The sequence below is a fragment of the Mobula birostris genome, chromosome 7 (assembly GCF_030028105.1).
Source record: "Mobula birostris isolate sMobBir1 chromosome 7, sMobBir1.hap1, whole genome shotgun sequence".
In the NCBI taxonomy this organism is placed as follows: domain Eukaryota; kingdom Metazoa; phylum Chordata; class Chondrichthyes; order Myliobatiformes; family Myliobatidae; genus Mobula; species Mobula birostris.
The window spans coordinates 166,813,932-166,951,108 of NC_092376.1; the positions used below are offsets into that span (position 1 = coordinate 166,813,932).

The 137,177-nt window shown below is 41.9% G+C and overlaps 3 protein-coding genes across 4 annotated transcripts in view; 1 reads left to right on the forward strand and 2 right to left on the reverse strand.

Annotated features, from left to right (window-relative positions):
• The first annotated feature begins 39,962 nt into the window (after positions 1–39,962).
• ccdc69 (coiled-coil domain containing 69) lies at positions 39,963–98,209 on the forward strand. Of its 2 annotated transcripts, none has more exons than XM_072264515.1 (9): positions 39,963–40,133; positions 60,459–60,525; positions 74,904–75,115; positions 79,655–79,754; positions 91,164–91,237; positions 92,208–92,309; positions 94,380–94,499; positions 94,623–94,720; positions 95,868–98,209. In XM_072264515.1, exons 1-9 carry the CDS (start codon positions 40,086–40,088, stop codon positions 96,049–96,051), a joined length of 1,005 nt encoding a protein of 334 aa, XP_072120616.1. In that variant the 5' UTR covers positions 39,963–40,085; the 3' UTR covers positions 96,052–98,209. The 2 variants fall into 2 exon arrangements, with proteins under 2 accessions (XP_072120616.1, XP_072120615.1); XM_072264514.1 differs by lacking the exon at positions 39,963–40,133 and adding an exon at positions 46,282–46,586.
• A 4,109-nt stretch (positions 98,210–102,318) lies between these two features.
• On the reverse strand, positions 102,319–121,669 carry LOC140200877 (platelet-derived growth factor receptor-like protein). Its single transcript, XM_072264516.1, has 6 exons — positions 121,430–121,669; positions 117,043–117,331; positions 111,592–111,743; positions 108,908–109,201; positions 105,761–105,900; positions 102,319–103,813 (listed from the first exon to the last, which is right to left on the reverse strand). The coding sequence occupies exons 1-6, from the start codon at positions 121,485–121,487 to the stop codon at positions 103,604–103,606; spliced, it is 1,143 nt and encodes a 380-aa protein (XP_072120617.1). The 5' UTR covers positions 121,488–121,669; the 3' UTR covers positions 102,319–103,603.
• An 8,579-nt stretch (positions 121,670–130,248) lies between these two features.
• Positions 130,249–137,177, reverse strand: part of LOC140200553 (cationic amino acid transporter 2-like) — a 25,413-nt gene continuing 18,484 nt past the window's right edge. Inside the window, exons 8-10 of the mRNA XM_072264051.1 lie at positions 136,081–136,247; positions 135,748–135,856; positions 130,249–134,573 (exon numbers count right to left, since the gene is read on the reverse strand). Coding sequence (XP_072120152.1) covers positions 134,443–134,573; positions 135,748–135,856; positions 136,081–136,247 — 407 coding nt within the window. The 3' untranslated portion in view covers positions 130,249–134,442. The remainder of the gene's footprint in view (positions 134,574–135,747; positions 135,857–136,080; positions 136,248–137,177) is intronic.

The following is a 137,177-nucleotide window of genomic DNA, read 5'->3' on the forward strand; positions in this document are numbered from 1 at the left end:
TTGCCTTTTAAAAAGCCACCTCACACTGCTTTGTCCATTGCCACGTCTTCCTGATCTGTAGTAATGAGTTCAAGGGGTGGAGCACAGAGGCCAAGCTGGGCAGGAGACTGTAATGGTAATTGACAAATCCTAAGAACGACTGCAACTGTGACACATCCTTTGACCTTGGGTCATCCACTACTATTTGAATTTGATACTTGTGTGTCAATAGAGTGACTACAGTAAGGTATCTGCGCTTGTAATATCAAAGATCCATGACTTACTTGGTTCCTCCAACTTAAACACCATCCTAGTTCAGAACTATATCACCACTATTTCATTGCCTTTCCATTTAAATCCTGGAACTCCCCATCCAACAACAGAGTGGGAGTGCCTTTGTCAGAAGGACTGCAGCTGTTCGAGGCGGCAGCTCACCACCACTCTCAAGATCAATTAGCGACGGGCAATAAATGCTGGACTCGCTAGTGACATCTACATCCAGCAAATGAATAAATAAGAAAGAAAAGCAACATAAGTTAGCAGAAAATTTGAAAACTTCTCTGAGAAACCTATGGCCAACAAGGGAATAAAGTTCCACATGAACAAGGATTAGTTCTATTTCTCACTGCTTCTTTCTATTACCCACTAAAGATTAGAATAGTTTTTGCATGTTCCTTTTTGCTGCCTTAAAACAAAGCACAGATCCTTAGGATGGTGGTGAATATTGGTAGCTCTGGCTGAGGCATCTGGTGTTGAACACTGCAACATGGAACAAAGCATAGATTTCTTCAAAAGGATATTTTGACTAAAAATAGAAGTGACTCAATCACTGTAGCTTGATAGCTATGATATAATAACATTTCATTGCAATCTTTGTTATAACCATTAGGGTTGATGTTAGTAGCATATCTATATTCAGTTTGAGAATGGTTATGCTTGATTCTGTCACATAAAGAAACAATGTAAATTAATATTCATAAAAACCTATCAAAATACATAGTATATTAAACAACAGCAAACGGCAAAAAATACAAATGATCTGAAATTATGAATACAGATGGTTAATCAAAAACTTCAGCTGCAGGGCTTCAAACCTAATGGACCTCTGAATGTACATGGATAAAAATAGTCTATGAAAGTGATGCCTGCTTCAGTTGAGAGTCAACCCAGCATTTCCTGCTGTAGCAGAATAAAAATCGTAGAATATTAATAAGGGCTTCAGATGACTAGAACTCTAAACATATCGCTTCTCAGTAAAGTTTCTGTGAAATCAAGGACCACTAGAAATATGCAGAAAACGTAAATATTTCTAACATAAGGAAAGTTCACATGGAATTTCCTGGTATTTAATTCTACCCAATTTGTGTCGGTGCCGGGAAAAAGTGAAAATAGGAAATTAACACCTCTACCTTTGCAACGTATAATAATAGTCATGAAAAATCTATGTATGCTGTTAATATATAGATACAGTGGATACTATCTGGGACATAACGAGACCAGTACAATCTGCCCCAATGAGGTGGCTATGCCAATTAGCTGAAGTTTCATGGAAATTGTTAAAAAGGTATAAAATGGCAAACTGAATAACAAACAATGTATTTAAATGAAACATAGAACAAATTAGAACACTACTAATTGTACTAGAGTACTACAAAACTGAGTATTAGCTCCTAGTGGTAATTGAATAGGAGAAATTTATCCAGCGTACATAATGAACAAAATCTGCGAGGACATCTAGTGCAAATAATGGACTGACTTCATACAATGCTTTCAACAATTGCATCCTCCAAATCAGCATTTTCTTTGTAATATTCAAAATGATTGTCAGTACCTTCAAATTCTTCATAGGTCCTAACTTGTTGAAGTAGTGAAATCATTTTATTTCCACTCTCGCCCGTTTCTGGCATCTCCAAGTCTGAATGTATGAAACTGTGGTAAGCAAAGCATTTTGAATTGCCTTATTGCTTATTCCACAGCAACTATCTGTGACAAAAATAAGTGCTTTTTGAACAGAAACACGGGCAACTGACGTTATTTAAAATTTGATTGCTCTAAGCACAGTGTAGCATCTAACGGTAACACAAATGCGTCAACTGATGCTAGTTAGAGCCTGTTCCACAACAGACTCCTGCCCCAATTAAGCAGCATAGTGCCCCCGTATAAACAAAGGGAATCCTGACAATTTTCTCGATTAGTTTTTGTTATTTAAGATTTGTCCCAAATAAGCCGCTGCCCTGATTAATGGATGAAGACAAAGTATTTTATTCAACACGTAAAAATTACTATTAAAATAAATAAAGTACAAAACACAAGGGGTGATTAACATGTTCATGGCCTAGGGTAGAAGGAGTCAATTATAGAAAACCTAGCACATTTATTTTTCAATATAGTCCCCTCCTACATTTACACACTTAGTCCAGCGGTCGTGCAGCATACGGATCTTGGACCTCCAGAAAGTGTCCACAGTTGAGTGATTGATAAGTTTGTGGCCTAGGGTAGAAGGAGATGAGTTACACAGCTCTCGTTACGTGCACATGCAGGTCAACTCTTCGAGTGATTGTGCAGAAAGCTTGAAGTTAATAACTCATCTCCTTCTACCTTAGGCCATGAACTTATCAGTCACCCCTCGTACAATAAGTAAAACCTTTGTAGAAACATTTGTCGCTGTAGCTTTCCAACTTTCCAAAAATTAACATTTGATGCTGGGAATTATGATGAATCTTGCCAATCTTGCTATAGCAATGTATTGAATGGGAACTATGAATCCCTCTACAGTGCTCTTGTGAATATGCTATGAAAAAATACACTCTCATATTCTTACTTTTCCTTGTAATTGAAAGTTTGTATGAAGAACTAAACCAATCCTTACTGTTATGTCTAGTATTGAATTGAATTGAATTGACATTATTTCTTACATCCTTCGCATACATGAGGAGTAAAAATCTTTAGGTTACGTCTCCATCTAAATTTGCAATGTACAACTTATAGTAATTATAATAAATAGTATGTACAACAGGACATAGCATAGAAATACAATTATGTCAGTGTGAATTAATCAGTCTGATGGCCTGGTGGAAGAAGCTGCCCTGGAGCCTGTTGGTCCTGGCTTTAATTAACTCCAAAACATAAAACTAATTGAAAGAAAAATCTGAAGCAGGAATAGTGTGTGTACTCTAGTTTCATTTTTACTTTAGTGAAGCATGCACATATGACATGGTGGGTTAATGACATATTCCATTTACATACTTTTACAAATAACCCATAATGAATTACGTAAACAACAAAGAATGCTTAATCAAAAACTGTATCAACAACATTACTAAAATATTAAATACAGTACACAACATTCCTCTCTGCTTCGCTATAAACCAATGCATCTCAACTCTATACACAGTATACTACATAATACAACTACCATACAGATATCCACAGCATAGTAAATTTTAAATTGTGCCATTCAGGTCTAAAGAGCTTAGACCTTAAAGGGGCTTAGCAGCATGATGGCGCCTAATGGTGACTTCTTCGCTTGCGCCTTCAGAAACAGCTCTATTTCTATCTTTGATATCTTTTTTTTCCCTTTCAAGGTTCTTTTGTGCACCCTGACTGGAGGTACACACTGACTTTGGTTCTTTGCGGAAAAGGGACCTGCTCTCAAGGCCTCACGACTGGCCACTTTTTGATATGCCAAGGATGCGGCCTGGAATACTAGCATGTCCTCAGGGTGCCGGATTTTCGTGACTCTGGAGGCCGGCGGATTCAAGGTCGGTGCCACTGCCTGATGCGCCGTGGGAGATCGAAGATCGTAAGCAGAGAGCTGGCTGCTGACTGTGTGCCCGGAGACCCTGAGTTCTTTGAGCACAGAGCTCAGAAGAAGCAACACAACAGACTTTTAACGCGATAAATTAGCGAGTTGTTTTGTTATGTCTCCCCTCTCGCTGTGAAATGGAACACCCCTTTTTCCCTTATTAGGGAGAGAGAGAGAGACTGTGGCATGTCAGATTACCAGGTGAATGAGTAGTCTTTGGAGTACTGCAAGTCTGTGTCTTTATTGATGCTTTGCTGCATGCTTGAGTGCTCAGTGGGAGGTGCCAATGTTTTTTTGCTGGTAGGGAGCTCAATGCTTTGCTGCTGCTTATGCGTGGGATGGGGGAGCTGGGGGGTGGCTTTGGGGTTCTAACATTTAACTGTCATTCATCTTTGGGGCACTCATCTGTTTTTGTGGACGTTTGTGAAGAAAAAGAATTTCAGGATGTATATTGTATATATTTCTCTGACATTAAATGTACCTATTGATTGAAGATGTAATCAAAGTGGAGGATTTCTTACCCTTGTGGGATAATGTCTTTCCTGACAAGCGGGATGGTTGGGAGGGCGGGGGTCACTCTGCTTGACAGGTGATACTTGTGGCTGCGAAACTGTCTCAGGTTTTGGGGTCTCCTCTGACTTACTGTAAGAGTTGACTTTAGGAGTGCAGGAAATGGTTCTAATATTTCTGGACTTCTTTCTTCTCTAGCAATTGACTCTGCTCTCAGCTGGTTGATGAGTCAGCTCTGGATGATATCAGATGCAATCTCTAGAGTGTAAGAGAATGGTCCAATTCTGTCCTTAATCTTTCCAAGTACCCACTTTTAATCATCTCTGTAGTCTCTCACCAGGACTGCTTGTCCAGGAATGAAACATTGAACCTACTTTTTTGAGGAACCATCAATTGGTCTCAGCTGTTTGTCCTGAATGCTCTTTCCGAGATTGGGTTTGAGATCTAAGTATAAATGCAAGGGATTACCCAGGAACAGCAGAGTTGGTGAGTTGTTGATTGTGGAGTATGCTGCATTGCGATAGGCAAGGAGGAATTTGGCAAGCTTCTGATTCTGTGTCAGTGTAGTGTGGCTTGCAGTGCTTTCCTTAGACTCTAGACAAACTTTTCCACCAAGCCATTTGTAGCTGAGTGGTATGGTGCAGATGGAATATGTCTTATTCCATTCCACGTGTGGGCATGTGGCCAAGTGGTTAAGGCATTGGACTAGCGACCTGAAGGTCGTGAGCTTGAGCCCCAGCCGAGGGAATGCGTTGTGTCCTTGAGCAAGGCACTTAATCACACATTGCTCTGCAACGACACTGGTGCCAAGCTGTATGGGTCCTAATGCCCTTCCCTTGGACAACATTGGTGTTGTGAAGAGGGGAGACTTGCAGCATGGGCAACTGCCGGTCTTCCATACAACCTTGCCCAGGCCTGCGCCCTGGAGAGTGAAGACTTTCCAGGCGCAGATCCATGGTCTCACAAGACTAACGGATGCCTTTACTATTCCATTCATTCTTAGAAATGACTGAAACTGTTCTGCAACAAACTGCGGTCCATTATCACTAAGTAACTGTTCTGGAACACCAGTTCTCGAGAAGAGGCTTCTCAGCCTATCAGCTGTAGTGAAGGCAATTGGGAACATTTCTCGCCACTTTGTAGCTGCATCTACTACCCATGAATGGTCAGGCAAAATCCACCTGAATCCTCTTCTACGGCATTGCAGGCCATTCCCAAGGATGGAAAGGCACTGTTCTTGGTATTTTCTGTAGGAGTTGGCATCCCGAAAAGTGCATGGCAAACTGATCTACCTCAGGCCACCAGACAAAGTTTTGAGTCAATGCTTTCATTTAGACCACGCCTCGATGACTGGTGAGTAGCTGCTGCAACACTTCAGCTCTCAGCGTAAAAATGGGGTAACTGGAAGTTCTACTGCCCATTCAAGCCACTTAGGATGGCCATGTAAACCTGAGACAGTGTGAGGTCTTTTCTGGTTTCCCTTTGGATCATCTTTGTCATAATCGGGTGACATTTGCTTTGCTTTAGGGACAATATGCCAACAGGAGTGTCCTCGTTGGTAAATTTTCAGGTATTTCTTTTTCCAAGGGTAAATGGGACAATCCATCAGGATTTCCATGACTAGTTATCCTCTTGAATTCTATCTTGTAATTGTGTCCTCCGAGAAACTGAGCCCATCTCTGAGTTCTGCTGCTACTGTTAGTGAAACACCTTTTTGTGAATTGAATACGACACTTGGTAGTTCACGATCAGTACTGAGGGTAAACACTCTCCCAGACAATACTGGTTGAAGTATCTTACACCCTACTCCAGCCTCAAACCTTCTCTGTCAATCTGTGCGTAGTTTTTTTCTGTGCAGTGGTAATAGAACATGATATAAAGGCTATAGGTCATTCACTTCCACACTCATAACATGTGACTGGCTGCACCTATACCATGAGATGAGGCACCTTGGTAAAGGTGTAGTTACAGGCAAGGCATCACAAGCAAGATTCACCGGATAATGTGGATCATAATGTGTGAGTACAATGTCTGATGTCACCATTTCCTTTGCCTTTTGGAAAGCCACCTCACACTGCTTTGACCATTGACATATCTTCCCGATTTGTAATAATGAGTTCAATGGGTGGTGCACAGTAGCCAGGTTTGAATGTTTCTTTTAAGGGAATAAAAAGATTATTACCTGTATGAATACCAACATATACCCATGCAAATTTAATGTTCACCAGGAAGCAATAATATAGCTCACACCAGTACAAACTTAGATCAAAATTGTATTGAAAAAATACTTTAAACTATAACTAACAAAATAAAGAAAATAAAATTGTGTAATCAATCCAGTTTGCTCCACTTTGTTTACACATGGTACCCAAACATATCCAAGCAAAAAATATCTATGGAAAAAGGCGTTGTGTTTTCTCCAATGTAGTGTGCTAGTTGGCTAACTGAAAGTCATCTGCAGATTCTCCACAAAACAATAGTCTGCATGAGGATTTTCAACAGCCTAACAATCAACTGAATTTTTATTTTAAACAGCAAAATTAAATACCTGATTGTATAATGCAATTCAATGGATACTTCCTTTTATATAGATTTGCATTTTGAGAAGATCTGCAGACAATAAAATGCCCAAAGGCAGAACTGTATTAATAAAATAAAGCATTGTCTTAAACCAGGATATTACAGAAAAATCCTAAAAAGGACAGCAACTGTGACACATCCTTTGGCCTCGGGGCATCCAATATTGCTTGGTTTAAAGAAATCACACATGTCAATAGACAATAGACAATAGACAATAGGTGCAGAAGTAGATCATTCAGCCCTTTGAGCCTGCACCGCCATTCTGAGATCATGGCTGATCATCTACTATCAATACCCGGTTCCTGCCTTGTCCCCATAACCCTTGATTCCCCTATCCATAAGATACCTATCTAGCTCCTTCTTGAAAGCATCCAGAGAATTGGCCTCCACTGCCTTCTGAGGCAGCGTCTTCCACACCTCCACAGCTCTCTGGGAGAAGAAGTTCCTCCTCAACTCTGTCCTAAATGACCTACCCCTTATTCTTAAACCATGCCCTCTGGTACTGGACTCTCCCAGCATCTGGAACATATTTCCTGCCTCTATCTTGTCCAATCCCTTAATAATCTTATATGTCTCAATCAGATCCCCCCCTCAATCTCCTTAATTCCAGCATGTACAAGCCCAGTCTCTCTAATCTCTCTGCGTAAGACAGTCTGGACATCCCAGGAATTAACCTAGTGAACCTATGCTGCACCCCCTCCACAGCCAGGATGTCCTTCCTTAACCCTGGAGACCAAAACTGCACACAATACTCCAGATGTGGTCTCACCAGGGCCCTGTACAAATGCAAAAGGATTTCCTTGCTCTTGTATTCAATTCCCTTTGTAATAAATGTCAACATTCCATTAGTCTCTTCATTGCCTGCTGCACTTGCTCATTCACCTTCAGAGACTGATGAACAAGTACTCCTAGATCTCTTTGTATTTCTCCCTTACCTAACTCCACACCGTTCAGATAATAATCTGCCTTCCTGTTCTTGCTCCCAAAGTGAATAACCTCACATTTATTCACATTAAACGCCATCTGCCAAGTTTCTGCCCACTCACCCAGCCTATCCAAGTCACCTTGAATTCTCCTAACATCCTCATCACATGTCACACTGCCACCCAGCTTAGTATCATCAGCAAACTTGCTGATGTTATTCACAATGCCTTCCTCTAAATCATTGACGTAAATCGTAAACAGCTGTGGTCCCAATACCGAGCCCTGTGGCACCCCACTAGTCACCACCTGCCATTCCGAGAAACACCCATTCACTGCTACCCTTTGCTTTCTATCTGCCAACCAGTTTTCTATCCATCTCAATATCCTCCCCCCAATGCCATGAGCTTTGATTTTACCCATCAATCTCCTATGTGGTACCTTATCAAATGCCTTCTGAAAGTCAAGGTACACCACATCCACTGGATCTCCCGCGTCTATCTTCCTGGTTACATCCTCGAAAAGCTCTAATAGATTAGTCAAGCATGATCTGTCCTTGGTAAATCCATGCTGGCTCAGCCCAATCCTATCACTGCTACCAAGATATGCCGCTATTTCATCTTTAATAATGGACTCTAGCATCTTCCCCACTACTGATGTTAGGCTAACAGGGCGATAGTTCTCTGTTTACTCCCTCCCTCCTTTCTTAAAAAGTGGGATAACATTAGCAATTTGCCAATCCTCAGGAACTGATCCTGAATCTAAGGAACATTGGAAAATGATCACCAATGCATCCGCAATTTCCAGAGCCACCTCCTTTAGTACCCTAGGATGCAGACCATCTGGACCTGGGGATTTGTTAGCCTTCAGTCCCATCAGTCTACTCATCACCGTTTCCTTCCTAATGTCAATCTGTTTCAGTTCCTCTGTTACCCTATGTCCTTGGCCCATCCATACATCTGGGAGATTGCTTGTGTCTTCCCTAGTGAAGACAGATCCAAAGTACTTATTAAATTCGTCTGCCATTTCTCTGTTTCCCATAACGATTTCTCCCAATTCATTCTTCAAGGGCCCAACATTGTTAACTATCTTCCTTCCCTTCACGTACCAAAAAAACTTCTGCTATCCTCCTTCATATTCCTAGCTAGCTTGCATTCATACATCATTTTTTCTCCCCGTATAGCCTTTTTAGTTAAGTTCTGTTGCTCCTTAAAAATTTCCCAATCATCCGTCTTCCCACTCACCTTAGCTCTGTTATACTTCTTTTTTAATGCTATGCTATCTCTGACTTCCTTTGTCAACCACTGTGGCCACTTTTCCCCCTTTGAATCCTTCCTTCTCCGGGGGGATGAACTGATTTTGCACCTTGTGCATTACTGCCAAGAATACCTGCCATTTCTGTTCCACTGTCTTTTCTACTAGGATATCCGACCAGTCAACTTTGGCCAGCTCCTCCCTCATGGCTCCATAGTCTCCTTTGTTCAACTGCTATACTAACACTTCTGATCTGCCCTTATCTCTCTCAACTTGCAGATAAAAACTTATCATATTATGGTCACTACCTCCTAATGGCTCCTTTACTTCAAGATCACTTATCAAATCCTGTTCATTGCACAACACTAAATCCAGAAAATCCATGTCGCATCATACTCTGAGCCCATAATCGTCTAATCTTTGTAACTGTCCTGAGGTGTTGCTTGTCATCCTCACCGGTAACAATGATGTCATCGAGGTAACACTGAGTGCCTGGGCAGCCTCGCAGCACCTAGTCCACAGCTTTCTGCCAAGGTTCAGGTGCAGATGCTACTCCAAAAATAAGCATGTTATAGTGATAAAGACATTTGAGAGTGTTTATGGTGACAAGCATTTTGGGCTTTTCTTCCATCTCCATCTGTAGGTACACCTCAGCTAAGTTCACTTTGCTGAAGTGTTTCTCTCCAGAAAGGGTTGCAATGATATCCACTATCCTGGGCAGAGGGTATTGGTCTACTTTCAGTACTGGGTTGATGGTGACCATGAAATCACAGAGATTCCAACAGACCATTCTCCTTGGCTACTGGGATCACTGGTGTTGCCCATGGACTCCAGTCTACATTGGAAAGAATTCCTTCAGCTTCAGTGCAATCTATCTCACTGTCTACTTTATCATGGATGATAAAATGATCCGGATGGGCTTTGTAAAATTTGGATGTGGTGTCTTTATTTAACACTACTTTATCCTTTATATGGTTGAGTTTTTTAATGCCATCTTGAACACAGCTGTGGCATCATCCAGTAACTTTCATAAGTTGCTTCCAATTGACTTTATTACAGGCATGCAAATAGCGGATGGATCTGCAATCAAGTTTAAGTTGTTTCAGTCGCTCACGACCCCACAAGCCCAATGTGGTCTGTTGCTTGTTGTATTTCACTGTTACAAATGTCATTCTCACAGGAATGACGTTCTTTACTTTTCTGCAGTACAAGTTCTTAGTTGGCTATCTGCAGACTTCAGTTTAGTATCATTGAAATGCCGTTCAAACTCATTTTGCAGAATGACTGAAACAGCGGAGCCAGTGTTCAATTCCATTTTAAATAATTTGCTATTCACTTCTGGTATAAGCCATATTTTTTGCCTCATGTTAGTTTTCATGTAGTAAATCTCAAGGCTATGCAGTCTTGTGACACTCTCATCATTATCATATTTTTCATCAACAGCATGCAGATTAGTGTTCTTTTTGAAACTGCAGCTTTTCCCTTCCATTTATTATTATCTGCCCAGCATGCTTTTTGTACATGTCCTTCTTTGTTGGACTTCCTGCAAGTTTCACCTTTAACAAGCCACGAGGGGGCTCAGAATGAGAGAGAACAGATACCTAACACAACAAGGCAAGAAGTTAGTTAAAGTCTAGTAGCAACTGGCTGGTTTGATGAGTCAACAAAGGATTTGGATGAAAGTTGGGTTTGAATAGGCTGCAGCTGATGGAAATGAGTGACATATGTTTTTGTTAGTTGGGTGGAAGCTGGGAGGTGCCTGCCTGTGCGGGCCTGACAGAAACACTAAACAAAGACTGTATCTGTGCCCCATGTGAAAATATAGCATTGAAGAAAAGCACGGGAGTAGTTCACTGTGTTTGTGCATTATCTGGTTACAGCTCATTACCTGGACAGCACAGCTGCACAGCTGATAGGACATCATCTTCACGGCTCCAGCAACCCAGGTACAATTTTAACTTCCAGTGCTGTCTGTATACAGATAAAGATTAGCTTTATGTGTCATGTGTACATCAAAACATACAGTGAAATGCATAGTTTGTGTCACATCAAATCAGTGACGATTGTGCTGGGCAGCCTGCAACTGTCGCCATTAAACAGCAGAAACATAGCACACCCACAGTACATCTTTGGAATGTGGGAGGAAACTGGGGCACCTGGAGGAAACCCACATGGTTATGGGGAAAATATACAATCTCCTGACAGACAGTCACAGAATTGAGTCCCGATCGGTGATGTCCGGTGCTGTAAAGCAATACATTAACCACTATGCTACTACACTGTCCCTGCTATGCTATTGTGCACCCCATATAGAATTTGCTTGCCCTTCCTTTGCCCTTAATGCTTTGGTTCCTTTGCCAAAATGTTCTGGTTGAACATAGAACATAGAAATTTACAGTACATTACAGGCCCTTCGGCCCACAATGTTGTGTCGACCATGTAACCTACTCTAGAGACTGGCTAGAATTTCCCTACTGCATAGCCCTCTATTTTTCTAAGCTCCATGTACCTATTTAAGAGGTTCTTAAGAGACCCTATTGTATCCGATTCTACAATGGGGGCCAGCAGTGCATTCCACACACCCACCACTCTCTGTGGTGGCTTAATTAATTAACTAACTACTGTAAATTATCATAGTTTAGGATGCTTACAGGAAAACTGGGGTATAATTAATGGGCTAGAGGGATTATAGGCAAAACAACTTGGGAATGGGATTGTTGAGATTGTTCTGTGAGCCAGTGTAGGTTCAATGGGACAAATGGCCTCTTTCTATAGTGCAATAATTGCAGCTTTAATTCTACAAACTGTTTCATAGATTGTCAAGCATTTTGGAGTGTAATGATGTCACAAAATACATTTTTTCTCTTTCTTCTCGGGAACTAGCATATCATTGTGCACAACAATTAACGGAGTAGGAGAATGTGTAAAGCCAATTACATGCCTTGGAAACTACCTTTCCCAAAAGTGTAACATAAGTTCTGCGTCCAGATCCAATTATCTAAATACGACCACTACAGGATGACAAATATGATTGAAACATAAATTCAGTGGCCACTTTATTAGGTACACCTGTACAGCTGCTCATTAATGCAAATATATTCAGCAAATCATGTGGCAGCAACTCAATGCATAAAAGCATTCAGTTGCTGTTCAGACTACATATCAGAATAACAAAGAAATGAGATCTAAGTGACTTCAACCATGGAATGATTGATGGTGCCAGAAGGGGTGGTTTGAGTATCTCAGAAAATGCTGATCTCCTGAGATTTTCACATAGAAAAGTTTCTAGAATTTACAGAGAATGGTGCAAATAAAAACCAAAATGAATCCAGAAAAGGGCAGTTTTGTGGCTGAAAATGCATTGATAATGCAAGAGGAGTCAAAGGAGAATGGCTAGACTGGTTCAAGCTGACAGTAACTCATATAACCATGCATTCCAACAGTGGTGTGCAGAGAGCATCTCTGAACACACATTAAAATGGATGGCTTACAGGAGAAGACCACGAACATACACTCAGTGGCTATGTTTCCCTTGCAGCAGCCAGAGAAAGAATTTGATCAATCATGGCAACACACGAGGCACAAGGAATAAAGGGAGGAAGAGCCACAAACTAGACAGGAGTGGAATGAGGCCTCATATGGGAGGCTGAGATTTCAGGCAGATGGGTGGGATATGAGATAGCAACTGACACTGACAGCAACAGCTGGATTGGCAGCAGTAAACAGACATCACAGAGCAAGAATTCATCAGCTCTGTATCAATAGTGACATTGTGACTGAAGTTGTGATCTTTTTCAGTGTTCTACATTTCTAGCAAATCTGTGCATACTTTCATTGAAATGCTTGGACCAAAATTGTCAAATGTTTGTTTTAGTGCTCACTATGAATCTGTAGTCCTTTTATAGACAGATGCAATCAGCAACTAAAGCAAATCAAACTTGAAGTAAGCTTGATATAACAGCACAAAATGGATCATAGTAAATCAATACCACATTTTGCATCCCTCATGATTTGTAAGCTTCATTAAATTCATGACTAGGAGCAAACAGAAAAGCCACTCAGAGTTGGTGTTCGAAATAATGGGTGATTTATTTAAAAAAACTGGTGTGCACCAGCCCGGTCAAAGCTATTCTACTGAATCACAAATTTGGTACAACTTTTACATTCTCTTTTGATGAGGTTACCAGCTAATCAGTCCTGATTAGAGAATAAGATGATTTTCCTCAGGTCTAACAGCAAATTGCACAATGGCTGTTTGTCATTGTTTGTTTGTCTGTAGCTTTTCATTTGATTCTATTGTATTTCTCTGTTCTACTGTGAATACCTGTAAGCAAATGAATCTGAAAGTGAGATGTTCATACTTTGATAATAAACTTACTTTGAATTTTGAAATCCTTTTTTTCTCTTACATCAACGTCTGCATGCTATAGCATAATTAGTGGTGTTCCTGAGGCTAGGAGGTCATCACTGCAACCTTCCATACGTCTACTTCTAGGCTTTATCTGATTCCCCGTAACTACAATGCCACAATCAACATCCCTGTTTATGAAAACGAGAAATTCTGCAGATGGTGGAAATCCAAAGCAACACATACAAAATGCTAGAGGAACTCAGCAGGTCAGGCAGCGTCCATGGAAATGAATGAACAGTTGAGGTTTCACGTTGAGAGTTATTAGCCCTCACTATTCTTTCCCTTACAATCTGTGCTATTAGTTTAAATTAAAATTGGACTGAGTCAATAGAGTAGACGACAGATGGAATTTATTTATTTATTTATTTATTGACATACAGTGAGGAATAATTTATTGATTGAGCTATTCCGCCCAGCAACTCCCAATTTAACCCTTGCCTAATCACAGAACAATTCACAATGATCAATTAACCTACCAAAACGTAATCTTTGAACTGTGGGAGGAAACCAGATCACCTGTGCAGGTTGGTTATGTGGTTAAGAAGGCATATGCTGTATTGGCCCTCATCGACGGTGGAATTGAGTTTAAGAGCCAAGAGGTAATGTTACAGCTATATAGGACCCTGGTCAGACCCCACTTGCTCAATTCTGATCACCTCACTACAGGAAGGATGTGGAAACTATAGAAAGGGTGCAGAGGAGATTTACAAGGATGTTGTCTGGATTGGGGAGCATGACTTATGAGAATAGGTTGAGTGAACTTGGCCTTTTCACCTTGGAATGATGGAGGATGAGAGGTGACCTGATAGAGGTGTGTAAGATGATGAGAGGCATTGATCGTGTGGATAGTCAGAGGCATTTTCCCCAGGGCTGAAATGGCTAACGTGAGAGGGCATAGTTTTAGGGAGCTTGGAAGTAGGTACAGAGGAGATGTCAGGGATAAATTTTTTATGCAGAGGGTGGTTAGTGCGTGGAATGGGCTGCCGGTGATGATAGTGGAGGCGGATACGATAGTCTCTTTTATGAGAATCCTGGATAGGTATAGGGAGCTTTGAAAAATAGAGGGCTATGGGTAACCCAAGGTAATTTCTAAAGTAACTACATGTTCAGCACAGCATAGTGGGCTGAAGGGCCTGTATTGTGCTGTAGGTTTTCCATGCTTCAATGTTTTGTAAACTTATGCAGTTACTGGGAGAACATACAAACTCCTTACAGACTGTGGCAGAAATTGAACCAGGGTCACCTGCACTGTAAAGCATTGTGCTAACCATTACTCTACCATGTTGCCATGGAAGCAATAGCATGCTCCACTATTCATCAAGGTTATGCCCAATCCTCTGGCTTCCTGTTTTATCCCTTACTTTCCTCAATATCCAGATGAACACAATGATTGAGTTCATAGTCCTCTGGGATAAGGATTTCAAAAGGTTCTCCACCCTCAGCATGAAAATCTCACCCCAAAATAGTTTATCGATTGATTCCGAAATCTGAGGAAACATCGTCCCTTCATCTAACAAGCCCTTTTAAGAATTTTATAAGTATTTTAAAGCCAGCTTGTAGTAAAGCAAGACAATGCAAATCTGAACAGATTTGTTGAACCTGAAACAATGGCTGGTGAAAAATGTGGAACTGGTAACGACAGCGTAAAGTTACAGCAGGTGTCAGCAGCGATGCCTTGGGTCTGTTCAAAGTACAAATAGCAAACAATTGACACTTATCCAAGAATGAATCCAAACAGAGTAACAAAAAGTGGTTGGGACGTTCTAGAGATGGGCAGCACAGAAGTTTTGTAGTTGGCAAAACACTATTACAGTGCCAGCGGTTCGGTTCCGATGCTGTGTGTAAGCAGTTATATGTTCTCCAGCAGACCATGTGGGGTTCTTCCGGGTGTTTTGGTTTCTCCCACATTCTAAAGACATACAGGTTAAGGTTAGTAAGTTATGGGCATGCTTTGTTGGTGCTGGAAACATGGCAACATTTGTGCGCTGCCCCCAGCACATCCTCAGACAGTATTGGTTGTTAACACAAACAATGTATTTCACCATATGTTTTGATGTTTCAATGTACGTGTGGCAAATAAAGCCAATCTTCAATCTTTTTAGATGTAAGTCAAACATTGGATTCAGATGAAAGGGCAGCAAACATACAATGAAGGGAAGATGGCCTGGAAAATACCTTTCAAGGACTCCATAAGGAATATTGATGGGTGAGAAGAGAAGACAATGTTGAGGAGCAGCTCTGACGCTCTGTCCACCAGAGAAAGTAGGATCTCCCAGTGGCCACACATTTTAATTCCACGTTCCATTCTCATTCTGATATGTCTATCCATGGCCTCCTCTACTGTAAAGATGAAGCCACACTCAGGTTGGAGAAACAACACCTTATATTCCGTCTGGGTAGCCTCCAACCTGATGGCATGAACATCGACTTCTCTAACTTCCGCTAATGCCCCACCTCCCCCTCGTACTCCATCTGTTACTTATTTTTATACACACATTCTTTCTCTCACTCTCCTTTTTCTCCCTCTGTCCCTCTGAATATACCCCTTGCCCATCCTCTGGGTCTCCCCCACCCTTGTCTTTCTTCCCGGACCTCCTGTCCCATGATCCTCTCGTATCCCTTTTGCCTATCACCTGTCCAGCTCTTGGCTCCATCCCTCCCCCTCCTGTCTTCTCCTATCATTTTGGATCTCCCCCTCCCCCTCCAACTTTCAAATCCCTTACTCACTCTTCCTTCAGTTAGTCCTGACAAAGGGTCTCGGCCTGAAACTTCGACTGCACCTCTTCCTAGAGATGCTGCCTGGCCTGCTGCATTCACCAGCAACTTTTATGTGCGTTGCTTAAAAGCAGATACCTGCAGTTTTAGAAGGGAAAGGGCAACTGTTGTGTAAAATATTCAGTAATATTTGATTAATATTGTAAGTACTTTGCTCAATTAAGCAGTTTTTTGTTGTTTACGTAATGCATTGGGGGTGTTATATGTAAAAGTATGTAAATGGCATCCGTCATTACGCTGCCACATCATACCTTCGCATCTCACTAAAAGTAAAACTAAGGACGTACACAAGTCCGTGTTTTCTTTCAATTAGTTTTTATGTTTTGGAGTTACAAAATGTAACAGCAGCCATTTCCAGTGTTAATCAGTAATGGGGACTGGTATATTTGAGTGAGAATATGCTCAATGTACAAATGTAGCAATAAATCAGCATAAGATTTTTCTTTAAAAAGAAAAGAAAAACATTTGAGATTAATATTGGTTCAGTGACAAAGTCCCTGATATCTTTGAGGAAGTTTTGACTTTACAGGCAATGGAGCAAGGGAGGTAACATGACAGCATTAAGAAGGCAGGCTCAGTCTTAATGACAAGGGAATTATCAAACTCCTCCCACCTGCTGCTTTAGTTGAGGGCGGAGAAGTTTATAAAAAGAATTATGTAAGGAGTAATGTTCAAAATATTGTAACTCTATCAACACTGTGGCATTGTTGTATCTGTTTAAGTTGGCAATCTGAGAGATCCAGTAAAAGGCATGAACGATAAAACAAGATTATACTTGTATTGTGCATAAATAGATCAACTGAATTGCAAAACTAAACCTTAAAATTGCAGTCTCTGTATGACTTATTCATGTATGCCCTTACACACAGTTCTTATGAGGGGGGAGGGTATTTCAGTTGAACATGGTGAAAGTTAAGCTGACATTTAATTTGTGCCAAAAGATTGGTAAGTAGCTTACAGTTGAAAGAGGAGGAAAAAAGTCTGCAATTCTCCTTGCTCTCATATTTCTTTTAACAGCACATCTTCTGTCTGGGTACATTGCACCCTTTGAGAATAAATATCAAATTTAACATTTGCAGGTAACAGGTTTTCACTGAATAAGAAAGGTCCCATTCTGTTGTAGGCAATCTAAGTGTAATATTGCTCAGCTGTTCTCTCTTCTCTAGTATGGACATTTCCTACCGCTCTGTGGAATATGTCCCTTTGTTTGCATACTCTCTCTCTCTAAATACTTCTATTAATCTTTCAACCAGATGGTTTCCTCATCAGGTTAACACCACACAAATCCTGTCCTCATCCTATCAGAGATATTCCCTTTATCCTATTGATTCCTTCCCAACCCTCTCTGCACCGCAACACTAACACTTGTTTTGTCTTTGTCTCAGTTCTGTTGAAGGGTCGAGGACCTGAAATATTAGCTCTTCTCCTTTTACAGAAGCTTCCCAAACTGCCTGGTGCTTCCAGTATTTTTGGGGAATTTATTTCAGATTTTCAGCATCTGCAGCTCCTTTGATTTTTCATTACATTTGCTTTCCCAGAATACCCTATGATTATGATCATGGTTTGGCCAAGGTGTTAGTGTGAGGTGATCTGTCAAAGAATAACTAAACCTTCACGCTGTTTCATTTGGCTGCATTCATAGGTATTCGTGCATGGTTGAATGACAATTAACCAAGGGAAAGGACTTTGCATGCAGGGACAGGAACGTTCTTATCTCACTGGGGTTTGAGGCTGCCAGCTACCCTCATCTGGTTTAGCCAGCTTGTTGAAGCCGTGTACTGGGAAACAGTCGCTGTTGCCTGGAAACAGCTACTTGAAGCCACGAATGAATGTCCGGTGGGGACTAAAGGTGAAAGAGCTGCCCCAGAATAGATATGACAGGCCCCTTCATCAGAGGTGCTACCCCTCCCTGGACACTCCATACACTGAATCAATTCCTTTGTCAATAACTGTTAGGAACATATATCATGGGGCACTGAGTGTTCCCAGTATTTTTCTGATTTGTTTCACATTTACTCTGGGTACGATAATCAGTATCAAGCAAAAATCAGGGTTCGGATCTTTTCCCATAGAAAATTGTTGAGAAATAAATTTGCTGCAAATATGGCGGTGGAGGAAGGAAGAAATTCTGTTGCATGGTGCAACAATTGTATCAATTGATTGATTGTCCATCTCATCTGATAATGACAATGAAACCTGTGCAGGAGAATTTTTTAAGTGAAAAAGCCACTGAATTGGAGCAGTTCCACTGTCTCGATACAGTGGTGAGAGCAGCCATCACAACAGGAGTCTTCCTCCTTTACAGTGGCTGACCGTGACTTCTTCTGCGCCTTGTCATGCCCTTTGCTCTCCACAAGGTGCCGCAGAACCACCTTCCTGGACATTGGATCTCACTATTGATCTCATCCACCCAATCTGCCAGAGCTGGTTTCACGTGTTAGGACAGACACATCCCTATCTCACTCGGGTATGAGACCTGCCGGCTACCATCACCTGGTTTATCCCACCTGGACTGAGGTGTACCTGCTATCGCATGTCGCATGCAAACAGCTACATGGAACTGCAGGTGGAAGTGGAGTGTCTGGAGTGGACCAAGGGTGAGAGAGCTGTCCCAGAATGGACACAAGCCCCTCCCTGGACACCCCAAACACCTCCACTGAGTTTACATGGTGATGGAATAGCAAGGACAATGGAGGACCAAATATCAGACATTTAAGGAAGGGTTAGAAGTTCAGGTAAAATTGTTAGGAGATCAAGATGTTAAAGTGTGAGGGATATGGATGGTAGGGGATAAAAGGGAGAGACTTTGTGACCTTTTCAGTGATCGAGATGACTGAGATCAAGTAAGATACAGAGTAATAGATTACTACAGCACAGAATCAGGCCCTTTGGCCCATCTAGTCCATGCTGATCCATCTACCTGCTCAAGACCATGTAACGCCAAACCCTCTCATCCACAAACCTATCGAAACTTCCTGTGTCTACCACGTCTGCTGGTAGCACATTCCACATGCGCATTGCCCTCTGAGTGAAGAAGTTAATAAGGTGAAGGAAGTGGTTGAGTCTTCTTTCCTACTGAACTCCTATTTCATTTCTCTTTAACACATTTCTGCACAAAGATCTTCTACTCTCACAGTGGCATCACAGTGGCTGCTGAGTGAGCCCCCAGCTGTCTATGGATCAGGAGGTGTGACCCATGGACCAATGCTGCTGGGACACGAGACAGGGTTTGATCAACCCTGTCTGGGTCGTCTGTGCGAGGGAGTCCACTGTTGAAAGGTCTGAAACACCTGGTGACCTCAGGTTACAACACTGCTGATGTGTCCCTGTGCATCCTAGGATGCATCTCAGCATCTAATACACAATTTTTCAGAGTTTTCATCTTAATTTGTTATTTAGTCTCGGTTAGGTTAGGTTTTCCTATGGAATTATTTACTTTAGGGTTTCCTACAGTTTCCAAGTGTTAAACTTGATTGCTAAGCATTTAGTTATGGAGTCAATATTAACCTTTCAGAATAGCTCCAAAACATGACATGGATAGGCTTTTTCCATTGAGAGTAGGGGAGATTCAAACAAGAGGACATGAGTTGAGAGTTAAAGGGCAAAAGTTTAGGGGTAACATGAGGGGGAACTTCTTTACTCAGAGAGTGGTAGCTGTGTGGAACGAGCTTCCAGCAGAAATGGTTGAGGCAGGTTCAATGTTGTCGTTTAAAGTTGAATTGGATAGGTATATGGACAGGAAAGGAATGGGTTATAGGCTGCATGCAGGTCAGTGGGACTAGGTGAGAGTAAGCGTTCAGCATAGACTAGAAGGGCCGAGATGGCCTGTTTCTGTGCTGTAATTGTTATATGGTTATAATGCAGGCAAATGCTGATTTTTGACTGACATGAGATTGTGGGTGAAGGTTGGATGAAGAGAATGGTCCATGGGAAGAAGAGTTAGAATAAAGACTCAAAGTTAAAAAAGAAAACAGAAAGGAGAATCATAGGATTCTCCCTACCATCGATTGGAGACATTTATCCATTCATCCAGCATCTTCTTTGACTTCCTACCATCAGGCAGGAGACTACGATGCATAAAAACAAGAATGGTCAGGATGGAAAACGCTTCTTTCCTCAGGTCACTAGACTTCTGAACTCCTGGCTGCATCGCATTCAAAGTGTCACTGGTTAATCTGTTCTGTACTTAACAACATTTAACTTATGAACTCCAGTTTGTTATTTATGCATGAATCATCTGTAGATTTTATCCTTACTTTCATAAGTTATTGTGTGTTATGTGTACTACTGTGTTTTACATCTTGGTTCAGAGAAACCTTGTCTCATTTGACAGTATACTTGTATATAGTTAAATGACAATAAATTTGACTTGACTTGACTTGAAGAGGAAAGGAAGGCATGTATCCGGATAAGGAAAAAAAATAAGTAACTCACTTACCTTCCAAATTTTATGTAAAATCACAAGACATCGTGTAAGAAAAATGAGGATTAAACAGTGTGGTGCTTGAGTTAAATTAAATTCTGTATCTATTTCTAGTCACCAAGTGCTGAGATCAATGTCATAAAGAGGCAGGGGCTATTCGCTAATCTCTAATTTGGATTATGAAGAAAGGTTAGAGAAAATTGGGCCTATCAATCTGAAAATAAGACATCAGAGTGTTAATGCTCCATTATTACAATAGCTATAAAGTTATAAAATTCTTAAGGTTGCCATAGCTGGGGTGGGGGGGGGTAGGGGAGGAAGTTTCACGACCTATTAAATGTTCCCAGTATTGTGTGTCTCAAATAGCCTCTGACGACTAAGTTCGGGTCTTCACATGTGGCTTAACTACAGAGCCCAGTGGAACTATCTCCATTGACAGGATAAGGGGCAAAGGTGGGTTACTGGTGCCTTCAAACCAGTCGCTTCAGGCAGATCGGACTTGTCAACCATGGTTGGCAGCTCATCTAGGAGAAGGAAAACTCTGATCTCAAACTTCTGCTGCCCAGTGGCTATGCCCACTCATGGGGATGGTTTCAGGGGTAAACCCCAAGGAAAATAGGAGCTGGAGTTCCTAAGGCAGTCTTACGTTGAGTTCAACGCCAACCCGCAGCTCCTGTGACACCACTGTATTGGTGTCAGCCGTTCCTCTGGAATGATCGGCTGCATGGAAAGAGGGAGCCTGCTACACAGGCAACAGCTTGCTCTCCATATCATACTGCCCTGGCTTGCGTATCACGTAGACAGCTAGTGCAACGTCCATGGCCGACCCCAACCAACAGAAAGCCTCGGAAGGATGAAATATAGAATTTCCAATTTTTTTCTCCATAAATTGCAGGAGCTGAACTCAGGGTGGAATTAGAAAAAGGCAATTTCAGATGAAGCATCATAGATCAAATTTGTATACACAGTACTGTAGTAATTTTATGTACTGCACTGAACTGCTACCACAAAAAAAAAACAAATTTCATGACATGTGTGAGTGATGATAGAGCTGATTCTGATATGGGTCACTATTGAGAGTGGGAAGGGGGCAGGGAGAGGGGAATCATAGTTGAGAAAAGGGGAAGGGAGAGGGAAGGGAGAAGGAAGCACCAAAGTGGCATTCTGTAATGATCAATAAACCCATCGTTTGGAATCAAATGACCTTGCCTGGTATCTCAGTGCTGGGTGTATCATCCCCCGCCTCAGCACTCCTTCTCTGTCACCTGTCCCACAACCCTCCCACAGTGTTCCATCCTCACCATTCCCAACATCCTTGGCTCCCACCAGATTTACGAATTCACTCTCCACTCCACATAGACAAATACAGTACTGTGCAAAAGTCTTAGGCCCCTAAGTGTGTGTGTGTGTGTGTGTGTGTGTGTGTGTGTGTATGTATATATGCCCAAGACTTTTGTACAGTACTGTACATTACACGTAATAGGATTGTTGTGTTGTATTGATGGGACATGCAGAAAAACAGCAACATTCAAAAATTCTAAAGAATTAGATAAAAATAAGGTAGCGGTGAAAATACAGCTATTGAATAAAATGTGCTTAATTACATAAGTACCAGCAGGTATTTATAATGTAAGCAGCATGATAAAAAGTGGTTGAATGCATTTACAGTGTAGTGCAGTAACTGAGATAATAGATAGAGAGGGGTGGGGGAGGGGGGCTAACGGGAATGGTTGGTCAGATTAACTGCCTGAGGCAAGTTTTTGTTTTAATAGCTCTATGGCTATTTTGATTAATAATAGACATCAGAAAATTGTCTTTCAAACAGAATGACCAATGTTTGGAATATTAGTTTCAGTTATTTAACAAACTGCTATAAAAAAACATCTGAATAGCTGAAAGTTCTTTTGCATGAGCATTCTGTCGTTAACCAGTCTGGGTGCTATGGGAATCCAGAGCCAAATTTATACTGTATACCTAACTCTTAACTGTCCCTCAAATTGGCTTGCTATGTTTCTCCAGCAATTTGTGTTTTCACCCTGAAGTGGGCCCACCAATCTATTCAATGCAAGGACAATTGGAAATTTTCAAAAAATGTCCCCATTGCTGGCAACATCCACATTTCCTCAAAAGTTTAAAAGTAATCAGAGGCTTCGAAACCATCAGGAGTTGCCAGCTGCCTGCATACATTTACCAGCTTCTGCTCTACACTCTGACTTCCCAAGGATCAACTATTATTACCATTTTGCCACACCCCATACCACAACAAACTACCCAACCCCTTCCCTAAAATCTGCTCAATGACCTCAACATCCAAACATCAGCCATACCAACCACCCCGTCCAACCACTTTCTCTTCCACGCAGCCCATCCCATTGCCCATTCCTATAACACAGTAAATCTTCAGGACCTTAAAAATCTACAGTTGAACAATTTCAATTATTCTTTAAAAGACCCTCCCTTCAATCCAGGGATCCACCTGATGAATTATCTCCTATGCAGATAGATCCCTTATTGAAACAGGAAATTAAAACTGTAAACAGAGGATATTGGCAAGTTCTTCTGAATTCACAATGAAGATTTGAAATGGTCCAAAAAACATATTATATATATAAAATAAGTAATGCTGAAAGAGAACAAAAATGGTGAGATAGTATTCATGGATTCATTGTCCATTCAGAAATCTGATGGCAGAGGGGAAAAAAGCTGTTCCTAAAGTGTTGAGTGTGTGCCTTCAGGCTCCTGTACTTCCCCAGTGAGGAAGGTGATTAGAAAACTGCGTGTCCTGGGTGGTGGAGTTCTTAATGATGGATGCCACATTTCTGAGGCATTACCTTTCGAAGATACCCTTGATACTGGGGAGGCCAGTTCCCTTGATGGAGCTGGCTGAGTTTTCACCCCTCCGCAGTTTTTTTCCAATCTTGTGCAGTGGGCCCTGAATGCTATCTACAATATATCTCTATAAGTTTGCCAGTCTTTGGTGACATACCAAATCACCTCAAACTCTGATGAAATATGGACTCCCATATTTGCCTTCTTCATAATTGCAGTAATATGTTGGGTCCAGGATAGACCTTTCCACTTCTGATCCCTCAATGAGGACTGGTGTGTGTTCCCCCGACTTCCCCTTCTTGAGATCCACGGTCAATTCCTCAGTCTTACTGATGCTCAGTTGCAACACCTCCCAACCAGCCAAGCTATCACACTTCTGTATGCTTCCCGCTCATGTTCTGAGATTCTGCAGTCCGCAATTATGCCATCAACAAATTTATAGATGGTGTTTGTGCTGTGCCTAGCCGCACAGTAGTAGGTGTAGAGAGTAGAGCAGCGGGCTAAGCATATATCATTGAGGTGCACCTGTGCTGACTGTCATGGAGGAGGAGATTCATACTGACCGTGGTCTCCCAATGTGGAAGTCAAGGATCCAATTGTAGAGGAAGGTGCAGAGGCCCAGGTTTTGAAGCTTATTGATTAGTATTGAGGGGATGATGGTGTTGAACACTGAGCTGTGATCAATAAACAGCAGACTAATGTAGGTAAGGCCAGGGGGAGAGACAGTGAACAATTTGGCATCAGTTCAATGTTCTGCCTTAGGGGAGTGGTTGTGTGTTACACACCATGTCAAATTTTCCTTTCCCTTGGCTTTCTCTCAGAAGTCACATGCCACATTTAATTGGTTGTTGCCACTCATTCAGCATGCTGAGTGTTGCCCTGCAGTTGTGTTTAAATCCATACTGATGTAGCATTACTGGAACAACTGTGGACGATTACAGGCTTCAACTTAAAAAAAACAAAACAGCCATGAATCTCCTTTAGAAATAACAGGAAACATAATGGAAATGATAAAGGAAGAACTTGGAGCCAGATACTTGATCCAAATTATTAACAGCGACTTCCACAGGATAGATTATTGGGTGAACATTCTGCTGTGTCCTTGTGAATTCGCAAAGCAGATTAATTGAATCACTGACCAAGTGTGGAATCGTCCGCTGCATGTGACTTAACACTTGCTGAGAAATCAACTGAGCTATTTATATTTCCCTTAAACAAGGCTCTTCAAGATTCAAGATTACGTATTGTTATTCTTCAGTACCCATGTGTAAAGGAGAACAAAGTGATTGTTACTCCAGATGCAAAGCAACATAAATAAAACATGAAAAGCATAAAGATCACAATAAAACAACAACAAAAAATAAATACTGTATACAGTAAATATTAATACAATCCTATAAAACACAATGTACAGGTAACTTATATACATAGATTGAATATATGTGTATAAAGTGATGGTAGGTGATGTGTATGTAGCGGTGGTGGGGGGAGGTGGGGCAGACTACAGACTGAAAGCGTTAATCAGTCCAACAGCTCGGGGAAGTTGTTAGTAGTAACTGTTTTTGTTATTATGCTGCAAGCATAAAATTTGAATAAACCTGTTTTGTGCAGCAGAGTTTCTCTATTTTGCTGGCCCACAATGTTACATTGAACAATTCATGATTTCAAAAATTTAATCTTTTTGTAGCATAAGCCATCAGCTGTCTTCAGACTTGCTAACCAAGACAAACCAAAGTTCAGAATGTGCCAGTTCTGTTATCAGTATGGATGCACTGCTAACTCCCATAATCTCCATAATACTCCAGCCTGAAACTTTGACTGTTTATTCCTATCCATAGATTCTGCCTGACCTGCTGAGCTCCTCCAGCACATTGTGGGTATTGCTCTAGGTTTCCAGCATCTGCAGGACCACTTGAGACTACAGGAAGTGTTGGATACAGCCCTGTCCATCACAGGCAAAACTCTCCTCACCATTGAGTATATTCACGTGAAGCACTGCTACAAGAAAGCAACATCCATCATCAAAGACCTCACCATCCAGGCAATGCCCCTTCTCACCTACCATCAGGCAAGAGATGGAGAAGCCTTCTGCCCACGCCATCAGGTTCAGGAACTGTATTACTCTACAACCACCAGAACCAACATGGATAACTTTACTCAATACAACACTGAACTGATTCCACAATCTACAGACTCACCTTTCAAGCACTCTTTACAACTCATGTTCTTGGTATTATTTTGATATGCAGTTTATCTTATTTTGCAGTTGTTCTTTCTCAGGCAGTTTAAGTATAGTTTTCATAAATTCTATTGTATTTCTTTATGTTTACTGTAAAAGGATCCTTAAGTTTCTTATAGCTGGGGTTGGTAATGGGGACAAGCTCCCACTGCCTATTAAATGCTCCCAATGCATGCACCTCAAATAGACTCTAACAACTAAGTCCAGCCCCTGCCCTTCACGTGTGGCTTATCTACTAAGCCCGATGGAACTGTTCCTACTGACAGAAGAAGGGGCAAAGATGGGTTACTGGTGCCTTAAAATCAGTCACTTTGGGCAGATGGGGCTCGTCAGCCATGGTTGGCAGCTCATCTAGAAGGAAAACTCTGATCTGAACCCTCTGCTGCCTTGTGGCTATACCCACTCATGGGGAAGACTTTGGAAGTAAACCCCGAGGGAAAAAGTCTGGAGCTGAAGTTCCTAAGGCAGTCCTATGTTAAGCTCAAAGCTGACTGTTAAATCCTGCAATGCTGCTGGTGCCAAACTGTATCCGTCTCTGCCATTCCTTTGGTTCATCAGATGTGTGAAGAGGAGGAGCTTGCTCTCCATATTGTGCTGAACAGGCTTGAGTACCTAGAAAGCCAGGATGCAACATTCATGGTCGACCCTGACCAGCAGGGCCTCACCCTCTGTAAAACATCTGCAAGTAGTTTATGGTACGAGAGATTCCGCAGATGCTGAAAATCCAGAGCAGTACACACAAAATGCTGAAGGAACTCAGTGGGTCAGGCAGCATCTGTGGAGAAGAACAAACAGTCAACGTTTCAGGCTGAGATCCGTCGTCAGAACTGGAAAGGAAAGAGAAAGAAGTCAGAATAAGAGGGTAGAGGGAGGGGAAGAAATCCAAGCTAGTAGGTGATAGGTGAAACTAGGAGAGGGGGAGCATAGTTATGTATATGTACTTGGATAATAAATTTACTTTGAACTTGAAGGGAGGGAGGAAAAAGTCAGAATAGGGAGAGGGGAGGGAGTCCAAGCTGGCAGGTAATAGGTGAAACCAGGTGAAGGGGAACATGTGTACTTGGATAATTAATTTATTTTGAACTTTAAACGTCAGTGGACTCTTCATGAGTAATAGGCTGTAACGTGTCTAGATCTTATTACATTATTTGTATAATGCTTGTTATTCAGTTGAAGATCAACTGCCACTATTAAGTTTGTGTCTACCTAATGCTCTCAGCCTTACCGAATTTATATAAATCTCAATTTGAAAACACGGAAGAATCCAGAACACATTACAACATTAAGATCAACAGTCTTCTAATGCAGGGGTCCCCAACCTTTTTTGCACCGCGGACCAGTTTAATATTGGCAATATTCTTGCGAACCAGCCGACCAGGGGTGGAGGTGGTGTTCAAGTAGGGTTAATCTCACCTCAACATGTCTTTTACAGTTAGGGTTGCCAACTTTCTCACCCTCAAGTAAGAGACAAAAATAGCAGTCAAATCCCGGGACACTTTACCCCAAGAAAGACTACCATGACCATGAGGCCTCGCACGGGCACCTGTGTGCGCTTGCGTGATGTGCGTATCTAATGTGCGCATACACGTACGTGCCGATTTTCTCAGTTTTGCCTTCATCTTCCCAACTACACTGTACATACATTATTTCTACTTTATATAGGCTGTGCATTTATCATATCATTCCTGCTTTTACGATATATTAGTTGTTATTTACTTTTGGTTTTATGTGTTATTTGGTATGATTTGTTAGGTTATTTTTTGGGTCTGGGAACGCTCAAAAATTTTTCCCATATAAATTAATGGTAATTGCTTCTTCGCTTCACGCCATTTCAGCACGAAAGGTTTCATAGTAATGCTTTACCTTAGCGGGGGAAATACGGGACAAACCAATTTGGCCCAATACACTGGATGTCCCGGCAAATACAGGACAGTTGGCAACCCTGTGTTCAAGTTCAACAGTGCGTGACAGGGAATGAGGAAAGGTGCAGCCGACTCATATTGTTTCCTCGCGGCCCGGTAGCGCATGCTTTGCGGCCCGGTGGCTGGGGACCACTGTTCTAATGGAAGTGTAATTTTTCTCATTGATTAAGTCCTCTTAAGAGAATGTAAAAATGCTCATGGCAGTACTTTGAAACAGAGCAGCAAATTACTTCACAGAGGTCTTGCCAATAATTGCTCCTCAACCAGAGTTACAACCTTCGTTGATTTTTCATGATCGCTTGCAATCTTCCATTCTTTGGTTTCGAATGATCTCAAAAGAGATTTCAATTTAATTGCTCTCTCCGCATTAATGAATTTTGAGCTCTTCTGCCATTCCCCATTATTGAGAAGGTGAATGTTTAAGGGAGATTTTATACAGAGCTTGATTGGAGCCTAGAACATTCTGTCAGGGGAAGTGGTGGAAGCAAATATGACAGCAACATTTTAGAGTCATTTGGACAGACACGCAAACAGGCAGGAAATGGACGGATATAGACCACGTGTAGGAAGATGTGTAAGTTCAAATTAGCATTATGATAAGACCATAAGACTATAGACCATAAGACCATGGACCATAAGACTATAAGACCATAAGACTACAAAATATAGGAGCAGAGTTAGGCCATTTGGCCCGTCGAGTTTCCTCCACCACTCAAACATGGCTGATCCTTTTTTCTCCTCCTCAAACCCATTCCCCTGCCTTCTCCCCATAATTTTTTTTTTGCCTTGTCCAATCAAGAACCTATCAATCTCTGTCTTAAATACATCCAATGACCTAGCCTCCACAGCTGCCTGTGATAACAAATTCCACAAATTCATCACCCTCTGGCTAAAGAAATTTCCCCACATCTTTGTTCCCTTCTACCCTGAGGCTGTGCCCTCATGTCCCAGACTCCCCCACCATGGGAAATATCCTTTCCACATCTACTCTGTCTATGCATTTCAACATTTGACAGGTTTCAATGAGATTCCCCCTCAACCTTCTAAATTCCAACGAGTACAGACACAGAAGTGTCAAACATTCTTCATACGACAACCTTTTCATTCCTGGAATCATCCTTGTGAACTGCCTCTGAACCCTCTCCAATACCAGCACATGTTTTCTTAGGTAAGGAGCCCAAAGCTATCCACAGTACTCAAGGTGAAGCCTCACCAGTGCCGTATAAAGCCTCAGCATCACATCCCTGCTCTTGTATTCACGACCTCTTGAAAAGAATGCTAACATTGCGTTCGCCTTTCTCACCACCAACTCAACCTTTAGGGTGTTCTGCACAAGGGCTCCCAAGTCCCTTTACATCTCAGATTTGGATTTTCTCCCCGTTTAGAAAATAGTCTGCACATTTATTTCCACTATTTTTAATTTAACTGTTTAATATACGTATACGGTGGTGGTTGGCATCTGTTGTCTCGAAGGACAATGGCTAATAATGACTACCATCACAAGCCTGGGCGGAAGCTATGGAGATTCTGTGTGTATATACACTTACTGTAATTGATTTACTTATTTATTTTGTATTCTGTTATCATGTATTGCATTGTACTGCTGCTGCATACATTAACAAATTTTGTGACATAATGACATATGCCAGTGATACTGAACCTGATTCTGATTCTGATTTTACTTCTCTGAATGAACATGATACAAGGAAGGCAAATATTCTGATATTTGGAGCTTATCCAATCTATCAAAATAAACTATTCCTTAACTGTTTGTTGAGTAAATGGAGAACTTGGCATTGAGCTACATGCATTGAGAAAGCTGAAATTTTAATCTTTGATTAGTGTTGACATAACTGATCTCAAATGTAACAACAGATTGTTCACAGCGTCCCCGGAAATTATTCAGTCTGCTGCTCTGAACTCTGCCTACTGACGCCTTTGCTTGCCGAGTTTATACGCTTCCCACCTACTCATTGTCTCCTGGGCTTTTAAAAATGAACCATTTTCTTTCATGTTGTTTACCTGACAGTTTATATATGGAATGTTGACAACTTCAGGATTGGATTTCATTGAGAAATGTGTCAAATTGCTCTGCTATCACTTCCTTTGGGTTATTCGCGGAAGGTTTAGTACTGAGCCAAACGGGAGAGGATCAGAAACAGAATCAGGTTTTATATCACTGGCGCTCAAGAGATTCTGCAGATGCTGGAAATCCAGAGTAGCACACACAAAATCCTGAAGCAGATCAGGCAGCATTGATGGGAATGAATAAACAGTCAATGCTTCAGGCCAAGACCCTTTATCAGGAATTGCAAAATATCAGTATCACTGACGTCCTGTACGTTGTGAAATTTGTTTCTGGTGGCAGCGGTACAGTGCAATGCATAAAAATCTATAAATTACAATAAGAAGTAGACATCTTAATGAACTACTCATGGCTGTGACTGTGGATTTCAGCTGCAGTCATCACTAATGAGAATATTTGGTGATTCCCTTCAGAGCTGCACACTAAGAACCACCACTTTCCGACACCATCTTCTTAATATTTGTGTCAAAGGTCAGAGTTAGGCCTGGAAGGTTGATTGTACAGTGTGGTTTATTACATAGGCATCTTTCCCTATGGTGTTGTTAGTCAGGAAATTGGTCCATAATTGCTTGGTAAGAGACCATTGCAGGCACTTCTGGGACAATCATGGGTTCACAGTGAGGACTCAACTAGATTTACCTCTAAGGTACAGTAAATCCCCAGACTTCTTTCCACCCAGGCAACTCAGAAAAATGGTGTTAAGACCATACAACACAGGAGCAGAATTAGGCCATTTGGTCTCCTCTGCCAATCGATCATGGCTGATTTATTCTGTGTTGACCCCTCACAATCTCATGACACTTTGCATTTCCCTTCTCCCACCAGATAATTCAGATTCTGCCTTCTTAGATGACTGACCTGCAAACCACAGCCCCAAGAAACCCTTTCCCCGGGAGTTAGACCACAGAACTTAGAAGCACCAATTAGGCCATTTGGTCCATCGTATCTGCTCCTCCATTATGGCTGATTTTTTTTAACCCCATTGTCACACGTAACCCTTAACTTGCTTACCTATCAAGAAGCTATCAATCTTTGTGTTAAATACACCTGAGGACTTGGCCCCCACAACTCTCCACAAATTCCACACATTCACCACTCTCTGGCTAAAGAAATTCACCCTCATCTCAGTTTTAAAGTTTAGAACCTTTGTTCTAAATTTGTACCCTCAATTGTTTACTCTATTGCTAGTGGGTGACATGGTTGTACAGCAGTTAGCGTAATACTTTATGTTTGATGCCCACCGCTGGCGTAAGGAGTTTGTACATTCTCCCTATGACAACATGGGTTTCCTCCAGGTGCTCTAGTTTCCTCCCACATTTGAAAACGTTATGGGTTAGTACGTTAATTGGCCACATGGGTATAATTGGGAGGCACAGGCTTGTTGGGCCCAATGGGCCTGTTACTGTGCGGATCTCTAAAGAAAATCACCAAATAACCTACCTCTAAATAGATCTGTAAATAAACTATCACTAAATAAATAAAAGAAACATCCTCTCTACATCCATTCTATCCAGGCCTTTCAGTATACCTGCAGTACTGGTCTTCGAATCTCACATTCATAACCCCATGTGCTCTGACAATCCTGGCTTCCACGGTATTTACACCTAACTGTTTTCAGAACTGAAAGATGTGGGAAACATTGGAAGCATTTAACGGTTTACATCATAAATAGAGGAAATGCTAGAAATACTCACCAGATGATGTCAGTACCAAGAGAGAGAAAAACAGAGTTAACGTTTCAGTTCCCATTTTCAGAACGGTTTATTTACTAAAGAATGGCTTTAATGTAAATATCCCAAATTAATGGTCATGCCATTTTCTCTGAAAATCTTCAGAGCACTGTGGTGTCAAGTACTATCACTCTTTCCATGATAACATTCTCCACTCTTCCTGACACATTCTGCAGATGCTGAAAATCCAGAGGAAAGTGCACAAGATGCAGGAAGAGCTCAGCAGGTCAGGCAGCATCTATGAGAGAAATGAACAGTCGATGTTTCAGGCCAAGACCTTTCATCGGGATTTGACAGAAAGGGGGAGGAAACTAGAATAAGAAGGTGGGGGGGAGTGGAAGGAGTAGACTAGGTGATGGGGAAAGTGGATGGGTGCAGGAAAGATGGGGGTGAAGTAAGAAGATGATAGGTGAAAGCTGACATGAACTGTAAACATCTATGCTGGATGATGGGATCAGTACAGTGAAATGTGCACTCACACAGCTAACATCCTAGACACTTCCCATTCACCAAAGGTGTTGAATCCATGAAGATAGACGGGGAGCAGAGGTCTCTCGAGGACGAACAAGCATGTTGTCTCACTCTCCCAAACAAGTGTTGCAGTACATTAGGAGGGGAACGGAAGTGTGTACAGAAATCTTCAAAAGATCAGCTTTATTTGTCATTTGTGCATCGAAACATGCTGTGAAACAACCAACACAGTCCGAGGATTCTGCCGGTGGCAGACCGCAAGTGTCACTATACATCCGGCGCCTGGATAACATGTCTACAACTCACTAACCCTAACCCTAACATGTACATCTTTGGAATGTGGGAGAAATGCACAGCACCTGGAATTGGTTCTGTAAAGCATTGCGCAGACGGCTGCGCGACCATGCCACTCTCTGTTTGCAGTTCACTACCATGCAAAGATTCCAGCTTAAAGCAGATCATATCTAACTAATGCACAGTGTGCGATTATAAAATGGTGCTTAATTGCAAGCACTCTCACAAATGTCTAAGAGGGTACAAATTCCATTGTTGCATTCTTCTGTCAGAGTTAGCCAGCAAGCCAATGTCCTTCCTTGCCAGCTACAGATTCCAACAAGCTTAACGCACAAGGATAGAAAATAGGAAACAATTGCTCTGCTCTGTATCCGTACAGACAGATCCAACTTAGAAAATAAGATTCAATATTGTTTAAAAGTCATCTTCAGGACAGTGTAAAGGAAAACGAATTTGATGCAGCACAAAAAAAAAGAAAAAAGATAAACAACACAGTAACAAAAAATCATGATAAATATAAATACATAAGATAGCATATACATAGGTTGATTTATGTCTATAAAGTGATACTAGGCACATGAGTGTCTGTACATAAGGTTGTCATTCACACTGATCAGCTGGTGTTTTTGTAGGCTGTGATGTACAGAGAACCCAACCCTGAATCATTGGTAAGATATTGGCAAATTCTGTCTTCCTATACTATGTTAAGTTAGGCTAAGGCATTAGAAAGCTTAAGTAGCATTAGTTAACTAAAGTAACTGGTTTCTGGGTGGAATATGAAGAATAAAACTCAACCATCTGGAATCTGAATCAAATTACATCAAGAGCTGTTTGGCTAAGTTCACTAAATTGTTCAAGTTATTCAAGTCTGTAAATTACGTTTGTTTCTGATCTACTCCTGCAGGAAGCAATTTGATACGAGACAATTTGGATTCTCCATTATGTCATCTTGGATATCAAAGAGAGGCTAAGGACCAGGCAGTCACCCAGTGTTCTTCAGTTTCCCATTTTACTGAGTCTGTCACATGATTTACATTTAGAGTGGGGGATAATTGAGTGACACAAAGAGCCATTCAGCACAGCACATCAAAGTTTTATTACAGACATATATTTGTATCTTAATGCTAAGATGTTGCAATTTTATTGTGTTGAAGCGAATAAAGATCATTAATTTATTTATCTCAATTTGTTCTCTTTTGCACATTTGTTGTTTGTTCATCTTATTGGGTATAGTCTTTCATTGATTCTAGTGTGCTTCTTGGATTTTTAAAATTTATTTTATTTATTTATTGACACGAGCCACAGAATAGGTCTTTCCCCCTCTTCAAGCTGCACCGCCCAGTAATCCCTCTACTTAATCCTAGTCTAATCATGGGACAATTTACAATGACCAATTAACCTACCAACCGGTACATCTTTGGAAAAGGCCATTCGGCCCCTCGTGCCTCTTCCACCTTCTGTTATGAAAAACAAAAGCTGAAATTTAACCCCAGCACCACAAACCCCAAACAAGAGAAAATCTGCAGATGCTGGAAGTACAAGCGACACACACACAAAATGCTGGAGAAACTCAGCAGTCCAGGCAGTATCTAGGGAAAAGAGAGTACAGTCGACGTTTTGGACTAAGACCCTTTATCAAGACCCTTCCAGAATTTAGACCGGCTTTAAATCCAATTTTTAAAAAAATTACTTAATTTTATTATCCTCAACTTCCATTCTGGAATTAAATCAAAGGTGCAGAATTCTGGATGCTAATCCAGTATTCTAACTGCTCTGCTGCAGCAAGGCATGTCCAGAGGAAATGTTGAGCGTTTAATTGAAGTACATGGGACTCTACTAAATTATTAATGATACCTTATCAGGTTTTAAAAAGTTCCTTGGTTTGACTTAGAGCAGGAATTCCCAAAATTTTATATGCCATGGACACCTACCATTAACCGAGGACTCCAGGTTGGGAACCCCTGCCCTGGAAAATTTTTAAAAATATTTTCAAGTTACCTTTGGAATGAAGTCAAAAGTCAATTTAAAGAATTGGCAAAACAATCATAGTTCAGCCATCTTCAGCAAGATTTCACTACCAGACACATCTTCCTTTCGCTCTTCTTCAAAAGGGACTGTTCTCTCCACGGTTCACTAGGTTTTGTTTCCAACAACGACTCCTTAGACGCCTTCCCATACAAACGAAGATTGATGTAACACCTGTCCTTTAAACTATTCCCTTCCCACCATCCAGGCAGCCAAACAGTCTTTGCAGGTGAGGCAATGATTCATTTCCACCTATTTCAATCAAGCTTTCTGCATTTAGTGTTCATGATTTGCTACCTTGGAGGAACTGATTGGTTGACCACTTTGTGAAGCTCTTGGATTCAGTCCACAGTCCCTGTTGCTATCCTTTCTCTATTTTTGCATCACTTTGTGACCTTCTGCACTATTACAGTGAGGACCAATGTAAATCTTGAGGGACATCTAGCTTTCTGTCTGGGAAAACTGCAGCCTCCTGGATTCAATATCAAATTCTACAGCTTCTTGTAATTCACTTTCTCGGCTTGAATCTGCAGTTGCTAGTTCTGGCCAAGGTCATATTGGCTCTGTTCCTCTTTTTTCCCATTAGCATGAGCTCACCTGCTTAGCATTTCAGCGAGCCCTGCGCACCACCAGATTTTACATTTCATTTTGTGTTATTTCATTCACTATTTGCCCTTATTGCCTACTTTTTACATTCTCTTATTCATATTATTTCTATATAACAGCCCCATAAACCTATCAACTTGATAACTTCATCAACAGCTTATTCCCACACCCTTCATCAGTACATTGCTTCACCCATCATTACTACAACTTAAAATTAACTTGTTTTTTTATCTTTCTCACTTCTGACAATGGGTCTTCAATCTGAAGCACTAAGTCTTCTTCTCTTTCCACCGCACCTGCTGAGTTTCCAGAATATTCTGCTTTTATTTCAAATTTTTATTAAATGCAGTTCATTGATAGGCACAATCTCATTTTTTGCAAAATTGCAACAGTTTCAATATGCAGGTAAAGTAAATATGAACTTCAGACTGTGCTTGCAATTTTGCCATTATGTGATTTATAAATAATTAGCTTTATGAAGGGCCTTTTGAAGAAAAAGATCAAAAAAATTTTTTTTAAACTCAGTGCATTAAAACACCATCTGAAACAGCAGCAAAACACAGGAATAATAAAGCACACTGGAAAACTGGTAGAATTATTTTGTATTTTTTTCATATCTCAACGCTTACATTTTATATTTTAAAGTATATATTTCTGACTGAGCAACCTTGCAGCAATAATTTCCTTTGGGATAAATAAAGTTTTATCTTAATTTATTTTAATAGAACAGGGAACATAGAATGTAACAGCAGAGTACAGTGGGCACTTCAGCCTACAATATTTTACCAAACTTCCAACCTACTCTAAGATCAATCTGACTCTTCCCTCCTACAGAGACCTGTGTTTTTGTATCATCCATGTGCCTATCTCTGAGTCTCTTAAATGCCCCTAAAGAAGTTTCCTAATTCTTTAGAAAATTTCAGCATTCCTCGTTACTCTGAAAGTGAATTCTTCCACAGCCGCACATTAAGTACACTTAAAACGTTCAGTGCCCTCAGAAGCTTTCCCAAGTAAAAATCTGATGCAGGTATAAAGGAGAGAAAAGCAGTGAGATGAGTTGGTTCATTCATGCATAACTACAAAGAATCTGCCCTATTTTCAAGTTGGTGGAACACCTCAAGTGTCTGCTGTCAGCTGCACCTAAACAGCATCCATACTTGAGAAGGCAAATATCCAGTCACCTTTGAGTCTCAGGAAGTGACCATTTTCCACTAAGTGAAAAAAAATTCCCTCCTCTGATTTCACTTGAATATTTCACCTTTCAACCCTAACATTAATTTTGGGTGTCTGGGATCTTTGACCCCAGACAATTTTAGACCATCAGAGTGAACTTCCCAGTTAAGGTATCTGAAAAAAAATCACAAGCATGAAGTCACCAAGTAGCAAAAAAAAAACAGCATAATTTAAGAAAGCAGTCTGGTTTGTTCGGAATGGTCAAGGAATGACAAGAAGAATGACAGAAAGACAAGGTAATTAGAGTCCATTCCTCTGCTGTCTATTTCTGTGGCAGACGACTTGTTTATCTGCAACTTGTTGTTATGTCTTTTTAGCTTATACTGTAGGAACTGCAGTTATGCTTCGGACATCTTTTGTGTTTTAGAAATAGTTTGCAATGGAGCAATCTTTTGTAAGATAGAAAACCTCAGTGAATTTTAATCGTGTTTTAAGATTTTTATCTAAAGCATGTATCACTAAAAATAAATGAATTGTTTTTAAACTGCTTTGCTAGCTGGAAGTTTCTCCTCCTTGGTAGGGAGGGAGGCACAGCATTCAAATAGTGGGCGTTGACAGCTAAACGCAGTGGACGATGAACAGGGAAGTGGTCTAACTTTTGAAGGGTAGGTGACTACAGTATCACCTCCCTTTAGCTAGGGTACCTGTAGCTCTCTATATTGGATAAGGCAGTAAGGGTACCCACAGCTATCTATATCTGATAGGGTTTAAGATCTTCATTTGAGTTCAGAACTTCATGGACAGCAAACCAAATACCATCACAATGCTTGGTTTGAGTGCCTGATGTCAAGTAGAAGAAGCAGCAGATCTAGATAATGATCAGTGTTGGCTCTTCCAATACAGGTAGAAGGGGAATATGTAACAGAGAAGTAATTGAGTAAAGGAGGTGTGTTTAAATTCTTGTAAGAATTACCACAAAGCAAATTTAATGCAATGCTTGGATCCCTTTCCTATAACTAATCACAGTGAACTTCTCAGCAAAGTTAGCTGAAAAAATATCACGTATGTGAAGTCACCAAGTAGCAAAAACAGTTCCTCCAGCACTTTGTGTGTATTGCTTTGGATTTACAGTATCTGCAAACTTTTATGTGTATCCTATTACTGACTGTCCTGATGAAGGGTCTCGGCCTGAAATGTCGACTATTTGGTGTTAGGATTTGTAACTTCAAAATATTAAACTAATTCAAAGGAAGACAAAGGCGTCCAAGAATGTGGGTCTAACTTCATGTTTAAGTGAGACGCACACATGTCACGTGGTAGCACGATGACATATGCAATTCATGTATTTATACATATAACCCATAATGAATTATTTAAACAAACAAGACTGCTTAATCAAACAATATACATACAAATATTATTGAAATATTAAATACATATTTATGTTCCTACATAGATACTGCCTGACTTGCTGAGATACCCCTGCATTTTGTGTATGATACTATTACTAAACTTATTACTAACAACTTTTTGGGCCGAAGGGCCTGTATTGTGCTGTAGGTTTTCTATGTTTCTATGTTTCTTTCCAAGACATAACAAATCTAAGTTACTTCAACTTCATTTGATTAAATTTAATCTCCATTTTACAATGCTTACATCTAGCCTGTACAACAGGAAATGCCTTTTTGTCCCTTCAGCTTTCATTTCCTGATGTGCTTGCTGCCCTGGTTCCCCTTCACCTGTAGCCTCTCGCGTCTCTCTCTCTCTCATTGGTATTTGCGGTCACAGCCCTTCTCTCAGGTTACAGCTTTCTGAGCTTTTTCTCCCTCCTCATCATCTCCACCATTCCTTCCAGTCCTCTGCACACCTTTCACAAACAAGAGAAAATCTACAGTTCTGGAAATCCAAGCAACACACACAAAATGCTGGAGGAAATCAACTGGCCAGGTAGCATCTATGGAAAAGAGTATAGTTGACGTTTCAGACTGAGACCCTTCAGCAGGACTGGAGAAAAAAAAATGAGGAGTAGAGTTAAAAGGTGGGAGGGGGGGAGGAGGGGAGACAGAAACACAAGGTGATAGGGGAAACTGGGGGGGGGGGATGCTTTTCTGGCGGAAAAAGCAGTATCTCCCAGTGGCCACCGATTTTAATTCCACATCCCAGTCCGATACGCCTATCCACGGCCTCCTCCACTGTCATGATGAGGCCACACTCAGGTTGGAGGAACAACACCTGATATTCCGTCTGGGTAGCCTCAAACCTGACGGCATGAACATCGATTTCTTGAACTTCCAGTAATGCCCCCTCCTTTTCACCATTCTCCATCCCTTTTCCCTCTCTCACCTTATCTCCTTGCACACCCATCGTCTCCCTCTGGCATTCCTCACCACTCTTCTTTCTTCCATGGCTTTCTGACCCCTCCTATCAGTCTCCCCTTCTCCAGCCCTGTATCTCTTAACCTCCAAGCTCTTTACTTCAACCCTCCCCCTCCTGGTTTCACCTATCACCTTGTGTTTTTCTCTCCCTTCCCCCCCACCTTTTAATTCTACTCCTCATCTTTTTTCCTCCGGTCTTGCTGGAGTCTGGGCCCGAAACGTCGACTGTACTCTTTTCCATGGTTGCTGCCTGGCCTGCAGAGTTCCTCCAACGTTTTCTGTGTGTTGCTCTGCGCACTTTTGATCTTTCTCTCTGAAGTCTAATTCCAAATTTGTCCATTGCTAGTCAGCAACCATCCATCTCCACGAGGATCCTTTGCTAAATCATGCCATAGCTCTTTTGGTCTCTATAAACATAAGAGATTCTGCAGATGCTGGAAATCCGGAGCAACACACAAAATGTTGGAGGAACTCAGCAGGTCAGGCAGCATCTATAGAAATAAATAAACAGTCGGCGTTTCAGGCTGAGACCCTTCATCAGGAATGCTGACGAAGGGCTTTGAACAGAAATGTCAACTCTCTTAGATTCCAGCCTTTATGCATGATCCTTCTTTGCTTAAGTGTTTTCCCAGAATCAAGTAAACATTTCATCTCTCTGTACAGTACATGTTTTAAACTTAGAAATTCGCATTGCCCTTACTCATTCTTTGGACAGTGACCGCAGCACCAAACCTGACACTGCTCTACACTCCAACTTCGGGTAGTTTTCGTCCTTCTCCCTTCTCTCCTTTTCCATTCCCATCTGGTTCCCCTGCTATCCCTTTCTTCTCCTCACCTGCCCGAGACCTTCCTCCTCCTTCCCGTTCTCCCGTGGTCCACTCTCCTCTCCTATCAGACTCAAAGTGCAAAGTTAATTTACCACACCAATGAAGATTCCTTTTTCTTCAGTCCTTTGCCTTTCCTCCTATCACCTCTCAGTTTCTCACTTCAACCCACTCTCCCCCACCTTCTCAAACAAGAGAAAACCTGCAGATGCTGGAAATCCACGCAACACACACAAAATGCCGGAGGAACTCAGCAGGCTAGGCAGCACCTATGGAAACGAGTATAGTGGACCTTCCCCCTAACATGGTCTCATCTATCACCTTCCAACTTGTACTCCTTCCCGCTCCCATCTCCTTCTGGCTTCTTCCCGTTTCCCTTCTCGATCTGATGAAGGGTCTCGGCCCGAAACGTCGGCTGTTCATTCCTCTCCATAGACGCAGCCTGACCTGCTGAGTACCTCCAGCATTTTGAGTGCGTTGCTCTTACACTTCGGGCAAACTTTTTTTTAAAAAATCTGAAATAATCCTCAATCGTTTCTTGCACGCAATATGAAAATTCAAATTTTACATGTATGCAGAAAAATTTGCTTGCAAAACTATTAAAAGTAGCATTTAATTTTCGTTCCTTTTAATTGGTGGAAATCAGCAAGTCAGCTGTCGGACAGGAACCGTTGGTATTTTATAGCATTTTCGAAGGCGTGTATTTTACAGGGAATACGGTAACCCCTAACCATCCACTACAAGTGCACACTGTAGACCCGGGTTCAGTTCAAACCAGTTGGGTGATTAAGTGCTGAAGGTTTAATGTTTCGCCTGCAGCGTTACAGTCAGCAGACTTTTCACAGAGTGGAGAATGGGCAGCTGCTACAGCAAGTTGTGCTGTTGTAAATCGAGAGAGAAGGTAAGCCTCAAATTCCTTTACTCCGGGAACTGTTCCTCAACCGAGGAAAAACAAGCCAAGCAATTGTGTTGTCGGTTCGTAGAATTCAGTGGCCACTGAGTGGGAAACTTCTGAGAAGTTTTAGCTGCTCACATCTATCTGGCTGTTATCTGTCTGAGTAAATGTGCAGACCCACCCGAACTACTTTTGGGAGCCATACAGAATTGTGTACAGCTGCAAAATCTCATGTGCATTTTCTAGGCGTAAGCAAGTAGGAAACTACAAGGTGCATCACTGATTGTAAAATAAATAGTTTTAATTCACCCGGAGATGAGTTTTTAACCAATTAAAGAATGCTTTAATTTTTTTTCTTGAGTGAAACCTTGGTTGCTAAGGTTTCCTGTTTGCAAGCCTGCTTCAGAGTACTGCCGGCAGAGGAAGTTCATTGAGTGAGGATGAAGAGAGGGGCAGAATGAATCAAACGCGGTTCAAACAGGATAGAGGAAAAGATGGGAGAAGCAAGAGACTGCAGATACTGGAATCTGGATCAACATATAAAGTGCTAGGACCTCAGCAGGCCAGTCAGCATCTGTGTAGGGGAAGTAGACAGTTGACCTTTTGACCCAAGACATTGATTCTGCATTTCCCTCCAGTGATGTTGCCCTAACCAGAAAGTTCAGCATTTTGTTTGTTGCAAAAAAAAGACTTGTATTGCTAAAGCAGCTAACATTTGATATAGTTTCTGAAATGTAGTTCCTGTTACAGTGTTGGACTGTCATTGAAAACTTCTTGCATGTAGGTCCTGGAAAAATCAAAGGCTGGAGCCTTATTAGTTACTGGTGGGTGAAACAGGAGGAGCTTCCTCATAGTAAGTTTTAGATGACATGCAAGTCTTTTTTTTCAGAGGGGTTAAAGAAGCACGGAAACATGAAAAATAGAGTTTGATTGGATGCAGAGCTAGAACGAAATAGGAAGCAATCAGGAATGAAGGTTGCTATAGGTAACCGCTGGAACTGGCTGGAAATAGAAGCAATAACTTTGCATTTGACATCCCACAAGTGTAGAACCGATATTTAATTCAAAGATTCAGCCTAAACAGATAATTTTATATAAAAACTTAACTTTGCCTTTACAGGCAAACAATTCTGAAACAATTAGTAAAATTGTGTCATGTTGACATATTTTTTAAATTTTCTACTTTTACACTCTCCAGGCCCTAAAATCACTTACAGCTGGCCCTCCCTCCTTGTCAACGTCCTGATAACCAGTTGGTGGCTTTTTTCCATACCTCATTAAGGTCCACAGTAAATTAGAAAATTGTTCAAATGCAAACGGAAAATGTTGGGAAAATTGAGCAGGCCAGGGAGATGATGCAGAGGGGGAAATGTAGACCAGTAAGGTACTTAATATTTATCTTAACCCATCAGCCTTCAGGCCATGTCACTCAGAGGCTTGTGCTAATATAATTTTGTAACTGTAAGTGCTGGTTCGTAACTATACATGCTGGGTGGGACTGTTTATACTGTGTTTTGCACCGTGGCCCCAGAGGAACAACTGTGTATACATGTGTATGGTAGAATGACAATAAACTTGAACTTAAATATTTAGAAAATGGAGACCACTGTCTTTGAGCTCTGAATTTCCGTTTTGTAACCAGCAACTCCATTCTGCTTCCAGACAAATGCCTTAATGAATTACTAAATTAATGCCTTAATGATAGCTCACAGATCTGGTGATTATGTTTGACTCCCGACCATGTACTTGTACCTGCTCTAAGACTTTCTATTTCTACCTCTGTCACTTGGTCCAAACTCCCCACTAACTCAGCTTATTTGCTAATGAAACCATGAGACGACTGGGCAAAAATGCTGCAGACAGGCTTGGAGCTTTCTGTAAGCCTGAAGGGCATTGCTACCTGCGTCCAAACTTGCATCCATCACCCCTGCGCTGATTTATGTTGCTTGCCGGTTAAGCAATGCTGTTTTAAAATGCTTGCCCTTGTTTTCTGATCCCTCCTGACTTTATATTTTTCTGTGATCACATTCCGCTCTGTTGCAAATTGGTGTTCCTGTCATTTCCCAAGTTTCTTCCCTTCTCTATTATGGAATGTGCTTTCACCCACCCCCGTTCTCTCCTTAAGCCACTCTGCTTCTCCATCTTCCTTCAAGATGTCCAAGCTCAAGTTATTCGCTCCATCTTCCTGTGTAGCATCGTACCAGTGTATGTTTGACAGAGCTCCAGTAAGTCACTGTAACTGAATGGAGCTACAGGAGTACGTTGTTACTCCAGTGTACTCCTGTAAACGTTCCCACCCTGCAGCTTTCATTAACTTGATTCTGTGGCGCAGCTACCAGAGCTGTGGCTTCATGCTTCCTGTGACACGGTTTCAATTCTGACTTCTGGTACTGTCTGTAGAAAGGTTGTACTTTCTCACTCTTGACTTCATCGGCTGCCCCACGTACTCTGATTTCCTCCCATACCCACTTGTTAAATTCTGGTCACCTCACTACAGGAGGGATATAGATACTATGGATAGAGTGCAGAGGAGATTTACAAGGATGTTGCCTGGATTGGAGGGCAACATCGTGAGAATAGGTTGAGTGAACTCGGCCTTTTCTCCTTGGGGTGGCGGAGGATGAAAGGTGACCTGATAGAGGTGTGTAAGATGATGAGAGGCATTGATCATGTGGATAGTCAGAGGCGTTTTTCCAGGGCTGAAATGGCTAACATGAGAAGGCATAGTTTTAAGGTGCTTGGAAATGAGTACTGAGGGGATGTCAGGGGTAAGTTCTCCACATAGAGTTGTGGGTGCATGGAATGCACTGCCAGTGATGGTGGTAGAGGCAGATACATTAGGGTCTTTTAAGAGGCTCTTAGATGGGTACATGGAGTTTAGAAAAATAGAGCACTATGCGGTAGGGAAATTCTAGGCAGTTTCTAGAGTAGGTTACATGGTCGGCACAACATTGTGGGCCGAAGGGCCTGTAATGTGATGTAGATCTCTATGTTCTATCTCATGAACATGCAGGTTAGCTGTCCATTGTACATTGCTTCTAGTGCAGGGGCTCTCACCCTAGGGTCGACAGACCCCTGTTGGTCCATGGCATAAAAAAGGTTGGGAACCCCTGCTCTGGTGTGTGAGTGAGTGAGAGAACCTGAGGGAGGAATATGGGGGGGCAAAAATGGCTTTAGTTCAAACAGGTGATTGATAGTGTAAAAGCAGTGGGCCATTGTTGTACAACCTAAGATCGGATGACTCTCAAACTCATGGACTTGATGCTCTCTATGTAATTGACTGACTGCGTTGGCCCAATATTGTGAGAAGCCAGCACGGCACTAAACTAGCCTGTGTGCCCAATGCTTAATAGAGCAGAGCTCATTTTGAATATACTTTTCAAGGATCAACTTTATTCGCCATCAAAGATTACGTATATTAGGAAATTGCTGTGGTGTGTGGTGCTACATGCTACAAGGGGGGAAAAAGCAGCACTCAACAATTAAACAGAATAAAGAATTATACAAAAATAGAAGTACAGATGTGGAATAAAATGTGCATAAATACAAACATGTATTTAGAATGTAAAACAGGAATATTAAATGGTTTCAAGTGTTTACAAGACAGTGTAATGACTGAGTTCATAGATAGATGTGGTAGGGGGACTTGGCAGATTAACTGTCTAGGGGAGGGAACTTTTAAGGAGGAGTGAAGCTTTGGTGCTTGTAGTCAGTGTGCTGGATGAGCAGCATCCGCAATAATTTCTCCTGCCTGCTTCTTTGTCCTGCACACGTACAAGTCCTGCAGTGATTGTAGACTGCAGCCAACGACCTTTTCTGCTGTCCTGACAGTTTGCTGCAGCTTTCGTATATGGTGAGAGGATATCGCACCAGATCAGATAGTGATGGCTGATGTGAGGATGCCAGAGCAGAATTGTACCGGGAGCTTCTGGGGAAGATGGAATTTTACCAGTTGTCACAAGAAGTCCATTCTCTGCTGAACCTTTTTGTTAATGAAGGAGGTGTGGCTCTCCCACATGTGGTTCTGTAAAGTGATGTTGATGATAGTTATTTCATAGATTAAACAATAGCTGGCCATAGAGAATGATGTGCACTGGATGAAGAAGAAAGAAATACTAGTTTTATTTGTCACCCGTGCATCCAAACATACAATGAAATGTTTTGAAGCTTGTGATATTTCAGTGAAATGGATGACATGTGAAAGGAAAATCAGGCTCTTGTCTAAGCAAGGCCAATGTAAAATGGAGATGATTAGTGCAGGTTTCATGTGGATTGGAGCAAGAACAGCTGAGTTTTTCAATGGCGTCAAACTTATGAATACCGAATATTTATGTCTGCCCTGACTCTCTCAAACTTAACACTAGTTTAAAGTAGGTAACCACAGCCTATGGTTTGCGCACACTAGCAGTTGTTCAGTCATAACAGCCACATCATATTGCACGGCAGACTGTCAAGCCTCTCTCTTTAAAGAGCAAGTGTCTCAGGAAGCATTAGGATGTAATGGCTGAAGTGCTTCAACCCCTTTTCACTGCCTGCCCCAATACGTCTGTGCAGCTCAGGACCAAACCTTAATTTTGTGACTTTATTTTGATTCGTTAATTATGGAAAAAGACATAGGAGCAGAATTAGGCCAACCTGCCCCATTCTTCTGCTTTCTCCATTTAAACTTTGACACCCTTACCAAACAAGAACCTATCAATCTCTGCTTTAAATATACCCAATGACTTGGCCTCCACAGCCATCTGTGGCAATGAATTCCCCTTCTGGCTAAAGAAGGTCCTCTTCATCTCTGTTCTATTTGTATTCTGATGCTTATGCCTCTGGTCCTAGTCTCCCCCAGTATGGCCATGTAACATCGTCTCCACATCTACTTGATCTGGTCCTTCCAGTATTCGATCCGTTGCAATGAGAGACCCTGTCTCTATTTGAATTATAAATGGTTTTTATTAATTCCCCTGATCACATTGCTCTTGCTGACACTAAAGTCCCAAGTCACAATTGTGCCTGTATTAATGCTTGGGTGTACAAGATAAATGGCCTGTTTGCAGTGAATTGGGAATTTTGTAACATGGAAAATAAACCCAATAACCAACCATTAATATTCTACATGTACAGTACAACCTTTCACTTTATTTCATTTACCTCCCCCTCATCTCACCAATCATTCAATTCCTCATACACTGATCTCGATTCTCTTTAATTACATCTATGCTATTCACCTCCGTGAATGTGTCTCAAACTCTGTTGAACAGGGCGAACTGTGCCAATATAAATTGTGGAAAAACTCAGAATCCACTTTTAAATGAAAGATATTTTGAAGTTGAGCTCAGAGCCCCACCTTTCTGTAGAATACCGAGAATTTATTCTGTTGGCATGCAGCCCTGAAGAACCACGTGCCCCATCCAAGAGCAGTTACACTACATGCATGAGGCTACCAAATCCACCTAATGATATATAACCTCCTTGCAGTCAAGACCATTCCTTGTTACTCAAATAAATAGTGTATTTTCGCACTGATGGATTTCCCACAGCTAATTTTGTGACTTTATTTTTGAGTCATTAATTATGTGCAGCTTTTAGATCACTTCTGTACTGAAATTTGCCCTGCCCAATTACACCCATGTGACCAATTAATCTGTTAGCCCGTACGTCTTTGGGACATGGAAAGAGACCAGAGAATCTGGAGGAAAGCCAGGAGCTCACGGGAAATGTAAAACTCCTTAACAGGCAGCAGAGGAATTGAACCTGGTGCTGCAGCAGCATTACGCTGATCGATATGCTACTGTGCTGTTCTTTCGTAAAATTTGTGCAATTAGTTTTTAGAAAGTCCTAAAACAGGAAGGGCCTTGAGAGATTGCCTGACTTGCTTATTGAAATAAAGGTTCGTCCATCGTCATCGATGAAGACCTCGACACCATTGGTACTTTTTACGAGGTCGAGTTGCTAGCTCGACACTCAACCCAGCACGGATGGAAAGCGTGCCCGAGAGCGGCTCGACTAGATTCGAATTCGGGAACCTTTGCTCCCGGAGTCCGGCGCTGATGTCACTGCGCCTCCAGCCGGCATTTAAATGGTGTTGAGACTAGCACTTGATTTGGATTTAAATGAGGGAGAGTTGCGCAGCTCTCACCCCAATTCTCATCTGAATCCAGAGGCAAGACAGAGTCGAGACTGGAGATGGGACTAGGCGCAGTGGATGACCAGGACATTTTCTGTGTCTTGTCCTGCTCTACGTGTTCCACAACGCTTGCAGAGACCACCTTCTTGACCGTTGGACCTACCATTGGTCTCGTCCACTCAGTCTGCCGGAGTCTGTCTTCACATGCTGGGAAAGACAACTCCCTATCTCACCGAGGGTTTGAGACCCATCGGCTATCCTCACCTGGTTTAGCCGGCTTGTTGACGCCGTTGCCTGGGGTGTGGCCGCTGTCGCATACAAACAGCTACGGGGAACCACAGGTGAGAGCTGAGTGCCAGATGGGGACCAGAGGTGGACAAGCTGCCTTGAAAAGGACGCGACATGTTCCCCCACCAGAGGTGCTACCCCTCCCTGATGCCCCATACATACCACTTATTGAAATAAACAATAACTTTGAATCAAAATTTACTGTAAATTGGAGTTGTAAGATGAAATAAGATTTGGCCATAATGAGGCCACACTCAGATTGGAGGAACAACACCTTGTATACCTTCTGGGTAGCCTCCAACCTGATGGCATGAACACTGATTTCTCAAACTTTCGGTAATTGCTTCCCCTCTCCACTCCTTCATAATTCCCCATTCTTGTTTCCCTCTCATACCTTTTCTACTTAACCTGTCCATCACCTCCCTCTGGTGCTCTTCTCCCTTCTCTTTCTTCCATGGTCTCTATCCTTGTCTATTAGATTCCCCCTTCTCCAGCCCTTTATATCTTTCACCAATCAATTTATCTGCTCTTCACTTCACCCCATCCCCCCTCCCAATTTCACCTGTGATCTGCCACCTTCTCCTTCTTTCTTCCTTCCCCATCCTTCTTATTCTGACTTCTTTTCCAGTCTTGATGAAGGGTCTTGGACCAAAACATCGACTGTTTATTCCTACCCATAGATGCTGTCTGCCATTGTGTATATTGCTGTAGGTTTCTGGCAGCTGCACTACCTTCTGTGTCTAAGATTTGGTCTTCTGTATATTCTCCCCTCATCTGACTAGATTCTACTTCTACACTTTTATACCTGAGTCTCTTGTTCCAGGTTAGACGAGACACAATCCACTTTGATGAGGTGTTGCTTGTAAAACTAGTTTCCATAAATGTAACCGCAGACTTCACATTGTGTTTACAGCTGATAGAGTGGGGATTGGAAAGCAGAGTGAATAATTTGTCATAAGTGTTTTAAACTGGAGCTGTGCTAACAGTGCATATGAAGCAATACCACACTTCATTAAACCACAAGTGTAAATATTTCTTTTGGTTTCCAGGCAATGATTTTTCTATTGCCTCTTTTGAGTTCTTATCATGTTAAAGCACATTTCTGCTTTGCCATTCAGCTGCTACATTGGAATTGTGTCAAGGCATTCACAGCAACGGTTCATTGGAGGAAACTCAATTTTTGTAGCTCTGTGGAGAATTAAATCATAAATGGGAAGAAGGTTCTGACTTGATTTTGGTTATCATTCGGGATTGCAGATCAAAAAGAGGGTTACGGCATGGAAGGAGCCAATTTAGTCTCGAGTCCTTTGATAACTTGTTGACATTTCCATGCAAGAGTAATGCAGCAGATCCCACTCTTCCGCTGTCACTCAGTAAAGCTTTAAAGTTTTCCCAGGCAACAGTAAGCATGGATGTAGACCCATAGCTGAGTCCTCCGATCCAGGAGGTTCTAGTGTGGGGAAATTTGAGTCCAGGGGTAATGCGGTACTTTTTGGGGGCCTGAAGAAAGCATGAGATTGGCATCACTGGACCCCTCCCCTTCTGTGGGTAAATATCTAGGTCTTTCAACACTTCCTCAGTAAGGACCCTCATTGCTATCCCGGAATCTGTTTACTAAAAGTTTGGTGAATGGAAAATTGTGTTGCTGGGTTATGCTTCCTTGCTTCATTTATGCGGAACCGGAAAGGAAAGATGATGATGACCTTCCATGTTGGAATTCATGAGTTAGAGTCTTGGTTAAGGTAGTACCGTTGCTGACTTGTGGCCCATTTGGTGGGAGACAGGCCCTCACTCCCAAAGCAACACCCACAAAATGCTGAAGGAACTCCATAAGTTCGGCAGCATCTGTGGAAGAGAATGATGAGGTTGGGGGGGGGGGGGTTAAGATGACGTCTTAGAGGCTGGCAAGTGGTAGCTGAAACCAGGTGAAGGAGAAAGGTGGGTAGGTGGAGGAGAGGGATGAAGTAAGAAGCTGGGAGGGGATAGGTGGAAAAGGTGCTTGACAAAGTGGTTCCCCAATCTGCTTCGGGTCTCACCAGTGCAAAGGAGGCCTCACTGGGAGCACCGGATACGATAAATCACCCTGACAAATGCACGAATTTGACTTCACTCCCAAAGCCTGAGGCCTGAGCTCACTTTATGATCCTTGTAGCACTGAATTCTCCTCAACTTAGCACATCTGCTTTTGGTATCCTTCCAGAGTGTCATCTTGCACTCTAGAAACACCTAGCTCAGGAATAAACTGAAGTGTTCTGTACCTTAGACCCCCCTAGTGACATACATTTGGAACTGAATACACTGAATGCATGGTATCTATCAGAGGGCAATACTATGAAACCCCTAGGCCAGGGGGTTCCCAATCTGGGGTCTACAGGCCCCTCAGTTAGTGGTAGGGTACATGGCACAAAAAAGTTGGGGAACCCCTAGAGTCTAGGCCGTGAATGCTGATTGCTGCTCTTCTGCTCATAATTTTGACCTTAACACCATGAGTAAACTAATAGAATCGGAGGCCTCAAAAAGTTATACAATCTACTGTATAATTGCTTGGCTACAAGTAATCGAGAGAGATATGAAATCACCAAAGTCATAGTCATGGAGCAGCTCACACTGAAACCTGCTACACAGAATGGAAACACACCCCTTTGGCCCAAGTTGCTTAACTGGGCTGGTCCCATTTGCCTATGTTTGGCCCATATCCCACTAAACCTTTCCTATCCACCTAACTGTCCAAATGTCTTTTAAATGTTGTAATTGTATGTGCCTCTACAGCTTCCTCTGGCAATCTGTTCCAGTCGCCCACACCCTCTATGAATAGTGTGACATAGTTGCCCCTTGCTTCTGCACCTCTACCTTCTCACTTTTCAATGGATGTCTTCTAGTCTAGGGTCCCCCTACCCTGGGGCAAAGACTGGACCTCCACCTTATCCATGTTGCTCATGATTTTATAAAACCTTATCAGTTCCCCTCCCCCCCCCCCCCCCAACTTCACTCAGTTGCAGGGGAGGGAATCATAGCCTATCTAGCCTCCAGTTCTAGAGGCATTAGGTTAATGTAGAACTTAAGGGGTGCCTTGAATTCTTTCTCCATAAAGAGATTTGAGTTCTCCCATTTACTCATGGGCAGGAGGCAACAATTGGAAGTAACAACTAGGCAAACGTAAAAAGACATTGTAAGTTTCACTGATGACACAACATTGATGGGGCCCATCACCAGCAACCAGCCAAGCTCGAGGCCTGATGCCTGGCAAATAGCCTCTTCCTCGATGTCAACAAGACCAAGGAGACGGTTCAGGAAAACTCACTCCACTCTTGCCCCCCCCCACCCCCACCCTCTACGTCGATGGCACAGAAGTGGAAACTGTGAGCGGTTTCAAACTCCTGGGAGTGCACATCTCACACAACCTCTCATGGTCCCAGGAAGCATCCTCTACATTCGAGAAAGCTCATCAACACCTCTACTTTCTGAGGAGGCTGAAGAGAGCTGGACTATGCACATTAATACTCACATGCTTCTTCCAATGCACAGTTCAAAGTAAATTTATTTTCAAAGTATACACACTATAAGTCACCATATACAACCCTGAGATTCATTTTCTTGTGGGGCACACTCAATAAATCTAAGAACTATAATGGAACCGATGAAAGACTGCACCAACTGAGCAGACAGCCAGTGTGCAAAAGACAACAAACTGTGCAAATACAAATAGAAAGAATAAACAAACAAACAATAAATACTGAGAACATGAGATGAAGAGTACTTGAAAGTGAGTCCATAGGTTGTGGGAACAGTTTCATGATGGGACAAGTGAAGCATCCTAACATCACTGTGTTATACAGAAACCGAATTGCAGCAGAAAGAAGGGCTCTACAGCAGGTAGAATAAACTGCCCAAGGCATCCCAGCACCAGCTTACCCACCGCCAAAGACATCTATAGAGAAATAATAATATAATAAAAATACTCCCGTGCCTCACTGGTGCATTGAGCGGCAAACTTGCCATTTCTTTAGCATTTCGCTGCGTTACAAGGCCGAGTTGCTAGCTTGATGGTCAACCCAGCACAAATGAAAAATGTGCGAGGAGCTGGCTGGTTTCCAGCCCAGGACCACTTGCCCTGCAGCCTGGTGCGGATGCAACCAGCCGACTGTGTATAGAGAATCGTGCCGGGAAAAGGCCAACAATATCATGAAGGATCTTGCCTACCCTGCTCATCAGCTATTTGCCCCATTCCCTTCAGGGAGGAGGCTACACAGAATCAATGCCTGGACCACCAGACTCGAAAGCAGTTATTTTCCCCAGGCCATCAGTTTGATCAACACCTCCGCCCGTTAACCTGCCCCACCACCACCACCACCACCACTACATCACTTTCTGTCAGAGTCACCTAATGTACAGACATTCCTGTACCTAGTCACAATTTAAGAACATACTATCAGTCTATGTACATAACTAAGCGATGTATTTATATTCATTTTTTTTGTTTTCAGTATTTATCTTCATTTAGACTTGTGTACGAAAGAGTGATGGATTTTATGCATGAATCACAAAAGGTTGGTTTGCAGGTGCAGCAGGCTATCAAGAAGGCAAATGGAATGTTGGCCTTCATTGCTAGAGGGACTGAGTTTAAGAGCAGGGAGGTTGTGCTGCAACTGTACTGGGTACCGGTGAAGCCACACCTGGAGTACTGCGTGCAGTTCTCGTCCCTGTACTTGTGGAAGGATGTATTGGCTTTGCAGAGGAGGTTGACCAGGTTGTTTCCAGAGATGAAGGGGTTAACCTATGAGGAGAGATTGAGTCGCCTGGGACTGTACTTGCTGGAATTCAGAAGAATGAGGAGAAATCTTATAGAAATATATAAAATTCTGAAAGGGATAGATAAGATGGAGGCAGGAAAGTTGTTTCGACTGGTAGGTGAGACTAGAACTAGGGGTCGTAACCTCAAGATTTGGGGGAGTAGATTTGGAATGGAGATGAAGAGGAACTGCTTTTCCCAGAGTGGTGATTCTGGAATTGTCTGCCCAATGAAGCAGTGGAGACTATCTCAGTAAATATATTTCAGACAAGGTTGGATAGATTTTTGCATAGTTGGAGAATTACGGGTTATAGGGAAAAGGTAGGTAGATGGAGTTGAGTTCATGTCCAGATCAGCCATGATCTTATTGAATGGTGTAGCAGGCTCGATGGGCCAGATAGCCTATTCCTGCCCCTATTTCTTACGTTCTTATAATAAACCATCTTCAATCTTGGATCGTTTTGATTTCAGTTGAAATGTGTCTAATTCAATTATATTTGTTGAAATAAATTCCCTTTACAAGGGATTTGCGATCACCATTGGGCATCTTGTCAAGAGTCAATGCATGTAGTTGTGGGAGAGTTCATTGGGCCAAAAGTATTTTGAAAATTTACCCATCTGGCTTGGGTGGAACTTGGTCCTGGTGCACTGTAGACAACTTGGGTGTTTGCTTGATCAGGTAGGTGCTGACAGTGGGCAAAAAGTGAAGCCAGATTGAAAAAAATGTTAACAGAAATTACTGAAAGCATTCAGCATGTCTGTTGGACTCAGTGCAGGGAAGAAGCAACGTTTCAAATCTTACAGTTGCTGGAGAAGCACGAAAGAAAAGCAAATGCTGGTAATTGTGATAAATTGCTGGTAAGTGGTGATCAGGCAGCTTCTGCAGAGAGAAGCAGTAAAAAAAACAGGTTGATCTTTCTTTAGAAGTGGGAAAAGTTAATGCAAATTTCGAGATGGAAAGGAGGTTGGGGGAAGAGAATAATGGGGAACATTTGCAATTGAGAGTTAAGAGTACAGATGTGATGATTGAGAAAAGGTGGTAAAGGATTAATGAATAGCAAAAGGTCAGTGCAGGGACGTGTCTGAAAGAATGAGGCAATTTGCAATGAAGAGGGGAATTGCTCTGAAAGCCCCCATAGACTCAAAAGCTGCTTGTACAGTATTAATTTGGAAGTGATATGAGTAGGAGAGGTCAAATGAGATTTCAGTGTACTGGAAGAATAAAGGTACAAATAATAGAAAAGTGACATGCAAAATTTGGAACCTCTGATTACCTGAAATTGTAGACCTCCATTTTGAGTCCGAAAGATTGTATTTGGTCAGAAAGTGAGTTCAAGCAGGGTGCCTACGGGAAGCTTGGGACCACCCATGCATGGTGAAATAAGGTGTTCCACAGAGTTAGCTCATGATACTTAATCCAGCAGTCTTTAGAGGTCTTTTTTTTGAAGTTACGCAGTGTTTCAGGTCTGCTTTACTGAAGAACTGAACTATTTTGGGAATGGCAGCAACTTTGCTAAAGGAGACTGAGTATTTGGTCAATGTAAGAAAGCAAATCGAAGATTATAAAGTTCTCCACTGCTTAAGCCTCGCGTTCCTCCCCCTTTGTTAGCTGTAGACTTCACGAACATCAGGAGCAGAGTTCTTTTTTTTTCTTGTTTGCTGCTAAACGGAGGTATGTGCAAGCCATGCTATCATACACAATGCTCTTCTTTGTAAGTAAACACCGAGCACCTTATCAATGTACAATCTTTTAAGCTTGCACATCCTTCCACCTGCTGTGTGCTCAGCATTTATAAGGCCCACAAATTGTCTGTAAATGTATAAGAACCATGAAAATAGGAAATTATACACACAGAATAATTAATGTCAGTGTCTCTATCCATCTTTGATTTAAGCCCATTGGCCTTGAGTCTTTTTGATAGCCCAATAACAATCATTTCAAAATAACACACTCAGGTACTCACACTCACAGATGCTTGCTTTATTTAGAGCATGTATAATTGATTCCAAAGGTTTTGATGCCACTGACGGAAGTTAACAGTGAATATATTTATAATCCATCCGTGTTATTGATCAAACTGGTCACGGCACTGCAATGGTGCAAAGAGCACTGTGGCATAGCGGTTGGCGTAAAGCTGTTACAGCACCAGCCATCGCCGATTGGGGTTCAATTCCCACCACTGCCTACAACGAGATTGTGGCTTTCCTCCCAGGTCCCAGAGACATGCGGTTAGGGTTAGTGAGTTGTGAGCATGCTATGTTGGGGTCAGAAGCATGGTGACAGTTGCATGGCTGCCCAGCACAATCCTCGCTAATTTGATTTGACGCAAATGATGTATTTCACTGTTATGTTCCAATGTACGTGTGACAAATAAAGTTAATATTTCTAAAATCATTAAATAATCTCGTCTCTGTCAAGTTCCTTTTTTTTTCTATATCATGTCATCTCATTTGCTCCTTCCCTACTGTTGTGGTTGGTAAATGTAAACACCAGTGCGTTTGAACAGAAAAAATCCTACAAAAAATTAGTGGTTATGGCCCAGTCTATCACAGGTAAAGCCTGCCCCACCAATGATCACATCTATACAAAACGTTGTCACAGGAAAGTAACATCTGTCATCAGGAACCCACTCCACCCAGGAAATGCTCTCTTATCACAGCTGTCGTTGGAAAGAAGATACAGGAGCCTCAGGACTCACACCACCAGATTCAGGGAGTTATTACCCCTCAACCATCAAGGCTCTTGAACCAAATGGGATAACTTCACCCAACTTCATTTGCCCATCATTGAAATGTTCCTGCAACCAATGGGTCCACTTTCAGGGACCCTTCACCTTGTGTTCTTAATATTTATTGCTTATTTATTATTATTATTTCATTCTTTTTGTATTTGCACAATGTTTGAACCTCAAGTTGGCGTGGTGTTTCATTGATTCTATTATGGTTATCATTCTGTTATGGATTTATTGAGTATGCCTGCAAGAAAATGAATCTCAGGATTGTATATGTTAATATATGTTTAATTTGAACTTTGGTAACAGTTCACCAAGTTAGGACAAGCAGGGGCTTGCTGATGACAATGCAGAATAGAGTTCAGAAGTTAGCGCCATGTCATAGTTCATGACAAAGAGTCTCCATTAATATCTGAATTATAACACACAAGTAAGTCACCGGGACAGCTGAGTCCTTAGTATCTCGATGTAAGATCGATCCAGCTACAGGTAGTTCTACTCCTCTGCTCTCTCCCCACTGCTCTATACATGCTTTTGCTCTGGATACTTCATTGAATTTGTCTCCGCTACCAGCTCCTGACAACATATTACAAAACCCAAAACTACAAAGATACAAAGCTCTGCAAATGAGAAAACCTGCAGATGCTGGAAATCCGAGCAGCACACGCATAATGCTGGAGGAGCTCAGCAGGCCAGGCAGCATCTGTGGGGGGAAAAAATACAGTTGACGTTTCAGGCCGGAACCCTTTGGCAGGACTGGAGGGAAAAAATGCTGAGGAGTAGATTTGAAAAGTGGGGGGAGGGTAGAGAGAGAGATGCCAGGCAATAGGGGAAACTTTGAGGGGGAGGAAAGAAGCAAAGAGCTAGGAAGTTGATTCATGAAAGAGACAGAAGGCCATGGAAGAAAGGGAAAGGGGGAAGGAGCACCAGGGTGGGGGGGGCAATGATTGGGCAAGGAGATAACAAGAGAGGAACAAGGGGATGGGAAATGTTGAAGGGAGAGTGGAGGCATTACTGGAAGTCCAGGAAATCGATGTTCATGCGGTCAGGTTGGAGGCTACCCCCAACAGAATATAAGGCATTGTTCCTCCAGCCTAAGTGTGGCCTCATCCCGACACTGAAGGAGGCTATGGACGGACATAACGGAATGGGAAGTGGAATTAAAATGGGTGACCACTGGGAGATCCTGCTTGTTCTGGCGGATGGAGCGTAGGTGCTTGGCAAAGCGGTCTCCCAATCTCTGCAAAATGTCTTATGCTTTGTCAAAAGCTTGAGATCAAGTACCAGGGGGCTCAAAGATGGCTTCTCTCCCATTGTTATAAAGATTATTAAGATTAACATTATTTGTCACATTTACATCAAAACACACAGTGAAATGTGCCAATGGCTTGAAAACAAATCAGCGAGGACCGTGTTGAGCAGCTGCCAGTGCTGCCATGCGTCCGGTGGCACCACTTACTAAGCCTAACCACACAGTGCGTACCTGGAGGAAACCACACGGTCAGGAGGAGAACGTACAGACAGTGGTGGGAATTGAACCCCGATCTTACAGCTACCATTGTGATGCGTTGCGGTAACCGCGATACTACAGAAGCGCCCTATAAGACTCTGGAACAGACCTCTTGTATGCTAAAGTTGATCTCTCAATATACCCCATCACAGTTCTTACACTACGTGTCAACCTGCACTGGACGTTCTCTGTAGCTGTAACACTGTATTCTGCAATTTTTTTTATCATTTACACTCCCTCTGTGTATTCATGTATGGAATGATCTGTCTAGATGTCATGCAAACAAAAGCTTTTCACTGTACCTCAATATCATCATTATGTACCATGTCGAATGACATGTGTGATCAATGGTTTTTGGCCATTATTGTTCTTGGCAATGTTTTTCTGTAGAATTGGTTTGCCACTGCCTTCTGGGCTGTGTCCTTGCAAGACGGGAGACCCCAGTCATTATCAATATTCTTTAAAGTTTGTTTGCCTGGCATCAGTGGCTGCATAAACAGGACTTGTGATGTGCACCAGCTGCTCATAAGACCTACTTCAGTGGCTTCTTGTGACCCTGATTGGTGGGGCTAAGTGGCTGCTACACCTTGCCCAAGGATAAACTGCAGGCTGGCGGAGGGAGGGAAGGAGCGGCTTACAACTTCTTTGGTAGAGACGTATCTCCACCCCACCATGGTGTTTCTCAGTATATGTGATAATATTAAGCAAGCAATTATATTTGTTGCATAAGATATTTTTTTCCTTTCACTTCTGGTTCTTTTGCCAGTGTGCTATGTCCTGTGCAATGCACACAAACTGCTAGAGGAATTCGGTGTGTCGGGCAGCTCCTGTCGGGGGAAATGAACTGTCGACTGTGACCATTCATCAGATAAGTCCGCATGACAGGTCTCAGCCCGAAACATCGGACCACTTATTTCCCTCCAGAGGTGCTGCCTGACCTGCTGGGTCTCTCCAGCATTTTGCTGAAGATTTCCAGCACCTGCTGAATCTCTTGTGTTCTATGTCCACTGTGTTTTTCTGTCTGTGATCGGAAACATTTTCCCTTTATCTATTCTTACAAGTACCTTTCATGATTATAAGGGCTTTTTATCAGGTCCCCTCTCATCCAAGAAGAAAATCACCTCCTCTTGCCTATCCATACAAGTAAATTCATTCCTCTTTGGAATCACTTTGGTAGATTGCCTGCACCCTTCCTGAAGCCTTTGGAAAGTGTGGACCCTGAAGCGGAAGGATTATTCCAGTTGTAACAAATCATTGTTTTATAAAGGATTTTCAGAATTTCCTGTTTATGTGCTCAATATCTGTCTTTATGATTCACACTCCAGTTGCCTGCCCTGCCACTCTGAAGGAGTTATGCACATATACTACTGCATCGTTCCTTTCTCGCACCACTTTAGAGTCATGCTTTCTAGCTTCAGTGCCTATTTTCATTCTACCAACATGTAACATTTAGCGTTTCTCAGCTTGAAATTTCACCTGGCCCTCACCACCTATTCCATCAGCCTGCTTATTTTTATCTTTTAATTTTATTTTACTGATTCTGTGGAGTAGGCCCTTCCAGCCCTTCAGGCCAAACTTCGACTTCGACAACCCGACTGAACCTTTACAGAACAGTTTACAATGACCAATTAGCCTCTCTGGTACGTCTTTGGACTATTGGAGGAACCCATGCATTCCACGGGGAGGACGTACAGAGACTCCTTAAAGATGGCACCGGATTTGAATTCCGAACTCCGGCGCCCCGAGCTGTAATAGTATCATGTTATTCGCTACGCTACCATGGTGCCCATATATCTCCGTGAAGTCCATCTCTCTCCTCATAGTTGATCCTTCCTCCAAGTTTTGCCTCAAGTCCAAACTTGGAGGTATTCATAACAAACCTATCGTGTATCATGCTATCAAACACATTGGAAATCCATGTATGCCATTAAGCATATTTCTCTTGTCAGCCCTCACTGTTACTTCATTTCAAAACTCTTATCAATTTGGTCAGATGAACTTTGTCTTTAACAATGCCAGCCTTTTCCAATTATACACACTGGGATAGAGATTCACATTTTGTGTAAAACTATCCTTTCTGGAATTTCTAATTTGCTCTGGTCCTTCAGTACTTGGAGCGCAAAAGGTTAAAATGTGTGGGGAAAGGGCATACACACAGTGGCCACTTTATTAGGGTCAGGAGTGGACCCGCTGTGGTCATCTGCTGCTGTACCCCATCCCCTGTAGGTTTTGACATGTGCATTCGGGGATGCTCTTCTGCACACCACTGTTGTAACACGTGATTATTTAAGTTACTGTTGAATTCCTGTCAGCTTGAACCAGTCTGGCCATTCTCCTCTGACCTCTGTCATTAACAAGACATTTTCACCCACAGAACTGGCACTCACTGGATGTTTCTTTGTTTGTGCACCATTCTCTGTTAACTCTAGAGGCTGTTGTGGAAATCTCAGGAGGTGAGCAATTTCTGAGATACTCAAATTACTCTGTTGAGCACCAACAATCATTCCATGGTCAAAATCACCTTTCTTCCCCTATTCTGATGTTTAGCCTGAATAACAACTGAACCTCTTGACCATGTCTGCATGCTTCTATGCATTAAGTTGCTGCCACATGATTGGCTGATTAGATTTCCACATTTAAGCGAAGTTTGATAGACACGTGGATAGTAGGGGTATGGAGGAGTCTGGTCCGGGTGCTTGCTGATGGGAGTAGGCCAGTTGCTTCTTAATGAAGATGTTTTGGGGGATTTTTTTTGATGGCATAAAGCCCCAAGATAAATGTATTTAGGCTTCGGGCGCATGGCTCCTCCACATGCTGGTAAATACAAGAACAGGTGGGAAATGGTACAATTCCAAATTGGCAGGTATCCTTAATCTTAAACTGACCCCTTCCTGAACTCTGGACCAGTAAGGATTAAAACTAAGTACATTTCATGCATTGTTTAGAGTTCTCAGTACAACATGCCTGTGAATACAAGTTATAGGCACCCAGCCATGTATGTGTGCACAGCGCAGTATATTCTACTGAGCGGCTGGACTTGTGGATGATTACTGGGGAGGACTGTAATGTTCCACCTTTGTTTTGATTTTTCACAGGGTCCGTGCCTGAAGGGCTTTAATCTGACTTCTGTGGCTTTGATGGTTAGCTTGTTTGGCTTGGATGGAGCACATAGGGAGCCTGGTCATTGGCAACGTGTCAAGGAGTTCAAGGAATTTGAAGCATTCACTTGGCTCAGCCTTTGGAAATGACAATATTGAGAGTCATCATGTGGTCTTAATCTGTTAAATTAGGAGGTATTTTGACATGGTTGATGTGTTTTATTGACTGTCACACTTCAACATCTATCGGGTAGCAAGACGGTAAATGTGGAGGGTCGAACCTTCCACGAAGTGACATTTGGCCAATGTGCACCGATTCTACCCAAGCAGGCAGGCTGATGATGTTTGTTCTCAGCAAATGGTGATCACAATGACAAGGCAAGGTCAATGAAGATTGTAGTTGTAATGAGGATAAAATGGAATTGCCTTAAGTATTCAACAGTGTTAGTGCAGGGATGGTGTTCTCCACTAGCTGACAAACCTCAAATCACATGGTCTCAGAATCAACAAGAGGCCATAAACACAAGAGATTCTGCAAATGCTGGAAATCCAGAGCAACATACACACAAAATGGTGGAGGAACTCAGCAGGTCTACGAAAAGGGAATAAGTAGTTGACATGCCAAGACCCTTCATAATTGTTGCCTGACCTTCTGAGTTACTCCAGCATTTTGTGTGTTTTGCTAAGAGGAGGCCACTTAGACCAGAAATATACAGACATTTCCTCACTTAAATATTGGTAAATAGTTAGAACTCTACTTCAGAGGGCTGCGAAGTTTCATTGATTGAACTGATTCACAATAGAAATGTATAGATACCTGAGTATTAAAGGAATCTTGCAATATTGCAGGAGGCACAGTAGGTTAGCCATGACTTTTTTTTAAAAAATGGAGCAGGCTGAAAGGAACGGGTAAAACCATGAGACTTGGGAGCAGAATTAGGCCATTTGGCCCAATGCATCTACTCCATGTCATCTTGGCTGATCCATTTCCCTCTCAAACCCATTCTCCTGCCTTTTCCCCATAACCTTTGATGCCCTGACTAAGCAAGAACTTATCAACCTCTGTCTTAAATACACCCAAATGACCTGGCCTCCACAGCCAATTGTGGCAACAAATTCCACAGACCCACCACCCCCGGTTAAAGAAATTCCTCCTCATCTTCATTCTAAATGGACATCCCTTTATTCTGAGACTGTGCCTGCTGGTCCCAAACTCCCCCTCCATAGGAAACATCATCTCCACATCCACTCTATCTAAGCCTTTCATCATTCAATAGGTTTCAATGAGATCCCCATCTATTCTTCTAAATTCTAGCGAGTAAAAACCCAGGGCCTTCAATCACTCCACGTATGATAAGCCTTCCATTCCCAGAATTATTCTCCTGAGCCCCCTCTGAGCCCTTTCCAATGTCAGCACATCCTTTCTTAAATAACAGCCCAAAACTGCTCACAACACCCCAGGTGAGGCCTCACTAGTGCCTTATAAAGCCTCAACATTACAGTCTTGCTTTTATATTCTAGTCCTCTCAAAATGAACACTAAAATTGCATTTGCCTTGCTCACCACAGACTCAACCTGCAAATTAACCTTCCGGGAATCCTGCACAAGGACTCCTGAGTCCCTTTGCACATCAGAGTTTTGAATTTTGCTCCTGTTTCTAATTCTTCTTAGCATTGTCTATTGCTGACTCTTCCATCATGTGCAAATAAATCTGAACAAATTATTATTTCAGTATTTTATTTAGAAGTTGCAGTGTACATAGGATGAGTAATATTGTTTATTTTTGATTTGAACAGAAAGAAGCCCAATCAAAACAACACAAAGAAGTTTCTCACGAATTAGCAGCACTTCGTGGCGATGGTGGTAAGAAACTGGTGGCAATGAAGTGTTCTGGTGTTGTAGGATGGAGGGTTGGAGTAGAAGGCCTGAAATGCCTTGAAATGGTCGTTAAACTTCATGCTTTTTAACTTTGCAAGTTGTATATCTGCCAGTAAAACTGAAGCCGATTTAAGATTAATTTAACTGGCGAAATGATAATTGTCCATCTTGTGATTTGGATTCAAATTGATTCAATGATAAGGTTATGATGTTTTCTGTAAGACATAACCCCATGATGCAGATTGGTCTGGATCTAACTGCCCATTAGCTATACGACTCAGTACACCACCTCCAGTGCTGTTGGCCTTTGTTACAGAATTAGATTTGTCTCTTGAAGCCTGTTACATTATATTAGTATCCTGTCAAAAACAAACCACCAGGTTCAGGAACAGTTATTAGCCTACAGTCATCAGGCTCCTGAACCAACATGGATAACTTCACTCAGCTCAACCCTGAACTGATTCCACAACCTACAGACTCAATTTCAACGACTGTACAACTCATGCTGTTGGGGGTATTTATTTATTTTTAAAAATTTGCACAATTTGTCTTTTGCCCATTGATTGTTTGTCAGTCTTTGTTTATGTATAGGCTTTCATAAATTCTATTGTATATCTTTATTTTTCTTTAAATTTCTGCAAGAAAATGAATTTCAAGGCAGTATATGGTGACATGTATGCACAGTACTTTGATAAATGCACTTTGACTTTGACTAACAAAACAGAAACACTGAACCAGATCATCCATTTGGATGTCCACCCATGACTTCCTATACATTGCATCCCTTAAGGATAGTAGCAAAACAAATTGGTCCCTGCTGCATTTGGATTGTTTCTCAGACATTGACAAGTCCCTGACCATGTTTGATGGGCCAACCCTACACATTGTCTCTTTGATGAGTGGCATATAAAGAAGGCCGTGTGACCAGCCCTTGTTCACACGGGCGTTTGATATGGAAGCTTCTCTTGGCTATGTCCCTTTTTGGAGTGGGGTTTCATACACACAGGAGAGAGCTGAGAGACATCACCGTGGGTTTCCCTTTCAATTGTTTCTAGGGAGGGAGTGGAAACTTAAACACTTTAAAGCTATTTTTTAAGAACTTAGGGCCAGCTACAGTCCTCATTTAATTGTTTTCCCAAAACGTCTCTGCCTTCTCAGCCTTTATTATGGGGAGATAATGATATGAGCAGTGTTAACCAAACCAGTACACAGCACTCCCACATCATTGCTCCTAGATTAAGCCACAGACCCTGAGGGAGGCCAGGGTCTAATGCAGCTGGACACCTCTAAATACAAAAATATGCCCTAAATACAAAAATATTCTCAAAGTACAAAAAAAACTGAGGTGCAAGGGGACTTGGGAGTCCTTGTGTAGGATTCCATAAAGGTTAATTTGCCGGTTGAGTCTGTGGTGGGGGAGGCAAATGTGATGTTAGCATTCATTTCAAGAGGACTAGAATATAAAAGCAAGGATGTAATGTTGAGACTTGGAGTATTGTGAGCAGTTTTGGGCCCCTTTTCTTTGCAGTTTCAGCACATCCTTTCTAAGAGGGCTCTAAGAAGGTTCATGAAAATGATCCCAGGATTGGATGGCTTGTCCCTATAAAGGGTGTTTGATGGCTCAGGGCCTGCACTCACTAGAATTCAGAAGAATGAGGGGTGACCTCATTGAAATCTATTGAATGGTGAAAGGCCTTGATAGAGTGGATGTGAAGAGGATGTTGGAAGAGCTTAAGACCAGAGGACGTAGCCTCAGAATAGAGGGGTGTCCTTTTAGAACGGAGATGAAGAGGAATTTCTTTAGCCAGAGAGTGACGAATCTCTAGAACTCTATGCCGTAGACAACTATGGAGGCCTAGGCTTTATGTATATTTAAGGCAGAGGTTGATAGATTCTTGACTCGTCAGGGTTTGAAGGGATATGGGGAGAAGAAGAAGATTGGGGTTGAGAGGAAAATTGGATCAGCATGATGAAATGGTGGAGCAGACTCAATGGGCCAAATGGCCTGATTCTGTTCCTATAGTTTATGGTTTTAAGGACATTAGTTCACTAAAGTTCTTGCTACATAAGGATTGTTTATCAAGTTCTGTTCTTGGTTCTAGGTTAGAAATGCTGCCAATTAATATTTCCATTTAAATAAGAAGCCCCGTACTTTAACAGGGATTGCAACCCTTCTTGAGAGTGTGTGCCCAAATTAGCAATAATCTTGTAAAATAAAATTCTCTTGCGTGCTGTGGTAAATCTGAACAAATATTCTCATTAATTAGTAACAATAATTATGGACATTGATAAGGAAACAGGATGAGTATTATTTATTTACATGTATTCATTGCTTTACTATTAATAAAAGTATAACTAAGGTAGACCAAAGCATTTTTGAAAGCCTGTTCAAATTATTAACATTAATCTTAAAGACAATTGGAAAAAGAAAATAATTTCTAACTAGTATTGTTATTATAATCCTTCACTATCCAAATACTGATGGGTACACCAAGGTCTGTGAGGACTTCAAAATGTATCCTGCAGTGTCACGACTTCTTGCACCCTGGTGCCCTGCCGGTGTGTGACACTTCCTGGGAGAGTATCTTGCTGCTCTCAGCTTCTAAACAAGTAATTTGCTGCTTCATTTGGCCGTAAAGATAACCGTCTATCTTTTTTATTATGGGTGGGGTTTAAAGAATAGAGGGGTGGCTCTGCATGCCATATGCCAACAAAAATTCTTGCGTGTATCTTGTGTACTCTAGAAGTGATCTTGTCAATTCTCGAACCTCCCCGTTTTTGCGTTCAACTCCTATGATAATAAACGGCATTCCAAGTTTTCCCAGTTGCTATCCGTTGGTATGTTATGTATCAAGTTACCCAGATCCCTCTTGCATTGCAGAATTCTGCAATCTCTCACCCATTTACAGTAAATAACACTCAGCTTTATCTTTTCCTGCGAAAAGTGGGAAATTACAAGCATTGCAGCATACTCCATTTGCCACATCTTTGTCCACTAACATAACCTAAATGTGTGTTCGTCCATCGTCAACGTCGATGAGGACCTCGACACCATTATGGTGGTGTTGAGACTAGCGCGTGATTTGGATTTAAGTGAGGGAGAGTTGCGCAGCGTCAGTCTCACCCTCTCTTCCCGATTCCCATCTGGATCCAGTGGCAAGACAGAGTCTAGACGGCTGGAGATGGGACTAGGCGCTTTGGATGACCAGGACGTCTTCTGTGTCTTGTCCTGCTCTACACGTTCCACGACGCTTGCAGAGACCAACTTCTTGACTGTTGGACCTTCCATTGGTCTCATCCGCTCAATCTGCCGGAGTCTGTCTTCACATGCTGGGATAGACAACTCCCTATCTCACCAAGGGTTTGAGACCCGTCGGCTACCCTCACCTGGTTTAGCCGGCTTGTCGAAGCCGTTGCCTGGGGTGTGGCCGCTGTCGCATGCAAACAGCTACGGGGAGCCACAGGTGAGAGATGAGAGCCAGGTGGGGACCAAAGGTGGACTAACCACCTTGAAGAGGACACGACATGTTCCCCCATCGGAGGTGCTACCCCTTCCTGACACCCCATACACACCAACATAACCTAACTATATTCCTTTGTAGTCTCATTACTGCCAGCTCAATCTTATTTGCCACCTCTCATTGTGTCAGCAAAAAATTTAGTAACCATAGCTTCAGCGCTTTCATCATGTAAAGTATAAAACATTGAAAAGCCATCATCATATGGCAATCCCCTCATTACACGGGGATGCCAAGATGGCATGCATGCCTTCTTGGACAATGTCTCCCATCCACTACATAATGTACTGGGTGGGCACAGGAGTACATTTAGCCAGAGACTCATTCCACCGTGATGCAACACAGAGCGTCATAGGAAGTCATTCCTGCCTGTGGCCATCAAACTTTACAATCCCTCACTTAGAGGGTCAGACACCCTGAGCCAGTAGGCTGGTCCTGGACTTATTTCCTGGCATAATTTACATATTACTATTTAACTACTTATGGTTTTATTACTATTTATTATTGTGCAACTGTAACGAAAACCAATTTCCCCTGGGATCAATAAAGTATGACTATGGCTATGACACCTTGCCAGTCTGATGTGTGCCTATTTACGACAACTCTGTTTCCAATTAGACAGCCAATATTCTATCTACACCAAAACCTGGACAAGTATCTTGCGGGAACTATTTATTTGATATATTTTGTGTTTATTGAAGTCATGTGGAACTGCTTCTCCATAAGTGAACACTCTTGACATTTATTAAACAAATCTGTTATTATTCAAATATGCTGATATTATGAAATGGAAGCTGTTATCTGCTGTGCATAAACTAGTTATGCACATTCCATTTTTGGGTTCCATGAGTTGTTTACTGGCATGATCTTATTAAAGAAAATCAATCTGTGCCAATTTTTAATGGGGCTGAAAAGGCTGTTGAGCAAGACCCAAGTGGCAGTCATCTGTTCTGTAATGATGATACTGTTTGTCGGGGTACTTTCTTTCCTGCACAATGGCACAACCTTTCTTTGAGAATCAGTCAGATTATATATCACCGGCATATGTCATGGAATTTGTTAACTTTGTCAGCAGCAGTAAACTGCAATCAATACATGATAAATAGAGAAAATAAACTGAATTTCAGTAAGTATGTGTATTAATTAGTTAAAACAAGTAGTGCAAAAACAGAAAGAAAGTGACAATAGCCATCAATCCATTAGAAAGTACTCTGCCATCCTATCTTTTTTATTTGTTTCACTGTAGGGTGTGATACAGAGGAGAAACTAGAAGTGTTCCAATTGATATGTGACATTATCAATGTGAAAATTAGCCAGCAATTCATGGTGAGAAGACTTCTCATGAATTGTAAATTATCATAAGATGGTGGGTAACTTACTCCACCTGCTAAATTTGTAATGAAACAAAGTTAAACTATTATGGACCAAGTCTTAAATTGTCTTCGCAGTGCACTGAAGGATCATACTAGCAAGGCTGAAACTCATATTCAGCTGACAGGCTAGTGAATGAATGTTAACATAGAATATAGAACGACACACGCAGGAACAGGCCTCTCAGCTCACTGTGTTGCACTGAACTAATTAAACTAGTGATTAAATGACTAAATAAACTGATCCCTTCTGCATGCACAATATTCATATCCCTCCACTCTCTGCACATTCATGAGCCTCTCTGAGAGGCTCTCAAATGCCTCCTTGTAGCACTCCTGCCTCCACTATCACCTCTGGCAGCACGTTCCAAGCACTCATCACATTCTGTATATTTAAAAAAAACCTGCCTTTCCCACATCATACCCCTGTTGGGCATCCTGGGATGAAGTTGTTCACATAATATCTGATATTCTGGGGACAAAGACTGGGGGTGGTGTCTCCTGGGTTTGGAGGACATTCTGTCTGTGTATATGAGTGGGGGGGGTGGTGTTAGCTAGGAGGGTTGGAAAAGGGGGCTTGTTCTGCTGTTGTGTTGTTGCTGCTTGTGTCGTTCTGCTGAACATTGTGGCGTGCTGTGTTGGGGTCAGAAAGTGTGGCAACTATTACAGGCTGCCCCCAGCACATCCTTGGGTGTGCTGGCAGTTGACGCAAACATTGCATTTCACTCAATGTTTTGATTTACTTGTGACAAATAAATCTGAATCTCCTATGAACTTGCCCCCACATTTTGACCGGGGGTGGGGGGGGAGGTATCAGCTGTTCACTCCTTCAATGCCCCTCACAATCTTGTATTGTTGTAGTTCTCTTCCAAAATTGAATTCTGTTCAAAAGATGAAATCAAATTTTGGAGCACAATCTGTCTTCAAGTCTTTAGCTCTGTTAGTTTGAAAGCTAAAGATGCTCTCTGTGGCCAGTTTATTAGGTACACTTGTACACCTGCTCATTACTGCAAGTATCTAATCAGCCAATCACGTGGCAGCAACTCAGTGCCTAAAAGCATCCAGACACGGTGAAGAGGTTCAGCTGTTGATCAGACCAAACATCAGAATGGGGAAGAAATGTGATTAAATGACTTTGACCTTGGAATGATTGTGGGTGCCAGATGGGGTAATTTGAGTATCTCAGAAACTGCTGATCTCCTGTTCTCCACACAACAGTCTCTACAGAGATAGGTGCAAATAAAACCAGAAAAACATCCAGTCAGCAGCAGTTCTGTGGGTGAAAATGCCTTGTTAATGAGAGAGATCAGATGAGAATGGCCAGACTGGTTCAACGTAACAGGAGGATGACAGTAACTCATCCATTACAACATTGGTGTGCAGAAGAGCATTTCCGAACTCACAGCACTTCAAACCTTGAAGTAGATGGGCTACAGCTGTAAAAGACCACAAGCATACACTCAGTAATGACTTTATTAGGTAGAGAAGGTATTTAATAAGGTGGTCACTGAGTTTATGTAGTGAGAAAGGTGGCAAAGTTAGTTCACAATCAATGTTTCATCATTTGACCAGAATGTAACTTGATTAAGGGAGCAAAGCTTGTGTAGAGTTTAACATTTAAAAGAAGAATTAATCAGCTCACAATTACTAACCAAATCATAAACATACTAGTAATGTATTGCAGTGAATGACCAGAAGAACTTTCTCTTTGCTATTTCATTTATTGATACCAGCAAATTTAATTGCTAATTTTGCACTATCGTTGTAGAGCATTAGATCTTTACAGAAAGTCTATTCTCTTAAGTTAACTGGAGTGCTAATGATCAAATTTCCTATGAGATCTTGGAAACTGGTAGTGTCTCTAATGGGTACAGGCCTCTGCGTCAGCTGGCAGAGGAGAATTGTCTTTGAAAATTAATTTGTGACAGTGAAACTCAAGACAGCATTGCTGGTCACTTTCATTAAACTTTTTGTGTTCATTGCACTATCATTCTGTTTAAATGACTAACATTAAATTGAAGCTGATTCTACTTGCTGTTATACTCTTTATTCTCAGTGAATTTTGATTTTTCTGGTTTTCAGACAATGAGAATCAGACAGTACAATTAACAACAGAACTGGAAAAGAATATTATTCAGAATGTGCTGGAGGGACTCTGCACGTCAGGCAGTACCTGTGGAAATAAACTTTCCATCGGTGTGGAGTCATCATTCCTCTCCAAAGCTGCTGCTTGACCTGCTGAGTTGGTGCAGCATTGTGTGTGTGTTTTTGCTGGATTTCCAGCGTCTGCAGAATCTTATGTTTACGAAATGTATTATTTATGGAATTGTCTCAAACAGTAATAAATAGCCATCAAAGGTGATACTGAAAACTAGAGACTGTCCTTTTGAGTACGGAAACATTACTTTAAGTATCAGTCCCCTTAGATAAGTATTTCTGGGCAAGTCCAATTAAAATTTTTTGTTCTTTTGAGATACCATGTTTTAATTTTAACCCAAGGTGTGACTGCTGATTTCTCGAGCAAAAACTTATTTTCAAGATGGATCGTTATTCATTTTAAATGCATGTGAAGTTTTTAAATTTTAGAATTCCAATTTAATTTAAACTTAATGGAAGTATCAAATCTGATTCTGGTTCATCACACATATTGAGAGGTATAGCGTTTAAGGTAAGAGGGGATAATTTCAAAGGAGATGTGAGAAGTAAGTTTTTCACACAGAGAGTGGCGGGTGCCTGGGACACCCTGCCTGGGTTGGTGGTAAAGGCAGATACATTAGGGATTTTTAAGAGATGTTTAAATAGATACATGAATATGGGGAAAATGGAAGGATATGGACTTTGTGTAGGCAGAAGAGATTAGTTTAGTTGGCCATTTGATTACAGTACTAATATTATTGGTTCAGCACAACATTGTGGGCTGAAGGGCCTGTTTCTGTGTTGTGTTGTTGTCTATTCATTGCTCTATGCTGTACAGTAAAATGTGTCTGTGCTAACACCAGTACACCGAAGGATATGCTGGGGCAGCCCGCTAGTGTTGCCACACCGTCCGGCACCAGTAAAATACACGGCAATGTGGCTGGGGTGGGGGAAGGCAATGTATAAAGATCACTAAATTAAATTTAACAGTCTGTGCCAGGACAGTGAAGCTTTAATGGAAGCATGTGACAGCTGATACCTTTTGCTTTTCTGTATTTGATCATTTTCTGAGCAGGAGTAAATTTAATATGATCAAAGTACACATATGTCACCTTGTACTACGCTGAGATTCATCCTTTTGCAGGCATTCACAGGAGGTACAAAGAAACACAACAGAGTCAGCGAAGAACTACACACAGATAAAGCTGGACAAGCACCCAGTGTGTTCTCTTTGCACAGAAGGGCAATGAGTCCCTATTCCATTGTTGTTTCAAGCAACTTTCACTTCAGTTTGTCCACACAGCAAGCCAGTATAAAGTTCCTTTCTGTTTGTCCATTATCCTCCCTTTTCTTCCCCTCTTGTCCTTTTCATCTCCACAGCCTTCCCTTGATCTTGGGAGGTGAAGATTCTGAAATGGCCAGTAACTCCATTTTGCATCAAATAATTACATAACAGTCCCTGTTTATATTGTCTGCTTAGTTTTTAAAAAGTGAAACTAAGACGGTGCCAGAAGGTTGAAAATGTGTACAGAGGTCACGTGCAGCCTGCTGGCCGAGGCAGCTGGCACGTGTTTACGTTTTAGACTCTCATTATCACAACAACTGCAGACTCTGTTTTCTCCTGTTACTTCACTAACCCAAACACATGGTGCAGCTCTCCGAATTGTGTTGATAGTGAGGTTTTGTGAGATGTACAGTGAGGATCAGCAGGAAAGCGAACTAATTTGTCCTATGGCTTGGTGGGGGGGAAAGGGGGATTTCATTGATATCTATCGAATATTAAAAGACCTAGATAGAGTGGATTTGGAGGGGATGTTTCCTATAGTGGTGGAGTCGAGGACCAGAGGGCACTGCCTCAGAATACAAGGACGTTGCTTTAGAACAGCAGTGAGGAATTTCTTTAGCTAGAGAGTGATGATTCTGTGGAATTCATTTGCAGGCCAAGTCACTGGGTACATCTAAAGCAGCAATTGTTGGAATCTTGATTGGTAAAGGTGTCAAAGGTTATGAGGAAAAGACAGGAGAATGGGATTGATGGGGATAATGATTCATCCATGATAGAATAGAGGAGCAAAGACAAGAGGCCAAATGTCCTCAGTCCTGTTCCTATGGTCTTATGGATGCTGAGTTGTAGAAATTTCCCAACATAATATGAGGCCAATCAGCCCCTTGAGCTGGGGACAGTCTCCTGGCTGAGAAATCTAGTCAATCCCATCATCTTTTAACCGCGTAGCACTAATACAGTGCCAGCAACTTTGGTTTAATTCCACCAATGTCTGTCAGGAGTTTATACGTTCATTCTCTGTCCGTGTGGGCTTCCTCTGGGAGCTCTAGTTTCCTCCCACATTCCAATGACATGCGGTTAGTAGGTTAATTGGTCAAATGGATGTATTTGTGCAGTGTTGGTCTTGTTGTGCCGGAAGGGCCTGTTACTGCACTATATCTGTAAGGAAATATTAAATCCTGCATATTATAATCCTCTAACTATTTTTTTCCACTGATGCAGAGACCTTGAGGACTTTCCTAGGTGTATTTCAGCATCTAAAGTACAAAGAGGGGTTACACTTGTTATGCAGGAAACTCAGGGTTTGAATTGTACAAAGCAAGCTCCCACAGCAATCATAGTACCAGCTCAGAGTTGGTGACATTGATTCAGGAGTTAAAATCAACTAAGATGGCCAGGCTTTGGCTCAACAGGCTTGGACAACAACAGGTACAGGCTAGAACTTAAGCTTGAGAAGAAGGATGTATAACAAGGTGGCAGGATGGTAGTTCAGGCAGTGGAATGCTCCTCCTGTAAGATTTGGGGCTGCAGGATACCTAACTGTTTCCCTGAGGACTACATCTGCGGGAAGTGCAACCAACTGCAGCTCCTGACTCATAAGGTCAAAGAGCTAGAGATGGACCATCTTGGAGAATGAAAACCTCACAGATGAGACTTTCACTGAGGTGGTCACACCCAGAGCGCAGGCTTCAGATAGTAGATGGGTGACCACTGGAAGAAGTAATGGGAGGAAGCAGTGAGTGCAGGGTTTCCCTGGGGTTGCTAGAGCTGTTGGGAAGGTTTAAGCTAATTTGGAAGAGGGTGGAAGCTGAAGTGATAGGGGCAGAGGGTGGGGCAGTTGGTTCAGAAATCGATGCACAATGAGACTGGGGAAGGGCCGGCAGATGATAGGGCAAAATTGCAGTCACTGAGATGAGTTGAAGTGTAACATGGGGGCAAAATCGAAAAGGGTGATGGTACAGGATGGAAGGTGTTATATTTGATTGCACAAAGTAAAGAAGATAAGGTAGATGATCTTCTTAGTACCATCAGAGATTGGTTGGTATGATGATGTGGGTATCACTGAGATGTGGCTGAAAGAAAATCACAAGCTGGGGATGCTTATAATTCCCCATTCTGGCTCCCCTCTTACCCCTACTCCTTCTCCTCACCTGCCTATCAACTCCCTCCAGTGCCTCTTCTCCCTCCTTCTCTCCCATTGTCTACTCTCCTTTCCTATCAGATTCTTTCTTCAGCCCTTTACCTCTTCCACCTGTCACCACCCAACTTCTCACTCCATTCCCTCTCCCCCACCCACCTGCCTTCTCCCCCACCCCCCCCCGGCTTCTCCTATCACCTTCCCTTCCTCTGCTTCTTATTCTGACTTCTTCCTCCTTCCTTTCCAGTCCCTTAGAAGTTGGCAATGATTCAGCATGACATCTAAAACCTTGACAAGCTTCTATTGATGTGTAGTGGAGAGTATACTGACTAGCTGTGTTACTCCTTAGTATGGAAACACCAATGCCCTTGAATGGAAATGCCTCCAAAAAGTAGTGGATGCAGCCCAGCCCATCACGGGTAAAGCCCTCCTCACCATTGAGCAAATCTACATGAAGCATTGTCACAGGAAAGCAGCATCCATCATCAGGGACCCCCACCACCCAGGCCATACTCCCTTTTCCTTGCTGCTATCAGGAAGAAGGTACGGGAGCCTCAGGACTCGCACCACCAGGTTCAGGAACAGTTATCACCCTTCAACACGCTGGAGGAACTCAGTAGGTCGGGCAGCACCCGTGGAAACGATCAGTCAACGTTTTGGGCTGGAACCCTTCATCAGGACTGAAGAGGGAAGGGGGAGAGGCCCTATAAAGAAGGTGGAGGGAGGGTGGGAAGGAGAAGGCTGGTCAGTTCCAGGTGAAAAACCAGTAAGGGGAAAGATAAAGGGGTGTGGGAGGGGAGGCAGGGAGGTGATAGGCAGGAAAGGTGAAGAAGGAAAAGGGGAAAACACAATGGGTAGTAGAAGGAGGCGGAACCATGAGGGAGGTGATAGGTAGCTGGCGGAGGGGACAGAGTGAAACTGGGATGGGGGAAGGGAGGGGGAGGGAATTACCGGAAGTTGGAGAATTCTATGTTCATACCAAGGGGCTGGAGACTACCCAGATGGTATATGAGGTGTTGCTCTGAGTTTAGCCTCATCATGGCAGTAGAGGAGGCCACGTATGGACATATCTGAATGGGAATGTGAAGCAGAGTTGAAGTGGGTGGCAACCGGGAGATCCTGTATGTTGTGGCGGACGGAGCGGAGGTGCTCGACGAAGCGGTCCCCCAATCTGCGTCAGGTTTCACCAATGTAGATGCCTCTGCTCCTTCCCTCTTCAGTCCTGATGAAGGGTTCCGGCCTGAAACATTGACTAATTGTCTCCACGGATGCTGCCCGACCTGCTGAGTTCCTCCAGCGTGTTGTGAGTGTTGCTTTGACCCCAGCATCTGCAGAGTATTTTGTGTTTACGATTACCCCTCAACAATCAAGCTTTCGAACCAGAGGGGATGACGTCACTCAACTTCACTTGCCTCATCACTGAACTGTTCCCACAACCTGTGGACTCACTTTCAAGGACTCTTCATCTCATGTTCTCAATACTTATAAATTATTATTTTTCTTTCTTTTTGTATTTATACAGTTTGTTGTCTATTGCACACTGGCTGTCGACCCTATTGGTTCAGTCTTTCATTGATTCTGTTCTGGTGATTGGATTTACTGAGTGCGCCCACAAGTAATTGAATCTCAGAGTTATATGTGGTGACTTGTATGTACTTTGAACGTTGACTCTTAATTCCTCTCCATAGATGCTGTCTGACCCACTAAATTCCTCCAGCGTTTTGTGTGTGTGTGTTGCTCTGAATTTTTCCAGCGTCTGCAAAACCTCTTGTGTTCGTGTTGTAGTAAACGGACTGATCTATCTGAAAGAACAAGAGTAGGGGATATAAAAGGGGTGCAGTATTGGTTTAATGTTTCATTGTAACACACAACCTGCAATAGTCCACTACTGTTTTAATTCTAGAATGTCAGCCTGGATTTTCAAGTTCAATTCTCTAGAGGGATATAGACACTCAACTTTCTGGCTTTAGAGAAACAACATCTGACATCTGGAGGTTTAGCACAGCCAAAGTGTGGATCTTTGCTGGCAAAGCACCTATTGTAATTTCAGCGTTAGTGGTTTGTGTGTGACATCTAATCTTTAATGGATGACAAGTGTTAGAATCTATATCCAAGAATTGATCCCTAGTATATGGGAACATGACTGAAACCTTTGTCTTTATCACTGAAACGTTTATAACGTGCCCTGCGATTCGCTGCTTAGTTACCATAACGGCTGGATGATTTTTTAATGAGAGGTTTGGCTGAGCACCAGCAAGCTGCTATGCATATTTAGAGTCCTAAAAAACCACAGAACAGAATCAGGCCCTTTGGCCCACTTAGTCCATGCTGAACCATTTAATCTGCCCAGTTTTTTCGACCTGCACCCGGACCATAGCCCTCCATATTCCTCCTATCCGTATACTTATCCAAACTTCTCTTAAATATTGAACTGGCATCCACCACTTGGACTGGCAACTCATTCCAGCCTCTCATGACCCTCAGAGTGAAGAAGTTTCCCCTCATGTTCTCCTTAAACATGTCACCTTTCACCCTTAGCCTATGACCTCTAGTTGTACTCCCACCCAACCTCGGTGGAAATAGCCTGCTTGCATTCACCCTATCCATACCCCTTACCCCTCATTATGTGTGTACCTCTATCAAATCTCCTCTCAGTCTTCTACATTCTAGGGAACAAAGTTCTAACCTGTTTAATCTTTCCTTATAACTCAGGTTCTCCAGTCTCAGCAACATCCTTGTAAACTTTCTCTTTACTCTTTCAATCTTGCTTGCACCTGTCTTGTAGGTAGGTGACAAAACTACATACAATACTCCAAATTAGACCTCACCAACGTCTTATGAGCTTCAACAGAATATCCCAGATCCTATACTCAATATTTGATCTACAAAGGCAAATTTGTCAAAAGGTTTCTTTGACATAATGGAAATTGAAAATAATATCAATTAAATAATGACATGTTGGCCCATGACCTTATCCACTGCAATGATTTCAAGACCATAAAACTAACATGAGACCACTCTCAGGTTGGAGCAGCAACACCTCATATTCCACCTGGTTAGCCTGCAACCTCACATTAACATTGATTTCTCTAACTTCTGGTAATATCGCCCCCTCCCCCCTCTCTTTTTCAATTCACTATTCTGGCTCCCTATTTATCCATTCCCTTCCCTTCTCCTGCCTATCATCTGCCGCTGGTTCCCTCCTCCTTCCCTTTCTGCCATGGTTCACTCTCCTCTCCTATTAGATTCCTTGTTCTTCAGCACTTTGTCTTCTACCTATCACCTCCCAGCTTTTTATTTCATCCTCCCTTCCTCTCTCCCTCCCTCACCTACCCACCCACCTACTACCCTATCAGCTGGTTTCATTTATCACCTGCCATCTTGTACTCCATCCCCTCCCCCCCCCAACCTCCTTATTCTGGCCTCTTTCCCCTTTCCTTTCCAGTCCTGATCAAGGGTCTGAGCCGGAAACATTAACTGTTTATTTCTCTCCATAGATGCTACCTAGCCTGCAGATTTCCTGTGGTATTTTGTGAGTTTCATTTACTTATTTATGTAGAGATACAGCACGGAATAGGCCCTCCTGCCCTTCGAGTCACTCAGCCCCAGCAGCACCCAACAACCCTGATTTAACGCTAACCTAATCATGGGACAATTTATAATGACCAATTAACCTACCTAGTACGCTCTTGGACTGTGGGAGAAAAGGAGAGCACCCAGGGAAAACCCGTGCATTCCACAGGGAGGTCGTACAGAGACTTCTTACAGACGGCACCGGAACTGAGCTCTGAGCTCCGATACCCCGACCTGTAACAGTGTCGCACTAACCTACAGGCTGTGATTTTCCATCTGTTAGAATATCTAGCCTTTACGCTTTCCAGTACTAAATAATTGTATTTCTTCCCTCTTTTTTTCAGCTTTGCCTGGAGCTGCTTGTAATCTGCTGCAGGGGGCAGAGACTGTCGCTCTGGAACTACATGAGAAAGAGGTGGAAAGGATCAGAGAGGAGCACGAGAAGGAACTTGCACAAATTAGGGAAGACCTGTGGTCAACGCACAACACGGAGAAGGAACAGCTTCAACATCTCCACACAGAGGCCGTTGAGAAACTGAAAAAGGAACAGCAAAAGGTATGAACCTTGAAAGCAGGATAAGTGCTGGCTAATCATTTCATTTTTCAGTAGGTTGTGACTGATGTGCAAACGGAAAGTGGAGGCAGAAAAGGGTGTACTCTCTGCTCAGTCCCCAAGGACTAAAATTTAATTCAGATAGTATCGGAACTATTGAGCAGGACGCACAAATGCTGGAGGAGCTCAACAGGTCAGGCAGGCAGCTGTGGAGGGAAGTAAACAATTGAATGTTTTGGACTGAGAACCTTCATTATTCCATAGCTGCTGGCTAATCTGCCAAGGGCTTCCAGCATTTGTGTGCATTGAGTAAAGCCGATTTGTCTTACAGCAGGCAGAGATTTGGGTGCTGTGCAAACGGAGCGTTGTGATTTCTGTACTCACTTATATCAAATGTTTCTATGAGAGAAATTCTGGGTGATTGAATATTTGATATGTAATCTGCCACTGTAAAGACAGAAATGGAGTTTTTTGGCGTGATGGGTTTGTTGCTAATCACAAAGGGCAACGTGATGATGACCAGTTAATCTGATTGAGAGGTGAATACTCATCAACATACTGAGAAATTCCCTCATGAATGTGTGCAGGCACATTGGAGCAAAGCCATCGGCCAGACTAGTTAAATCTAGGCTCCCACCAGTTTCCCTCACATGCTTTCCCCACAGCTGTTTTGTGCAGTTCCGAACAATCTCAAAGCCTCGATTCTCCAGCTATCCCGTGGTTCTAAGTAGTCTGTGTGCAGCTGCCAGGCCTCAGAAGGTGGATCCTGACGTCCTGCCCTAGACTGCCCTGATGCCTTTTGACAGCTCACTGCTACCTAAGGCATTCAATAGCTTTAAAAAATGCTATTGACTATTATAAAAACTATTCAAATTGAGTTAAATAATGAAAAAATAAGTATGTCAAGAAACAAAAGTTAATAGACATATACTTAAGACAAAAATAAAGCAATATAGATAAAAGAAAAAAAAGCTTTAAACTGCTATCTGATGGTTTGGTATCTGAATCCTAAGATGCTGACTCTCCTTAATGCACTGGAGGCCTCAATCCTCATGAAACTTACGGGGTTTGCCAGAAAACATATTGTACAATTGTGTAAATTCTTTTCAAAACTAAATTTAAAACGTACTGAAGTATTAATTGGAATAACATGCAGAGGTTTTGAAAACCTACGAGTTCAGCACCTTCAGGGCACGCTGAATAAACGGTGTTTTGCCATACCTGCATGTAAGTTTTCAGTTAAATGAAAGGATTCATGCCTCACAGACCAGCCATTAGTGCTATAAAGCAGATCCTCAGAGTATGAAGTGCGTCTGGCCCTTCAGTGCAATGCATTTCTTTGCCGTCTCTGGACTAAATAATGAGCCAGTGGTGATGTTCCAAGGTCAAGTGTGCCAGCGTCTGATCTCCAGTTTATTTCTGACTTGTACAATGCAATGCACAGATATGGGAAGTGAGCTAACCTGTCAATCTCAAAGGAGCTACCGGCAAACTGCAATTCCAGAGTTGCATTGACTATGTCAGTTAGCTAAGGAAGGAGTAAAGAAGGTCAGTCAAAATGGTATGGACTACAGAAGTAAGGAATTAAAAGATATTGACTGGGTGAATGTTTAAAAGCTGAAATGCAGCTGAGGAGCCAGAATGCATTAAAGTCACACCAGTACTCTACAATGCTGTGTATTAGTGTCCCGTCAATATACAGAGGACTCATTCCTGAGATTATTTATTCCGCTTTCCTGATCCATTATCCCTAAGAAGTAAGGAGCAAACTCTGGAAACAGTGTTCCATTGCATATTTTGAAAATAAATTCTTTATTACATCTACACTATGGAATAATTCAACTCGTGATGTGAATTTCTAAGATAAAGGTACATGGTTTTGATCAAGCATTTAATTGGTCAAGTTTTATTGTCGTAGGCAGACATACGCAGAGTATTAATGCGATGGAAGTTAGCTTTAGTTTTATCAGCAATAGCACAACACTTTACAAACATGACAACTTGAACTTGTATTCAGAGACTCAGAATCAGGTTTGTTATCACTCATACATGATGTGAATTTTATAGTTTTACAGAAGCAGTATAGTGCTAAGACAAAAATACCTTAAACAGGAAACATTAGTAGGAAGTTAAAGGATTGGGAAGCTTTCAAGCACAAACAGAAGGCAACTTAAGAAGTCATTAAGAAGGTAAAGATGGAATATGAAAGTAAGCTAGCCTATAATATTAAAGAGGAGACCAAAAGTTTCTTCAGATACGTAAAGAATAAAAGAGAGGCGAGAGTGGGTATCAGACTGCTGGAAAACGATACTGAGGAGGTAGTAATAGGGGACAAGGAAGTGGCAGACAAACTGAATAAGTATTTTGCACTAATCTTCACTGTGGAAGGCATTAGCAGTATGGTGGAAGTTCCAGGTGTCAGGAGTCCTGAAGTGTGTGAGGTTAACATTAGTAGGGAGAAGATTCTTAGAAAACTGGAAGGTCTGAAGATGGTAAAGTCACCTGGGCCAGATGATGAACACCCCATGGTTCTGAAAGAGGTGGCTGAAGAGACTGTGGATGCATTAGTAGTGACCTTTCAAGAATCACTAGATCCTGGAATGGGTCCGGAAGACTAGTCTTGATAGAGTGGATGTGGAAAGGATGTTTCTTATGTTGGAAGATTCGAAGACCAGAGGACACACTCTCAAAACAGAGGGGTGTCCTTTTAGAATGGAAATGAGGAGAAATTTCTTTAGCCAGAGAGTGGTGAATCTGTGGAATTCTTCACCACAGGCAGCTGTGGAGGCCAAGTCTTTATGTTTATTTAAGGCAGAGGTTGAAAGATGCTTGATTGGTCAGGGCATGAAGGGATATGCGGGGAGGCAGGAGATTGTGGCTGAAAGGAAAAATGGATCAGCCATGATGAAATGGCAGAGCAGACTCGATGGGCCAAATGGCCGAATTCTGCTCCTATATCTTATGGTCTAATCAGAAACTTGAAGCCACTCAGCAATTTCACTGTTGAGCCCCCACCAATGAGGACTAATCTGTGTTCTCCTGACTTCCTCTACTGGAAGTACACAATTAATTTTTTTGGTTTTGCTGACATTGAGAGCAAAGTTATTGTTGTGACACCACTCAGCCAGCCAATTTATCTCACTCCTGTGCACCTCTTCATCCCTATTTTACAGTGATGTCGTCTGTCAATTTATAGATGGTGGTTAGCCACACAGTCATTCGAGCAGTGGGCTAAGATAAGGACGTCGAGGACTCGGGCACAAAAGAAGGATGAGGAACGTAAATTATGCGTAACTTACTTGGTGAAATAAACATAATGACATTAGTGCAAGAGAAAGACAAAACTTCCAGTCAAGATGGTGCATACATACAATGCTCCTTTTGTCGACATTTTCTGAATAGATCGTGAAACCATTTTTTTTCCACTTCTTTTGTCTTTTACATTTGTTCCTTGTCTTGAATGTGATTCTGGAACTGTTAGAGCCCAGGTTTTGCTGTTTGGAGATCGTTTGGGTGCTTCAGCACTCTGCAGGCGTCTGAGAGGATTCTGGGATGCAGCGGCGGCGTGAATGAACCTTGTGGTGGGGATGCTGCAGGATAGTGCGCCAGCCCATGTTAGACCCTTTTTCGGCGATTAGAGCTTCCATCGTTCACCGGTTAAAGTGACGAGGGCGATTGAAACATCAAGGTCAGTGCAGAAGTTTGGAGATCATTTGGGTGTTCCAGCACTCTGCAATCTCTGGGAGGATTCCAAGAAGCAGCGTGCGCGAACCTCGTAACGGGCAGGCTGCAGCACAGAGCGCAAGCTGATGTTTGGCTTCATTTCACCGATTAAAGCTCTCATTGTTCCACGGTTAAAGCGACGAGGGAGACTGAAGCATCGAAGCGGGTGCAGGAGGTGAAGGCTGGCTGCCTGTCTTTTGATCAGTTGCTTAGTACCGGAGAGGAGAAAGCCTGCTGCTCCATCCGGGCCAGAGAATATTTTCCAGATGCAAACAACAGGAATTCTGCAGTCCTGACGAAGGGTCTTGGCCTGAAACGTCGACTGTACCTCTTCCTAGAGATGCTGCCTGGCCTGCTGCGTTCACCAGCAACTTGAATATTTTCCTGGTTTATTCTGCGTTTTGAATTTGGATTTTGGACTATAGAGTCAGTCTTTTAGTTTTTATATTCTGTGTTTGTTTACCTGATCTTCTGGGGTCGATGTGCCTGTCTTGTTTTTGTTTGTTTTTTTTTGCGGGGAGGTGTTATTTTGAGAGTTGATGATCGTGATGATCGTGATTTTTTTTCTTGGTTTCACAGATTCAGAGCTGTATAGTTTGATAATAAAATGAACCGTTGGACATTTGAATATTGTCTGAGGAATTACTGGGATTTAGATAGTTTCTCAATCAGTACATAACACGTCCTTGGCTCGCCTTCTGAGATTCAGATCTCTATCTGGTACCTAGATACTTAGATAATGTAGATGCTGGATTTATATTTTAGCAATGGGGAAATACTTATTTAAAAGTTTGAGTAATGATTTGTTTTTATTGTTAGAAAGAAGGAGAGTTGTTGGACTCCAGAATAGTGGAACTGAAAGCCAGCCACAGCAAGTACGTCAAGTCTCTCAGGGAAGAACGTGAAACTGCATTAGCAGGTAATGTACTTTTGTGTTCTGTTTGAATAAAACTTATTCTGAGCATGTGTGTCTTTACCTCTTATCCATCTTAAAAAAAGACGTGCAATCCATAAGAGTATTTATTTACATTTTGCAGATAATTTAAAGATTCAGATGGATGCCTAATGTCCATTTAATAAAATCAATAGGAAAGACTTCTTCCACATGGAATAAACTGAAAAGGGAAAGCTATGAAAGGCAAACACCTATTCATATAATCCTGGTTACTAAAAGCTGTTTTAACAACAGTTTCCATAGTAATATACATCTGTTAAAGTTCCATTCACTAACAAGTCAGGCCTGTACAGTTTTTTCAAAAGTTTCCTGATCAGTATTAAATTGGCATAGAGTTTCAGTTTTTTTTCCCCAAATCCTTGCCAACATTGTTGTCCTTTTACAGCTTGCCCTGAGCTGACCCTCTTTCAATCCAGTTCCTCTGAGACAGGTTTGCTTTGTAACCTTTGAGACCCTTGCTCGGCTGAGGTAAAGGTCAGTCCCATCCTGTCCAAAGCCTTGTATACTTAGACTCTTCGCATGTTCCCAGGGATGTTTCGATGGAATCTATCTGCCAACATTGTCAACTTGACGATTCCACTGGCACTGATCTTTCCTTTAGGCTTCCCTTCAGTATAAAGACATTTTTCCGTTCAAATTCATCTTCACCACAGCGTCCAAAAACCCTTGTTGTTTTCCTCTGGACTGTGAGTGTGCTGAAGCCAATATGAGACTCAGCAAATGTAATACTTGGCTCAGAATATGTTTCTAATATTTCTAATGAATCTGTTAAATGAAGTCATCCCATTTTAATGTTTATTTCATACCCATCCCATTGTTTCTAAAAGGTAGTAACTGTATTTTAAGGTTGTGTCTCTTTAAGACTGGGGTTCCCAACCTTTTGTTTTATGCCATGGACCCCTACCATTAACGGAGCAGTCCGTGGGCCCCAGGTTGGGAGTCCCTGCTTAAAGACGTGAGCAACCAGAACTGTGCTGGCCCTAATTTGTTTCCCGTTACTTTCCCCATTTTCCATCCTGTACAAACATGCGATTACTAACATAGGGAGGTCCTGCTAGCCAGTTCTAGGAACCTCTCAATCAACATTGAAGTCAACGGAAACATGGTCGTTTCACTGTGCACTTTGCCGACAGGCTGAAAGCTCAGTTCTTTGTATTGTCTCTGAACAAGTGTGACTGTAAGACAGATGAGCAGAATTAGTCCATTTGGCCCATCAAGTCTGCTCCGCCATTCCATCATGAGTAACCTATTATCCCTCTCAATCCCATTCTCCTACCTCCTTCCCATAACCTTTGTTGCCATTATAAATCACGACACTATCCCTGTTTAAATATACCCAATGACTTGGCCTTCGCAGTCGTTTGTGGCAATGAATTCCACAGATGTACACCCTTTGTCTAAAGAAATTCCTCCTCATCTCTATTGTAGAGGGATGTCCCTCAATCCTGAGGCTGCGCCCTCTGGTCCTACACTCTCGTGCTACTGGAAACCCACACAGTCACAAAGATCCTTCAGACAGCGAGGGGCATTGAACCCCTAATGCTGGTGCTGTCGAGTGTTATGCCATTTGTTACCATAGTGGCCCTTTATCCTTGTTTTCTGCCCCAGACTCTTAATACTGGCCTCTAGATAATCTACAGATGTAAATTCTTGACCAATGTCTACTATTGCGTTCAAGTGACAACGTCCTTCACTCTGAAAAGACCCTCTTCTTCTCTCACATCCTTAAAGAGGCTCGACAAATCAAAAGTCTCTAACCAGGCTTTTGGATGTCTGCCTCAATATCTCCTTATACTTAGCTCCAAAATTTAATTGATTATGATTTATGAAGCCTGTTGACAGCTAATTCAGTGCAGAGCAGGGAGTAGCCTGGGGTATTTCTGGTCTCTCGGACTCTACCCCACCCAGAGATGAGTTTTTGCAAATGAGTTTCATAACAGTGGCCTAAATTAAAAGCCTCAAGGTACTGAGTAAATAGAAGTTGTGGCAGTTACAAATCACTAATCTGCTTACAGTGTATGCTTTTTGTTTTCAACCTCAAACATCAGAGATTAAAACTTGCAACATGAGCAGTACAAGAGATCTGGCATTTGGTTTTAATTACTCCAAAGCTGCTAATTGCCATCAGTGCTGGGGTAGCAGATCAGATGCACAAATGGTAAAAGCCATTCTTTGGCAAGTTCTAACCACAGCTTATGAAAAGAGACAAACACTATGCATGTTTCCATTATACAGTAAACCAGGCTCAGAACACCTGCCATCAGGCCAACAATTTGTGCAACACAATTTTGCTGCTTCAAAAATTATAATCCTTCCACTGGGTGGGGGGATGGAGATGCATCTCTACCGAAGGAGGTGTGAGGTGCACCTTCTCTCTGCTAGCCTGCAGGTCACCCATGGGCAAGATGTAGCATCCGCTTAGTCTTCCACCCCCCCACCCCCCCCCCCCATCATTAGGGCCAAGTGAAGCCATCGAGCGGCTGATATATATCACAAGTTCTGGTTATGTGACCACTGTTGCTGGGCAGACAATCGCAGAAGAGTATTGATAATGGCTGGGGTCACCTGTCCTGTAAGGACACTGCCCAGAAGAATTTGCCAAGAACAGTTAAGGTCATGGAAAGACCATGATCGCCCATGTCATATGACATGGCACATAACGAACAAATTCTCCCAAATTTACAGGGGCCCAGACACGTGAGCTTCAGATACTCCGGAACATTGCCTTTATCATCCTTCACGCAGTGTGAATCAATATAGTAACAGAACAGTCCTGGGTTGTGAATGAGACTAAACTCTTCTCGGCATCAATGCAGGGATCCGAAAATGTCAAAGATCGACGACAAACCCTGTTGGCTCTTCCGTTGCATATTTTAATGTTCAAATGGTTCCGTTTATTATCAGAGAATGTATACAGTACACAACCTGAAAGTTTTGCTCTTTACAGACATCCACAAAAAACAGAAGAACACCAAGTGAACGGATGACAGAGAAATGTTAGAACCTCAGAACTCCCTCTTCCCCCGCCAGCCCACAGAAGCAGCAGCAAACTTCTATGTTCTATTAACCTCCCCCCTTCCCACCCCCGCCTCTTTCAGCAAAAAGTGTTAGCACCCACCACTACCAAGCAACTGGAAACAAGGGGGGGCAGGGAGAGAGAGAGAGATATTAGTCATTTTCACAGCAGAAGAGGAGACTGACAATTGCTGTTACGATTCTCCAAGTCGAGAACCGGCAGTAAACTGTCTCCGCCATCGAGAGAGAGAGAGTGTGCAACCACTTGACTACAGAGAACTCTGTCCGTACATCTGCCGCAGCAAAATTCTGATGTTCCATCTCCCACAGAGCCTCAGTTGGCCACACCAGCCTGGAATCGGTTGTCCACAGGGCTGCACCCCGGAGGCACCATCTTCCGTGCTGGAGAATGTCGGAAAACTATCAATCGGCGAGCTCCAGAAACGGGAACTCATCCGCTATTTTAAAAAAACGCAGTTTGAGAGCTACTTGCAGATGAGGACCTCAATAGAACCCCAACCACCTTGAAAAGGGGAGAAAAAGTAAAGTAAAGGCATCCATTAGTCTTGCGAGACCATGGATCTGCGCCTGGAAAGTCTTCACTCTCCAGGGCACAGGCCTGGGCAAGGTTGTATGGAAGACCAGCAGTTGCCCCTGCTGCAAGTCTCCCCTCTCCACGACACCAATGTTGTCCAAGGGAAAGGCATTAGGACCCACACAGCTTGGCACCAGTGTCGTCACACAGCAATGTGTGATTAAGCGCCTTGCTCAAGGACACAACACACGTTGCCTCGGTTGGGGCTCGAACTCACAACCTTCAGGTCGCTAGACCTTAACCACTTGGCCACATGCCCACGGGAATCATATATAGACCTCCAAATAGTGTCCAAGTTGTGGGGTTGGGATTGTAAAGGGAGCAGGAAAACACACACAATAAGGGTAATGTCACAATTGCAATAGGGGACTTCAATATGCAAGGGGATTGGAAAAATCAAGTTGGTGTCAGATCGCAAAAGAGGGAATTTGTTGAATGCCCACTAGATGGCTTTTTAGAGCAGCTTATGCTTGAAGGAAAAGTCTGTCTTAGATTGAGTGTTGTGTAATAACCCACATCTTATTTGGGAGCTTAACATAAGGAACTGTCAGGAGGCAGTGATCATAATATTATTGATTTCATTCTGCAATTTGAGAAGGAGAAGCATAAGTCACATATATCTCAGTTCCAAGAGGCCATGTGATTATACAGATTCCTAACTGCTAATATCCAGCATCTCACAGGGAGGATTTACATACTGGAGAACTATATATCCTGTGGAAATAATATCAAGTCAAAACTGAGAGAAGTGGCTGAATGAAATCAGAGGAAAAAAAAGAGATAATTTAGCCACAGTCTTCATGTAATGCCCTGCTTAAGAATTTTACTGCTAGGCTGTAGAAATTTCATTTTGGCAGTTTCTGGAAAAGCTGTGTTCCTGCTGGTGGGATGTTTTGGTTTCGGCTAAAGATAAGAAGCCCTGCAAGTCAACTTAGGAATGTTGTGTCACCCAATCAGGATGGCAGAATCAAGAGAAAATTCTAGAGTTACTGGCATGGAGAGTGATTTGTGATGGACAGTAGTCTGGTACGGGATATATTTTCAGAGAGGACGGGGGGAAGATGCCTGAGAATCCCACGGGAAGAAGCATTTCCATTGCACAAAGTGTTTTGTACAGATGAATGGCTCCAAGGAGGAAAGGCCAATACTCCTGAGAGAGGGCCCATTTGTTCAAAATGGATTTTGAGCAAAGTTCAGAACGTGGTGTGTACTTTCATGCAGACCGTGGGTCCGGCACTTGAGTAAAAGACAACTCCAGGTTGAGCTCCGACTTTATGTGCACATTAGACTGGTTTAACTGTAACAGGCCTTTCCATTTATTTTTCTTTTCTCTTTCCTACTAACTGTTCAATGAAACTGAACTTTGTAAATATACTTTATTTATAATTTTATGCGGTGTACAATCTGTTATTTCTTGCCGACCGACAATTGTGTATGGGCAGGATTTATTCAGCATTCACTCAGATCAAGGTTTTGTTAAGGGGAACATCACGGCGTTCCTGTTTGGTTGAACCCCAAAGCATCCTGACCCTAGTTGTATATTGTTTGTGAAAAGTGGTCTCCTCACTGCTGAATCACGTGGCTGTTAGCAGAGCCGGCTAATGAGCAAAGTTTCCATATGAGCCCGGTGAGGAAGAGGAGGGCTACATTTATATATTCTGTTTAATAAATATGGAGCAACACAATGTTTGTGAGACCATAAGGTATTGGAGCAGACGTTGGCCATTTGAGTCATTGAGTATGATCTGCCATTTCATCATGGCTGATCCATTTCTGGCTCAGCCCCAGTCTCCTGCCTTCTCCCTCTAACGCTTCATGCCCTGACTACTCAAGAATCGATCAACCTCTGCCTAAAATATATGACCATAAGACATAGGAGCAGAATTAGGCCATCAGGCCCATCGAGTCTGCTCTGCCATTCAATCATGACTGATCCATTTTTTCTATCTCCTCCTCAACCCCAGTTCTCGGTCTTCTCCCCATAACCTTTGATGCCACGTCCAATCAAGAACCTATCAATCTCTGCCTTAAATACACCCAACAACCGGCCTCCATAGCTGTATGTGGCAAAAAATTTTCACAAATTTACCAGCCTCTGGCTAAAGAAATTTCTTTGCATCTCTGTTTTGAAAGGGCGCCCCTGTGCCCTCTTGTCCTAGACTCTCCCACCGTGGGAAACGTCCTTTCCACATCCACTCTTGTCTAGGCCTTTCAACATTCGAAAGGACTCAATGAGATCCCCCCTCATCCGTCTGAATTCCATTAATTACAGACCCAGAGCCATTAAATGTTGTTCGTATGAAAAACCTTTCATTCCTGGAATCATCCTTGTGAACCTCCTCTGGACCCTCTCCAATGCCAGCACATCATTTCTGAGATGAAAGGCCCAAAACTGTTCACTCAAGGTGAGGCATCTCCAGTGCCTTATAACGCCTCAGCTTCACATCTTTGCTCTTGTATTCTAAGCTTCTTGAAATGAATATTAACATGGCATTTACCTTCCTCATCACTGACTCAACCTGCAAGTTAACCTTTAGGGTGTTCTGCACAAGGATTCCCAAGTCGCTCTGCATCTCAGACCTTTGGATTCTCTCCCCGTTCAGAAAATAGTCCACACGTTTACTTCTACAATATCCAATGATTTGGCCCCCTTTGCAATCTGTGGCAACAAATTCCACAGATTCACCACTCTCTAGCTGAAGAAATTCCTCCTCTTCTCTGTTCTAAATTGCCGTCCCTCTATTCTGAGTTGGTATCCTTTGGGTTGCTATGTGGCAGTGTCACTATAACACCACTTTGTACTGATTAGCACAGTGCTTTTCAGCACGAGCAGAAAGATTAGTGTTCGATTCCCACCACTGACTGCAGGGAGTTTGTACATTCTCTCTGGATTTCCTCATGTGCTCTGATTTCCTCCCACATCCTAAAGGTGTAGAGTTTAGGGTTAGTAAGCTGCCAGAATGCTATGTTGGCACCAGAAGTGTGACGACACTTGCACGCTGCTCAGCACAATCCTCGCTGATTGGATTTGACACAAACAATGTATTTCAGCCTTTTTTGTACATGTGACAAATAAAGCTAACCTTTATCTTTGTCTGATAAACTAATTTCCTCAGAAATAGGAAATTTTGGGTTCAAGTCCCTGTTGAATGTGTAACCTAGACTGATACTTCACAGATGCACTTCACTGACAAAAGAGCTGACATGTGGCTGGAAGAACTTCTGGTTGGAAGGGGAAGATGATGTGAGGGAGAGGAGAAGTGAGACTGATGAAAATGGTTACTTAATTCATTTGTTTATTTGTTTATTTATTTATTCATTACATCCAGGGGAGTAAAAATCTTCATGTTGTGTCCCTGTCATAAAGTACAAGCAATAAAAAGGGGAAATGTAGGAGGATATTGTGCAAACAATAAAATTATATACATAATTGTTTGTATACATAAAGGCATCTGTTAGTCTTGCGAGACCATGGATCTGTGCCTGGAAAGTCTTCACTCTCCAGGGCGCAGGCCTGGGCAAGGTTGTATGGAAGACCAGCAGTTGCCCATGCTGCAAGTCTCCCCTCTCTATGACACCAATGTTGTCCAAGGGAAGGGCATTAGGACCCATACAGCTTGGCACCGGTGTCATCGCAGATTAAGTGCCTTGCTCAAGGACACAACACGCTGCCTCGGCTGCAGCTCGAACTCACGACCTTCAGGTCGCTCGTCCAATTGCCTTAACCACTTGGCCACGTGCCCAAGAGAAAAAAGAGACATTAAAAAGAGGAATTTAACTGTTTCCGCAGATGAGCTTGAAGGGGAAGCCACATGTCGCCATCTTAACTCCACCCAGTTATGGGGGGCATTTATAGAACACATTTTATTCTACATGTAACAGCTAATTTAGTGCGGAGCAGGGATTAAACCTGGGACATTTCCGGTCTCTCGGGCTCCACTCTACATGGAGATTAGCTTTCGCAAATGAGCTTCTTAACACCCAAATTAAAGTATCGAAAGTAAGACCCAGAGGAAATTCTATAAAAGCAACTATTAAAGGTAATAATCCAGAACACATAATGGATTGGTATCCCACCAACGTCAAAAAATGGGTCCTTGAATCCCCTTAGGGTCAAAGTAATCAGGAAAAAAAAGTCAACGAGACAAAAAGTATTGAGGGGGAAAGAACAGAACTCAGCAGGTCAAGCATCATCTATGGAGGGGAATGAACAGTTATTTTGGGACTTGAACACCATTTATAGTAGTGTGTTTCAATGACACTAGCACTTTACAACGCAGATAATTGGCCTGTAACCTCTGGATGACTGCTGTAATGACTGATTTAATGCCCAAACTGCAAATGCAAAAATTATCTCCATGGCAAAAGTTTCTGATTACAAGATTAAGAGAAACAAAGAGAAGAAAATAGCTGATAATTTGACATAAGCCTAATATAAGACTGTAATATAAGACTTGCAATATAAGACTGTAAGATATAGGAGCAGAATTAGGCCATTTGACCCATCAAGTCTGCTCTGCCATTTCATCATGGCTGAATCAATTTTCCCCTCAGTACTCAGCGAGGGTGGAGTGCCGCAGGAGGTGTGTGGGACAGATGGCAGAAGAGGAGTGCCGGGGCAGGGTGGGGGGTGGGGATGGCACTGGTGCAAACACACCCAGCCCTGAGACATCAGGCAAGGCTATTTGATTCCAAACAATTAGTCTATTGATCATTACAGAATTTCTCTTCCTCTCTTCTCCCTTCCCCTTTTCCCAACCATGATTCTCTTCTCCCTGCCCCCTTCCCACTCTCAGTCCCTAGCAGAAACCCATATCGGAATGGGTTTGTCATCACTCACATATGTCATGAAATGTATTTTCTTTTGTGGCAGTGGTACAGTGCAATTCATAAAATTCCTCCAGTGTTAGGTACCCTAGCACTTACAGTGCTGCAAGTTAAGAGGGAAATGCAGACAAATTGTACGTTTGTGCAAAACAGAACAACTGGGGACACAGTAATCCTCAAGCACTCCATCACTCACACAATGCAGCTAAATTAGACTTTGGAATGCAAGGAGTCAGAGACCCTTTAAACACAAGTTGAAAATGAACACGAGCACTTGAAATAGATATGCCGAAACAAGAACTGGCATAAAGCCAATGGATATTTGGATAATAAAAGAGCTTTTACAACTGTACATAAAGATGGAAGGTTAGTAACAGCACATACACTGTACATGCTGAGTTGCACTGTATTACTTTCTATTTTTATTCTATTACCAAACAACTAAGCCCTTACTGGGGCTGATTTTGAGAGATCTTGCTCCTGGAGGTGAGCCTCAAGAATATCAAGTATGTTTGCCACTGAGGGGGATGCAGCACTACGGCCCTAATTCAGCAACTGATTCTCGTCTCTAGTGAGATTATTCCAGGAAGTTCCCTTGGATCAGTAAGTCTTGGCTGACTGACTGAACCATTCCAACATGTCAGTCCATGGCCTCCTCTTCTACCACGATGAGGCCACTCTCAGGTTGGAGGAGCGACACCTCATACTCTGTTTGGGTAGCCTCCATTTTGACAAAATGACATTGATTTCTCTAACTTCAGGTAATTTCTCCCCATCCCCCTTCACTCTTTATCCATCCCCCAGTCTGGATCATCTCTTACCCCTTTTCTTCTCCTCACCCGCTCATCATCACCCTTTGATTTCCCCTCCCCCCGTCCTTTCTCCCCTGGTCCACTCTCCTGTCCTATCAGAACCATTCTTCAGCTCTTTATCTTTTTCACCTATCACCTCCCAGCTTCTTTCTTTCTTTTTTCAATCTTTTTATTGATGTTTTTTTTAAAAAGTGTGTATACAAACAAGAGGAGAATATCTCTGGTATATATGTCAGTAACAGTACATACAGAAAGTAAGATAAACAATATCAGAATCACGCATAGTGTTGACCTACAAAGTATAAATTTGATGTAGAATGTATAATATAGAGAAAAAAAAAATGTAATTCATTCTCCTCTTATTAATTTATGAAGAAAAGAAGGACTATTAGAAATTTTTATATATTTAAAAAAAGACACTATTCTAAACAGAAAAAAAAAAGACTGGGCAGTCCATCCTGAGAGAAAAACCAAGAGAAGAGAGACTCTGATCAAATCCAAGGTTCTGAAAAAAATAGCTGAAATCCAAAAAAGTTATTATTCCTTTGGTTTTCCAAATTAAAAAAAAGCCTGATCTAAGATTGATGGTTTAAAAAAATATTATGGTATATTTTACTAGAAAGGACAAAATTATATAATTCAAAAAATCTGCGAAACTGAAACCAAATTCTTAATGTATGTTTAATAATAGGTTTAAGGTCTTGTCTACCAATCTTAGAGAGCAGAAAAGGAAGAGGAGCTCCCAGTAAAGAGGCCAGTTTCTCACTTCAACCCCCCTCCCCCACCCGCCTGACTTCACCAAATACCTTCAATCTTGTAATCCTTCTCTGACCCCCCTCCCCCTTATTCTGGTTCCATTCCCTGTCCCTTTCCAGTCTTGATGAAGGGACTCGGCTTGAAATATCAGCTATTTATTCCTCCTGTTGGATGCTGCCTGACCTGCTGAGTTCCTTGAGCAAACCGCACCACTGCCGTGCAGTTTCTGTACTTCTGCTTCAATAAACAATGTTTCAGCGTTATAAATGAGATAAAACAGCCTGGAGAAAGTTGCCCTAAAATCCACTGAACATTTATTGTAATTTATTTTCTGCAAATTCCCAAAGCATACTCTGTTACCTCTTGAAACTACTAATTAATTTATTCATATGGAACACCTAATGTCAGTACCCTGTAATAGTGTCTAGGCTGAATACAGTTGTGCTGAACTTAATGTTCTTAAAGGACATAAAGTTTTTCATCTCCATTATACTGGAAGACAGATGGTATTAGGTTGCCAGGTTGGGGACATGGGTTTAACTTTCTATCAAATGGGGCTTGATAAAGAAGTTGGCATCTTCTTCATGTGGCTGAAATCAAACTAAAAGCCTAGCTTACTAAATCAGAGACCTCACCCTCACCAGACATTCTCTCTTCTTCCATCTCCCATCAGGCATAAGATGTAAAATCTTTAAAGTATGTCTAACCAGGCTCAAGTACAATTTCTACCACACTATTGAATGATTCCCCAGTAATAACAAGGTGGGGTGTTAACTCGTGGTCTATCTCATTATGATCTTGCACCCTGTTGTCCACCTGCTCTTTTTCTGTAGCTGTTGTACTTTATTCTACATTCTGTTCTTGTTTTTACCTTGTACGGCCACAATGCAATTTGCAATGAATTGATCTGTTTGAACAGTATGCAAGATGTGCTTTTCACTGTGCATGTGACGTGGTAGTATAGTGGTTAGCACAACACTTTACAGTACAGGTGACCTGTGTTCAATTCCTGCTACTGCCTGTAATGAGTTTGTACCTTCTCCCCGTGACCACATGGGTTTCCTCTGGGTGCTCTGGTTTCCTCCCACAGTCCAAAGATGGACCAGTTGGTAGGTTAATTGGTCATTGTAAATTGTCCTGTGATTAGGCTAGGATTTTAAACTTGGGGATTGCAGGGCAGCGTGGCTTGATAGGCCAGAAGGGCCTATTCTGCATGTATCTCAATAAATAAATAAAACTAATAAAACAATTTCAATTTTATTGATATTTTAAATATGTAATTGAATGAATCAATTATGTGCAAATTTCAAGTTTTACTTGTACTATTGCTCACCCCCAATCTGAGGAGTCTGTATTTTCTTGTTCCAGAGCTTGTAGAACAGCACAAACTGGAGATAGAGTCATTGACTGAATTTTTTGAGAAAGCCAACAACTGCCTTAAGGTGAGCTCGTGTTTCATCTGTCTTATCCACCCCTGTCAAGCCTGGCTCTGTCTTGCTGCCTTCTCCTGGAGAAGGTGGTTTCTTGTTGGATTACCCTCCAGGAGCGCAGGCTCTTTATCATGGTTCCTGTTATTCCTGTGTGAACTCGGGCAGTGAGCATGGAAAGACCAGATGTTCACGGAGGAATCAAAGGACAGATTATGCCCTGAAAGCAGACACGTGCACTCATCCAGGGGAATCATAGGTAGTAATTAAGAGTAGAAATTTTGGATTATATTAACTCCCTCAATTCAATACAGAGTGCATTCAGGGCAATCGTAAGATCTAGCAGTGGTCAGATAAGATCAGAAAACTGGCTGCCTAATAACTTGCCCAGAAATGCCGACTACTTATGCGTTTCCATAGATGCTGCCTGACCTCCTAAGTTCCTCCAGCACTTTTTGTGTATATTCTGGATTTCCTGCAGGATTTCCTGTGTAATTGGCTTCTTTCCTGAGCTATGTCATTCACCTCTCCCCTGGATGAGTTTCTCATGCATAACTGTGAGGACTGGGGGTGGCAGAATGGGATTAGAGTTGGTGCTGGGTTTGGCTGAAGTTGGCACACCTGGAAGTAGAGGGCCAACGGCTGTGGTCCTGAGTCTGTGAGTCCACTGCAGAAGTCAGAGGCCCAGTGTCCACGGGTCCACTGTAGGCAGAAGGCCCAGGTGTGGCCTGTCCTGGGGTTGGAGAACTGTGAGTGTGTGTGTGTTTGTTCCTGTTCCTTCTGTTTTTTTATCTGTTGCTTGTGTTGTTCTGCTGAACACTGTGCCGAAATGTGTGACTCCCAACTCTTCCTTGGGTTGTGCTGGTTGTTAGTGCAATCGATGTATTCACTGTATATTTCGATGTATATGTGATAGATAAATACATAGGAATCTGAATATATCTCTGGTTATGCCGACCTAATTTGCTGTTGCTGTTCTAATAAGGAAAGAATAGAGGAGCTTACAACCCAGGTCAACTCGTTCCAAATGAAGACGAAGAAAATTGAGGATGCAATATCAAGAAGAGGTCTCAACAGAGATGATAGGGTATGTGGATTTATTAATGCTTCGGTTTGTAGTTCTGACTAAAACCAGTGATACGTTTTGGTGTGAAATTTCTGATCTGCACATTTTGGAGTCAGAGAGCTGTATAGCACAGAAACTGGCCCTTCAGCCCACCATCTCTGTGCCAGCCATTGCATCTATGTACACTTATCCCATGTACCCTCATTAGCTCTGTAGCCTTCCATGCCTTGGTTTTTCAAGTACTTGTCTAAGTGCTTCTGAAATGTCTTTTGAGGGTGTCAGCATCCACCACGTCTTCAAGCAGTGCATTCCACTCTTCAACCACCCCTTCCTGGAAAGATTCCACCATCCCAACCCACCTCCCCAGCTCCTTTCCAAATTTCCTTCCTCTCTACTTAAACCTATGCCCACTCCTCCCCTCCCCCACCACCACCACTCCAAGGGATAAATATTTTTACTGAATACCTTTCCTTGCCCCCTCATTTTATAAACTTTTATCAACCTCCTCCATTCCAGAGAGAACAAGCCCAGTCTGTATATAACTATAATGCTCCAATCATGTACAAATAAGTGGCTGTATATTACCAGCAGGATGCACTCATTTTCTTTACAGTGATTTTTTTTTTAAATTTGGACTTCTACAAACTGAGAATGTAATTCTGATGTATACTCGCTTGTAACAAGAAAGTCTACGGAAATGTTGTGATTTTGTTTGGAATACTCGAGGAATAAGTGACGGGCTGATTTAACTTCTGCACAAATACGGAAGTGGACAATTGAGCAATACACCCAGCACTTCGAGGGGCAATAGGTTCGAAACTAATATTCCAGTGAGCTTACGGAGCAGCTTATCCAAGCAACTTCGTGATTTGAGTTGGTGTCGGTCCAATCAATGTTTCATTTTGATAAAGAATATGAATATGGTATCTTAAATGTGGCAGGCTCTGGTAGAATAAGAATTTCCTGATTATTTCTTTTTAGAATGAAGGAGGATGAGGGGTGACTTGGCAGAGGTGTACAAGATGATATATTTAGTGGCCATTTTATTAGGTACACCTGTTCATTAATACAATATCTAATCAGGCAATCATGTGGCAGCACAGCCTCAATGGGCTGAAGGGCCTATACCGTGCTGTACTACTTCCCCCAACATTATTATTGAATCCTGTGACTACCAAAATAGTAGAACATGAATTTGAACCATCTCTGTGCAAATTTTGCCCAGCATTTCCTGTATTCCTATCATTATCATTGCCAGTAAGTTCACTAGCATCCATGGAATTCCCTTTGCAAAGAAGCAAAGGTGTGCTGTTGCCTGCAACAGCAAAATAATAACTCTTGGACTGCAGGATCTCAACCTGAAATATCAACCATTCCTCTGCCTCCATGGATGCTGCTCGACCAGTCATGTATCTTCAGCAATGTGTATTTTTTTTTTTGCTTCAGATTCCATTGTCTGCCGTCTCTTGTGTCTCTGTTCTGAGATTGCGCTGCCTGGATTTTTCTTACATTAGACAGACAAACAAACTGCCAAAAATGCATACAGAATGCCTTATCACAAGAGATTCTACAGATTCTGGAAATCCAGACTGACACATACAAAATGCTGGAGAATCTCAGCAGTTTAGGCAGCATCAATGGAAATGAATAAACAGTCGACCTTTCGGGCCAAGGCCCTTCTACAAGACTGAGGAGGAACAGGGAAGATGCCAGCATGAAAATGTCGGGGGGAGGAGAAAGAGGCTAGCTGGAAGGTGATAGGTGGAGCCAGGCAAGTGGGAAAGGTCAAGGGCTAGAGAAGATCGAATCTGATAGGAGGTGAGAGTTGACCATAGGAGAAAGGGAAAGAGTAGAGGACCCAGGGGAAGTAATAGGCAGGTGAGAGTAAGTAAAAGGTCAGAGTGTGGAATAGAATTTATAATATTAGCAAATGCAACAATATTAAATCTGAATCCGATGCTGAGTAGTTAAGGATTTTTGTGCTTCTCCAAAGATGCGCGCATGCAATAAACAAATCTGTTTCACAATATTTTTCTGAATAGATTAGGAACGGGTAAATGAGCAGCTCACACTTTGTACTTTAAATTTCAGAATTTGCGACCACCAACACTATTCTGGGTTCAGGAACTGGAGAGCTTACACTTTGTGGTGGAGATGAAGAATGAGAAGATTCATCAGCTGGACAAGCAAGTGTTACAGATGAAGAATCTGGTACATTCATCTGTCAATACTGATCAAATTACATTCACAAGCACTGTCTCCTTGATTTTGCTGTGTTTCATTTTCATTACTAAAACAAAGATTTACCTTTCTTTCCCTTGATTGTCCTATAAGGTTGAAGGGAACCTCTTACTTGAGGAGAAAGTTAAAACACTTCAGCAAGAAAATGAAGACTTGAAAGTTCGCCTGAAAAACCAACAGGCCTTTGCAAGGTACTAGTATTGCTCATTGTTAGATAATGTATCTGTTGGACTTGGCATTATCAGTATTCGGATGGTACAGGAGCAGGGCAGACCATAATGAAGCACTTAAGGCCATAAGACATAGGAGCAGAATTAGGCCATTCAGCCCATTGAGTCTGCTCTGCCATTCCATCATGGCTGATCCCAGATCCCACTCAACCCCATACACCTGTGTCCTCACCATATCCTTGGATGCCCTGACCAATCAGGAAACTATCAACTTCCGCCTTAAATATACCTGCGGACTTGGCCTCCACCACAGTCCGTGGCAGAGCATCCCACAGATTCATTACTCTCTGACTAAAAAATTCCTCCTTGCCTCTGTTCTAAAAGGTCACCCCTCAATTTTGAGGCTGTGCCCTCTAGTTCTGGATAACCCCATCATAGGGAACATCCTCTCCACATCCACCTTATCTAGTCCTTTCTAAGGCACTGGTTACTTTGCAATAGCAAAGGTCATGTTTTTAGGTCCTGTAGAAAGCAAGAAATCTATTCAATGATAAATTGATAGGAGTTTGCAAAGATAAAAAATTTAGAATGGTATTTGAACTGAAATGAGACAAGAACCTAAAATTGCTGAAGGTCTTGGGAGTTTTTCCTTTATTATGAGGCAGAAGTCGCAGCTAATTCAAGAGGTAAGTAAAAAGTTGAGGAGAAATGGAGAGAGCAGATGGCGATGAATTGTTTCCATTGCAGGGAATCTAAAACTGGAAGCCATAAAGCTAAGGTTGTGAATAAATTCAATGAACAATTTAGGAGCAGCTTCCAACAGAAAGGCGAATTGTTTTGAATTTAATAACACGTGTTATGGTTGAGGCAACCAACAGCTAATGACACCATTGGGACTTCCTCCAGGGAAGAAGCGGGAAATCCAAAGGAACCATAAAGAGGGTATTCCACGCTGCTGCACGTGTGAGTCAGTGATTTAAAAAAAATAAGATGCAATTAACTTCAGGTTTATTATCACTGACGTGTCATGAAATTTGTTTTGTGGCAGCAGTACAGTGCAAAGCCAAAGACAATGACGACAAGTTAACAATAAGTAGTGTGATAAAAGAATAGCAAAGAATACATTTAATTAATTAACAGATGCCTTATTGTACATATTATACTTTAGGAAATTATCCATGGAACATGAGGCCCTGCAGCAGGCTTTGGAGAAGGAAGCTATGATGAAGGAGAGACTTTTTCATGAGAAGGAAGAATTGGTCTGGAAACTGCAAAGTGGAGATGGCTCGCGTCCTGGGGAGATTTCATGGGGGCATCTTCACTCAGAGTCAAAAGGAACATCACTAACGTGACAGTGATCAATGGACAAGCTGGAGCTTTATCACAGAACTTTTTAAAAAAAAAAAAAAAAAAAAAAAAAAACCCTGTTTATATTATCTGAAAGAAGCTGAAAGTATCTACCTCAGCAAGCTTGGTCTCCGGTTGTGTCAGTGGATTCAGGAGCTGAGCTAATTATAAGCCATAAGTGAATTTTAAAAGAAATGTTGCACTGTATCTTTAAAGGATACATTACTAATGCATTGCCATTCCTCAGGTGAACCTGTTTAAAAGAACAGATTTGGAAGAAGGAACAGATGAACTTTTATCTAATATGATCCACACTTCCTTGTCAAAAGAAAATGCTGCAGATCTTGCCACTGGAACGACTTATTAAAAGCTGGTTGCTGTTATATTTTCACACAGTTTCAGATACCTGGAAAATGTATTGGTTTTGTCAAAATGGCAACAGTTTGTGCTACTTAGTGAGACTTGTCTTCCTTGACGCAAGCGGTCATACTGACATTACAAAAAAAACTAACCTGAGTTTATTTTAGTTTGTTGTTCAGAACAGTTGGTCTTTGCGATCAACAGCAAGTGTATAGATCATTGGTTTTATAATTCATGCAGTTTTATTCAATAAGGACCTTCAGAGCTGGCAAAATGGTGGATGAGAATTGCATATTCATCTGCTGTGGAGAAAATGATATCCATAAGTGAAATTCCTGAATATTACACAGTGAAAACTGGGATACAAATTAATGTTTAATCACTAGACTTAATTTGTAAGGAAGACACAATTTTAAATAATAGGCCAAATCTTGATGTATCAAAATCATTATTTATAAGAATATGAGAAATGGATATAGCTGTAAGGGAGTCAAGCTCTGCTGCTGCCCCTCTGTCACTCAGTATGATGATAGGTGGTTCTTTACCTCAGTAGCAAAGCCTGAGGTTTATTTATTTACTTATTCAATATTCAGGATCCGTGACTCACTCCAAGCCCAGTATCTGTTACCCACCTGTTTCTGTCCTAGATACTTCCGACATGTTGGTAGAGATGTAGTGATGGTGAAAGAACAGTAATATATTTCACATGTGCACACTGCCCTTGGCCTTACTGGTGGTAGAGATGGTGGATTTAGTAGAGGATTTGAAAGACACACTACTCTCTTTACCTCTCTCCTGAAGCAGGACACCATTGTTCTCACCAGGATTTGCAACCCACACCCTCCGCCTATTACCTCCTAACCTCTGTCACTATTGCTACTCTTCCCTCCTCCGTCCACCCAGCTCTTGCTCCACTCCTCCCCCTCACTCTCTTTATACTGCTTATCTCCCCTCCACTCTTTCAATCCACATTAACTATCCATTTCCCATCACAGATGATGCTTGCCTCCATTACAGGAATCAATCTGATAAACTTTTCTTGCATGTGTATTATTCCTTGGGTAGGGAGACTAGATTTAAGATGTGCTTTTCCAGATGGAGTCTCCACAGAGTTCTATGCAATTACAGCTAGGCTCCTCAAAACACTCTTTATCATAATTATAGTTACAATAAATACTTCTGTTTAGATCAATTTCATAAGATGTTTGTAGGTTTCATTTCCTCATGCAGAATGTTTTGGGTCTTTAACTTAAGCTTTTTTTGGGACCACAGCCACTATAGATTGCTGTGTGCATATTAAAAATCCAGCACGAGTTGGACTATTGGTTGGATTTATAAGAGAAGTTTTATTATCTTTGGGAAGATGGCTTGTAATATCGATGGTGGTTATAAATATTCTTGCAGTTTACCTGTGATACACAAAAAGCATCTTCAGTTTTTTATGCAGTCTGTGATTTCTATGCAAACTATGAAGTGTAAATTTTAACTGGCTCTTTTAATTTGTAAAGGAGCTTACAAATAATAAACTCACACACCTGTGAAACTGGTTTTGCCATTACCAAACAGAATATTCAAACAGGATGTTAATATTTATCTTGTAACTCCAGAATCCACTGCACCATTCAGTAAGGTTTTAAAAAAAAGAGACAATCAGAAAAGTCAAGAAATGTATCAGTAAATCTAATATAGTGCAGATATATCTGAAATAATAGCACTTTATTTGCCTTGTGGATGGGAGGATATTGTGTTCAATTTTTATTGTCACTGATGCATATTTAAAATAAATGAATACCAAAACAAAATTCAAAGATAAAAGTTTATGGTTCATAGCACTTGGTTTGATTGTATTTAATTTAGGTGTTTCTGTGGTTGATTGTTCTTTTAACCTCAGTGTCTCTAAGTTTAGGCAATGTCATTCACACCAATTCGTTATAAAAGTTCTAAGATGTTGATACTGATGGAGGTCAATAGCCATGGTAGAATAGTGATTGTATTGTAGAATATAGAAAGGCATTGTAAAATGTAAAGTATAATTAGATGTGGCATTGTATAATGTAAAAGCTCCCCACCACTTGACAAGCCTACAATAAGTTACATAGAACATAGAAAACCTACAACACAATACAGGCCCTTCGGCCCACAGAGTTGTGCCGAACATGTCCTTACCTTAGAAATTACTAGGCTTACCTATAGCCCTCTATTTTACTAAGCTCCATGTCCCTATCTAAAAAAAAGACCCTATCGTATCCGCCTCCACCACCATTGCTGGCAGCCCATTCCACGCACTCACCACTATCTGAGTTAAAAAAAAACTTACCCCTGACATCTCCTCTGTACCTACTCCCCAGCACCTTAAACCTGTGTCCTCTTGTGTTAGCCATTTCAGCCCTGGGAAAAAGCTTCTAACTATCCACATGTTCAATGCCTCTCATCATCTTATACACCTCTATCAGGTCACCTCTCATCCTCCGTTACTCCAAGGAGAAAAGGCAGAGTTCACTTAACCTGTTCTCATAAGGCATGCTCCCCAATCCAGGCAACATCCTTGTAAATCTCCTCTGCACCCTTTCTATGGCTTCCACATCCTTCCTGTAGTGAGGCAACCAGAACTGAGCACAGTACTCCAAGTGTGGTCTGACCAGGATCCTATATAGCTGCAACATTACCTCTCAGATTCAATTCCATGAATGATGAAGGCCAATACACCCTACACCGCCTTAACCACAGAGTCAACCTGTGCAGCTGCTTTGAGTGTCCTATGGACTCGGACCCCAGGATCCCTCTGATCCTCCACACTGCCAAGAGTCTAACCATTAATACTATATTCTGCCATCATATTTGACCTACCAAAATGAACCACTCCACACATATCTGGGTTGAACTCCATCTGCCACTTCTCAGCCCAGTTTTGCATCCTATCAATGTCCCGCTGTAACCTCTGACAGCCCTCCACACTATCCACAACACCTCCAACCTTTGTGTCATCAGCAAACTTACTAATACATCCCTCCACTTCCTCATCCAGGTCATTTATAAAACTCATGAAGAGTAAGGGTCCCAGAACAGATCCCTGCGGCACACCACTGCTCACCGATCTCCATGCAGAATATGACACGTCTACAACAACTCTTTGCCTTCTGTGGGCAAGCCAGTTCTGGATCCACAAAGCAATGTCCCCTTGGATCCCATGCCTCCTTACTTTCTCAATAAGCCTGGCATGGGGTACCTTATCAAATGCCTCACTGAAATCCATATACACTACATCTACTGTGTTTAGTCACATCCTCAAAGTTGTTGGAAGGAAGAGGAGTCAGGAGCATGAGGATCAGGCAGAAAAGTACAGTAAGAGGCCAATAATCAGATCAGCTATGACCAACCAAATGGCAGGAAAGACGTGAAGGATCAACCGTTACTCCTGTTATGAATTAATATTTCCCAGGATTGTGCACATATGTTCTTTGATAATTCATCTGATTTTTTTAATAGCATGTACATTTATATATCTTTAAATAGTAGTGTCTTTTTTCAATCACTTTAAATCAGGGATGATATTCACAAGATTTTAAGGTCAGGAATTATAAAAGAAACACATCATTGTAAAAAGTCACGAGTCAGGGCAATCTAACATGCTTCACTTTTTAACAATAGGACAACAAACAAAAGCTTCATAGATTCAGTTTATTTAACTAAAAACCTTTTAGTTATATTCTACAATAAGTGACAAGGGGCATGATTCTCATGATTAGTCAACATTTCCATCACCGTTGCAATATGTAACTTCCAGGGCAGCGGAAAGGAAATGGAATAGACCTTTGGCTTTTCACGTCTGATATTTCCTGTTTGCTTAAGGTAGTAAGTCAAATACAGAACAACTGTGGCCTAATGGAATAATAGTTCAGGTTTCAAGGGCTCATGGTTTGTCGCTTCTTGTGGATTCTAATTATGGACTTTTTTCATACTTTGGATGTTATAATGATTCATGAACTGCAATTACAGTCTAATTTTAAAAAAAACACAAGTGCCCTCAGCCACTCAGGACTACATGGTACAAATGTTTCTATTCTTGAATTAAATTGCCAGGCAATTCAAATCCCACATCTTGTGGCTTGAACTGACACTTAAGTGAAAGATTCGGACTGAATTTCATTGCTATCTATGCCATTTGTCAGGCAAGTTATTAAACTGATTTCCAGCAGATGGGTGGATACTAAAGATTTTGTGAAAGGAAGATCAAAGATTTCTCCCAGGCTTTCAGTTCCACTGTTCAATATTTCAGGTCAACATTGCTCATACACAATCTTACAACATTCTCCAAGATAATTTTTCGAACTCTATGGCCCAGATATTGAGAGGACAAAGGGAGGTGAGATACCGGTCAGCAACTGAAAGACCGGGAAATCCCGGGAAAAGCAGAAGCCTTTGGGACAGTAGCTCAAAGAGTTTTTATTGTATTGCCTGTCAATTTTTATTGTATTAACCATATAACCATATAACAATTACAGCACAGCAACAGGCCATCTCGGCCCTTCTAGTCCGTGCCGAACTCTTACTCTCTCCTAGTCCCACCGACCTGCACTCAGCCCATAACCCTCCATTCCTTTCCTGTATTGCCTGTCTAGTAGTTGCCAGACTGAAAGATGGTCAGTTGCTGGGCGGCAGAAGACAGCAGTCCAGGTCTCTGGCAAATGACAAGTTCAGGGATCAATATGATTTTGAGTCATGGAGAAGAAACGGGAGGGAAATTGGTTAACATGGGGCAGAGATCATGTGTGTAAGATCTTGAAAGGAGATGCTGAATCCAATTCCTATTGTCCTGTTTTATTGGAATATTGAACACACCCCAAGCCTTTCTGATCGAAAATGCAAAAACTGCAGATGCTAGAAATATTCAGCAGGTCAGGCAGCATCTACAGAGAGGGAAACAGTTAATATTTCAGGTCAATGACCCCTCTGATGAATCTACCCAGATCTCTCAAGACTCCACCTGTGTAATACAACAAATTTGCATTTAACACATTTTTGAATTTAGCAATCCTCTCTGCCCTTGTGCAGGCTCTCATCCCTCAATCTGACCCTTTGCTCCCACAGATGCTGCCTGATCCACTGAGTTACTCTTGCAATTTATTACTTGTCCCAGATTGCAGCATCTACAGTCTCCTGTGTCTCCAATCCGCTCCGTTGGCTCTCTTTAGGTGCTCAATGTCTCCCTCTGCTGTTCTACCTGAGCTAGTATTCAGCTCAATCTGCACAATAACATTCTCAGTCAATGTAGCACCCTCTGCAGTGCATCACTCCCCTCTGCAGTTGCCCATTTTATTCAGTGCTCAGATAAAGGGATCGGGGATTCAGAGTCAGAGTCAAGCATAGTAACACTGCCTTCAATTCGTGTGTGAACTACAAGAGCACAGATTTGAGCATGCATGCATGCATACTTATTACTTCCAGAAAACCTGAAGTTCACCTTATGGCAGAGGCTTGTGAGTTTCTGTGATCCCGAGAGTGATGTAATGTGGTTTAGCCATCTGGCCTTGAGCTCCTGGTAGGGTTACCAGTGGCAGTAAGGTCAAGGGGGAGTTTCCAGACCAAGAGCAATCCAACCAAGATCTCAACAGTGGAGCTTGTGGAAGATGATAACAGATCACAACAGCAGTAAAGGCGGAGGAAGGCTGCTGCAGTCCCCCTAACATCCCAGATTCATTTTTGTGGCAATCAGCCAGTGGCGAAGGGGGCAAAATTCTGAGGTCTAGAAGCCACTCAGAATATGTGGATTGCGGATCGACCTCCGCAGCCACCCGAAGATGCTTTCAGGTCTTCAATAGACAACCCCTTAGGAGATCATGCTCAACTCGAGTTATCGCTCTACAACTATTACTTCCAGAGTAGCAATCATTTTGTTCTCCTTTACACTAGCGTATTGATGAATGACAGTAAGCAAACATGAATTAGGACATTTATTAGTGGAATCTGTGCCTAGATGAAATTATAATACTGGCCACAAAAACTGCTTGCTGCCACTGCCATATTAGTCACCACTCAGGCTTTATTGTAAATTTTCACTGAGAATTGTAGTTGCAGGCACAAGTGACATCATTATTTTACCAAGCAGGTATTCATCTCCATAAGGGATGAGGCATAGTCTACTTTTAATATAATTGTCACATAAATGCTCATTGCATTGACCAATGTATAACAACAGATGTCAGCTTTGTGCTCCAACATCAAAAAATACAGTGCTTCTGGTTAATTGGGCCATCAGTTAAGTAGGGCAACTGCTTATCTGGGACAACCCTTAAAGAACAAAAACTAATCAAGACAATAGCCCAGATTCCCTTTGTTTATTTGGGACACTATGCCACTTAACTAGGCAGGAGATTGTTGCTCAACTGTTTCTAACTAGCATCAGTCAGATGTGCTTGTGTGGCCATTAGACATCCCTAGGGCATGTCTTAGGGCAAACAGTTTTCAAATAGCATCAGTTCAAAAAATCAGTAATTATTGTCACTGATAGTTGGTGAGAAATAAGCAGTAAGACAATTCAAAACTGTTGTACTCACTGCAGTTTTAGGCATTCAAGCTTGCAAATGCCAGAAACGGCCGGGAGTGAAAATGAAATGATTTCACCACTTCAACAAGATAGGAACTACGAAGAGTTCGAAGGTATCTACAACAATCTTGAACTACAAGGATGTAATTGTTGAAAACATTGCGTAACAAAAGTCCATTACCTGCACTAGGTGTCTGTGCTGATTTTGTTCATTTACAGTCAATCAAAAAGTCACGGTAGTGTACGCTGGATGAATTCCTTCATCAATAGCTTTTAGAACTAATACACGGTTTTATAGCACCGTATTGGTAGTGTTCTAATTTGTTTTGTTTTTCATTTAAATACATACTTTGTTACTCAGTTAAAGGGTAATTTGTCTTTTTTTATACCCTTTAACTATTTCCATGAAATGTCAGCTAATTGGGCAGCTGCTTAATTGGGCCAAAATGTTCTAGTCTGATGTGTCCCAATTAACCGGAATCCATGTATAAAGGAAACCTTAAACAAAAAAAATACAGCTTCTCTTCTAAGACAGAAATAACAAACGCTCATCTAAATACATGGCACAGATTTAAAGACGATTTCAGTCGGTTCTCCATTTTGCAAAGTAGTTCTCAGTAACCTGAGGGAAAGTCGTATTCGTGTCTCTCTGCTCAGGCTTGACCTGGGCCTCCCTGTGGAAGTACCTTGACCCGAGTGGAGACTGTAGTCGACCCCTGCAGATTCTGAGCTGTACAAGTGTAGAGCCCATCGTCGACAGGGCGGGCCTCATCCACCAGGAGCACGCTTTGGGATGACCGGGCTGTTTTACCACCAGGGAATACTGGGTGCTGGCTCTCCACAGTATAGGTTGGTCTCCCCAGCTGATTACAGCAGAAAGGGATAAAATGAAATGGCAGGCAGAATTTTAAAACATCAATTCCATTTTCAACAACAGAGTAACTTAAAAGTTAAGCAAATTCACGTTTTGTTACTGTTCCACTCTAGATATAAATAACAAGAAAATAAGTCTGCTACCTTGTAAGAAGGACTTGAATTTCTTTGCACACTCAGTTTGTGGAGGCAGCGGGAATTTAAAGTTTATAACAATAATGGGAATATATATTTTAGAACACCAAATAGCATCAATAAGAACAAAAATATTTTCAGATGGTGGTTCTAATATAACTGGTTACTGGGAAAACCACTTTTATATCCTGCATAAATGGGATTTGTTAAAGTGTTCACTGCTTACTGCATTCAGAGAGAAATTTGTAAAAATCCTTATTAAATGTGAGCAAGCAAACTTCAACATTGTTCAGAAACACAATTTCAAATTTTCCTCAGATTAGCCATGTGCTGTCTTGCGGACTGTGGAAGTCAACCATCTTCAGTGATTTTCAGCAACATACATTGGATTATTATTGACTGACAGCAAACAAGAAAACAATAGTTTTTGCTTTACCATAAGGGAAATATTCCAAACCAATTCACTGAGTTTCCATCAAATAAGCAGACACTGTGTTATGGCATTATCAAAGGGAGCTTAATTTACACAGAAGGTTGCAAGTGCCTAAAACACGTTGCTATGAGAAGTGATAGAAGCAGATACAATAGACGTTTAGACATACACGTGAACAGGCACAGAGGGCGTGGACTATGTGCAGGCAAATAGGAATAGTTTAGATTGGCATCATGGTTGGCACAGACATGGTGGATCAAGGGCCTGCTCCTGTGCTGTATGTTCAATGTACCTTCCAGTCTCACATTGTTTAATAAGGATCTTTACAAATTTCTCTCTGAATGCAGTAAGCAGTGAACACTTTAACAAATCCCATTTATGCGGGATATAAAAGTGGTTTTCCCGGTAACCAGTTATATGTCCTGAAGTCTTGTATAGGTGTGAGGCCCTGGACTGGAGCATGCCTTATGAGAGTAGATTGAGTGAACTCGGCCTTTTCTCCTTGGAGCGACGGAGGATGAGCGGTGACCTGATAGAGGTGTACAAGATGATGAGAGGCATTGATCGTGTGGATAGTCAGAGGCTTTTTCCCAGGTCTGAAACGGCTAGCAGGACAGGGCACAGTTTTAAGGTGCTTGGAGGTAGGTACAGAGGAGATACCAGGGGTAAGTTTTTTACTCAGAGTGCGTGGAATGGGCTGCTGGTGACGCTAGTGGAGGTGGATACGATAGGGTCTTTTAAGAGACTCCTGGACAGGTATATGGAGCTCAGAAAAATAGAGGGCTATGGGTAACGCTAGGTAATTTCTCAGGTAAGGACATGTTCGGCACAGCTTTGTGGGCCGAAGGACCTGTATTGTGCTGTAGGTTTTCTATGTTTCTAAATGGCATAATGCTTGTCCGAACTGTGAGCTCTATATACTTTTACAATATGGCATCGTTGTTCAGATTGTTTGACCTTCATCTACCTAGGAGTAGATGCAATTCCCATCTTAATCATTTTTTCTGATTCCCATTCCCAGTGCCTCAATCTCTACACTACTTCACCCTTTGAATGTGTTCCCATTAGTCAGTGGTGGGTCAGATAGCAATATTACTCTATGACACTCACCATCACCCTGCTTCTCCCACAGCTTCCTCGCTGCTTTTGAAGCTTCAGGTGTTATTTCTAAGTTGGTGAAAATTTCTTGGTGACCACCCATTACATAGCCTTCCCTTTAAGTTTTTATCTGCTGATCAATGTCAGCAAGGCAGTGATATCATGAGACATCCTAATTAGATGAGGTCCAAGGCTGAACATTATGCGCAACTCAAGACAGCAAGAGAATTCCTGGGTCAGACTTTGAAGTCCTTGGAGGGCTGAAACTTACCTGCTGGCCAGGGAACTTCCAAGTGAAGTCCACCTCTATGTTAGTTTCTCCAACAACTGTACATGTTAAGTTGAAGTTGGCACCTGCAGGTACAGAGCTAGACGAGGCTTTGATTATAGGTGATGGACGTGCAGACGGGTCTGAGAAAATAAATATGTTGTTTGCCCTCAAAGATAGTCTATAGTTCCTATATCAGCATTATCTTTTGTTTTTTTTCTCTATAACTTAAATAACATTTCATAATCACTAGGTAAAACTTTGCAATTGAACATAGAACAGAACATGAAGCGCAGAGAAGTACAGCACAAAAACAAGCCCTTCCACAAATAATGCCTGTGTTGGGAATGACGGCCAAATTAAACTAAATCTCTACTGCCTGCACATGACTAATATCATGTGGCTATCTAAAAGCCTCTTGAGCATCTCTATTGTATCTAAAAGCATTTAAAAATCTTAAAAATATTGAAATCAATGAAAGTAATAAATTTTAAAAATCATTCACAGGGTCTGTCATCTGCTAAGAGCCTTGTTAACTAGACTGAGTGTTAAGAATGCATTTGTTGGTGGATCTAGAAACTACTTGCCAAAGTGTTTCAGCCTCTGGGGAGTGTACGTCTTCTAGCTCAGGAGACCCAAGATTTGCAGTGAGGTGAAATGACTTGTGCACCCTTACAAATTCCTCCTCCAACACACATACAGTTAATTCTGGATTTCTAACACCAACTTTAACTGCTTCATTCATGGCAGTTCTGTGTCAACTGCTCTGGAATTCTCAGTTAAGTGTCATTGTCATGGTCTTCCTCTCTTTTGATAAATTCTCCTCAAAGCCCAATTCTTTGAATTAACTCTCCTCAAAGCCCATCTCTTTGAGGTTTTAGTCATCTCCCCCAACAATTGCTACATGGCAAAGTCAAATTTACTTTGATAGTACTCTGTAAAATACTTGGAACAGTTTACTATGTGAAAGCAAATTGTTCTTGTTTTTTTTGGAGTATAATTTTTTGCACTCAGTGTTCAGGTGCAAATAATTTATTAGCTGATTAATTAAGTATTCATATCTGTTCTGTCATATTTTGTGCTTTTTCAGTACTATGAATATACAAGTGGAACTGTTGGATTCAACTCACCCTGGCACCATCTAAACATTTAAAAGCAACAAAAAATTGTCAGAGGAGTTCAGCAGGTTGAACAGCATCTTTGGGGAAGTGGGGAGGGAAGGAGCAATTGTCAATGTTTCAGCAGGGTTCTGACCCATTCACCACCACCGCCCCCGCAACCCCACAGATGCTGTTTGACCTGCTGCGTTCATTCAGCAGTGTTTATTGGTCCACATTGCAACCTCTGTAATCTCTTGTGTCTCCGAACCTTAAAAAGACTTACTGGCCTTTTTTTTAGTTCTTTCCAGTTCTTGCTTTGTGCCTGCCTGTAAACAGACAAATCTCAAGGTTGTATAATTTGTACAAACTTTTATAATAAATGTACTTTGAATATTCTTTGTTTATGGAGAAAGATGTCTACAAAATATTAGTGATGCTCCTATTTTACTGATGTAATGGGAGAAAGCAGAAGCTTTATTTCTGTCTGTTTTTTTCCTCTTTCTCTTCTTCCTCCTCTCCTCCCCTTTGTGTTTCTCTTTACCTCCCAGGGTTTTTTGCTCTTTGATTTCCCCAATTTTCCCCTCCAAAAGCCTTGGGGTGTTCAGGTGACATCTACGGATCTTGTGGCTATCATTGTATTGAACGGCACAGAAGGGATAATTTCTCCAGATAGCAGAAAGGTTGGCCAGCATTGGCTGAAGCATCTTGGTTTCAAGCTCAACTGCCAGGGTTCTGTGCTTGATCAAGCTGTGAAGACAATGATCAATGATCACCAAAGCCAACAGCAGCAGACACTCTCTGGTGATACCGTACCTACCTAGCAAAAAGCCAGTTCAAAAAACTCCAGTACCCATCTGCAGTAACCTGAAATTATACTGAAGGGACTATTTTTATATTAGCTGTTACAAAAGACTGGAATTGGGAGTATTTGGGGAGTGCCAAACTTCCTTACTCAGAGAGCGGTAGCTGTGTGGAACGAGCTTCCAGCAGAAGTGGTAGAGGCAGGTTCGATATTGTCATTTAAAGTAAAATTGGATAGCTATACAGACAGGAAAGGAATGGAGGGTTATGGGCTAAGTGCAGGTCGGTGGGAATAGGTGAGAGTAAGCGTTCGGCACGGACTAGAAGGGCCAAGATGGCCTGTTTCTGTGCTGTAATTGTTATATGGTTATAATATAATGGTAAAATTATTATATATATATATATATATATATATACACATATATAGTTTCTTTTGCAAAGGGACATTCAGTAATTGATTTTATGTTTAACATTATATTCAAAAATATAAGCATCTGGGCAAGCACTTGAATCACCAAAGCATTGTAAACTACAGACTAAGTGCTCGTAAATGAGATGTCTATAGATCTTCTTTAGCAAATAGGACTGGTTTAGATGTGAGTTATGTTCCGGCTGGACTTAGTCCTTAAACTGCTGGAGAACAGTGCGGAAAGAACAGGTGCTGATTTCTCCCGGTAGGGATTAGCTTTTAGTTCCAAGTGCTCCTGTCACGTTTTGTCATCCTGCAACCTTATCCTTCAATCCCTTTGAATTATGGAGGACAGCATGTGTATAAATGTCTCTCTCCAGCAGACTTCATCATGGCTCCAGTATCTCTACTATTTTTTAATGTTTCTTAATTGTACATATGATTTTTTTGTGTTCTGTCGCTGAGCAGCAGTGAACCATCTGATTGGTCTATCAGAGTTCTCTTTGGGAACTAGTTGACTTGATCAGCATTTCTGATCTGGCTATTGTTCACAATTGTACTTAATAGAAATAAAAATCTTGGCTGGCATGGACCAGTTAAGACAAAGGGCCTGTTCTGAGCTGTATGACTCCATTTTTTTGGGGATACCAAGTCTTGTCTGTACTTATCACATTTTTCTGTTTCTGTGCTGTATGACTTCATGACTCTATAGGGATGTACAGGTGGCATAAGGAATTAATTCAGGCAGCTGGAATTAGTATAGCGAGGCACAATAGTCTGCACAGACATGGTGAACAGAAAAGTCTGCTGCTATGCTATGTCACTTTATAGGATACTTACAATTGATAAATATCAGCAGGTACTTTGTAGAACTTTGCATTAGACCCTGATAGCTTGCCACACAGTACAGTGTGCCACCAAACAATGGGAGAGCCTTATGGATAATAAAACCTTTCTTGACATCAAACGTGATTAATTTCCCATCCACTGGAATCTCCTCCGGGGGGAACTCTCGGTGTAGAGACACTTTGGCAAGAGGGTTTGTCACTTGGCACGGCAACCGTGTGGGCCTGTCAGTGCGAAGCTGAATAGCTTCATAGTAATCATTCGCTGGTACAAACAATTCACGTGGATCTGCAAAATGAAACATTAGCAATCTGAGTCATTGCAAGCCATGCAAATTCGCAGTGTTTAGACCTGTTTGGGGATTTGGTTCTCATTCAGGCAGTCTATGGACAATATGCTGCTTTTATTTCATTTTATCCAATTCCAGCTCGGATGCTGCTGAGATATCTCAATCATCAGGAGGGGTTTGCAAGCCACTAAAATACTCAGTGAAAGTAAGTCACACAGAATCGTGGAGCAACTTAGCAAGTCAGGTAGCACCTATGGAGGGAAAGAAAACAGTCGATGTTTCAGACAGGGACCTTTCATCAGCTTTGGAAAGGAAGGGGTCAGAAGCCAGAATAAAATCCAGAATGGAATCAAGGTGTCCAGCATCTGCAGAATCTCTGACACATGGACACACTTTGGTTTGTGGACAAGAACTCAGTTTCCAACATCACTGCCCAGTTGCCACACATCTTCTCAGACTCATGGTACAGGCATGGCACACTGGCAGCTACATGTGACTGTGGGCATCCCGAGAGGGGCAAATGTACGGCTTAATGAGGTTGAGCCAAAGCCAGCTCAGCATACCTGCGAAATTCTCAGGTTAGTTATGTAACTGGCACTCTTTGAGGAGGAGACAAGCAGGAGAAATAAGTTGTACTGGGGAACAGGGCGTAGGTACTACTGCCTGTTTTTATAGTTTTTACTATGGTAAAACTCTGATAATCCATGGGACTTTGATGGTTCCAGACTATTGGCTATTTCAAAGTTCAAAGTAAATTTATTATTAAAGTAATATTCTTCTTTGAATATAGCAATGCATTTTAATTTTATTTCCTTTTTAGATGTTCGACAACAGTATAATTTTTCTAATCCCATGGAGTGCAGGAAACAGGGCCCCAGTGAATTTAATGTGGACTGTGGGAACAGAGACCCAGTGGGTTTAAAGGGAGTGTATGGAACAGGAGAGTCCGAAGGGAGCACAGCAAACAAAGCCTCAGTGAGTTTAAAGGGAGCATGGACACAAGTGTTGCTAGCAGATCATCAACTTGGCGAAAGATGCCCTTTGGTTTGCCAGTACATCAACAAGCCCATAGACACAGAGGAATGCTGCTAACTGGCAAATTCCAGGCTGCAGGAGTATGTGCTGAGGGACACATTTAAGCCTGGTGCAGCCACCTCAGGGCTCAGGGGGGAAGGACTGATAACCACTGTACAAACTACTGTCACTGGGCTCAGTGAGAAAGCTCCTCAATTATTGTAGTAACCCAGGGGGCTAGATGAATGGCAATTGTGCTATTGGGTTTAAGGAATGCAATAAAAATACATAATGCAATAACTGTAGATATAAGAATGAAAGGGTATTGCACAGTTTATTCTTGTAAACATTATTTTATTATGAATGAGGTTTATTTTGATATATTAGAAAACATATCCCTGTTGAGTTCAATGGGAGCACAGTGAAGTTGAACAGTGCAGAAACATGGCCCTAGTGAGTTTAAAGGGAATGTAGATATAGAGCCCTAATGAGATCAATGTAAGAAAAGAACAGGATCCCAGTGAATTTAAAGGGAACAGGAAATTAAAACCAATGAGACAGATACGTACCACCTGAATTTCTAAATATCAGATGCTGAATTTGGTGTTGTCAGTTCTTTTTTAAATATGTGGAGTCAACTAAATTTGCTGAACATTAACATCTGGCATCCAAATGGTGATGACAGCAGGGAACTGTCAGGTTAAAAAATTAACGCAGCACTTTAAGATGAGCACACCAGTACTTGTATGACTACAAAGCACTTCCAGTATATGACAGTTTTGGCAAAATCAAACAAGACTTCAGACTAGTAGGAGGTATCTTGTATAAAGGAGGAAGAAAATATACATTTTAGGATTATTACTTTGAGATCAGAATGGAAATCTGACAATTAAACAGTTTCCATACATTTATCAAGGAACAAATTGCATAGATCGCAGCATCTTCTGCAGTTAGAGCATGTAATTATGTTAATTTGCCAGCCTGAAATTAACTTCAGTTAGGTATAAACCTTTCTGCTATATGAATCTTCAAAATCACATTCTAGTGATTAGACCTATTTCTGTAGCACAAGAGATTCTGCAGATGCTGGAAATCTTGAGCAACACACACACAAAAGGCTGGAGGAACTCAAAGGTCAGGCAGTGTCTATGGTCTTACTTCAATCTCCCTGTCCCTTCCACCTGCCTCCTTACCTGGTCTCATCTATCACCTGCCAGCTTGTACCCTTTCCTCACCCCCACACCTTCCTTTCCAGTCCTGATGAAGGGTCTCGGCCCAAAACATCAGCTGTTATTGCCCTCCATATATGCTGCCTAACCCACTGAGCTCTGTTTTTGTGTCTGCTCTAAGAGTCACATCTAAGTGTGGTCCCCACCAGAGAAGAAGATGTAGGTGCTGCCCGTTTTGGAGTCATCCTTTCTGCAGGTCTCAGAGTCACAGTCCAACGCCCAGCAGCTGTATTCACCCGTATCGGCTCCTGTGCTGTTCGCTACTGTCAGCTGGCTAAATCTTTCCCGATGGCTAATGCTGCAATGTAAAAACCAACATTTAAAATTCAAAAAGCAAGCATTGTTCCATTCATAAATTTGTCCAAACCTTCCTTTTATTTGCAGATACAATATTGTGAAATTTTATTTGTGAACTTTTGCTTTGCACCCATAAATGATGTTACTGTAGTATATATGGCGGGGAGTTCAGGACCAGAGGGCACAGCCTCAGAGAAAAGGGATGTCCATTTAGTACAGAGATGAGGGGGAATTTCTTTAGCCAGAGAGTGGTGAAACTGTGGAATTCATTGCCACAGACAGATGTGAAGGCCAAGTTATTAAGTATATTTAAGGTGGAGGTTGATAGGTTCTTGATTAGTCAGAGCATGAAATATTATGGGGAGAAGACAGGAGAATGGGATTGAGAGGGATAATAAATCAGGCATGATGAAGTAAACGGAACAGACTCGATTGCTCCTATTCTTATGGTCTTATTTATTATATGTTATATATATGGAAGTTTATATAACCCCTTTCTAAGGTTAATTAAATAAGCAGTCAAATTTAGAATCTCAATAGGTACATTTAATGTCAGAGAAATGTATATACATCCTGAAATTCTTTTTCTTCACAAACATCCATGAAAAACAGAGGAGTGCCCCAAAGAATGAATGACAGTTAAATGTTAGAACCCCAAAGCCCTCCCCAGGCTCCCCCGTCCCCCGCATAAGCAGCAGCAAAGCATTGACCCCCCCCTCCCCCACCAGCAAAAAAGCATCTGCATTCTCCACCGAGGACTCAAGCACGCAGAAAGCATCAATAAAGACACAAACTTGCAGTACCCCAAAGACTATTCATTCACCTGGTAATTCGACATAACACAGACTCTCTCTCTCTCCCTAATAAGGAGAAAAAAGGTGTCCCCGTTTCACAGCGAGAGGGGAGACATAACAAAACAACTCGCCGATATATGATGAATCTGGACCAAAATGTAACATTCTGACATTTTTAGAAGCACTTGGCTAAGTACATAGAAAGGAAGGGTTTGGAGGGTTATGAAGTTCAAAACTAGAGGGCACGGATACTAGATAAGGGGGGAGAGATTTAAAAGAGACTCGAGTGGGAAATTCTTAACAAAGAATAGTGAGTAGCTGGAATGAGCTGCCAGAGGAAGTGGTTGAGGCAGGCACAATGGCAACATTTAAGAGGCATCTGATTAGATAAATGGAGGGGAATGGCTTGGAGGGTTACAAGTTGAATGTAGGTAACTGGGACTAGCAGGGAGGATGCTGTGGACAGCTTGGGCAAGTAGGGCCAAAGGGCCTGTTTCTGTGCTGTATTACTCTAACTCTAAAGTCAAATTGATTGAACCGTACAGAGACACACAAGATGCCCATTGTAATCTCTCCTTTTTGCTGTTTTTTTGATAAGACATTAAACTGAGGCTTCTGACTGCCATCTCTAGTAACATTGGCGAGACACTGCACCACTTTGCGGGCAGCGAACAAAACTATTCTACTAAATATACTTTTTCTGGACTACGATGGTTTCAATCCACAGTCCATAATTTCCCTTTGGCTTTTGTGCTTCTGAACTGGCTGGATGACCTGGTGTTTTTGTGGTACTCTGATGGATTTCGTGAACTGGATTTTCGAGAATGCAGGTACGGCTACATCGGCCATCGCTGGAGCAGACTTGGTGCCTGATTGAAGCAGCAAAATCTGGGCCCAAAATGAAAAACAAAGCGAAGTTTAGCCAATTTCAGCACCAAACCAGATTAAAAAGATCAAGGCATCAAAGCCAAGGGCAAAGGACAAATTGGTGTTCAGCTCACTACATCAAGCTCCTGGATCAGCTGCAGCCCTGAACTGGCTCCAAGGCTGTGGACTCACTGTCGGGACTCTGCGGTTCATGTCCACTGTCTTATTTGTTTACTTTTTTAGTGTTTGCACAATTGGTTCTTTTTTTGTCACATTGGGTGTTTGATGGTCTTTGTTGTGTGGGTTTTTTCATGGATTCTATTGCGTTTCTTTGTTTTGTGGCTGCCTGTAAGAAAACAAATATCGAATATGTATATGGTACACATAATGTGATATGTACACTACTGTGCAAAAGTCTTAGGCACATAATGAGGCATCCGTTAGTCTTGTGAGACCATGGATCTGCGCCTGGAAAGTGTTCACTCTCCAGGGCGCAGGCCTGGGCAAGGTTGTATGGAAGACCGGCAGTTGCCCATGCTGCTAGTTTCCTCTCTCCACGACACCGATGTTGTCCAAGGGAAGGGCAAGGGCTGATACAGCTTGGCGCCAGTGTCGTCGCAGCGCACTGTGTGGTTAAGTGCCTTGCTCAAGGATACATCACGCTGCCTCGGCTGGGGCTCGAACTCACGACCTTCAGGTCGCTAGTCGAATGCCTTAACCACTTGGTCATGTGCCCACACAATATATACACATATATACAGTATATATAGCTCAGGTGTCTAGACTTTTGCATAGTACTGCAGTCATTTTATGTACTGCTGCCACGAAAGAAAATACATCGTATATGTGGTGATGAAAAACCTGATTCTGATATGGACCTCTATTGTGGACTGAGAGTGAGAAAGGGGCAGGGAGAGGGGAAACATGGATGGAAAAAGGGGAAGGGAGCAGAGAAGGAGTGGGACGCACCAGAGAGACATTTTGTAATGATCAAACAAACCAATTGTTGTAAACAAATAAGTTTGTCTGGTGTCTCACGCCCCGGCCTCCGGCACCTCTTCTCTACTACCTGTCCCACACCCCTCCCGTGGCGCTCCATCCTCGCTATTCCCAGCATTCTTTGTTCCTGCCAGATTTACAAACTCACTCTCCGCTCCACGTTGACAAATACAGTGCCATGCAAAGGTCTTAGGTATCCTAGCTATATATATATTTGCCTAAGACTTCTGCACAGTCTGTACTTTGAACTTTAGACTTTTGAAAAAGCCCCCTCAGCAAAATCTCAGAGAAGATCAGGAGAGTTCTGACCAATATTTAGCCCCTAAATACAGACTATCATGTCTTGTCATGTTCGTGGACTTGGTTGTGCACTAAACTGATTGCTGCATTTCCTACGCACAACTATTGTGTTTACAAAAGTAAGAGACTGTATGTGCAAATGTCGCCCACTAACTTAGCTGGCTGCGAAGTACAATTCACTTCAATCCTTTGGGTCAGGGAAGGGAGCTACAACCATTCCTTCTGACCTAATGTAAGCATCAGGTTCAGCTGTTCCATCTTGGATAATCAAAGGATTGTCTAGGGTCACTCACTCCGATTAGCTGAGATACCATTACCCCAGGAATTAATATCTTCTTCTTTGAATTAAGTCTGAGGAAACTCTGAAGAGTACCCTGCAAAATTAAAGTTGGCTGCTGTCTAACACATGTCAGCCTCAAAGGGAAACTAATACAGCTTCAAAAAAAACTACAATAAACAAGAAGAAGAAAGATAAATCTTCCAAATGTTTCTATGGGAATTCGTACTTCAGAACAATAATCCAAAGAAATAGATTATTACTGAGTACAAAATGTATTCATAACTGCATTCATTTTAAACTAAATCATGATTATATCAGATTGTTTTTAATCAGCTCAGTCAGCTGCTATTCCATTTATCTGTTGCTTTATAATATAGAATGTAGGCATCATAAAGATTGATAAACATTAATTTGTATTTCAGATGAAATATTAAATTGAGATCCCTTCTGATGGATGTGATTAACAAATGTAAAAGCATTGTTCTGAAGGGCAGAGGAATGCTCTAGAATTTCCTGATTCGGAAATGTATCTTATAAATGTAATGCTCTCATTTTCTGTTGTATTTTTAAATTTTTGTTTTTTTTAAGAGAGAGATTGGCAACAGGCCCTTCTGCCCAACAAGCCCATGCTAGCCAATTACAAATTAACCTTCTAAGCCATGCATCTTTGGAATGTGGGAGAAAACTGGAGCACCTGGAAAAACATGGGGAGAACATATACCCCTTACAGACAGTGATGGAATTGAACTCGTGTCACTGACACTGTAAGAGATTTCCACTAACTGCTAAGCTACTCTGCACTGATTGTGCATGAGGTGTGACCCAAACTGTAATATGGAACAGGGCTAGAATCCCAAGGTTTCAATTTTCCTCCCAGTGCAATTCATCTAAAGTTGATATTATCACAGAAACTTGACCCAAAACATTGGTAATTCTGAGATCAAATTACCGTCAAAATTAGTGTGTTTGGCATTTAAAGAGCCAGCCTTTTTAATTTCAGGAATGCCTTCCTTAGACTGCACTGTTCTATTTTACAAATTGATTAAGTTCAATAAAACATGCAAAGTAGACTGAAGAGAAAAAATTTGTCAAAATCATTGTAAAATTATACTCAAAATTGAAATCATGCTCTCTAACTGTACCTAAATAATTACCCATGTGTCCTCAACTGAGGAGAGCTATAATGTAGAAGAAATTTCAATGAACAACTTCCATGTACTGTGTATTAGACTTTTAACTGCTTTGTGCATCAGTTACAGATTTGAAGTATATTGCAGTAGATTATGATGAAATTAAGGCCAGAGTAAATTTTATTTCTGTCCAGTGTAGTGGGTACTTATTGAGGAACTAATACTAAATGTATTGTGTTCCATCCCCCTTTTTACCTGAGGTGCTTTGGTGTTCGAAGTTTTAAATAAATTATCGAAGTACATATATATCACCATGTACAACCCTGAGATTCATTTTCTTGGAGACAATAACAGTAGAACAAAGAAATACAATAGAATCAATGAAAAACTACACACAAAGATAGCCAAACAACCAATGTGCGCAAGAAGGCAAACTGTAAATACAAAAACAACAACAAATAATAAGTAACTAAGTAAAAAAATAAATAATATTGAGAGCATGAGTAGTAGAGTCTTGAACATCAATCCATAGTTTGAAGAGCTCATTCAGAAGCCTGATAGGGTAATAAACGTTCCTGAACCTGGTAGTGTGGGACCTGCCTCCTTCCTGATGGCCACAGTGGGAAGACAGCATGGCCTGGATGGTGGGAGTCGTTGATGGTGGACGCTGCCTTCTGTGACAGCACTCCATGTAGATGTGCACAATGGTGAGGTGGACATTTCCCGTGATGGACTGTATGATTAGTTGTTGACTCTTGATTTCACTTTGGGAAACACTATGGGTAGCTAAATAACGAAAGGGAATTTTCAGGTGTGATTGTGTGCAACTGGTGAGTCCAGTTAATGTTCGACAAAAGACCCCCACTCACTGATGATTATGGGTGCACAAATACACAAGGACAAAAAGCATTACAGCAAATGGATAAATACCTGAATCTGCCATCGTTTTCCTCGTCTAGATAAATGGGATAGGTCCAGCTAATGTAGTCGCCCCTGCAGCGTAGCACAAGCGTTTCTCCTGCAGGAATTACCAAAGAATCGGATGGTTTCTGAAACCTGCCTTTCTCCAGTAGTTGGGTCATGATGCCGAACCGTGCAGGTTTCTTAACCGTCACCTTCTTCACTTTCGGCTTGCTCTTGTGCTTTTTGTTGGTCAGTTTACCTTTCTTGTCAGCATTTCGCTTTTTACTTTTGGCAGCTGTTACATCCTGGCATTCCACTAAAAGAAACAACTTCATTACACTCAGCAATACTTAAATATGAACCAATTTATTTAGCTTTGTAATCGTGATTTTTTTTATTGAACTTACCAGTGAAAATGTCTTAAATTCTTGACGCTCAACTTTATTCTGCAATCAACCCACTTGCCATAATCAATGTAAAAATTACATGATAGAAATAGCTATTGGCTAAACCAATCCACTTGATGAATACCAAGTTTCCCCAAACACTCTTAAAGTAGTAATATTAACTCCATATGTTCATTCTGTTCATGTTTCTTTAACAACTGCCTTTCGATCAGTCTATCTGTAATGATGAAATGTGCCTGTTACGTATTGCCCAGAACAAGAACAACAGCGAAATGGTGTGATTAAATGACTTTTTAGAAGATTTATGTAGTAACACTACACGCTGGGCAATTTACAGTGAAGCAGCAGCGAACCGGGCCCGCCTAAACAAAACACATGCGCACTGGAAAGCCTGCGCGTAGGAGGCTTAATGGATTCAACGCACTGTCAAACGGCCGCATGTGCATTTGCCACATTCTCGCAATCGATCTGACGCAGTTCTGTGGCCTTATGGCCAACTTTGTCCGTATCGACCATGATGCTTACCAACGCTAGTCCTAACTGTATTAAGTCCGTATAACTTTAATCATTTCCTAATCAACTAACTGCACAAATACATTTTATATGTTCCTCTTGCTCACATGTCCTTTCCATCTAGATTTTGTTTTCCCCACCATGAATATAATCATGACTATTCGAATTCGTAATGCCCTTTATCTATTCTAAGTATGAGCATCAAGCTGACGTTTCTCTGATGTATGTTAATAGTCACTTAAATATAATACAAACCAAATGAGAAAGGTAAACGACACATTCAAAGCACCTTAAAAATAGTCTCTCAAAGGAGAACAAAATTTACCAATTACAACACAGATCATATTTTGCTTGTTATAGACAGGTTGCATTTCTCAATGTAACACAAATGATTTGTTTTCAAATATAGAACAAAACAGACAGTACAGGCCCTTTGGCCCATAATACTCTGCCAGCCCTTTAACTTACTCCAAGATCAATCTAACACTTCCCTCCCACACACAGAACTGTAATTAATGTTCATTAACATCATTAGGATGTCTCATCTATGCACAGACTGAGGTACACATGTAACATCCACTGTAATTGTACTGACTGCTGTCATTCGCTATCTACTCACAAATAAATTGGTCAAACATACAGTAGAACAAGAACAGAAAAAAAATGGTCCAGCAAATCACTTACATCCTGACATGATAAGAATAGCATTTCCTGTCAACCCAATCAAATAATGGAACAAGAACTCTTAATGTGATTTGGCAAGCCATGCTTGAAGTTTCCACTCGAACTCCTAGATGATCAAGGAGATTGCAATAAACGGCACAGCCAAGAAGGGCCAAAGGGCCTGTTTCTGTGCTGTAGTTTCTATGGTTTATGGTAAACCACATTGATGAGCATGGTAATTCTATGTCATGTGCAGAAATTCTCTGGTGACTCAGCAATAGTTGGGTGTATAAAGGGAGGACAGGAGGATGAATACAGGGCCCTGGTGGAGGACCTTGTTAAATGGTGCAAGCTGAATCATCTGCAGCTCAACATCAGTAAGACAAACAAGATGGTGATGGACTTTAGGAAGACTAAGCCTTTACTGCTATCTGTTATTATTGATGGTGAGGACGTAGATGTGGTGAGAATCTACAAGTACCAAGGGAAGCACCTGGATGACTGACTTGAGTGGAGCACCAACACAGAAGTTGAGTACAAGAAGGGCCAGAGCCACCTCTACTTCCTGAGGTCCTTTGGAGTATGCAGGCCTCTTCTTCACATGTTCTACCAGTCTGTTGTCGCCAGCCTAATCTTCTATGTGGTGGTGTGCTGGGGCAATGGCATCAACACAGGTGATGCCTCAATAAACTGACTAGCAAGGCTGGCTCTGTTATAGGAGTCGGACTGGATACGCTGGAGGCTGTGGTTGAAAAAAGGACTCTACGGAAAATCCTGGCAATTCTAGACAATGTTTCTCACCCTCTGCATGCCACCTTGGCTGAACAGAGGAGCACTTTTAGTAATAGACTAAGACAACTGCACTGTTCCAAACAGTGCTAGGTGAAGTCATTCTTACCCTTGGCTATTAGGCTCTATAAAGAGTCGGCCTATAGCTGGGGAAGTGATGACACCCTCCTGTAAGACTGTTTGAGGTAACTTTTTTTTTATTCTTTCTTGCTTCTCTTCTAATATTTGTATATTTGGATATCTGTGCACTTGTAATGCTACTGTGACACTGTAATTTCCTTTGGGATCAATAAAGTATCTATCTGTCTAGTTCTCCAGTTTTCCATAAACTCAAATGTCTTCCATGCCTAAGATCTTTTGCAGCTTGCTTTAGATGCCTGAAACCCTCCTACATTGAAGAGATCCAACCCAATATAGTGCTGTTTGGGAACAGTATTCCTTGCAGAGCTTGTACTGATCAGCCTCCCACTGAGAACCTCCCTATCCTACAAACTGGGAGAGACCAGAAAAAATACAGTAGGTTAACATGGTCAAACTTGCAGAAGGAACTAAAATACATTAGCTTCCCAATGATCTTGCAACATCCAGCAGAACTAGATGTGGACCTTCACAATTATACAGTAGTGTAAAGCTCTCAGGAATATATATATATATATATATGTGTGTGTATATATATATGTGTGTGTGTGTGTGTATATATATATATATATATATGTATAATATGTAGCTAGGGTGCCTAAGATTTTTGCACAGTGCTGTATGAATTGCACTGTACTGCTGCTGCAAAACAAAACAAGCTTCATCACATATGTGAGTGATGATAAAACTGATTCTGATATGGGTCTCTATTGTGGACTGAGAGTGGGAAGGGGATAGAGAGAGGGTAGTCATGATTGGGGAAAGGGGAAGGGAGGGGGAAGCACCAGAGAGACATCCTGTAATGATCAATAAACCAATTGTTTGGAATCAAATGATCTTGCCTGGTGTCTTAGGGCACCCTTGCCAACCCCCGCTCCTGGCACTCCTCCTCTGCCACCTGTCCCACACCCCTCCCGCGACGCTCCGTCCTCACCATTTCCAACATCCTTTGCTCCCGCCAGACTTACAAACTCGTTCTCCGCTCCATGTTAACAAACACGTTACCGTGTGAAATTGTTAAGCACCTTATGGATACCGAAGGCTCTTGCACGGTACTGTATGAGCTATCTATACCCTCAGGTTTAGCGATCTTGAGGAGTTAACAGGATGTGTTGGCATGTTGTAGTCGCGACTGGAAAGTACTGTACCATGGGCGTAATGTTTACCGTCTCGCAGAGACACATCTTTCCATTCAGTGCTCGATGACTGGAGAGCCCTGGATGGCGGGGCCTTTGATGACGGATGCTGCTTTCTTGTGCCAGTGCTCCTCCTGAATGAATTTAATTGTTGGGGAGAGCTTTGCTTCTGATGGACTGGGCTGTATTCATCGCTTTCTGTAGTTTTTTTTTTCCCCGTCCTGGGCATTGGTGCTTCCATGCCAGGCCATGATGTAACCGGTTAAAATACTCTCCTCTGTGTGACATGCCGAACGTAGGCAAACGTTTCAGAAAGTAGAGGCGCTGTCGTGCCTTCTTTGAGACCATACTAACGTGTCGAAATCCCCTGATATGTTAACGCCAAGTTACTTTCTCTCTCCACCCCCGTGCCCCTCACGGGGACTGATTCATGGACCTCCGGCTTCTTCATTTCTCTGAAGGTGATGTTACTGACTCGAGCGGCCGATTGGCCTCTTTCTGCCGTCTACCAGCCTGACATTCAATCAACCCACAAGCTGCAAATAACAGCGGTCGTGTCCCTCTCAGAGCTGTGGGTCACTGCAAATTCCCCACAGCACTGAGTACAGTAAATTACCTTTATTGCCCCGTTTAAAAAGAATATGATTTTAACCTCTAATTATTTAATCTTTTGGTTACCAGAGTGTGATTTTAAAGTACCTTGGGGTAGTTATGGGGCTCAAACGTGATTCAGGTTTCTCCATTATAATCCCTTACAATTTTACTCACCGAATTCCAGCAAAAAAACGCTCAGACAAACCAGCAGGAAAACTAACCCCGGCCTCATTGTGGAAATTTTGTTTAAAAATAAACGAGGAAGCTTTTGCACTTCGCAGCCAGCGAAAGAAATGCCGTCTCAAACAGGAACGAATTTGACACCAACTTCGTTGTTTCGTGGTCTCTCGCAGCGGAGAACCTGCCTCTCCCCGAGCGGAATCAAGGAGTCAACTATTTCTCGTCTAACAAAGTGCCCTCACAGACCTAACCCTGATGAAGCTGCCAGTCGAGAAGACAAACTCAATGGAATCTATTCAACAGAATTCAGCTCTCAATAAATATCCAGATTCCTGCCATATTTCCCTTTCCGCCGTTACTTACCCTTCCTAAATCTGATTTAACACGTCGAAACCCCAACATGAATCCACCTTATAATATGCATTTTTTACCCTCGTAGCCACAGAGGTCAATAATAAACTTGACCTCTTACAGTTCACCGTCGAATTCTATCCTCAAAACCACCTTAAAACCAGAATCGTAGCAAATATTTCTGAAAAGAGATCCTCCACCTGCAAGGTGTTTTTAAGCCTGCCCTCTTTGTACTGACCCACACAAAATGCTGGAGGAACTCGGCAGAACCAGGCGAACAGGGTAAACAGCTGGTATTTCGGGCCGAGACCCTTCATTAATAGTTGACGCCTTTATTCCGCTTGGGGAGAGGCAAATTTCCACGGCACCGCAGGTCTCTGCTGCGGGAGTTGCCGAAACCACGAGTTGGTGTCAAATTCGCCCCAGTTTGGGTCGGCATTTCTTTCGCAGGCTGCGAAGTGGAAACGTTGTTTTCTCCATTTGTTTTATACTCTTTGTAGTGCAGTCATTTCTGCCAGGTAGGCAGTGTAGCGCACAACTTGAATTCCTGCAGGTGACTACAGAGGAATTTATGGATATTAAAATGCAAACATTAAAACAGAAAGATAACTGGAAGATGCAAACAACAGGAATTCTGCAGATGCTGGAAATTCAAGCAACACACATAAAAGTTGCTGGTGAACGCAGCAGGCCAGGCAGCATCTCTAGGGAGAGGTGCAGTCCATGTTTCAGTCCTGAGGGAGGGTCTCCACCTGAAACGTCGACTGCACCTCTTCCTAGAGATGCTGCCTGGCCTGCTGCGTTCACCAGCAACTTTTATGTGTGTTGCTTGATAACTGGAAGATTGCTGGTTTATTTTGAAAATATTATAGCTATGTAAATTAATAACACGGCAGCAAAATAGTCTTTACATCCAAACATATATTTAAAAAATCCTTCAGTTTTGAAAACGCAAACACGAGGAAATCAGATTCTGGAAATTCAAGCAACACACATCAAAGTTGCTGGTAAACGCAGCAGGCCAGGCAGCATCTCTAGGAAGTGGTACAGTCGATGTTTTGGGCCGAGATCCTTCGTCAGGACTAACTGAAAGAAGAGATAGAAAGAGATTTGAAAGTGGGAGGGGGAGGGGGAGATCCAAAATGTTAGGAGAAGACAGGAGGGGGAGGGATGGAGCCAAGAGCTGGAAAGTTGATTGGCAAAAGGGATACAAGGCTGGAGAAGGGAGAGGATCATGGGACAGGGAAGCCTAAGGAGAAAGAAAGGGGGAGGGGAGCCCAGAGGATGGAGAGCAGGCAAGGAGTTATAGTGAGAGGGACAGAGGGAGAAAAAAAGGAAAAAAAAATAAATAAATAAGGGATGGGGTACAAAGGAGAGGAGGGGCATTAACAGAAGTTAGAGAAGTCAATGTTCATGCCATCAGGTTGGAGGCTACCCAGACGGAATATAAGGTGTTGTTCCTCCAACCTGAGTGTGGCTTCATCTTTACAGTAGAGGAGGCTGTGGATAGACACGTCAGAATGGGAATGGGATGTGGAATTAAAATGTGTGGCCACTGGGAGATCCTGCTTTCTCTGGTGGACAGAGCGTAGGTGCTCAGCAAAACGGTCTCCCGGCCTGCGTCAGGTCTCGCCAATATATAGGAGGCCGCACCGGGAGCACCGGACACAGTATATTACCCCAGCCAAGTCACAGGTGAAGTGTCGCCTCACCTGGGAGGACTGTCTGGGGCACTGAATGGAGGTAAAGGAGGAAGTGTAAGGGCATGTGTAGCACTTGTTCCGCTTACAAGGATAAGTGCTGGGAGGGAGATCAGTGGAAACAGATTGGGGGAAAAATAGACAAGCGAGTCGCATAGGGAGCGATCCCTGTGGAAAGCAGAGAGAGAGGGGGAGGGAAAGATGTGCTTAGTGGTGGGATCCTGTTGGAGGTGGCGGAAGTTATGGAGAATAATATGTTGCACCCGGAGGCTGGTGGGGTGGTAGGTGAAGGCAAGGGGAACCCTATTCCTAGTGAGGTTTTTTCTCTCTCTCTGTTTTCTCCCTCTGTCCCTCTCACTATAACTCTTTGCCCCTTGCCTGCTCTCCATCCTCTGGGCTCCCCTTCCCCTTTCTTTCTCCTTAGGCTTCCCATCCCATGATCCTCTCCCTTCTCCAGCCTTGTATCCCTTTTGCCAATCAACTTTCCAGCTCTTAGCTCCATCTCCCCCTCCTGTCTTCTCCTATCATTTTGGATCTCCCCCTCCCCCTCCCACTTTCAAACCTCTTACTATCTCTTCTTTCAGTTAGTCCTGACGAAAGGTCTCGGCCCGAAACATTGACTGTACCTCTTCCTTTAGATGCTGCCCGGCCTGCTGCGTTCACCAGCATTTTTTGTGTATGTTGCTTGAATTTCCAGCATCTGCAAAGTTCCTCCTGGTTGTGTCCATTATTAAGGACCTCTAGCAGCCAGGGCATGCCCTTTTCTCACTGTTAGCATCAGGTTGGAGATACAGAAGCCTGAAGGCACACACTTAGTGATTCAGGAACAGCTTCTTCCCCTCCACCATCTGTATCATAAATGGACATTGAACCCATGAATACTACCTCACTTTTTTAATAGACAATTATTTGTTTTTTGCATAATTTTAATCTATTCAATATACGTATACTGATTTACTTATTTATTTATTATTATTTTATTTTGTTTCTCTTCTTTATTATGTATTGCATTGAACTGCTGTTGCTAAGTTAACAAATATTAGGACACATGCCAGTGATAATAAACTGATTCTGATTCTAGCGGAGATGGAAAGGGTATCTCCAAACGTGGGAGAGTGTGGGATCAGATGGTGCAACTTCAGACTACAAGGACATCTCTTTAGAACAGATTTGAGGAGGAATTTCTTTAGCCAGAGGGTGGTGAATCTGTGGAATTCATTATCACAGATGGCTGTGGAGGTCAGGTCATTGGGTATATTTAAAGTGGAGATTGAAAGCTCCTGATTAGCCAGGGCATCAAATGTTACGGGAGGGAAGGCAGGAGAATGGGGTTGAGAGGAATAATAAATCAGCCATGACTGAATGTCAGAGCCAACTTAATGAGCCAAATGGCCTAATGCTGCTGCTATGTCTTATAGCAGGGTTTCTCAACTGGGGTTCCACGAGAGATCATGATTTTTTAAAAAACATTGCTTTTTGAACGTCACACCACACGTGATGTTCAAGTAGTAGTAAGTAGTAAGGTGAAAAGTAAAAGTGGCAGGCCGGCAAATCCAGGGCAAGCATCAAAAAGGGTCACTTTTCAACATAATTGTATAAGGGCTAAGAGAGCTGTAAAAGCGCGCCTGAAGGCTTTGTGTGTCAATGCAAGGAGCATTCGTAACAAGGTGGATGAATTAAAAGTGCAGATTGTTATTAATGATTATGATATAGTTGGGATCACAGAGACATGGCTCCAGGGGGACCAAGGATGGGAGCTCAACATTCAGGGATATTCAATATTCAGGAGGGATAGACATGAAAGAAAAGGAGGTGGGGTGGCGTTGGTGGTTAGAGAGGAGATTAACACAATAGAAAGGGAGGACATAAGCCGGGAAGATGTGGAATCGATATGGGTAGAGCTGCATAACGCTAAGGGCAGAAAACGCTAGTGGGAGTTGTGTACAGGCCACCTAACAGTATTAGTGAGGTTGGGGATGGTATTAAACAGGAAATTAGAAATGTGTGCAATAAAGGAACAGTAGTTATAATGGGTGACTTCAATCTACATGTAGATTGGGTGAACCAAATTGGTGAGGGTGCTGAGGAAGAGGATTTCTTGGAATGTATGCGGGATGGTTTTTTGAACCAACATGTCGAGGAACCAACGAGAGAGCAGGTTATTCTGGACTGGGTATTGAGCAATGAGGAAGGGTTAATTAGCCATCTTGTCATGAGAGGCCCCTTGGGTAAGAGTGACCATAATATGGTGGAATTCTTCATTAAGATGGAGAGTGACATAGTTAATTCAGAAACAAATGTTCTGAACTTAAAGAAGGGTAACTTTGAAGGTATGAGACGTGAATTAGCTAAGATAGACTGGCAAATGACACTTAAAGGATTGACGGTGGATATGCAATGGCAAGCATTTAAAGATTGCATGGATGAACTACAACAATTGTTCATCCCAGTTTGGCAAAAGAATAAATCAAGGAAGGTAGTGCACCCGTGGCTGACAAGAGAAATTAGGGATAGTATCAATTCCAAAGAAGAAGCATACAAATTAGCCAGAAAAAGTGGCTCACCTGAGGACTGGGAGAAATTCAGAGTTCAGTAGAGGAGGACAAAGGGCTTAATTAGGAAGGGGAAAAAAGATTATGAGAGAAACCTGGCAGGGAACATAAAAACTGACTGTAAAAGCTTTTATAGATATGTGAAAAGAAAAAGATTGGTTAAGACAAATGTAGGTCCCCTACAGACAGTAACAGGTGAATTGATTATGGGGAGCAAGGACATGGCAGACCAATTGAATAATTACTTTGGTTCTGTCTTCACTAAGGAGGACATAAATAATCTTCCGGAAATAGTAGGGGACAGAGGGTCCAGTGAGATGGAGGAACTGAGGGAAATGCATGTTAGTAGGGAAGTGGTGTTAGGTAAATTGAAGGGATTAAAGGCAGATAAATCCCCAGGGCCAGATAGTCTGCATCCCAGAGTGCTTAAGGAAGTAGCCCAAGAAATAGTGGATGCATTAGTGATAATTTTTCAAAACTCTTTAGATTCTGGACTAGTTCCTGAGGATTGGAGGGTGGCTAATGTAACCCCACTTTTTAAAAAAGGAGGGAGAGAGAAACCAGGGAATTATAGACTGGTTAGCCTAACATTGGTGGTGGGGAAACTGTTAGAGCCAGTTATCAAAGATGTGATAACTGCACATTTGGAAAGCAGTGAAATGATCGGACAAAGTCAGAATGGATTTGTGAAAGGAAAATCATGTCTGACGAATCTCATAGAATTTTTTGAGGATGTAACTAGTAGAGTGGATAGAGGAGAACCAGTGGATGTGGTATATTTGGATTTTCAAAAGGCTTTTGACAAGGTCCCACACAGGAGATTAGTGTGCAAACTTAAAGCACACGTAATTGGGGGTAAGGTATTGATGTGGATAGAGAATTGGTTGGCAGACAGGAAGCAAAGAGTGGGAATAAACGGGACCTTTTCAGAATGGCAGGCAGTGACTAGTGGGGTACCGCAAGGCTCAGTGCTGGGACCCCAGTTGTTTACAATATATATTAATGACTTGGATGAGGGAATTAAATGCAGCATCTCCAAGTTTGCGGATGACACGAAGCTGGGCGGCAGTGTTAGCTGTGAGGAGGATGCTAAGAGGATGCAGGGTGACTTGGATAGGTTAGGTGAGTGGGCAAATTCATGGCAGATGAAATTTAATGTGGATAAATGTGAAGTTATCCACTTTGGTGGCAAAAACAGGAAAACAGATTATTATCTGAATGATGGCCAATTAGGAAAAGGGGAAGTGCAACGAGACCTGGGTGCCATTATACACCAGTCATTGAAAGTGGGCATGCAGGTACAGCGGGCGGTGAAAAAGGCGAATGGTATGGTGGCATTTATAGCAAGAGGATTCGAGTACAGGAGCAGGGAGGTACTACTGCAGTTGTACAAGGCCTTGCTGAGACCACATCTGGAGTATTGTGTGCAGTTTTGGTCCCCTAATCTGAGGAAGGACATCCTTGCCATAGAGGGAGTACAAAGAAGGTTCACCAGATTGATTCCTGGGATGGCAGGACTTTCATATGATGAAAGACTGGATGAACTAGGCTTATACTTGTTGGAATTTAGAAGATTGAGGGGGCATCTGATTGAAACGTATAAAATCCTAAAGGGATTGGACAGGCTAGATGCAGGAAGATTGCTCCCGATGTTGGGGAAGTCAAGAATGAGGGGTCATAGTTTGAGGATAAAGGGGAAGCCTTTTAGGACTGAAATTAGGAAAAACTTCACACAGAGAGTGGTGAATCTGTGGAATTCTCTGCCACAGGAAACAGTTGGGGCCGGTTCATTGGCTATATTTAAGAGGGAGTTAGATATGGTCCTTGTGGCTAAAGGGATCGGGGGTATGGAGGGAAGGCTGGTACAGGGTTCTGAGTTGGATGATCAGCCATGATCATAATAAATGGCGGTGCAGGCTCGAAGGACCAAATGGCCCACTCCTGCACCTATTTTCTATGTTTCTATGTTTCTGTGTGATGCTGACACTCACAGTGGTAGGCGGTGACTGAGTGGCCCCTTTGCAATTTCAGCCCAGTATGGCAGTGTATCATTTGGACCGTGTTTATCTGGGTGAGTCTGTTCTCAGTTTTTGATATGAAATGGGGGAGGCCATTGATAATTAGAAAGTACTGTGTTGCACGGGGGACAGCAGACTGTTGAAGAGCGTGGAGTGCATTTTCTAAGCATTGAATGTACTCGCCCAACATGGGCTGTGACAACATCCTCTCCCTCCCGAATTACCTCCCCCAAGTTCCACTTACGCGCCACCGACTGGTTTATGGGAGCAAACAAACTACTAGCGTAGTAAAAAATCGGAGGGAAATTATCATTCTCAAGACAGTACAGTGTGGTGAATTTTGAGGAGGAGGTGTGAGATGGAAGAGCAGGATTCTAGGCCTAGGCCTATGGACAACTCTGATAACATTAATGATGAAGGATTACAATCCTCAGAATCATTTCACTGCACTAGTGCAACAACAGACACAGGAAGGTCTGTCTTTGCAACGAAAGTTACTTATCAATGGGTTTTACATGGACTGGTGATCCAAGTTGTCCTATTCCATTGTGCCTAGTCTGTGGCAAACAATGTACAAATGTAGCAATGGCTCAGCAAAATTGAAAAGACACAAATACAAATCACAGCCATATGACATGTAAAAGAGCTGATTATTTTAAACAACTATTGGAATCTCAAAACAAACAGATTAAAGCTTTTTAAAATAAGGTCAGAGTCAGTAAAAAGACCCAGGAAGCAAGTTATTTTGTAGCTCTTAAGCCCAGTTCACTCCAGGATGTGTAGAAACCTGGATGAAGAGCATACCAATCTCCTGCTACATACAGAAAATCCAGTGGCTTGGAAGAGGAAAAGTTCTTCTCAGGGTGTTTGAGCTGAAAGGTGAACTGCAGGAGTACTTTCAGGAAAATAGTAGGCTAGATTGTGCTAAGTTCTTTGAAGATGAAGAATTGGTACAGAAGCTGGCCTACTTAACAGACAGTTTTCATTATATGAACCAGCTGAACAAGTCTCTGCCAAGGACTTGAAGAAAGTGTTTTGATTTCAAGTGAGAAGATTCTTGGATTTAAAAGGAAACTGAATCTTTGGAAAAATCATGTTGCAAAAAGAAATCTTGAAATGTTTCCACTGCTGCTTGGGCTTGAGAGTGAGGAAGGATATCAGAAAGTCTCAAGTGTTATTAAAAACCACCCGGAAGAAATGCAGAACAAAACTGAGCCGTATTTCTTCCCTTTCAGCACAGGTGTATGACTGGGTGAGGGACCCTTTCTTTGAATCTTCTGCTCAGCCTGAGAACTTGGCTTTGAGAGAAGAGGAAGAACTTAGTGAGTTGCATTCTGATCATACATTCAAGCTGGGAATTACTGACCTGCTCCTGGACAAGTTCTGGATTTCTGTGAAAAAAAGAGTATCCTGCCACTCATATGAAATAATGAATATTTTCCTACAGTTTTCAACTTCTTACATGTGTGAGCAAGCTTTTTCTTGCTTAACAAGCATCAAGAGCAAGGATAGAAATCGTCTCATTTCAGTTGAAGGTGAAATCCATATGTGCTTATCTGAAGTTCGACCCAGAACTGGGAAACTTATTATGATTGCCTTATGAGTTTTTAAAACTTATGAAAAGGAAAGAAAAAGATTAATTTCAAGAAAGTTAAGCTAAGGTTGACTATCTTTTTTTAAGAATGGTTTGCTAAAAGTTCATGCTCTACTCAAAACAGCATTGGCAATTATTTTCACATTATTATATCTACAACTTACCGATCGTGCTAATGTACCATGAACTCTAGCTATAATAATTTTTATGCAAGGGTTCCCTGAGCCCTGAAAATTATTTCAAGGGTTCCTCCAGGGCAAGAAGGTTGAGAAAAGCTGTCTTATAGTCTTAACATCTCCAATTACTCTTAAAGCACTGAATTTGTTTCATTTAACTGTCCGATTTGGAAATGATTTCGAATGCCTTTTCTGAGTAGATGATTGAAGCAGGTTCAAAAATAACTTTTACTGGGAATAGAGTACATACTGTACTCGAAAGGGAAACATTTTCAATGCTATGGTGAAACAGCAAGGGACTGTTTCAAGGACTTTATATGCTTAATGGCCCTCTTAAAAGTTCCCTGATTATTTTTCGTTGAAACACAGTTTTCCAAGATATTTATTCTGTAAAAAAAAACTCACAATAAGTTTCTGCAGTACATAGAAGCCAGACAGTGATATTGATAAAGGGTTGACTCTTGTAATCCAGAGGTTAAGTTTTTCAGGACAATTTTATCCATTACCAGAAGGTTGTAAACAGAAATCAGTGAATTTCTAATAGACAGTGGTATTCCCTGGAGCGCAGGAGAACGAGGGGAAATTTGACAGAGGTATACAAAATTATGAGGGGTATATATAGAGTAAATGCAAGCAGGTATTTTCCACTGAGGTTGGGTGAGACTAGATACGGAAGTCATAGGTTAGCGGTGAAAGGTGAACTATTTACTGGAAACCTGAGGGGGGACTTCTTCACTCAGCGGGTGGTGAGAGTGTGAAGTGAGCTGCCAGTGGAAGTGGCGGATGCAGGGTTAAATGCCATCACTTAAGAGAAGCTTAAATGGGAGGAGCATGAAGGGCTATGGTCAATAGAACAAGGCAGAATTACAGTTAAGCACAGACTAGATGGGCTGAAGGGCTTGTTTCTGTGCTGTAGTACTCTATGACTCTATAGTTAAGTGAAAGACTGAAATATCCTGGCCTAGTCACTTAATATACTACTCAGGGCACTCTTGGCAAAGACCTGTTAGAAGATTGTACCCCCACCCCCTTGTCTAGCTTTCTTCTGTGACACATATCAAAAACAATCCAACTGTTTAGAAATAAGATAGAAAATCAAACGAGGCGCAAGCGAGGCATAAAGGTGTGCATGGTCTGTTTGGGTTGCATGATCTGTTTCTGTGCTGCATAGTCCATGTAATCCTTTGTAATTTAAAAGGTGACAAGAAAATGAGCAATGATCTTAGATGTCATCTGTACAGAGTTTGCAGTTCTCCCTGCGACTGTGTGGATTCCCAAAGGGTGTTCTGGTTTTCCTCCCACATTCCAAGACCAGCAGGTTGGTTAACCCTTCGCTGTAAGTTAATTTTAGTATAGAGGGGAGATTGGAATGTGAGAGAGAATAGGAAGAGGAAGAATACTGATGGGAGTAATCTGGTAATGGATCAAATAGCCTTCTTCTGTGTCTTGTCCTCAGGGAAATAAGTATTACAGCACCACTGCGTAGCAGGAAAGACAGCATTAACACACGCTGGATTCTCGTGTTCCACTGGGTTTCATAGAGTCAGGAACCAGTTACTCACCTCATCAATCCCCATATTTGTTTAAATATTTACCAATAGGCATTTAACTATTATATGTTTTGATAACCTACTATCAAAACCAAGAGAGAATAAAAGCTGCTTTAAATCAGTCAGCTCATAGTATTACTATGTGGATAAATTTTAATAATACTAACTTATATTAACTCATCTTCTTTGTAAATTTGTTTTTCCTCGTGTTCATTTAAAATATCTTCCGGTGTTCAATCCAGAATGCCCCAATTAAAATGGAGATTCCACCATTCCCACCCAGTGAAGATCCAAAATGAAGCATCTGCTCCATTGTGGCTCTGTTGAGACTGTGAGCAAAACTACGCTACAAATTAAGTGCGATGTAAATCTGCATTTTGTGCTTTTCTTTAGATCTGGAGCCAATAGACAAATAAAGGTGTTTCAAATAGATGCATGACATAGAAATATCTAAATGCAGCTACATGCTGCCTGCAGCTTCTTAAGTCAAGGGTTAACTAGTGGTCCGTAAGGTTAAGAACTACTTTGAGGTCAAAATGTAGATTGACAATCCAGTGTAGCTTTAAAGGAATGTTGTACTGATAGACATAGTATTTCCCGCATAAGACATTAAACCGAGGTTCCATTTGTCTTCTCAGGTGCAATTTACAGATCTCAAGGCACTATTTTATACTAGGTGACATTTCAGACAATACTTATCACACATCCAGTATCATAGCAGCAGATTACTTCATCATAATTGAAAATTGTTTCCATTGGTAAGTGAGACTAGAAATAGGGGGCGTAATCTCAAGATTCGGGGAAATAGATTTAGGATGGAGATGAGGAGAAACAGTTTCTTTTTTCCAGAGAGTAGTGAGTCTGTACATTTCTTTTCAGAGGGAAACAGTAGAGGCTACCTCATTAGATATACTTAAGGCACAGTTTGATAGAATTTGCATAGTAGAGAAATTTGCGTATGTAGAAAAGGCAGGGAGGTGGAAGAGCGGACCGGGTGTAGCATATCTAAGTTTGCTGATGACACTAAATTGAAAGGAAAGCAAACTATACGGAGCATCCAGAGAGTCAGCAGAAAGATGTAGACAGGTTAAATGAGTGGGCAACGATCTGGCAGATGGAGTACAACATTGGCAAATGTGAAGATCAGATTATTATTAATTAAACGATGAAAGATTGCAGCATGCTGTTGTGCAAACCACAAAAGGTTGGTTTGCAGGTACAACAGGTTATTAAGAAAGTAAATGGATCTTTGGCTGTCTGTGCTAGAGGAATTACATTTAAGAGCAGGGAGTGTATGCTGCAACTGTACAGTGTATAGGTGATGCTTCAGCAGGAGTACTGTGTGCAGTTCGAGGGAGAGTGGATAGACATACTGGCTTTGGAGGAGGTGTAGAGGAGATTCACCTAGTAAGTTCTGAAAATGAGGGGTTTGGTCTATGAGGAGAGATTGAGACTCCTCGGTCTGTATTCACTGGAATTCAGAATAATGAGAAGGAATCTTATAGAAATATATAATCTATGAAAGAGATAGATAAGGTAGAGTCGGGAAAGTTGTTTTCGTTGGAGGGTGAGACCGGAACTACGGGATATAGCCTCAAGATTCAGGGAAATAGATTTAGGGTGGAGATAAGGAGGAACTGTTTTTCCCAGAAAGTAAATCTATGAAATTCTCTGCCCAGGGAAAGGTAGAGGATACCCCATTAAGTACATTTTAGACACAGTTAGGTAGATTTTTGCATTGCAAGGGAAGCGTTATGGGGAAAGGGCAGGTAGATGGAGCTGAGTCCACAGCCAGATCTAATTGGAGCAGGCTTAATGGACCGGATGGCCAACTCCTGCTCCCATTTCTTATGTTCTTTTTCTTGAGAAGTGACTTCTTTACGCAGAGGGTAGAGTGTGTACCTGAAATGAGCTGCCAGAGGAAGTTGTCCATGTGGGTACAATTGCAACATTTAAGAGACATTTGAGAGAAGGGATTTAGAGGTCATAGACTGAACGTGAGCAACTTGGACTAGCAGGGAGGATCCTGTGGTCGGTGAACCAGTTAGGCCAGAGGGTCTGTTTCTGTGCTGTGCTACTTTGACTCCATGTCTCTATCATAACCCAGCGACAGACAATTTAGCCACTGTGTGTGGTACATAAAGAAATGTTCACTATTTTACTCTCCACAAATACTGTTGAATATTTGCCATTTTCTATTTTACCACAATTAAATGACAGAAGGCATCTTAGATGTCTTGAGGTAATAATATGCACTATATTTCTTTTTCATTGAGAAATGGTTGATCTGCATCTCTTTCAGAGTTTAATTTCCTTACACATGCAGTGAGTTATTTTCTTGTAGAATTAGAATTTTGAAACCAGATGTGCAAAGAAAAACAAGCTGCAGGAAGACCTCAATGGGTCAAGTATCATTTATGGAGGGAAAGGCCATCTAATATTTTGGGTTGAGACTGTTCATCTATTATTCACAACGGTACCTGACTGATGAGACTATGTATGAGGTACCATATGGTTTTCATCTTGATACTTAAGGAAGAATAGGCTCTGGGACAATGCAGGAAGGGCTTTCCAACTTAGCTCTGGATTGGAAGTTGTCTTATGAAAAAAAAATTTAATTGATTGGTACTTCACCCTCTATTTAGGTGAATGAGAGAGGATGTTATTGAAATATATAAGATTCTGAGTGTATTTAATTGCTGTTTTTCCTGAAGGGGAAATCTCAAGCTAGGGAGAATAATTTCAGGAGGGCCTGTTTCTGTGCTGTTTTGTTCTATGACTTTATGTCTATCATAACCTTATGAGAGTGGGGGCTTCTTTCATTGATTCTGGTTATTATTCTATTACGGGTTTATTGAGTATGTACGCAAGGAAATCAATCTCAGGGTTGTATATGGTGACATATATGTACTTTGATAATAAATTTACTTTGAATGTGAGGCAACTTGGGATGTTTGCTTACATTAGACATGCTGCATAGATAGAAATTGCTGCTGGTATTGGAAAACATGGTGAGTCATTCATTTTGCTGAGAACTCATTTTCATTCTCCTAGTCTTTGGTTCCTTTAAACTTTCTCATCCTTATGCTCTTCCTCTGTTGGCCTTGCGATCTCAACTGGACTTGAGGCAGAGTGTCCTCGAAGCTGCTGGCCCACCACGCTGTGCTGGATACCATAGCAGAAGTATATCAGCAAACCTGTAAACAGTGCAGAAAGTTGTGTTATTCAGTATTGGTAACGTGCAGGAAAGGAGAGGAAAGTTTTTCTTAGTTGACCAGCAACAACAAAACTGACTGCATAAGATAAACAAGGCAGCGACTGCCTGGATTTCATCTTTTGTCATTAATTAAACTTAAAGATTAACTTTATTGTATACTAATAGGAAGGGTTAAACAGAGCGAAAATGAGTGAAGGAAGAACAAGAGAGATGCAGTCAGTACATAGGAAATGGATAAATAATTGTTTTCATAAACATGGGAAAATCTGCAGATGCTGGAAATCCAAGCCACACACACAAAATGCTGGAGAACTCAGTAGGCCAGGCAGCATCTATGGAAAAGTGTACAGTTGACATTTTGGACAGACCTTTCATCGCTCCTTTTACTTTTACTGTAAAGAATTTTGCTGCTTGGGAGGTTTTTCTGCTCATGTGGCAAGAAACTGAGATTTGTCTCGTCTAGTCAATTTTAATAAATTCAGAAAGAGCTTATATAAGATGATGCAGATTCATTGAATTGCAATTCGATATACACTCAGTGTCCACGTTATTAGCTACCTCCTGTATCTAATAAAGTGGTCAAAGTGTATGTTTGTGGTATTTTGCTGCTGTAGCTCATGTACTTCAAGGTTTGATGTGTTGTGTGTTCAGAGATGCTCTGCTGTGCACCACTGTTGTAACGCACGATTACTGTCATCTTTCACTCAGCTTCAACCAGTCTAGCCATTCTCCTCCGATCTCTCTCATTAACACGGTGTTTTTGCCCACAGAAATGCCGTTCACTGGATTTTTTTTTTTGTTTTTCGCAACATTCTCCGTAAACTCTAGAGACTTTTGTGCATGAAAATCCAAGAAGATCAGCAGTTTGTGAGATACTCAAACCACCCCATCTGGCATCAATAATCATTGCACTGTCAAAATCACTTAGGTCACATTCTTTCCCCATTCTGATGTTTGATCTGTACAACAACAGAACCTTGTGACCATGTCTGCATGCTTTTGTGTATCGAGTTGCTGCCCTATGATTGGCTGATTAGATATTTGCATTAATGAGCAGCAGTAAGGTGTACCTAATGAAGTGGCTACTGATTGTAGACTGCAGCTGAATCAGTCTGTATCATGATGAGGCGTTTAACTATGATGAAGAACCTTACCAATTGCCAACCAGATAGACAGTCGAATCCATGTGGCTACACTCATCTGTGCCATGAGGTAAATGTTTATCGAAATACTGAATATTGGCAGAAATGGTAGGCAGGGAACCTTTAAACAGAGCAAAATATATATATAGTGACAACCTCATTGATAACAAACATTTTAACAGAACATTATTGAAATAATGGTCAAATCTATAAAATTACATCATCCTGTTTTATTCTACAATAGAGATAAACTTACATTGTTAGTTAATGACACAAATATTTAAATAAAATATCAGATATCTATCTCGTTGTTTACTAGTCCATTATTTCCTACCATCATCTTACCATAAACATGGCCTTCTTCTGATTTTGAGGTTGCCTCCAGATAACAAATACAATGAATATTGATGCCAATATAACAGGTACAAAAAAGCCGACACTCCCAATCGTTGTTGCTGTGATAGTTTTCAACCCATATGTCATCATTCCACTTAGAATACAAATTAGGACGACTGTGAAAGAGTACAGTATAAAGTCACTATAAAGCTTTCATGGCACGGGCTGCCCCCAACATATTTTTCGGCTTATGTTGACAAATGAACATTTAATGCAAGAAGCCAAGCAACATCTGTGACAGGGATTCCCAACCTGGGGTTCATGGACCCCTCGGTTAAAGGTCGGAGTCTATGGCATAAAGAAGATTGCTAACCTGTGATCTAGGGAGATTACTGAACAGGTGACATTTCGGGCCAAGAACCTCCATCAGTACCCTTCATCAGGGTCTCTGCTAAAACATCAACTATTTATTCTGCTCCATAAATGCTGTCTGACCTGCGAAGTTCCTTTAGCATTTTGTCTTTGCTGCTCTGGATTTAACAGCAACTGCAAAAACTGGATATGTTGGTTGTTATTGCAAATGACACATTTCACTGTATGTTTTGATGTACACACATTAACTAAGTAAACTGATGATACTTAATAATTCACCAAAATTTTCTGGAGGTTTAATTTTCACGGTGCGTTTATTTGAAACGCACACATGTATTAAAGCAGTGGTAGGTCAAATGGAGTAAATATCTATGTCATAATATCCTAAGTTTTACTTTAGATCAAAGGTCAAGTTAGAGCAAAATTGCTTAAAGGAGGAGCAGTTGACCAGAAAATTGGCCTGGTTCTATAAGAAAAATTGTCAGTCAAAAATGTCATTGGCATTCATTAAAATGGAGACGATTTGGGTACAGGCAAGGTACATTTGTATGAGGGAAGTCATATACAAAGATCTCCATGGGTGAAAAGATTTTGAATAAAATGAAGCAGGAAAACAGTTCATATGATTAATGTCAGAGGGGTTTTAGAAGTGGTTAGAAATTCTTCCATACTTAAATTTATGTCGCTAAGTCCTTTGGGATTTAATGAGTTTATTGAGGGAATAAGAGTTTAAA

Bases quoted from the DNA above. Each gene is read 5' to 3' on its own strand.
- ccdc69 (XM_072264514.1), top strand. From the start codon at position 46,305: ATGGGACTAGGCGCAGTGGATGACCAGGACATTTTCTGTGTCTTGTCC. The intron at 46,587-60,458 runs GTGAGAGCTGAG...TGATTTGAACAG, and splicing joins ACAGCTACGGGGAACCACAG to AAAGAAGCCCAATCAAAACA. The intron at 94,500-94,622 runs GTACATTCATCT...TTGTCCTATAAG, and splicing joins TGTTACAGATGAAGAATCTG to GTTGAAGGGAACCTCTTACT.
- LOC140200877 (XM_072264516.1), bottom strand. From the start codon at position 121,487: ATGAGGCCGGGGTTAGTTTTCCTGCTGGTTTGTCTGAGCGTTTTTTTG. The intron at 105,901-108,907 runs GTAAGTATCCTA...TTATTTTCTCAG, and splicing joins CCTGCTGATATTTATCAATT to ACCCGTCTGCACGTCCATCA. The intron at 103,814-105,760 runs GTAAGTTTCAGC...TGCTGTAATCAG, and splicing joins GGAAGTTCCCTGGCCAGCAG to CTGGGGAGACCAACCTATAC.